The sequence below is a fragment of the Bubalus bubalis genome, chromosome 5 (assembly GCF_019923935.1).
Source record: "Bubalus bubalis isolate 160015118507 breed Murrah chromosome 5, NDDB_SH_1, whole genome shotgun sequence".
In the NCBI taxonomy this organism is placed as follows: Eukaryota; Metazoa; Chordata; class Mammalia; order Artiodactyla; family Bovidae; genus Bubalus; species Bubalus bubalis.
Window position 1 is genome coordinate 77,808,296 of NC_059161.1, and position 141,426 is coordinate 77,949,721.

At 48.4% G+C, this 141,426-nt stretch overlaps 3 protein-coding genes and 1 long non-coding RNA gene across 9 annotated transcripts; 3 read left to right on the forward strand and 1 right to left on the reverse strand.

Moving 5' to 3' along the window:
* Positions 1-14,750: 14,750 nt before the first annotated feature.
* On the forward strand, positions 14,751-35,196 carry SLC45A3 (solute carrier family 45 member 3). Of its 4 annotated transcripts, none has more exons than XM_006062255.4 (5): positions 14,751-14,869; positions 28,035-28,429; positions 29,290-30,072; positions 30,945-31,210; positions 33,419-35,196. In XM_006062255.4, exons 2-5 carry the CDS (start codon positions 28,258-28,260, stop codon positions 33,848-33,850), a joined length of 1,653 nt encoding a protein of 550 aa, XP_006062317.1. In that variant the 5' UTR covers positions 14,751-14,869; positions 28,035-28,257; the 3' UTR covers positions 33,851-35,196. The 4 variants fall into 4 exon arrangements, with proteins under 4 accessions (XP_006062317.1, XP_025133572.1, XP_006062314.1 ...); XM_025277787.3 differs by lacking the exon at positions 14,751-14,869 and adding an exon at positions 15,072-15,222; XM_006062252.4 differs by lacking the exon at positions 14,751-14,869 and adding an exon at positions 15,359-15,683.
* A 22,913-nt stretch (positions 35,197-58,109) lies between these two features.
* Positions 58,110-76,725, forward strand: ELK4 (ETS transcription factor ELK4). 2 transcript variants are annotated; one of them, XM_025277736.3, is made up of 5 exons: positions 58,110-58,249; positions 64,457-64,672; positions 65,753-66,628; positions 67,319-67,435; positions 68,803-76,725. In XM_025277736.3, exons 2-5 carry the CDS (start codon positions 64,466-64,468, stop codon positions 68,899-68,901), a joined length of 1,299 nt encoding a protein of 432 aa, XP_025133521.1. In that variant the 5' UTR covers positions 58,110-58,249; positions 64,457-64,465; the 3' UTR covers positions 68,902-76,725. The 2 variants fall into 2 exon arrangements, with proteins under 2 accessions (XP_025133521.1, XP_006062319.1); XM_006062257.4 differs by lacking the exon at positions 58,110-58,249 and adding an exon at positions 58,411-58,728.
* A 7,139-nt stretch (positions 76,726-83,864) lies between these two features.
* Positions 83,865-109,806, reverse strand: MFSD4A (major facilitator superfamily domain containing 4A). Of its 2 annotated transcripts, none has more exons than XM_025277649.2 (10): positions 109,482-109,806; positions 99,477-99,675; positions 98,569-98,820; positions 95,244-95,406; positions 94,715-94,830; positions 93,522-93,695; positions 90,551-90,698; positions 87,149-87,219; positions 85,764-85,786; positions 83,865-84,603 (listed from the first exon to the last, which is right to left on the reverse strand). In XM_025277649.2, the coding sequence occupies exons 1-10, from the start codon at positions 109,709-109,711 to the stop codon at positions 84,525-84,527; spliced, it is 1,455 nt and encodes a 484-aa protein (XP_025133434.1). In that variant the 5' UTR covers positions 109,712-109,806; the 3' UTR covers positions 83,865-84,524. The 2 variants fall into 2 exon arrangements, with proteins under 2 accessions (XP_025133434.1, XP_006062320.1); XM_006062258.3 differs by having other exon boundaries at positions 85,764-85,884.
* On the forward strand, positions 109,514-114,902 carry LOC112582764. Its single transcript, XR_003107086.2, has 3 exons — positions 109,514-109,652; positions 113,893-114,061; positions 114,842-114,902. It is a non-coding gene; the product is annotated as an uncharacterized LOC112582764 (long non-coding RNA).
* The last annotated feature ends 26,524 nt before the right edge of the window (positions 114,903-141,426 follow it).

Sequence of the window (141,426 nt, forward strand, 5' to 3'; positions counted from 1 at the left end):
TGACCCTTTACAGAAAATGCATGCAGACCCCGAGCTGATTTTCAAAAGTGAAAGGCTGGTGTGAGAGGCCGCCTGGCCACAAGGAGGTCAGCGAGGCCCGGGGACTGCTCTTCGCTCGGGGCGCCCTGTGGCACTCTGCTGACGCCGGCTCAACCCGGCCACGGAGGCAGCGCCAGCCCCCGAGTCCAGAGGGATACCGAGGGGGCTGCACACCTGTGAGCCTTGGGGGCACCGTCCCCAGAACGAAGCCCCCCACAGTCCCTCGTCCTGCTGCTGCTCCTCCGACCTCCCTTTGCTTTCTTTCTAGAAGATGGTGGTGGAGATGTTAAGGGGCTTAACTTCTGGGGTGTCAGCTTTCAAAGACAAAGGCAGTCTTCCCTAGTCACCCTCTCTCCTCCCAGAAGCTCTTCCAGGTCCGGACTGGGGTCCCCAAAGAGCAGCCTGTGAGAGCTCCAAGAGACTCTTCTTAGGAAAACACAGGAGCGCTAGCTGCTTGGAGGATGTGGGAAGTCTGCTCTTAATGACAGGCCTGTCTCTCTGGGGAACTTATAATCACCTCGGGAGGCTCCCCCTTCGTGGCAGGGACTCAGGGCTGACGGAGCCAGGAGATGCCAGAGGCTGCTGTGTGGCCCTGGGGGCGGGTGGAGGAGGGGAGCAAAGAGCAAACCCAGAGCGAGGCGCAGGGGTGAACAGGAAACCAAGGCGGGGGGCTGCCTCCTAGGGACAGGGCGGGGGTGGGGTGAGCCGTGTAGAGGGTGTGGGGGGTCAGGCTGCCTCTTAGGGGCAGGGTTGGGGGGCATGTAGAGGGCACCACCCCAAAGACCCCTTCCCTCTTCTCATACCTTCCTCTAGTCTCTGGGGATCAGTAGGGCCGGGCGGAGACCCCAGTATCGCCCTGCTCACCCCGAGAAAGAAGAGGCTTTTCCTGGAAACTAAAGCCGTCCCCGGGGAGCAGAGAGCAGGGCATGGACCTATCTCTGGGCTCCAGTCTCAGCATCCACAGCCTGTCCCCCTGTGGTCTCCCCCCTCAGAAGGAGACAGGGGACCAGGGCTCAGGCCAGGCCCCAGCACTCACGGCCGTGCGGCCCTGGCAGATCCCTTTCTACTCCTCCAAGTTGGCATTTCTGTTCTGCGCTTGCCTGCCAAGGTCTTCATGAGAACTGAGCAACACGGCGCATGTAAACTGGCTTAGGAAACTGTGGAGCCCGGGAGGAGCGTTCTCAGCAGCGAGCTGTGGTCTTGGCGCCCACACTGTCTACCAGACGCCGGGAGGCTGCCGTTACAGCAACGGCGAGACAGGCCCCGCGTGGCTGGCCGCCTCTGAAAGCCTAACCATCACCCACCCTGAGCAGTTGGAGGGGGCTGGAGGCCTTGAGAGGAGGGTTTGCTCCCCAGCTGGCAGGCTCCGGAGGCGCTATCACAGGCCCACATCACATCGAGCCTCTGCCTGTGGTCTGATCTGGGCATCGCCCCGTCGGCCCGGCCTTCCGGTGGTGCCCGGCAGTTAGATGGAGATTGTGGTCTGCTTCCCGCCAGGGCTTCTCCTGCAACAGCTTCTCCTGGTCCTCTGCTCTCTTGGGCTGCTCACCCACTCAGGGCTGGCAGGGTGGAGGAGGACAGGTTGAAAATGTGTGGATTGCAGGAGGCGCCCGCCTCTCTCCCCCTTTATTCTGAAAAGGTGTTGGTAAAATTCTAGAACCTTCACTGCCCCCCACCCCCGCCCCATGTGATCGCTGGGAGCTCAGCACCAAGGCTGTGAGCCTTGGGTTCAAGGCCAGTTCTACCCCTCTGCGGGTACATCATCCCCAGTGAACCACCTCTCAGGACTGGGTCCCCGGTCCCCTGTAAATCGCAGACACCTTCCTGTCCACTGCTCCGAGAGTGAGGAGCACAGGGGAGATGTCAGTGTGAGTGCTTTGAAAACTGCCATTTACCTGCAAGGACCCCGACTGTCATAGACTGAGGAGGACTGGCCGCAGCCCTGAGTCTGGGCAGGAGGCAGGGAAGATGGGAACAGGGCAGGGACTATGCACAGCTCTGTGTCAAGCACAGCACGAAGCCCTCTCTGACTCTCACACAACCCTGGGGATCGGTAGGATCCTCCGCATTTGCAGGGGACCACCTACCTTAGCAGAGTTAAGTCATTTGCCCCAAGTTCACCTCTAGGGAGGCCAGCAAGCCCATGTTAGTCTAACTCCAGCGTCTGTGATCTGTGGACCCCTCCAAGGCTCTAGACAGTCTATTCTGGGTGTGGGCGTAAGATTAGATAAAATGGGTTAGGAGGAGAAGAGGGCACTGGAGAGGGGCGGGGAGAGGCCCGAAGGCGTCCCAGCGCTGCAAGTGCCTGGCCTGCCGTGGGTTCAGGGGCTGCAGTCAGCCCACGAGGGGCCTTCGTGCAAATTCGGCAAAGGTAGGTGTGACCGCCAGCCTTGCCTAGTTGCGCTTGTGAAGTGATAACAGCTTCAACTGCACATGGCAGCCCTGGGGGCACTCTGCAATCAATTAAAGAGAAGAAAAACCAAACAAATTCCAGGATAGAGATTTTGTGGCTTGTTCCCCACTCCATTTCCTGGCCTGGGAGCCCAGCCAAGGGGCCCCTCCCATGACTTCCTCCTGGCCCCCAGGAGCTGCAGAGTCTGGGGGCTGGCGACCCCGCCCACACCCTGAACCAGGTGGATCTGTGCCTCTCTTCCCCGCAGGCCTGGGGACGGATTGTGCAAAAGCAGTACCACAACCTGAGGCAAGAGGCTCGTTCACAATCTAGTTATTCATTACTCTCTTGCTTATTACCTTGAGCATTGCATCAGGAGCAGGACCGTGAGAATGGCTTTATAGGCATTTACATTAGTATCAGTTTCCTCTTCCCCGCAGACACACACACAGGTCTGGGTACAGCAGTAAGTCCTGCCAAAAGTCAGTCCAACTCCATCCTGTCTCTCACCACTCCTGGCACATTCAAGTCAGCCCTTCCAGAATGGCCAAAGCTGCCCACTCAGGCGGGGCCTGTTGCAGGGAAGCTCCCCTCGATCCTTGGGCTGCTGCACTGCCCTGACCTCCGGAACGCTTAGAGAAAGGAGTTTCGAGATTCCACATCTTACCTCCCTCCTCCAATCAGACTCCCATCTTTCTTGCTGCACTTCTAGTGTTCTCTCTCTTCTTTGGCCCCCCTCGTCTCTGGTTGAGTAAAGAGTGTGAGAGAATCTCCTGGTGGGGATAGCGGTCTCCTCTTTTATCCCGCCTTGCAGTGGAAAAGTCAGCCCACAGGGATAATGGGAACGAGACCCCGAGGCCTCTTCCCTAGGTCTCTTCCCTCATGCCCTCCTGCCCCTCGCTTGACCCCTCCTCCCCCATCTCTGGAGAGTGTAGAGGCACAGCTGGCAACTAAACCCCTCTGAGCATCTAGGCCTCCTGATCCGGGCTCCGTCCACCTGCTGCTGCTGCTGCTGCTGCTACAGGAACAAGATGAGTGAGCGAGCTCTGAGTGCTGCCTTCTGCTGCAAGGCAGGGGACCAGGGCAACCAGGGCTTGAGTGACCCAGATGAGGGGCCTCGGGCCCCCTGACTTCAGCTCCACCTCCCTGGGCAGGTGCTTGACCTCAGTTTTCCCATCCATAAAAGGAGGTGGAACCTGCCTACCTTAAAGGTATTTGTGAGAATCAAACCTGCTGATCTTGGTGAAAATGTTTGTAAGTCTTTAAGTATAGCACAGAAACAAGTAATTATCTCTCACCAACACCAGCACGCTGGCCTCAAAACCCCGCTCAGAACTTCTCCGCTTCCCTGGGGTTATACCACTGAACTTGGATCATGTTTGACCTCTGGAATGCGGTTCTAGCCTCGACACTTTTGCACTTGCTGATGTGTTGCTGAATCATGTTTTCTCACCACTTTCTAGTTCCCAGAGAAGACTGTAACCTCCACGAGGGCAGATAGACACCTCGTATGTCCTTCCCCATCTCCTAAATCACATTGAGAAACCGGTACATAAGGCAGAGTGAACAAACATGCATTGAGATTCTCCTCTAAATGCATTATTTATGCTGTAGCCTTGCATTCTTCCCAACAAGCTTTCTGCATAAAAATAAAGACTCTGGGATTAAATGACTTGCTTGCAGGCACAAAGTGACTATGTCCTAGCACTGAGCCTGATTGGTAATTGTTATTTAATAAATGTTTGCTGAAGAAGTGAATGCCTGGATGCACAGTAGACAGTGCTGGGTCTGCCTGATTCCAGGGCCCACACATTTTCCACCGGAGCAGCTTCTCACTAATGCTGGTAAAAGGTCTCCAGGGGGCGTGGAGCAGGCAGAGATCTGTAGCCTCTGGCTGGCACTCCCCATTCTCAGCCCGCTTCCCTGCAGTTAGCCCCTCAGGCGGTCTGAGAGCCTGTGAGTTTTTCACTGTGACAAAATCACCTCCTTGCTCCAGGCGTTTTAGAACCCAGCCCAGTTAACTAAGTGTCTTCCCCACTAAAGACTTCCAGGGAAGTGGTTGGGTTCACTCCTGGAAACCTTAGGGGGAAGGAGACAGCATCACCTTTTCTGCCTCTGCTTCGCTGCCCTGAACGAGTCCCATCAAGCATTCCACCCCCAGCTCCAACCCTTCCCATTACTTAGGTTTCTACAAGTAAGCCATCGCGGCTCCAATTCTAGGCTCCTTGACTGGGAGAATTCTGTTGATGCCCTGAAAATCTAAGAAGCTACAGGACTCAGTTCTGGCCTTTGAGAGCAACGTTGGATGGGTTTCACTAGCTCTCAGAGTTGGAAAACACTATGGTGTTCATCCCGGCTCACCCTTACCTGGTGCCTCTGAAGTGAAGTTGCTCAGTCGTGTCCGGCTCTTTGTGACCCCATGGACTATAGCCTACCAGGCTCCTCCACCCATGGGATTCTCCAGGCAAGAATACTGGAGTGGGTTACCATTTCCTTCTCCAGGGGATCTTCCCAACCCAGGGATCGAACCTGGGTCTCCCGCATTGCAGGCAGATGCTTTACCATCTGAGCCACGAAGGTAAGTTCAGTTGAGTTCAGTCGCTCAGTCGCATCCAGCTCTTTGCAACCACATGAACCGCAACACGTCAGGCCTCCCTGTCCATCACCAACTCCGGAGTCCACCCAAACCCATGTCCACTGAGTCAGTGATGCCATCCAACTATCTCATCCTCTGTCGTCCCCTTCTGCCCTCAATCTTTTCCAGCATCAGGGTCTTTTCCAATGAGTCACTTCTTTGCATCAGGTGGCCAAAGTATTCGAGTTTCAGCTTCAATATCAGTCCTTCCAATGAACACCCAGAACTGATCTTCTTTAGGATGGACTGGTTGGATCTCCTTGCAGTCCAAGGGACTCTCAAGAGTGTTTTCCAACACTACAGTTCAAAAGCATCATTTCTTCGGTGCTCAGCTTTCTTTATAATCCAACTCTCACATCCATCTGTAACCACTGGAAAAACCATAGCCTTGAATAGATGGAACTTTGTTGACAAAGTAATGTCTCTGCTTTTTAATATGCTGTCTAGGTTGTTCATAACTTCCCTTCCAAGGAATAAACATCTTTTAATTTCATGTCTGCAGTCACCATCTGCAGTGATTTTGGAGCCCCAAAAAATAAAGTCTGACACTGTTTCCACTGTTTCCCCATCTATTTCCCATGAAGTGATGGGACCAGATGCCATGATCTTAGTTTTCTGAATGTTGAGCTTCAAGCCAACTTTTTCACTCTCCTCTTTCACTTTCATCAAGAGGCTCTTTAGTTCTTTTTCACTTTCTGCCATAAGGGTGGTGTCATCTGCATATCTGAGGTTATTGATATTTCTCCCGGCAATCTTGATTCCAGCTTGTGCTTCATCCAGCCCAGCATTTCTCATGATGTACTCTGCATATAAGTTAAATAAGCAGGGTGACAATATACAGCCTTGACGTACTCCTTTTCCTATTTGGAACCAGTCTGTTGTTCCATGTCCAGTTCTAACTGCTGCTTCTGGACCTGTATACAGGTTTCTCGAGAGGCAGGTCAGATGGTCTGGTATTCCCATCTCTTTCAGAATTTTCCACAGTTTGTTGTGATCCACACAGTCAAAGGCTTTGGCATAGTCAATACAGCAGAAATAGATGTTTTTCTGGAACTCTCTTGCTTTTTCGATGATTCAGCGGATGTGGGCAATTTGATCTCTGATTCCTCTGCCTTTTCTAAAACCAACGTGAACATCTGGAAGTTCACGGTTCACATATTGCTGAAGCCTGGCTTGGAGAATTTTGAGCATTACTTTATTAGCGTGTGAGATGAGTGCAATTGTGCGGTAGTTTGAGCATTCTTCGGCATTGCCTTTCTTTGGGATTGGAATGAAAACTGACCTTTCCCAGTCCTGTGGCCACTGCTGAGTTTTCCATTTGCTGACATATTGAGTGCAGCACTTTCACAGCATCATCTTTCAGGAACTGAAATAGCTCAACTGGAATTCCATCACCTCCACTAGCTTTGTTTGTAGTGATGCTTTCTAAGGCCCACTTGACTTCACATTCCAGAATGTCTGGCTCTAGGTGAGTGATCACACCATTGTGATTATCTGGGTCGTGAAGATCTTTTTTGTACAGTTCTTCTGTGTATTCTTGCCATCTCTTCTTAATATCTTATGCTTCTGTTAGATCCATACCATTTCTGTCCTTTATTGAGTCTATCTTTGCATGAAATGTTCCCTTGGTATCTTCAATTTTCTTGAATAGATCTCTAGTCTTTCCCATTCTATTGTTTTCCTCTCTTTGCATTGATTGCTGAGGAAGGCTTTCTTATTTCTCCTTGCTATTCTTTGGAAATCTGCATTCAAATAGGTATATCTTTCCTTTTCTCCTTTGCTTTTGGCTTCTCTTCTTTTCACAGCTATTTGTAAGGCCTCCTGACACAGACAATTTGCTTTTTTGCATTTCTTTTTCTTGGGGACAGTCTTGATTCCTGTCTCCTGTATGATGTCACAAACCTCCGTCCATAGTTCATCAGGCACTCTGTCTATCAGATCTAGTCCCTTAAATCTATTTCTCACTTCCACTGTATAGTCACAAGGGATTTGATTTAGGTCATACCTGAATGGTCTAGTGGTTTTCCCTACTTTCTTCAATTTAAGTCTGAATTTGGCAATAAGAAGTTCATGGTCTGAGCCACAGTCAGCTCCCGGTCTTGTTTCTGCTGACTGTATAGAGCTTTTCCATCTTTGGCTGAAAAGAATATAATCAATCTGATTTTGGTGTTGACCATCTGGTGATGTCCATGTGTAGAGCCTTCTCTTGTGTTGTTGGAAGAGGGTGTTTGCTATGACCAGTGCGTTCTCTTGGCAGAACTCTATTAGCCTTTGCCCTGCTTCATTCTGTACTCCAAGGCCAAATCTGCCTGTTACTCCAGGTGTTTCTTGACTTCCTACTTTTGCATTCCAGTCCCCTATAATGAAAAGGACATCTTTTTTGGGTCTTAGTTCTAGAAGGTCTTGTAGGTCTTCATAGAACCGTTCACCTTCAGCTTCTTCAGTGTCACTGGTCAGGGCATAGACTCGGAGTACTGTGATATTGAATGGTTTGCCTTGGAAACAAACAGAAATCATTCTGTCATTTTTGAGATTGCATCCAAGTACTGCATTTTGGACTCTTTTGTTGACTATGATGGCTACTCCATTTCTTCTAAGGGATTCCTGCCCGCAGTAGTAGATATAATGGTCATCTGAGTTAAATTCACCCATTCCAGTCCATCTTAGTTCTCTGATTCCTAAAATGTTGATGTTCACTCTTGCCATCTCCTGTTTGACCAGTTCCAATTTGCCTTGATTCATGGACCTAACATTCCAGGTTCCTATCAATATTGCTCTTTACAGCATCAGACCTTGCTTCTATCACCAGTCCTATCCAACTGGGTGTTGTTTTTGCTTTGGCTCCATCCCTTCATTTTTTTCTGGAGTTATTTCTCCACTTATCTCCAGTAGTATATTGGGCACCTACTGACCTGGGGAGTTCCTCTTTCAGTATCCTATCATTTTGTCTTTTCATACTGTTCATGGGATTCTCAAGGCAAGAGTACTGAAGTGGTTTGCCATTCCCTTCTCCAGCGGACCACATTCTGTAAGAACTCTCCACCATGACCCGTCCGTCTTGGGTGGCCCCACACAGCATGGCCTAGTTTCATTGAGTTAGACAAGGCTGTGGTCCGTGTGATCAGATTGGCTAGTTGTCTGTGATTGTGGTTTCAGTCTGTCTGCCCTCTGATGCCCACTCTCAGCGCCTACCGTCTTACCTCCGTTTCTCTTACCTTGGACATGGGTATCTCTTCAGGGCTGCTCCAGCAAAGTGCAGCCGCTGCACCTTACCAAGGTAAAGAGCCCTGCAAATGTCCCCGCCACGCTGAATCTGCTCAAAGCCGCTTGGGTCCTGCCCCTTGGTGAACTCACCTGTGGTCTGTCCCTGAGACTCTCCTCTGATCTACACTGGCCCTCTGAAGCCATTCCCATCTGACACTGACCTTGCCTGCAGAAAAGCCGACATGTTTTCATGGAAGAACGGACTCAGCATTTGTCTACCTCTGATCCCTATTCAGCTGGATCTCTCTGCTTTGAAGGCAATTTTGGTGTCTCCCCTGATTCCCTGGGTGCCTGGTGGGGCTGGGAGGAGGACTCAGGAGGAAGTTTAACTCCAGAGGAAAATTCTCTTTGTAGAAGAGTTTCTGTTTCTTCACAGTCAGAGGGAAGTGTCCTGAAGAAAGTACCCTTAAAAGTGTTGGTGTTCAAGTGGTGCTGGGAAATCTGGTCAACCACTTGTAAAAGAATGAAACTAGAACACTTTCTAACACCATACACAAAAATAAACTCAAAAGGGATTAAAGATCTAAACGTAAGACCAGAAACTATAAAATTCCTAGAGGAGAACATAGGCAAAACACTCTCTGACATACATCACAGCAGGATCCTCTATGACCCACCTCCCAGAATATTGGAAATAAAAGCAAAAATAAACAAATGGGACCTAATTAACCTTAAAAGCTTCTGCACATCAAAGGAAACTATTAGCAAGGTGAAAAGACAGCCTTCAGAATGGGAGAAGATAATAGCAAATGAAGCAACTGACAAACAACTAATCTCGAGAATATACAAGCAACTCCTACAGCTCAACTCCAGAAAAATAAATGACCCAATCAAAAAATGGGCCAAAGAACTAAATAACATTTCTCCAAAGAAGACATACAGATGGCTAACAAACACATGAAAAGATGCTCAACATCACTCATTGTCAGAGAAATGCAAATCAAAACCACTATGAGGTACCATTTCACACCAGTCAGAATGGCTGCAATCCAAAAGTCTACAAGCAATAAATGCTAGAGAGGGTGTGGAGAAAAGGGAACCCTCTTGCACTGTTGATGGGAATGCAAACTTGTACAGCCACTATAGAGAACAGTGTGGACATTCCTTAAAAAACTGGAAATAGAACTGCCTTATGATCCAGCAATCCCACTGTTGGGCATACACACTGAGGAAACCAGAAGGGAAAGAGACACGTGTACCCAAGTGTTCATCGCAGCACTGTTTATAATAGCCAGGACATGGAAGCAACCTAGATGTCCATCAGCAGATGAATGGATAAGAAAGCTGTGGTACATATACACAATGGAGTATTACTCAGCCATTAAAAAGAATACATTTGAATCAGTTCTAATGAGGTGGATGAAACTGGAGCCTATTATACAGAGTGAAGTAAGCCAGAAAGAAAAACACCAATACAGTATACTAACACATATATATGGAATTTAGAAAAATGGTAAGAATAACCCTGTGTACGAGACAGCAAAAGAGACACTGATGTATAGAACAGTCTTATGGACTCTGTGAGGAGAGGGTGGGAAGATTTGGGAGAATGGCATTGAAACATGTAAAATATCATGTATGAAACGAGTTGCCAGTCCAGGTTCGATGCACGATACTGGATGCTTGGGGCTGGTGCACTGGGACGACCCAGAGGGATGGAATGGGGAGGGAGGAGGGAGGAGGGTTCAGGGTGGGGAACACATGTATACCTGTGGCGGATTCATTTTGATATTTGGCAAAACTAATACAGTTATGTAAAGTTTAAAAATTAAAAAAAAAAAAAAGTGTTGGTGTTGTTTCAGACATTTCCCTGTATGGGTTACCATGGACTGTCCCCAGCTGCACAGCGGGGACTGCATTTGCCAGCAATTTTAAAGCTCTACCTTCTAGCAGTGACCCTCAGGGGCCACCTCAGGACCTAGAAGCCACTGTCGCTCCCAAGCTTGAGGTTTGAGAGGCAAGAGGCAGCTGTCCAGTTCTCTCTCAGCGCAGTCTGTTTCCTCCCCTCTGTGCCTGTGGAGTGTTCGTGATGGTGGAAATACGGCCCAAGTGTGGGGGAAGATCCCCCCTTTCAAACTGCTCCATCCTATTTCTTCACCCAAAGCACTCTAAACCTCTCAGTTAAGGAGGCCCTGGGGGTGGTTTTCCTGCTCTGGCCCCCGATCTCCCAGTCCCTAACCTCTGAGCAGAAATGGGGTGCAAGAGTCCCCACTGGGGAGCAGCCCATGGGTGATGGCTCCTTCCTCTTTATTTTATTCTTTTCCTTTAAAAAAATAATATTTATTGATTCTTTTCTTTCCATTTACAAAAGCAATTTATGATCCACTACAGAAAGATTTTCCTAACGTCCTGCCACCCTATCAAAATCATCCATCCCATTCATTGAAACCCAGAGTTCACATTTTGGCTATGTCCTCTTAAAGCTTTTCTGTGGATATACACCTAGTTTTAAAAACTTTTTATTTTGTAATACTTTTAGATTTACAGAAAAGTTGCAAAAGTCATACAGATTTCCCATATACCCTTCAACAAGTTTTCCCTGATGTTTTTTGTTGTTTAGTTGCTAAGTTGTGTCTGATTCTTTGTGACCCAGTAGACTATAGCTCGCCAGTCTTCTCTGTCTATGGGATTTCCCATCGGCAAGAATACTGGAGTGGGTTGCCATTTCCTTCCCCAGGCTATCTTCCTGATTCAGGGATCCAACCCGTGTCTTCTGCATTGGCAGGTGGGTTCTTTACTGTTGAGCCACCAAGGAAGCTTTGATGTTAACATCAGAGTATAATAATCAAAACTGAGAAATTAACGCTGGTGGAGTACTATTCACTAACCAGCAGACTTTATTCAGATTCCACCAGTTTTTTTACTAATGTTCCTTTTCTGTCCCAAATCCAATCCCGGATATCTGATTGCAGTATGTGGGAGCACTGATCTGCATTGTGGGATCCTTAGTTGCAGCTTGCGAACTCTTAATTGTGGCATGTGGGATCCAGTTCCCCAGCCAGGGATTGAACCTGGGCCCCCTGCATTGGGAGCTTGGAGCCATTGGATCACCAGGGAAGTCCCAGAATAAACCTAACTTTTAACAATGTACACCCTACTGTGCATACTATTTTGCACCCAGCTATTTTTATCAGTAATATAGCATAAGCATTTTCCCATTCAATTAATTCTTCTGTTATTATCATTTTTTAAATATAAATTTATTTATTTTAATTGGAGGCTAATTACTTTACAATGTTATTATCATTTTTAATGGCAGCATAATGTTCCATTATGTATGGGTGTGAGAGTTGGACCATAAAGAAGGCTGAGTGCTGAAGAATTGATGCTTTTGAATTATGGTGCTGGAGAAGACTCTTGAGAGTTCCTTGGACTGCAAGGAGATCAAACCAGTCAATCCTAAAGGAAATGAACCCTGAATATTCATTAGAGGGACTGATACTGAAGCTGAAGCTCCAGCACTTTGGCCACTTGATTCGGAGAGCCGACTCATTGGAAAAGACCCTGATGCTGGGAAAGATTGAAGGCAAAAGGAGAATAGTCTGGCAGAGGATGACCGACTCATTGGAAAAGACCCTGATGCTGGGAAAGATTGAAGGCAAAAGGAGAATAGTCTGGCAGAGGATGACATGGTTAAATAGCATCACAAACTCAATGGATGTGAATCTGAGCAAACTCTGGGAGATAGTGAGGGACAGGGAAGTCTGGTGTGCTGTAGTCCTTGGGGTTGCAGAGTTGGACACAACTGAGCAGCTGAACAACAACAATGTTCCATTATACGGATTTGCTATAATTTACCTAGCCAATGGCTTATTAGTCTACATTTAAATTGTTTCTAATTTTTCACTATCATGAAGGATGATGAGATGAACATCTTGTACATACTTCTGATACACATCAGTTCAGTTCAGTCGCTCAGTTGTGTCTGACTCTTTGTGACCCCATGGACTGCAGCACGCCAGGCTTCCCTGTCCATCACCAACTCCTAGAGTGTGCTCAAACTCATGTCCATTGAGTCGGTGATGCCATCCAACCATCTCATCCTCTGTCGTCCCCTTCTCCTCCCACCTTCAATCTTTCCCAGCATCAGGGTCTTTTCCAGTGAGTCAGTTCTTCGCATCAGGTGACCAAAGTATGGGAGTTTCAGCTTCAGCATCAGTCCTTCCAATGAATATTCTGGATTGAATTCCTTTAGAATGGACTGGTTCGATCTCCTTGAGATACGTATCTCTAGTTATTCTTTCACAAGAGAAATTCTAGAAATCGAATTCTTATGTTCAGAATTCTTGGGTTCCATCCCTCCCCCTTCAAGGTCCACAGTGAAGATTTGGGCCAGTTGGTGGCCTTCATGCTTAAAGAGACTGCTGACCCATCATCCCGAGGCAAACAGAGGAGAAGCAACGAGCCCTCTCCACCAGGACCACAGCCTTTGGGTGGTGGAGATGGGAGGGCAGGTGGAAACATTAAGGGAACTCTAGGTTCTTCATGGCTTCTCAGCCTTCGTTTTTCAGGCTAACCAGCCCCAGCTGGGTATCTTATCTCTGTAGAAAGAGGAAGACACTTCCTCTGAGCCCAAGGATAATGGGAAGGGGTTGTGGGTGGGGGATGGAGCAGAAGTTGCTAATGCATTTTTGCCAGCATCTTTGGTTTCTCCAATATCCAGCCAGACTATTAGCAGTTCCCCAAGGAATGCCTTGCTCCTCACGTCATCCCCCATTTCCTATAAATGGGAAGTGGCTAGGGAGTAGGGGGTGTGTGTATGTGTGTGTGTGTGTGTGTGTGTGTGTGTGTGTGTGGTGGGGGCGGGGAGCAGAAGAAGGGGAAGGGACACAGTGGTTTTTCCACAGCTGACTTAGTGAGGCTCTGAAACCCAGATAAACTGGTGTGGATGTTAGGAATTTCGTTTAGGCTTGGAAGTCACTGGCCAGGACTGCCTCTGCCTCGTTTCTGGGGCTCAGAGACTGTATGTGAGTGTGGGTGTGTAGTATTAGCAGTAGTAACTAGACTCAGTGATTGCCTCAGTTCATCTGAAAATGGTACCCTTGTCTTGCATCATTATGAGGAATGGATGAGTTTATGCATGAAATGCATTTAGAAGGGCGACTGGCACGGTCAGTAAAAGTTAACTATTATTATATGAGGCTACACCAGCAGAAAAAGGGGAGGGAGCATCTTGCCAGCAGAGGGTCCTCCAGTCCCCTGTGCTGGGTGGGGCCTAGACAGTCCGCCCACCTGGTTTGGTAAAGAAGGGTCACCGGCAGTGCAGAGGGGTGAGCCAGCACTCATCCAGGTGGCCAGACCCCTGGTGGGGCCAGGATCTCACAGGACACTGTCAGCTCACTCTCCTGAGCCCTCCTCCTCCTTCCTCCTGTCACGGGCACAAGGCATGCAGGCTCTCCTAGTCAGGGGAGGGTGGGCTCCTGCTCCCTCTTGCACCCCCAGTGCTCCTCCCCCAAGCCTGGAAAAAACCACCATCCACGCTCTCCTGGCTCAGTAATTTTCCAACTGACCTGGAATTCCTCCTGACTGCTGCCCTCTTTTCTGGGGCAAGAGGGACGCCAGCTAAGGGACCCAGGACTCCACCCAGTCCTCTCTGCTGGCCACAAATGGGTGTGCCAAAGGCTTTGGAAAGCGATTGCGGCCCTGGAGGGTCACCTGCTGGGAGGCTGGGGGCGGGCTAAGTGTGCCCAGAGAGGCAACTTATTCAGTGATCCAAAAAATAGAGTAGATTCTTGTTTTTTTCTCCCTCTCCTCTCTCCTGTGCCCACTCTCCTCATCACCATCACCAGGGCTCCACTGTTCCTCTCTCCCTTCGAGATTTCCCATTCTCTCTGCCTTCAATTGGAAGTTCCCTTAGAGACCCTCTGGCCAACTCCTTCTTACCCAGCCTCAGAATATGGAAGGGACTTGTTCCCACATCATGCCTGGTTGATGTCAGGGCCAGCCTTGGAGCCCTGTGCCCTGGTGCTGGGTCCATGGCTACAGTCAACTAGGTCCTCCCCTTCAAAAGCATCTTCCCCCTGATTTTGTAGTATTCAAATCAACAATGCACATAAATCGGAGTGCTCTCCACTCCATGGAGGAAGAAAGACACAACTGGGCCCCCCACCCCAAGGGCAGCCTGGGCCCCCAGTTCTCTCCCACCTGCACAGTTCAGTCTTGTTAAAGGCATCCTGGAAATAGGCATCTTCTGGGACCTTGCTCAACAGCTGATAAAGGGAACATTTTACTGTCAACATATCCTATCCCCCCGCCCCTTTCCCGATACACACCCTTAAGCAGAAAGAAAAAAATCTGAAATCTTTTTCAACTTCAGAAAGAGGGACTGAGTGAGCCATCAGGAAGCTCTTTCTGCTTCCGAGAACAGCAAACAGTAGGAAGAGTAACTCGGGGAGAATACGACATCTCTTGCAAGGGCTGGTCCTGGGTGGGTGGGGTGCGGCTCGGCCCGAGGGACCAGGGGCTGGCCGGCATAGCTCGCGCGGGTAATGGCTGCAGACCGGCCGCGGGGAGCGGAGGCGCCCCGAGAAGTCGGGCAGGTACTACCTAAATGTTTGGTGGCGAGGGCGAGGGCGAGGGGGCGGCGCACTGCCCTAGGTAATGATAGTCTGGGAGCCACGCGGGGGCTGCCCGTCGCGGTCGCGGCTACAAAGACAGCTCGGGGACCTCCCGCTTTCCTCCCCTGGGTACCGGTCCCACCCCGCCCCCTCCCCGCAGCCCCCCACCTTCGGCCCGCCTCGCCCCGCCCCCTCCGGGCCGCCCCAGCGCGCATGCTCTCTCCCCCCGCCGAGTAACCTGGAGATTTAAAAGCCGCCGGCTGGCGCGCTGGGGGCGGCGGGGGTGACGAGCCCGCGCGCGGCGGCCCGGGGTGACAGGCGCCCGCCTCGGCCAGGTAGGGGCGCGCCCGCCGCGCTCCGCGGGAAGGGTCCCGGCGCGGGGAGGGGCGCGGCGCGGCCGGGCTCCGCGGCGGCGCGTGTGTTGCGCCCTCGGGGAGGGGGCGGCGCGGTGGCCGTCCCGCGCCCGCGCTCTGGCTCCGCGAGTCCCGGGGGGTGTGACGGGCTGCAGGCTCCCGGGGCGCGCCCCTCGCCCTGCCGCGGGCGGGTTGCGGGGGCCCCCGCGGAGCCGCGCTTTCTCTCGCAGAGGCGGGCCAGGCTGGAGGCGCCGGGTCCCCCGCGTCCCCGACCGACCGGGCGGCGGGGCTGGCGGAGAGAGGCCCCTCCCCTGAGCCCCGGGTCTGGCCGACTGCGGGCGCAGCGGCCGCTCGCTCCGGTGGCCTTCTCCCGCGTCAGAGTTTTCTTTGGAAAGTTGCGTTTATTTTCTTCCCTTGTCTCGGCTTCACCGGAAAGGGGCAGGGTGAGTCACCGGGGCGCGCGCAGCCCTGGACCTGGGAGCCGAGGAAGGGGCCGACGGCCGGAACGCCGCGGGGTCCTCGGGCGCGGGCGGCTTGCCTGGGGGCAGTGAGGGGTTGTGAGGAGGGAAAGGGGGCTGAGCCCTTTCGCACGTCAGTCTCGGGGCTTGGCTCAGGGCCGAGAGCTGGGCTGCAGTGTGCGCGCCGTCCTGAGCCTCGGTTATCCGTCAGAAGAGAGGGAAAAAGAAAGGGCGTCCTTATCTTCGCCTCCCGGGCTCAGAGGTGCTGAAAATCCTGAGATCAGCCAACAGGTGTGCTGAGGTGGTCCCCGGGCACCCACCACAGCGTCGCAGGGCTCCGGGCCAGGCCTGCAGGGGAAGGCCCCAGGGAACTGCCGGGTCCCGTGGGTGAGGACCAGGCCTGCCCCGGTCCCTTGTGGTCCCCGGCGCTGCATCACTGTGCGTTGACCTTGCCCTTGACCCCTGAATCGGTGTCTGCCTTCCTGACCGGCATTCTTGACCTGCTCCGCTTCCCGCCGTCCCCCGGCCCCCCTGCCCCGGGGGCCACACCTCCCTATCTTTTTCCCCAGGGGCCAGACTCGAGGGTACAGTGGGGTTTGGCCCGGTGGGTACCTGGTGCAGACTTGTTCTTCAGCTGTAACACAGACCCCATCCCTGCGAAGCTGCCGTCTGCAGCTGGCCGCAGTCCGTGGACCAGGGCCTAGAGTGATCCTTGCTGGGCTCCCGAAAGCGTTCTTCGGGGGCTTGATGAGGCCCTGGGGGCTTCTGACTGCCTTTCCGGGCTCACTTCGGAGAGGGACAGCCTTGGTGCTGGACGCCCCTGCGCGGAGGCCCGGCCGCAGGCGGGCTGTTGGGGTGGCGAGGGCAGTGCCAGGAAGTGTAGGCTGCTGATTGCCCCAGCCTTCCCTATAGAGCAACTTCTTCCAGTGTGAGATTGCAAAGTTATTTGAGATCACAGCCAACAAATACGGGTCTCATCCTCCCATTCCTCCCTTATCTCCTCTCACCAGGCTTGTCCGAAACCAGGACTCTGTTCTAAAAGTGCCCAGAAAAATGGAACTTGAGTCCACAGGATGAATCTGAAGGTAAAAATACAGCTGTGAGTACAGCTGTGGACGTTCAGGCTCCAATTTAGTGCAGGCATGTTGGGGGTGGGAGTTTTCCTGTCTGCTCATGGAGTGTGCCCCTCCCGGCTCTGCAGTGTCCTTCAGGAGGATGAGGAGCTGCACAGTGAACCTCGGTGGCCACTGAGATACCTCCAGGCCGCTGGGTGCTGGAGGGATAGCCTGAATACCCCTCTCTCAGTCTCGGCAGGGCTCTGGAGAGAAAAGGGAGAGAGGCCGGCTCTTCTTGAGGACTCTGAAAGGCAGATTAAGCTCTCATCAGGACTCTTGGAGCCTGAAACATAGTATCATAGATAACAAGCCAGATTGTCAGGTGTTTATATCCTGGCTGCTCCACGGGCTAAGGGATGAAGGGCAAGTTACGTAACATCTTTTAAGTCTCAGTATCCCTGGTTACAAAATGGACATGACAGTAATAATGAAAATTCCTACTCTGTAGCTTTGTTATTTATTAAATAATAATGGAGCAAATATAAATATATGTACACATCAGTTCAGTTCAGTCACTCAGTCGTGTCTGACTCTTTGCGACCCCATGAACCACAGCACGCCAGGCCTCCCTGTCCATCACCAACTTCTATATCTAAAATGTAGAAAGCACTCCAGCTTTATTAAACCATGCATACAGAGCACTGGACTGTGTGCCTGATAGGTAACAGTGTCAGTTACAGGTAACTGCTGTTAACTATATCCACTGTATGTACACGTGTGCCCTAGTGGACAACAGCACCCACCCTGGGCCTCTGTTCTTGGGTTCTGCTGTAGACTTTGTTTCTTTGGGATCAAGGCCTTCTGTACTCTGGGGAGTCCGTATGACTAGTTAAGAGCCTGGGTTTGAATTCTGTTTCCTTTTATTTACTTATTTAGCTGCACTGGGTCTTGGGTGCGGCATGCAGGCTCTTTAGCTGTGGCATGTGGACTCTAGGTCCCTGACCAGGGACCGAAACTGGGCCTCCTGCACTGGGAGTGCAGAGCCTTAGCCGCTGGGCCACGAGGGAAGTCCCAGTCTTATTTCCTTTTGTACACATTACTTCACCTGTCTGTGCCTCAGCTTCCTCCTCGGTAAGATGAGGATAGCAGTACCTGCCTCGCAGTATTGTGAGGATTAAACAAGCTGACGATCTCAAGCTCTGAGCACAGCCACTGCAAAAACGTCAGCTGCTATTGTTTGGTAGCGATGGAGGCAGTCCTTGTGGCTCATGCTCAGGAACCAAAGTTTCTTAGCAAGGGAATTATACCGTATACAACTGTATGTAAGCTGTAAATGACACAGTTGCAGTTGAACTTGCCCGGTGCAAAGAACACAGCAGGACTTGACGTCCTGGTGTCTTCCCTGTCAGTACTGTGCATGGCTTGTTTTTCGATCAGTCCAGAAACCCCTGCCCTGCCTGTTTCCTCAAGTTGGAAGAAAGTGCCATGATATGATGAAGGTACAGTGCCTGGAAGGTTAAATGCCTTCTATGCAGAGAAGACTTTTTTTGTTCTGGTTTTTAGAGAAACTGTGCGAGAGGAGGGAGGGTTCTGAAGTTACTGTTCTGCTCTGTCCTCCCGCCCCAGCCCTGGGAACCCTTTGCTTTCTGGTGTCAGGAAGAAAAACCCAGCCTGGCTTTCTGTGTGGTAACAGTCCGGGGCCCTGTTTGCTGGATAGCAAGGGTGAGGGCTGGACCAGTTGGTACCAGGCCCAGTGTCTTGCACGCTGATGCCACTTGACTCCCAGCAGCAGAGCTGGAGCGTGGCGCTTTGTCCAGTGTGTTAAGTGTCCCTGCCTGGGGGCAGGGGCTGGTGACAGAGCCATCACGGGATCGTCCTGATGGCTGACCAGAACTTCCTGTGGAAGCCCTTTTTGTGCTACACGGTCTGCGCTTCCTCCCCCACGGGAAGAAGTCCACATTTTGCCACTGACCCTTAACGACTTGTGGGCCTTCTTGCTTCCGATGTTGGAGACAAGCCTACCTCACCTGTTGGCCTTGGTTTCTGTGTCTGTAATGGAGATGATTGTATCCACCTTACAAGGTTACGGTAAGGATTAAATGAGATCACCATATTTAGCAAGGAGCCTGCACAGACCAGGTGCTTGGTACGTTTGTTCTTTTTGCCTTCTTTGTTAATTCTAGAGGTCATTCTCTCTAGGAAGCTGGGATGAGCCAGCTGGAATGGAGTTTGGAGACCAGCCTCTGGTCTCATAGCCCGTAGTCCCTCAGTCATCAGATTCAGGCCAGGTGAATGTCTAGGCAGAGAGCGTGCCCCCAGCAGCAGTCAGCCAGAGACAGACCCCCTTCCCCAGTGCTTTCCATTATGCTCCCGCCTCCCTCGTCCCAACCATACTTGAGTTAGCAAATAGCGTTCAAGCTGGGAGTGCCTGACCCATCCCTGGGAGTATGGCAATCTAGATTCCTGCTCCTGGCTCCTGTGGCTTAGAGCAGAGCATCTTCAGTGTACCTGGACACACTGGTCGGATCCCATCAGACAAGAATCCTGAATCAGCCTCACCTTTAAGGCCCTTGGTTGAGCACATCCCTTGGCAGGGCTTGAGCAGGGACAATGCTCCTTGGTTTCTAGGAGCTGAAGGGCTGGTGGAGTGGGAGATAGGGAAGGACTACAAGTCAGAGACCAGGAGGACCATATCCATCACTCAGTGTCCAGTGAGTATCGGGTCCTTGGCAGCTCGAGGTTCAGGTAGCCCTGGGGGACGTGGGGACTTTTGCTGGATAAGATTTAGGTGAAAGGGAGGGGAGGGCCAGGAGAGGTAACTGGAACATGATGGCTGTTTTGAAAATAAAAACAGGCCCAGTGCTGATGAATATCCCATGTCCCATGATTTGGGGTCTGGTATTCTTCCCGCCACACCTGACTCAGATCAGATCAGTCACTCAGTCGTGTCCGACTCTTTGTGACCCCATGAATCACAGCACGCCAGGCCTCCCTGTCCATCACCAACTCCCGGCGTTCACTGAGACTCACGTCCATCGAGTCAGTGATGCCATCCAGCCATCTCATCCTCTGTCGTCCCCTTCTCCTCTTGCCCCCAATCCCTCCCAGCATCAGAGTCTTTTCCAATGAGTCAACTCTTCGCATGAGGTGGCCAAAGTACTGGAGTTTCAGCTTTAGCATCATTCCTTCCAAAGAAATCCCAGGGCTGATCTCCTTCAGAATGGACTGGTTGGATCTCCTTGCAGTCCAAGGGACTCAAGAGTCTTCTCCAACACCACAGTTCAAAAGCATCAATTCTTCGGCACTCAGCCTTCTTCACAGTCCAACTCTCACATCCATACATGACCACAGGAAAAACCATAGCCTTGACTAGATGGACCTTTGTTGGCATAGTAATGTCTCTGCTTTTCAATATGCTATCTAGGTTGGTCATAACTTTCCTTCCAAGGAGTAAGCGACACCTGACTGGGAAGGGGCTAAAAGGAGAGGCAGGTGCATATAGCAATCCCAGGCTCCCGTGGCGGTGTTTTGTGGACATTGCCTTTTGTGCACAGTTCCTGCCTGCTGCCTTTCACGGCTCAGCCTCCTCCAGGAACCCTGGAGAGCACGGAGCGTGCATGCCTGCACCACCTCATGGTGCTTTGCCTGCATCTTGGCCCTGCTGAAGGGCGCTGGTGGGTTGTTTCCCAATCCCCAGCCCCTTCACAGCGGGGCTTGCACAGAGTGGGGCTCAGTGGTGGTGGGTGGGCAGGCTTTAGTCTCACTGACATTTCTCTGGGGGAGGTGAGGTTGTAATGAATGAGGCACACTCTCTTCAAAGGTGGGCAAACTCGGGCTCTTTAGCAGCAACAGAAAAAACGCCTCTTTCTTGGAGCCCCTCACACTCTGCTCACTGCTAAGGGGACTGTTTTGAAGAACACATCCCTAAGACTGAGTCCAGCCCAGAGCCCCCTCTGGTAAACGGAGCTGGTCACAGACCCTAGGATCAGTTCCCTTCAGTTCAGTCGCTCAGTCGTGTCCGATTCTTTGCGACCCCATGGACCGCAGCATGCCAGGCCTCCCTGTCCATCACCAACTCCTGGAGTTTACCCAAACTCATGTCCATTGAGTCGGTGATGCCATCCAGCCATCTCATCCTCTGTCGTCCCCTTCTCCTCCTGCCCTCAATCTTTCCCAGCATCAGGGTCTTTACAAATGAGTCAGCTCTTCACATCAGGTGGCCAAAGTATTGGAGTTTCAGCTTCAGCATCAGGGCTGAAAGGGCCTCAGAGACCATTGAACTTGAGATCCAGGGGTGGGACCAGCACCATGGTCTAACTCCCGGGCCCAGGGCTCTCTGCTCCTTAGTAGGTCTGCCCAGACCTCCATGCCCTGGTCTCTTTCCTGTATCTGTCACCTTCTGAGGGAGGTCAAGCTCGGGGGTGGGGGTGGGGGGACAAGGATGTGTATGGCTGGGGAGAGCCGCCTGGTCTGGCTGGCTGGCAAAGTGCGAGTTCGCTGCAAGAGAGGCTGGTCAGGTTTCACTTTGCAGGGCTGTAGGGAGCAGGGGGAGGGGACTCCCCAGCAGCCTGAATGTGCCACTCCCCCTTCTCCTGTGTTCCTCTCCCCCACCCCGGGCCAAGGGGTTCTTTGTGTACCACTACCCCCGCCTTGTAGGGAAGTGTTCATTGTGGCCCAAGTAGAGAAAGAATTTAGTTACTCTGCCAGGAACAGAGTCCAGCTCTGGGAGGGAGTAGGGGAGAGGTCAGTTCTGCCCCCAGATGGGTTGGTTACTCGGATCAGTTTCAGGTGACCGCTGACCCTTGGCACTCTATGTACTCGAGCACTGTGTAGGCAGGTAAAGGTTGGGGTAAGTGTAGCTGGGGAACCCTTTTCCACCTGGTTCCTCTTGGCTCTCGGTGGTGGAGGGCTAGGACTGCCCGGCCAGTGCCATGCGACATTGTCGGTGGGCACCGTCCATGGTGAGCACCCCACCTGGGGCCAGGGGGCAGGTGTGAGATCACATCACTGTACAGTTGTAAAGAACTTGAGACAGCATCTAGACTAGCACTCATTTTACAGTGTGGAAACAGTCCCAGAGAGGTATTTCAGGATACACAGCTGTGAAAGTTGGTGAAACTGAACTACACTGTTCAGGCTCCTAGTTCAGAGCACTTTCTAGAATTCAGGAACAGTTTGAACTTTCCATTCAACCGTTTTTTACCTGTGCAGCCTGGGCGTGTATTTCTCTGAACCTCCCCTTTCATCTTTGTGAAATAGGAATGTCAAATACTTTGTGGGATTGTGCAAATGGTATGAACTGGAGAAGATACATCAGGTACATGCAGACAACCTCCGGAACAGTCAGCAAGTGTCGGCCACTGTGATGATTTTCCGTGGCTGGGAACCACACTGTCCCCTAACTGGAAATGTCTACCCCAGCCTCCATTTCCCTTCGCAGCCTCCAGCACCAGTCTCGTCTGCCCAGTGACCTCTCCTCACCTGCTGGGGCCAGCACCTGGGGAGGCATTTACATTCCTGGCATTCTTTGTGCCTTTGGGGGGCCCCTGCAGGAGCCACGTGGGTGAGGGGGGGTGGAAGCCGACGCAGAGCTGGTCCCCTTGCGACCTCTGCTGCTCCTGTTGGGAATGAGAGACCCCCTCCCACGTTTCTCCACGAGGAGGCCCAGTGCTGCATGAATTTGCAGGTCCTTGCTCTCCCACACGGTGAGAGACGGTGGTATTCATCTAAGTTTCCTCACCTGTCAAGTGGGTGCACTCATTGCAACCGTCTCATCAAGCCAGTTGAAAGACTCAAACGCTTGGAAGGGCCCCTGGCATGTGGAAGACCTCAGTGTTAGCTGCTGTTGGTCATTGCAGATGAGGAAACTGAGGCTTAGGGAGGGCAGTGAACAAGGTCCCATAGTTACAGTGAGGTGTGGAGCTGGCAGGCGAACCCAGGTCAGGCTGATTGTCAAACCTTGGCCACCCTGGAGAACCCACTGGGATGTCTGGGTTCAGAGAGCTGCCAGTTGACTGACTGTCTCCGTCCGGACTGCACTAGGTCAAGGTGGTCCTGAGGGACCTTGGGTCGCCACTGTTTGCAGAGGGGCGTCTGATCCGGAGGCCGGGTGCCTGGCGTTAGGTGTGTGTCCGTTTTGACCTTCCCCATGGGGTTGCCAGGTGACTCTGGGAGGCGCGCTGGGCCTAGGCGGGCCCAGGTGAGGGTGGGCAGGCCCTGCCGCCCCGTGGCTGCATTGGCCGGGGGAGGTGGGCGGGCTCTGGGCCCCGGGTCCCTTCCCCTCCCCTACCCCCGGCCTCCCCCGGCACTTGTGTGTCTCAGAGCCGGGTCTGGGGTTCTCAGGCAACAAAAGCGGCTTCCCTCCGCGGCGCTGCCACCTGTTGGGTTTTCACACGTCGGGGGGAGTGGGGGGAGGGAGCCGCTGCCCTTTTCCCAGTGTCTGCGGCCGCCCCCCCCCCCCACCCCCAGCCCGGGGACTGGGGGTCTCTGCCGCCCAGCGTGGCGGGGCTCAGGGGCTGGGCGGGGCGGGGGCTGCAGCAGCTGGAAGGGGCCCGAGCGGGCAGGGGCCGGGGCGGCAGCCGAGGGGGAGTTTGACGGATTACTCTGCGGCCGAGAGGTCTCTCCCTAATCCCCCTTTGTGTCCCGGCTCGCAGCCCCGCGCTCGCTCTGACAAGCTGCTAAGCAGAAGGCTTCCCGTCCGAGCGAAGAAAAGGCGGCGCAGCAGGGCGGACGCTAAATCCCCGGCCCTGGGCCCGGGGGAGGCCGGGGCTGGGCTGCAGGAATGGGGGAGGGCCTTCTCTCTGCCGCGGCCGCAGCCCCGGGCCTCCCGCTCTGCGGCTGCCTTCCTAGTGGGGCTCCGGCACGTCCTGGGGAGCCTGGGGGGTCGTTGGCCCTGGCTTCTTATGCAGATCGCTGTTGCCGGTGGTCGGGTCGGGGTGGGGGAGCAGACCCTTGCTTCTTTGGAAGTACACTTGAGCCTGGAGAATGCAGGCTGACGTGGGCTGGAAGGCGTGGGAGCTGCATGGAGGCTCGTCCCGCGTCCCCTTCTCTGTTGCTGCCCAGACAGGAGGAATTCCCACAGCCCAGCGGCCCAGGCAGAGAGGTCTGTCATGGTGGAGAGCTCACCACCTCTCAATCGTGTTCATCTCCCATCTCCTGTCTGGCCAGCACAGGCTTTCTGGGGTGTCCTAAGGCTCCTGTGGAGAGCTCATTTTGGGGGTGCAGGGGGCTAGGTGTTACGAGGTAGGACCGAAGGCACTGGCCCCCTGGGACTGAGGCAAGGGGCTGGGTGACCCCCGCCAAGAGGTTTTGGTGAGCTTCCAGAGCTATTCCCTGCCCACGACCCTAGAGGATCCGGCAACGTGGGGTGCGGCTCTGGGGTCCAGTCTGGTGTGGAGGAAACCGGGTCCCTCGTCCTGTGTGGTCTCGGGGCTCTACCTGTGGGATCCTCTGCACCTGCAGCCCCGGCCTGGGCTGGGGGGCATTAGGGATCCTGGCCCAGGGTGACCCCACCCCTTTCTACCGCTGAGTCTAACCCTAACCCTGCCTCCTCCCCTTTTCCTTCTCTGCGGGGAGGGGCTCCCTGGCCTGTGAGAAAGACGGCGGGCTCACACAGACCGCGCGGCGCGGGGCTCGGGGTCAGGCCGGGGCTGGGGCCCTTTGATGCCTGGGCGATGTGGGGGCACCGGCCTGCATAAAGAGGCCACAGAGATGCCACCCCCAGCCCGTTCCCTCGGCCTCTGTTGGGGGCCGCCTGCTACCCCAGCCCCACCTCGCCGGAGGGGTGGCAGGAGCCCCTTTGAACGGTCTCAAAGGCCTCTTTATATGTCCCTCGACACTCCCTTCCTGGAGGGGCCTTCCCCCCCAGCCTCCTCCAGCCCTCTGAGTTTTGGAGAGAAAGTTCAGGCCAAGTTTCGCTCCTGTTGCTCAGTTGCACTTCCGTACTCCCTGCTGAGGCCTAACGTGAGAGGGGCCAGGGAGACAGGGGTGCCCTCCAGCCCGGGACCTTCTGCCATCCGCTCAAACCCCTGGCTGAGCCCTTAGGAGCCACCCTCTGGGGGTCAGGCTGGAGTCTCCTTGGGGTGTCTGGGCGTGGGGGCAGCACTTAGGTCCTGCCTATCCCTTCCACCTCCCACCCTGGGCTGCTGTCCGTGAGTTGTTCTTTAGATAAACGTTTCCCAGGCTCCTTCTCTGCTAGAGTGGGTGCTGGAAAGCTGCATTGGTGCCTATAGCCCGCTCTGGGGGTGTGGCACCCGGAGTGTTTGGGTATCTGGAGCTGGGCAGGTAAAATGCAGGTTCACCCTCCATCTAAAGGGCTTTAGCTCTGCTCCCCCAGACGGGAGGGAAGATGGCTGGGGCAGAGGTCCCTAAAGCTTTCCAGAAGTCTTGGGGTTCCTTCAGCTTCCTTGCTGTCCTGTCATCCAGGATCTGGAAGGAAGGGGGGAAATAGTTGGACCTCGAGAGGGACTTGTTCTCCTAGAGGTCTTCCGTTCTTGTCCACAGCGTCAGCCCCCTTTCCCTCGTCTTCCCGCCCCCTCCCCACCAGGTGAGCCCCTCTGGTTGGGCCTTCGTGTGCCGTGTGCCGAGGGCTCCAGGAGCCGTGGGGAGGAGGATCTGAGTCAGAAACATCTCTGAGGCTGGAGGGTGGAGGGTGGAGGCGTGGAGTGGACCCTGCTGCCCTGCCTGTGTCCCTGAGGACGCAGGGGGCTCTGAATGCAGGGGGACCCATCGGGAGTCGTCACTCTCGAGCTTCAGGGAGAGGTGCTCCGTGGATGCGGGTGGGGCGGGAGGCAGGAAGGCGGTGACAGATTGTGTGTGGAGCCTGGGCCCTGGGCCCCTCTGTGCCTAGAGGCCCCGGGAGGACCACTGCTCACTAGAGTTGGTGCTGTGGGAGTCCTCCTCCAGCTTCCTCCTCCTGAGGGCTGAGGTGGGGGTCAAACGGGAGGCTAGGGCACTGGGGAACGGTAAGGAAAAGAAAGGGGGGCTTTGGAAGGGAGGGTGTTCTCATGGGCTTGGGCGTCTCTTGGGCAGTTCCAGGCTGGGGAGAGTCTGGGGTGGCAGGGGTGCCCAAGAGAGAGAGGCCAGGCTCAGCACCCTGAGTGCAGAAGCAGCAGGGCTGGGCGCCCACCTCCTCCCCAGGAATCCCTCAGCTGGCCCAGGCCCTGGTCCTGGGCACAGCGCCTCCGGAGGGTGGAAAGAGGAGCCAGGCATGGGAAGGATTGCCTCCGGAGGGTGGAGAGAGGAGCCAGGCATGGGAAGGATTGCCTCCTGAGGGTGGAGAGAGGAGCCGGGCATGGGAAGGATTTCGTCCTCCTCAGTCCCGGCACTGGGGAGCTGAACCGAAGGAGGGAGGGAGGCAGGGGGGTTGCTTGATGGTTGCTGGAGAGCTGCAATTTATTCTAAACAACCGGGGCAAACCAGGGTTTGGGAATGGGTGCCGGATGTGGGTGAGGCCGGGTCTGATAAAGTCTCTGTTTGCTCAGGGAGGACCTGGTCCCTTAAAGCCCAGGGCAGGGGAGTCCCCAGGGTGGGGAATGGAAGGGGCTGGAAGCCTTTAGACCCAGAACCCTTCCCTCCAGGTCAGACAGCACTGCCCCCTGGTCTCCATGGCCCCCCGCTTTCCTCCTGGGGTTGCCATGGCAGTGGCATGGCAGTTCTCTCCTCTGGGGAGAACTCAAGCGGGACCCACAACCCCCAGCTAAGGGTGCTTTCTGGTCCCCCAACCCACTTTGGTGACCACGTGGGTCCGTGTTTCACGTTTCTCCCATGTCACCCCCATAGCAGTCCGTGTCTCTTTCCAAAGTGGATGGTCTGGGTCTGAGTGGCTCTTGGAGGAGGAGGCTGCTGGTTGTCCAGCCTTGTGTGAAGTCCCTTTCTTCCTGGGCTACAAGTTGCACAACCCCAGCAGGCCGTTACGGGATGGACACTTCTTAGCCAGGATTGACGGCGTCTGACCTCTTTGTGGCGCAGTGCAGACAGCACCTGCAGCATGCTTTGTAGCGCACAGGCCCTCGGGGCTTCGTGATGTTAGATAAGGAAGCAGAAGCACCAAGTCATGAGACGCTGAGATCGGAAGAGGGCACGGACGAGGGCTGAGGGTGCTCCGGGAATGCGCTCGGTGGGGACGGGGCTGGAGCCAGGCTCGCGGCTGTGAACTTTGCATGCAGTAGTGCTTTTCAGCAGCGTTTGTGGCGCTGAGTCAGTGAGACTGGAGAAGGCACTCCAGGCTCCAGCCACGAGTGGCCTGAGGCTCTCTGTCCACTGTCTACCCACCACGGGATGATGACAGGTTAGGGGACCAGGGCTCCCCTCTCTGCCTTCTCTGCGCAGCTGACTTGGTTTTCCCTCTTCTGTGGTCACTTATAAACAGAATGGACTGAAGCGGGTGCAGTGGTCGGGAAGCAAGACCTAGAGGCCCACTGCCCGAGGGGTTGGGGACCAGGGTGGGTACTTCCCTGCTGGGATCTCTGAGCAGAAGGCCCAACGGGAAGGGCTGCGGGGATTTCTGGGCCAAGAGGGGCGCTGCCCGGGGTCACTGGCATCATCACAGGCTGCCAGCTGGTGAGGCTGGGACCTGGGGGCAGCCCCCCAGTCCCCTGATGGTTGGGCGGCTCACACGGGAGTGCTTCTTCCCCATGGCCACTGAGCATGGAGAGAAACTTGAGAGGGGTTTTCAGGCCGAGGTTCTTCCAGGGGAGTGCTTTTCAAATGGTTTCAATGACAGGCTCAAACCCAACCCAAGAAACCACAGCCTTTTCTCTTCCCCTTGTCCTCCTCCTTGGGGTGGTAGTTTGGTGCAGCTTGGCTTGTGGCCAGGCAATGTGAAATAGGAAGTGTGACTCTTAACAAAGGGGAATTGAACAGCCCAGCTTTGGCAAGTGGAGAGAGAAAAACAAACTGGGCCTCGCAGAGGGTCTCCAGGGGCACCTTGATAACAGTGCCTGGGGAACTGGGAATTCAGCTGGTTTGACTTTTTTTTCTTCCCCCTCCCTTCTATACTAGGAAACAAGGGAAGTTGCAAAGATTTCAAAACAGAGAATTACTAACATCTAGTAGCCTCTGGAGTGTACTGAGGTTTAAATATCATATTTACCTTACTAATTAGGCCAACCTTAGGCTAATATGAACTGCACTTCCTGCCTGCACCATAGGGGTGGCTCCTGGGTGGCAGGGCCACGCCATCAGCCCGGGAGCGAACCAGATTCAGAGTTCAGAGTGAATCCTGGAGCTTGGGTTCCCGGAACTTAATGCTCTGTGTGTGTGACTGTCCCTGCCCTTTTAGGATCGAGTGTTGACATCTGTACCCTGCCGAGGCCCCCCACGATGACAGGCGGTTAGCATGGCTGAGAAACCAGACCTGCACAGTGGGCCCGCAGGAGTGGGTTTCTGGCTGAGTCCTCGGCGGTCGGTGGCAGCCAGGAGAGGCCTCGGCATCTGCAGCGAGGCGGAGACGGAGCCATTCTGGAGCGCGTGAGCGGGCCGGAGCCCCACTTGCCCGGTCCAGCATGGTCCAGAGGCTGTGGGCAAGCCGCCTGCTGCGGCATCGGAAGGCCCAGCTCCTGCTGGTCAACCTGCTGACCTTCGGCCTGGAGGTGTGCCTGGCGGCGGGCATCACCTACGTGCCACCCCTGCTGCTGGAAGTGGGGGTGGAGGAGAAATTCATGACCATGGTGCTGGGTGAGTCACCGCGTCCTCTTCCCCTCCTGCTCCAGAGACAGGCCTCCCGGGGAAGGAAGGCACCAGCGCCTCTACCCAGAAGGTGCCTGCTGCCCCTTAGCCTGGGGGTCAGTGCTGCTGAGCAGAGGGCTGACCCTGCGCTGAGGGGCTCCGAGAGAAAGAGGAGGACAGGGCCGTTCCCTGGTTACCTCTGTGTCCCAGGCCCCTACACATGTACAGCCCCCTGAGACGTGGAGAAACTGCCCTTTGCAATTCAGACCTGTGGCCTCATCCAACTCCTGCAGTAACGCTTTGAGGTTACCCATTTCAGAGAGAAGACAGTGGAGGCTAATGAGAGATTAGGTGACTTAGCCCGGCTGTACTGCTAACTTAGCTATGGATAAATTGGGCTGGGGTTCCCCCCCAACCAGCAAGGGCTCTTTCTGGCCCCCAGGGCAGGGGCTGGGCTCCTGGCTAGAGATGAATTCTGCGAAAGCCACAGGAGGCGAATGGGCACCATCGTTTGGTGGTGACCAAGCAAACGGTCACTTCCTTCACTCCCAGGAAGAGGGGTCTGTCGGGATGGCAGGGTCGGGGTCAGCCTGCCTGTTGAAACCCTGCCTCCCGCCCTCCCTGGCTCTGTGCCCGTGTAACTTATCACTGACCGGCTGCTTCATGCCTCAGTCTTAACATGGGGCGTTAGTGATCCCAGTTGTGAGGAGTGCATCGGGGTCCGGTGAAGTGGTCAGCACAGCACCAGTGCGGAGCGGGCCCTGCATGCGATGTCGTCGCCGCGTCCCTCCTTCTCGAGGAGGTTGGTCCCCGTCCCCCTCCCCTTCTGAGCCCTGGCCTTTCACTCACACTCCTCGCCCTTCTTGCAGGCATCGGTCCGGTGCTGGGTCTGGTCTCGGTCCCGCTGCTTGGCTCGGCCAGTGACCACTGGCGCGGGCGCTACGGCCGCCGGAGGCCCTTCATCTGGGCCCTGTCCCTGGGCGTCCTGCTGAGCCTCTTCCTCATCCCGAGGGCCAGCCGGCTGGCGGGGCTGCTGTGCCCGGACGCCAGGCCGCTGGAGCTGGCGCTGCTGATCCTGGGCGTGGGGCTGCTGGCCTTCTGCGGCCAGCTGTGCTTCACGCCCCTGGAGGCCCTGCTCTCCGACCTCTTCCGGGACCCGGACCACTGTCGCCAGGCCTTCTCCGTCTACGCCTTCATGATCGGCCTCGGGGGCTGTCTAGGCTACCTCCTGCCTGCCATCGACTGGGATGGCAGCGCCCTGGCACCCTACCTGGGCACCCAGGAGGAGTGCCTCTTTGGGCTGCTCGCTCTCATCTTCCTCACCTGCGTGGCGGCCACGGCGTTCGTGGCCGAGGAAGCAGCCCTGGGCCCAGCCGAGCCTGAGGAAGGGCTCTCCGCCCCCTCAGTGCCACCCTGCTGCCCGGGCCGTGCCCGCCTGGCCCTGCGGAGCCTGGGCGCCCTCTGTCCTCGGCTGCGCCGGCTCTGTTGCTGTACGCCCCGAGCCCTGCGCCAGCTCTTCGTGGCAGAGCTGTGCAGCTGGATGGCGTTCATGACGTTCACATTATTTTACACAGACTTCGTGGGCGAGGGGCTGTACCAGGGCGTGCCTGGGGCTGAGCCAGGCACAGAGGCCCGCAGACACTATGATGAAGGTAAGGCCTTGGCTGTCCTGGGGGGCTGCTGTGGGAGCTGCCCTCCAATGGATGTTCGGGCATGGGGAGATGCCCACAGCTGGGGCATCTGGGCCCCGATTTCCCCACCTGGAAAATGGGCCAGCGTGTAGGCTGCATGTGCAGTTGCTGAGGGAGAAGAGCAGCAGGTTGGCTGCAACCTCAGCGGAGCCTCGGGCTGTTTGCAAAGTTTTGATCAGTCATTGCCCCAACCTGGCGGAAGGAGAAGCTGAGCTTATTTCAGGTCCGGAGGCCGGGCCGAGGTCTGCCTGGCCCCACGTTCTGTGTGCCCTCTGCTCTGCCACTGCCGTGGCCACCCCTTGCAGCTCAGGTGTCCCAAACTCTTCCTTTGGAGCCTCCGGTGTGGCGGTCTTGGCCCCCTCCTGGAAGCTGAGTGCTCTGAGCCCTCAGAATGGCTTCCTCGGCCCTTGGCCAGTGGCTGTGATCACTTTCCCTAATCTAGACTCCTGCTGCTTGGGGTGCGTGAGGGGTGCTGGGTGCGGGTCTGGCAATAGCGGGTCTTGGGCAGCAGGGACTAATGCTCCTGGTTCCGAGTGCCCTGTGCCCCTGTGCTGAGCCCTCTCCCAGCTACGTCTCATGGCCTCTCCCCCTCCACCCCCAGAGGTCCGGATGGGCTCAGGGACTGGTGCTCCTGGTTCCGAGTGCCCTGCACCCTGTGCTGAACCCTCTCCCCAGCCCCATCTCATGGCCTCTCCCCCTCCACCCCAGGGGTCAGGATGGGCTCAGGGTCCGGATGGGCTCAGGGACCGGTGCTCCTGGTTCCGAGTGCCCTGCACCCCTGTGCTGAGCACTGTCCCCACGCCCTCTCACGGCCTCTCCCCCTCCACCCCCAGGGGTCCGGATGGGCAGCCTGGGGCTGTTCCTACAGTGCGCCATCTCCCTGCTCTTCTCCCTGGTCATGGACCGGCTGGTGCAGCGGTTCGGCACCCGGGCAGTCTACCTAGCCAGCGTGGTGGCCTTCCCCGTGGCGGCTGGCGCCACGTGCCTGTCCCGCAGCGTGGTGGTGGTGACCGCCTCGGCTGCCCTCACCGGCGTCACCTTCTCTGCCCTGCAGATCCTGCCCTATACGCTCGCCTCCCTCTACCACCGCGAGAAGCAGGTACTCAGCGGACCCGGGGGAGGGAGGGCTGGCTGAGCAGTCCAGAGCCAGGGTCTGGCCAGAGAAGCTGGAGGAGGAATTCTTTGACGGGAGAGGAAGCCTGTTGTGGTCCCAGGGCTAGAGACCTGGGCTGCGGAAGGAGGGTGTAGATTAGATTCTGGGAATGACTTCCTGATGTCAGGATTATAAAGCCCTTAAAGTGGATGATTGCAGGAAATGTGAAATCCTCTGGAAATCCTGAAGAAGCAGGCTAGTCAAAGTCCTCAGTCTGGGTTGCGGTGTTCTGTGCAGAAGCAGGGGGCTGGATCAGATGACCTTTGGGGCACCTAGCTTCCGCAGCCTGTGAATGGGAAAAGCCTGGCATGGGCCTTGTCCAGGGAGGGACCTGGTTACTGACCTTGCTCTGGTCTCAGACGGGGAAGGCTCCCGACTCCTCCCTCCCCTCTTTCAGTTTATCTTCGTTTTCCTGCCTCCCTCCTTTGCCTTGTCCACTTCCCCCACCCCCACGGTAGATCTCTCGGAGCCTGAAGCCCCTGCCACCGCTCGCCTGGGCACTGTGTAAGTCAGGGGCCTCCTCCCTGCTTAGCCCCCCTCTAAGCAGTGGCGATGGCACCCCACTCCAGTACTCTTGCCTGGAAAATCCCATGGACAGAGGAGCCTGGTGGGCTGCAGTCCATGGGGTCGCGAAGAGTCGGACTCGACTGAGCGACTTCACTTTCACTTTTCACTTTCCTGCATTGGAGAAGGAAATGGCAACCCACTCCAGTGTTCTTGCCTGGAGAATCCCAGGGACGGGGGAGCCTGGTGGGCTGCCGTCTATGGGGGTCGCACAGAGTCAGACACGACTGAAGCGACTTAGCAGCAAGCAGCCCCTCCAGGGGCCTCCTCCTGTGGGAACCTTCTGAGCCAGGCTGTGTGATCACCTCTGTGGCCTCCACTAGCCTCACGGAGCTGCAGCCCTGTTGCAGAGTTCTGTCCAGGGGTGTCCCAAGAAAAAAGAGACTAAGCCTGCTGTCATAGGGCTTCCAAACTGCAGGGGAGACCTGTTCTGCCCCTTGCAGGCCACAGGTGAGGAAACACCTAGCTGGGGGGCGTGTTAACCCAATCGGTAGCTGCAGGGGTGGGTGTGGGTGGGGGAACCTGACCCCCGTGGCCCCTGTGGGCGCCCTGATGACCTTTATCAGCCTCCAGTCTCTCCTGCGCTGACTCGGGGCTCAGGCTGGTGTCCAGGGGCCAGCCTTGGACACGTGCCAGGGAATGTGCTGGGGTTGGTCTTCCCCTCGACTGGGGAGCACGTCTGTCCCCAGGGCGGGGCGGCTGGCTGGGGCAGGGTCCCGGGCACCGTTGGCCCCCTGCTGCCTGCCCGCCTCCTCTGCTTCCTGGCAGCACACGAGCCTTGGCTAGAGCTCGGCCGCCGTCTCCCGGCTCTGATGCAGCCGACCCTGAGAACGCGGTGTTCCAGGCACGCGTGGGCCCTGGGACGGCTGTCAGACGGGCCTTGTCCTCAGATGGGAGGCTCTGGGGCATCCCAGGCAGGGCAGGGTCAGGCCGTGCTTGTCCCCGGCAAACGGTGAGACGGACAGGACGGCTCCCACAGGAGCGCAGCCAGGCCGTGGGAGCCGGGACGGGTGTTCCTCGCTTCTCCAGGCTGAGTCTGAGGACCCTGCCTGGCCCAGGCTGGGGCCACAGACTTCACAGGAGGGCAACAGCTGCAGCCTGGGCCTGGGCCCCGCAGTGGGCACATCTCTGTATGGGGGTCGACGGTTTCCGGTGGCAGGTGGCAGGGGCCGGGAGGAGGAGGCCAGGAAAGAGCGTGCAGTTCGGTGCGGCGGGGTCCTCACCTGTGTTGCTCCGCTCCGCCATGTCTCTCTGCCCGCCTGTCTTCCTTCTTCTGTCGTTCCCCTCCAAACTGGCAGTACTGAGTGCATCTGCCATGCTGATTTGAGGAGAGGCTGGAGGAGACCTCGACATGTGGTTTCAGGGGTCCCCCTCTGGGCCCCCGACCCCCACTCCCCAGGAGACTCCTCGCAGGAGACGCAGACCACGCAGGGGTCTGCCCAGTTTTCTGCCCTTCTCCCGATTTTCATTGAGACCCTTTGCTGGCTTCCTCTCGGCCCTGAGTTGAAGGCCACGGCCGGTTCTCACAGCTGGGGGACCCCGTGTCTGGGTGCTGACCTGTCCTGGTGTGTCCCCCCTCCCCTCCCCCAGGTTTTCCTGCCCAAGTACCGAGGAGACGATGGAGGCGGTGCCGGCGAGGACGGCGTGATGACCAGCTTCTTGCCGGGCCCCAAGGCTGCATCCCCTTTCCCCCACGGACACGGGGGGCCTGGCGGCCTGCTGGCAGCCCCGCCCGCTCTCTGCGGGGCCTCCGCCTGCGACGGCTCCGTGCGCACTGCCGTGGCTGAGCCGCCGGAGGCCAGGGCAATTCCGGGCCGCGGCATCTGCCTAGACCTGGCCATTCTGGACAGCGCCTTCCTGCTGTCTCAGGTGGCCCCGTCTCTGTTTATGGGCTTCATCGTTCAGGTCAGCCAGTCCGTCACTGCCTACATGGTCTCGGCGGCAGGCCTGGGTCTGGTTGCCATTTACTTTGTCACGCAGGTAGTATTTGACAAGAGTGATTTGGCCAAATACTCTGTGTAGGGTGCTCACCAGACACGGAGGGCGGAGGGCCTGCCTCCCGGGTCCGGCTCTCCCTGCTCAGCCTCCTGGGGCCGGGGCTGGCCTTGCCCTTTCTGCTGCTGCCAAAGTGGTTGGTGTGGCTCTCCGCTGCCTCCTGGTGGCAGCGAGGTGCTTCTTCCCTCCCACCTCTTTCCCTCCCAGCCCTAAGCCAGTCTTCAGGGCCGGCTGTCTTGGTAGCTCTTCAGAAGGCTTCAGTCTGGACTTCTTCAAGGGGAGAAGGGCAGGGCATTTAAGTAAGTCCACGCACTGGAATGCAGAACTCTGCCCAGGGATCACCCAGGCTCAGGGTGGACAGCTAGAGTCCTGGTCAAGATACACCCAGTGAAGGGATTGGGGTAAATCCCAAATTTGAGTAAATGCAACCACCTGTTCTAGCACCGAGGGCCTTTATCCTGTAGGTTCTCCCATCGTCGCTCCTGCGTGGGAGTTTCTACCGTGAGACTCTGCAGGATTTGCAAGTACGAAAAGGACTTGGGGGGAGCATGATCCTGAGTGGTGAAGGCAAGCTGCCCCGCCCTCCAGCACCCCCTTTCTGCTATTCCCCCTCTCCTACACTTAGGACTTTGCTTGCTGGCCCCTGTGGTGCCATCACAGGGACCCTGGTCTTTAAATATTTAACTTATTTATTTAAGTAGAAGGAGAATCAAGGTGTCTGGGAGTTGGGTAGGATGAGATCCTCGGCGACTAGGTCCCCTGAGATGGTTGGTTATTGGGTTGAGGGTTGCCAGAATCTCCTTCTCCTGGAGGGATTGGTCTGGCCCCAAACTGTCTAACCTTGACCTTGCAAACTCCACTCACCCCAACTGATATCCCAGCTCCTGGTACCCGAGGTGGGGAGGGCTGGGGAATGTGAAGGGTGGGGCTCCAGGTCTCAGCAGCCTCCCTAGCACCCCCCACCCCGTGACCCTGCCAGCCCCCAAACCCCCAGCCTAGGGGGGCCTAGGACTGGGACTAGGCCTCCAAGCCTAGGACTTGGGCCTAGGACTGGGCCTCCAAGCCCACCTTTCCTCCCCCGCTCCACAGCCCCCTCCTTGGGGCTGTTTTGGGACCAGAAGCACAGAGTGTGGCTCCTTGAGCCTCTATCCGTCTCAGCCCCCAGGGCATATCTGTGCTTAAGAACTCTAGCACAGAAACTCAGGAGCACCCCCTGCCTGGGCTAAGGAGGTCTTATCTCTCTGGGGGTTTAAGTGCCGTTTGTAATAATGTCATGTCTTATTTATTTAGCGGAGTAAATATTTTATGCTGTATGTGAGCAATCAGAGTATAATGTTTATGGTGATGAAATTAAAGCCTTCTTCTATGTTTCATTGGTCTTTGTGTCTTTTCTGAGGGGGAAAGACCAGCCCCTGTCGAGACCCGGTCTGGGCAGCGGCAGGTCCCAGCACCACCAGCAGGTGGAACCATAGACCAGCATTCGTCTGTCTTTCGCCTGTTGGATTGTGCTACCCGGGGACTGGAGAGACCCTCCAGGGGAGAAGGGGAGTAAGGCACAGGGAGGGGGCGCATTTTCCTTATCACAGGGCTCACAGTGTGGCCAAGAAGAGGAGTAAGCACCCGTTATCAGCCTCAGCAAGAGGAGGCACCTGGCAACCTTAATGGTCTTTGAAAGCTGCTTTGCTTTCTGGCATTACCAGATGTCCCGGCTCACCTGTGTGTTTCTTGCCATAGATCTGAAATGAGCTATTTTCTCTAAGGGCATCTGATTGATTTCTGTGGAAAAAGGGTTTTTTCCACAGCGACCATAATATTGGCATTGGGAGTGTTTATTATTAGGTTGATCATTGGTATTAGGCCTTTTCTGTGGACAAAACTAGGGGAAAAAATGTTTAATGTCAATACGTGGTGAGTTTCTATTGATACTGCCTGTTTAAGTTCAGGATTAGAGATTCAGTTCAGTTCAGTTCAGTCGCTCAGTCGTGTCCGACTCTTCGCAACCCCATGAATCGCAGCACGCCAGGCCTCCCTGTCCATCACCAACTCCCGGAGTTCACTCAGACTCATGTCCATCGAGTCAGTGATGCCATCCAGCCATCTCATCCTCTGTCGTCCCCTTCTCCTCCTGCCCCCAATCCCTCCCAGCATCAGAGTCTTTTCCATGACTTTTCACATGAGGTGGCCAAAGTACTGGAGTTTCAGCTTTAACATCATTCTCTCCAAAGAAATCCCAGGGCTGATCTCCTTCATAATGGGCTCGTTGGATCTCCTCGCAGTCCAAGGGACTCAAGAGTCTTCTCCAACACCACAGTTCAAAAGCATCAATTCTTGGGCGCTCAGCTTTCTTCACAGTCCAACTCTCACATCCATACGTGACCATATGGAAAAACCATAGCCTTGACTAGACAGACCTTTGTTGGCAAAGTAATGTCTCTGCTTTTCAATATGCTATCTAGGTTGGTCATAACTTTTCTTCCAAGGAGTAAGCATCTTTTAATTTCATGGCTGCAATCACCATCTGCAGTGATTTTGGAGCCCCCAAAAATAAAGTCTGACACTGTTTCCACTGTTTCCCCATCTATTTCCCATAAAGTGATGGGACCAGATGCCATGATCTTCGTTTTCTGAATGTTGAGTTTTAAGGCAACTTTTTCACTCTCCTCTTTCACCTTCATCAAGAGGCTTTTTAGTTCCTCTTCACTTTCTGCCATAAGGGTGGTGTCATCTGCATATCTGAGGTTATTGATATTTCTCCCGGCAATCTTGATTCCAGCTTGTGTTTCTTCCAGTCCAGCGTTTCTCATGATGTACTCTGCATAGAAGTTAAATAAGCAGGGTGACAATATACAGCCTTGACGTAACTCCTTTTCCTATTTGGAACCAGTCTGTTGTTCCAGTTCTAACTGTTGCTTCCTGACCTGCATACAAATTTCTCAAGAGGCAGGTCAGGTGGTCTGGTATTCCCATCTCCTGAAGAATGTTCCACAGTTTGTTGTGATCCACACAGTCAAAGGCTTTGGCATAGTCAATAAAGCAGAAATAGATGTTTTTCTGGAACTCTCTTGCTTTTTTGCTGGTCCAGCAGATGTTGGCAATTTGATCTCTGGTTCCTCTGCCTTTTCTAAAACCAGCTTGAAAATCTGGAAGTTCACGGTTCACATATTGCTGAAGCCTGGCTTGGAGAATGTTGAGCATTACTTTACTTAGAAGATTGAGGGGTTAGAGATTACATGTGTTTATATATACACATACATATATATTTTACTTCTCTAATTTCTACCACACTGAAACGGAGCTCAATGCCTGGCCTAGCAGGTATGTATGTGTGTGTGAGAAGCAAAAAGAGCCACCGGTCAGCCATTACTGTGCCACCAGAAACTAGAAGCTGGCCCAGAGGCATGCTCATTGTTTTTCCTGGTCCAAAGGAAATGAACTTTGTGGCTAGCCCCATACACATCATTTACCTGTGTGGTTAGACTTATTCCTAAGTAATGTATTCTTTTGATGCACTTGTAAATAAGATTGTTTTCTTGGGCTTCCCTTGTGGCTCAGTGGTAAAGAATCCGCCTGCCAGTGCCGGAGACACAGGTTTGATCCCTGTTGGAAGGGAAGGAAGATCCCACATTCAAAGAGCAGCTGGGCCCGCGCACCACAACTATTGAGCCTTTGCTCAAAGAGCCGAGGAAGTGCACCTACTGAAGCCTAGAGCCGAGATAAGGCCCTCTGAAATTAAGAAAACAATCTTTTTTATATAATCTCACTTACTTATTCGTTGGCTATGCCGGGTCTTTGTTGCTGTGCAGGCTTTTTCTCTAGCTGCAGTGAGAGGAGCTCCAGGTGTGGTCTGCAGGCCAAAGATTGTTTTCTTAATTTCAGAGGGCCTTGCTGCGGCTAAGTTGCTTCAGTCGTGTCCGACTCTGTGCGACCCCATAGACGGCAGCCCACCAGGCTCCCCCATCCCTGGGATTCTCCAGGCGAGCACATAGGAGTGGGTTGCCATTTCCTCCTCCAATGCAGGAAAGTGAAAAGTGAAAGTGAAGTCGTTCAGTCGTGTCCGACTCTTAGCGACCCCATGGACTGCAGCCCACCAGGCTCCTCCATCCATGGGATTTTCCAGGCAAGAGTACTGGAGTGGGGTGCCATTGCCTTCTCTGTCAGAGGGCCTTACTAGCGCAAATTTTCAATCCTGGAGACCCGCTAAGCAGCTCACAGGCTGTGAGGCCTTGTGTTGGTAGTTCTTCAGTTTTTTGTTTTTTCTTTTGCATTATAGTGGATTCACAACGGTAGTTCCTCAGCTTTAAACTACGTTCCTCACAGAAATGCCAGCTCACTAAGAAGTACAGAAAGGGGGGAAAGAAGAAGGAAACTGCAAGTAACCTCAGTTCCGTTCAGTTCAGTTCAGTCGCTCAGTCGTGTCTGACTCTTTGCGACCCATGAATCGAAGCACGCCAGGCCTCCCTGTCCATCACCAACTCCCGGAGTTCACTCAGACTCACGTCCATCGAGTCACTGATGCCATCCAGCCATCTCATCCTCTGTCGTCCCCTTCTCCTCCTGCCCCCAACCCCTCCCAGCATCAGAGTCTTTTCCAATGAGTCAACTCTTCGCATGAGGTGGCCAAAGTACTGGAGTTTCAGCTTTAGCATCATTCCTTCCAAAGAAATCCCAGGGCTGATCTTCAGAATGGACTGGTTGGATCTCCTTGCAGTCCAAGGGACTCTCAAGAGTCTTCTCCAACACCACAGTTCAAAAGTATCAATTCTTCAGTGCTCAGCGTTCTTCACAGTCCAACTCTCACATCTATACATGACCACAGGAAAAACCATAGCCTTGACTAGACAGACCTTTGCTGGCAAAGTAATGTCTCCACTTTTCAATATGCTATCTAGGTTGGACATAACTTTCCTTCCAAGGAGTAAGCGTCTTTTAATTTCATGGCTGCAGTCACCATCTGCAGTGATGTTGGAGCCCCAAAAAATAAAGTCTGACACTGTTTCCACTGTTTCCCCATCTATTTCTCATGAAGTGATGGGACCGGATGCCATGATCTTCCAAATAAGATTTACTCAGTCCTTTCCATGTGGGTCTCAGATGAGTAAAGGACACAACCTGGCCAGTGTCCTTTAAGATCAGTAATTTAGATGGAAAGGAATAAGAGGGATGAATCAGGTGTACATAGGCGCATCAGGCAGGATGTATGTAGAAAATTTCAGAACACAAAGCAAAGATGTTAACAGAATTTAGAGAAAGGAAACGATTGTTGTGGAGACAGGAGGGTCCAGCTATCCGCACCTCCCTACCCTCATCCCCCAGTGCCTGCCATCTCCTAGAGCGGGATGGAGTGCTGGCTTGTGGTCTGAGCCCAGGAAATGGAGAGGGGCTGGACTAGGGTTGGATGGGCACTACCCCATCCTTTGTTCCTTCGTGGGTCTGTCCTTCCAGCCTGGGGTGCTTCTCCCTGCAGGAACGGGAGTGGGAGGGGCGGGGGTAGGCAGCCTGGGTCTCGGGCTGCTACTTGTGCAGCCGGGGAAAGAGCTCTTGGTTTCCAGGATCAGATTCGAATACAGCAGCCTGGCAGTTTTGTCCCCGTTGGCTGGAGGGTTGTGCAGAGTTGGAACTCGCTGATACCCAACACCGTCACGAGATCTCCACACATGAGGAGGTAGCGTGGGGTGCCCTGGCAACCCCGTCCTTTGACTTCAGCCTGCCCTTGACTAACGTCTGACCTTTGACAAGTCATCCCACTGTGTGTGCGCTGAGGGGTTAGCCGACCGTCTCTGCAGACACAGCTCTGGACTCCCGCCCTTTGTGGCCCCGTGCCACGTTCTGCTCCCCAGGACGCTGTTTAGTACCCTACAGTGCCCAGTGGGCATTCTCTCCTTCTCGTCACACAGTCTTTGTCTAGTTTCCCGTGTGCTGGACCTGACGTGCACCCCGGGGCTGTGGCAATGAAGAGACAGCCACTGAGCTCAGATGCAGCCGGGCGGGGGCACACCGGGAGGGCCTCCTGCACCTTAGGGGGCTCTGTCCTGGGGAGGGGGTGGCCTCCAGGGAAGCGAGGTGAGAGGCCGTCCGTGAAAAGCTGCCTGGACCCCGAGACTCCCTCACAGGCGGCCGTGACTTCTCCCAGTGACCTGAAGAGAGTGGAGCGGTGGGAGGACCCTGGGATCCTTCTTCACCAGGGATGGCCCCGAGGCTTGCTGAGAAGAGGTGACTTGTCCCGGGCACACTGACGCGGGGCTGTTTCTGTGCTACTCAGTGGAAGTGAGGGGTACGGGGGAAGACTCTGCGTTATCTTTGCAGCTTGTATTCTTCCAATATAAAAAGTTTCTTTCTTTTTAATGTGGAGGACTTTTGATCCATCTCACCACCTTCTAATAGGCACCCAAAAAATCTATTAATCAACCATTACTATTCACTCATAGGTGTAAGGCACCATTGTACATATAACTAAGGGGGTTACGAAGATATATCAAAGGTGGTCTTTGTAAGTACTGAGGCTTCTCCATGGAAAAATAAAGCTTGTTCAAATGAGGTTATTTCTAATGGTGCAAGGCAGTTTGACACGTGCCAACGATACATAGAAGTACAAGGAGGATGGGGGAAAGACCACTGCCAGGAGGATGCTTTTAAAATAGGGACAGAGATTCAGTTCAGTTCAGTTCAGTCACTCAGTCGTGTCCGACTCTTTGCCACACCATGGACTGCAGCACGCCAAGCCTCCCTGTCCATCACCAACTCCCGGAGTTCACCCAATTACATGTCCATCACGTCGGTGATGCCACCCAACCAACTCATCCTCTGTCGTCTCCTTCTCCTCCTGCCTTCAATCTTTCCCAGCATCAGGGTCTTTTCCTGACTCAGTTCTTCTCATCAGGCGGCCAAAGTATTGGCGTTCCAGCTTCAACATCAGTCCTTCCGATGAACACTCAGGACTGATCTCCTTTAGGATGGACTAGTTGGATCTCCTTGCAGTCCAAGGGACTCTCAAGAGTCTTCTCCAACACCACAGTTCAAAAGCATCAATTCTTCAGCTCTCAGCTTTCTTTATAGTCCAACTTTCACATCCATACATGACCACTGGAAAAACCATAGCCTTGACTAGACAGACCTTTGTTGGCAGAGTAATGTCTCTGCTTTCTAATATGCTATCTAGATTGGTCATAACTTTCCTTCCAAGGAGTAAGCATCTTTTATTTTTTATTTTTTTTCAATTCTGAATACTCTTATATTAGCTCCACTTCAAGCATCAAAACAAATTAAAAAAAAATCCACGCCGGTCAAACTGCTACAAAACAGTTCTTTAAACAGGTTGGAGGCACAGGTATGGCTTCATTCTGCTGCATCACAGTTATATCGGGCAGTTTTGCTTACCTAATTCTGTTTCTGAAACAAGCAACATCCAAAACAGACAAGAGTCAGGAATGTGCCGATTGTCTCCATGTTTCCATGCGCTCCCTGATCAGGCCTTCTTCCTGGCATTACTGAGCTTTCTCTCCCTGACTCTCAAAAGCCTAGTTCCTTTCTCAGGACTGACACGGGGTCATCAATCATATGAACCCAAAGTTTTTAGTCTTGAAAGTGACTTTAGAAGAGGGTATAGGGCTATCCGCCCTGGTATACCTCCATGGGGCGGAGAAGGAGGAGGGCAGGGGTGAGAAAGTCACCCTTCTCAGGGAGCAACCAAGGCTGACACAGAAGGCAGGATGCACTGTTAAGTCCTGACCAGGGTCAGACTGCAAGAATAATCCTTTGGGCCTCAGAAAACCAGTCTGAAGCCAAGGTGATCAGCTTAGTGAAGTAGTCAAAGTCACTCAGTCATGTCCGACTCTTGCGACCCCATGGGCTAGCCCGCAAAGTTCCTCTGTCCATGGGATTCTCCAGGCAGGAATACTGAGTGGGTTGCCATTTCCTTCTCCAGGTAAGCGTCTGTTAATCTCATGGCTACAGTCACCATCTGCAACGATTTTGGAGACCCAAAAAATAAAGTCAGCCACTGTTTCCCCATCTATTTGGCATGAAGAGATGGGACTGGATGCCATGATCTTAGTTTTCTGAATGTTGAGCTTAAGCCAACTTTTTCACTCTCCTCTTTCACTTTCATCAAGAGGCTCTTTAGTTCCTCTTTGCTTTCTGTCATAAGGGTGGTCATCTCACACGCTAGTAAAGTAATGCTCAAAATTCTCCAAGCCAGGCTTCAACAATACGTGAACCGTGAACTTCCAGATGTTCAAGCTGGTTTTAGAAAAGGCAGAGAAACCAGAGATCAAATTGCCAACATCTGCTGGATCATTGAAAAAGCAAGAGAGTTCCAGAAAAACATCTATTTCTGCTCTATTGACTATGCCAAAGCCTTTGACTGTGTGGATCACAATAAACTGTGGAAAATTCTGAAAGAGATGGGAATACCAGACCACCTGACCTGCCTCTTGAGAAACCTGTATGCAGGTCAGGAAGCAACAGTTAGAACTGGACATGGAACAACAGACTGGTTCCAAATAGGAAAAGAAGTATGTCAAGGCTGTATATTGTTACTGTGCTTATTTAACTTATATGCAGGGTACATCATGAGAAACACTGGGCTGGATGAAGCACAAGCTGGAATCAAGATTGCCAGGAGAAATATCAATAACCTCAGATATGCAGAGGACAAAGATTATTGCCTTCTAAAAAAAGTTCAGGGGTTTTTGACTTAATGAACACTTTAGAAATACATGAGCACTTTAGTCAATTATATATACATTTTCTCAGTCTTCTTGCATTAGTCATAAATATCCTTCACCCTGACTGCCTCACTGCTAACCTCACTGCCCCGTCATGTCGTTCCTCTCCTGGACTAATTCATTAACCTTAGCCATTTCCCTTTCTCCAGTCTAATCTCCATTTACCCTAACTGCTTGGACTGCAAGCAGTTACAGGCAAGTTAGGTCCATGCTTGTCCCGCAGCCTGAGCTAGCTTCCCATGCGCTGAGCTGACGGCCCTGCGCAGCGGAGCCTCAGGAGACTCACCTGCATGTGGCTCCTTCACACGTGGCTCCATCCACCTCTTTATCCCCTTCCTCTCCACCTCCTCGTTCTCCCATCTCCTCAAACACCACTCCAGCCACAGTGGGTTTCTTCCCACTCCTCAACCAAACTTGGCTCGTATGAGCCTCAGGACTTCTGGCCTTGCTGCACTCTCTTTGTGGAAAACCCTCTGCTTCTCTGCCTACAGCAGTTGTAGTTATTCTCCAGCCTTCAGCTTAAACCTCTCCTTCTTTGGTTCCCTGTAGTTAATCACTTCCTTTTCTGTCTTCCCATAACACACTGCTAACGTGCTACTCATGTATGTTAGACAAAAACGTGGCTTATCCCACAGAATGGGGGAAAATAATGGAGCGACTGACAAGGGATTCATCTTCGAAATATATTCATATAAACAGCCCATGCAGCTCAATAACAAAAAACAACCCAATCAAAAAATGGCTGGAAGACCCAAATGGATATTTCTCCAAAGAAGCCCAAAAAGTACATGAAAAGATGCTCAATATTATTAACTATTAGACAAATGCAAATCAAAACTACAGTGAGGTATCACCTCACACTGTCAGAATGCTGCTGAGTCACTTCAGTCGTGTCCGACTCTGTGTGACCCCATAGACGGCAGCCCACCAGGCTCCCCTGTCCCTGGGATTCTCCAGGCAAGAACACTGGAGTGGGTTGCCATTTCCTTCTCCAATGTGTGAAAGTGAAGTCGCTCAGTCGTGTCCGACCCTCAGCGACCCCATGGACTGCAGCCTACCAGGCTCCTCTGTCCATGGGATTTTCCAGGCAAGAGTACTGGAGTGGGGTGCCATGGCCTTCTCTGCACTGTCAGAATGGCCATCATCAAAAAAAATCCACAAACAATAAATGCTGGAGAGGGTGTGGAGAAAGGGGAACTTTTCTATACTGTTGGTGGGAATGTAAATTGGTACAACCACTATGGAGAAGAGGATGAAGATTCCTTAAGAAAACCAAAAACAGAGCTACCATATAATCCAGCAGTCCCACTCCTGAGCATTTACCTGGGGAAAACCATAATTTGAAACGACACATGCCCTCCAGTGTTCATTCCAGCATTATTTACAATAGCTAGTATATGGATCGGAGAAGGCCATGGCACCCCCTCCAGTACTCTTGCCTGGAAAATCCCATGGATGGAGGAGCCTGGTGGGCTGCAGTCCATGGGGTCGCTAGGAGTCAGATATGACTGAGCGACTTCACTTTCACTTTTCACTCTCATGCATGGGAGAAGGAAATGGCAACCCACTCCAGTGTTCTTGCCTGGAGAATCCCAGGGACAGGGGAGCCTGGTGGGCTGCCGTCTATGGGGTTGGACAGGACTGAAGTGACTTAGCAGCAGTATATGGAAGCAACCGAAATATCCATTGACAGATGAATGGATAAAGAAGATGTGGTACACATATACAATGGAATATCACTCAGTCATAAAAAAGAACAAAATAATGCCATTTGTAGCAACATGGATGGACCCTGAGATTATCATACTGAGTGAAGTAAGTCAGGAGGAGAAAGGACAAATATTGTATGATATTGCTTGTAAGTGGAATCTAAAAATGGTACAAATGAACCTATTTACAAAATAGAAATAGAGTCACAGATGTATAAATCAATCTTACATTCACCAAGGGGAAAGGGAGGCGGGGTAAGCTGGGAGATTGGGATTGACATATACACACTACTACCTATAAAATAGGTAACTAATAAGGACCTACTGTTTAGCACAGGGAACTCTACTCAGTACTCTGTAATGACCTATACGAAAAAAGAATCTAAAAAATAGTCAATATATGTATAACTGATTTACTTTGCTGTAGAGCAGAAGCTAGCACACCATTGTAAATCAATTATATTCTAATAAAACAAAACTTGGCATAATCATCTATGAATTCTTTCCACAAACACTTTTTAAGTAGCTACCATGTGCCAGGACTGTGGCAGGGTGAAAAGATAGGAGCCCTCTTGGAGGTCTCTTGGAGGTCCCCAACCAATGAGGACTTTGGAGACACACAGAAGCAATTAAGAACGTGTGCAGTGCTGTGATGAGGGGCCCAGGGCTAGGGGGGTACACACGGGGGCCCCTGTCTGGTCGGGATGAGCTCAGGTGGGGGTGGGGTAGAGAGGGCGCCCCAGAGGTGATGGTAAATGAGATGGGGAGCCCAAGCAGACATGTGCAGTCTGTTCTCCTATCAAGTTTCCCCAGAGCAAAACCTGCATCTCATTCATTGTTATGTTGCCCATATCCAGGTCTGTAGCTACACACAGTAGGGGATCACTAAATTTGCTTACTTGATTAAATGACTTGTTGAGCAAACAAAATGAATGCGCGAATAAAAACCATCTTATTTTTAAGCAAACGGACAACCTCAGCTTAACACCCCAGCTTCTAATATCAGGTGGTTGAGCTGAGGATGAAGGCCGTGTTTTGCCTTTGCATTTCATGTGGTTTATTGTGGTACTTTTTTCTTTTTTTTTTTTTTTGACCTTTAGGTTTGGTTTAGTAATACTGTGTGAGTGGTTTCGCGTTTTTTTTTGGAAAGAGTTTGTGGCTTTTGTTTCAGTATGCGTAGAAGTAAGTATTTAATGTGTATGAACTTTATGGATAGATAATATTTCCTTTAAAATACTTGTAAAATTTTCTTAATGTAAAAAAAAAAAAGAAAAATTACAGGTGTGAAGCGGGACTGGAAAGAGACTAGGGGTGATGGGCTGGACAGTAGGGGAAGAGAGACTTGGATGACCCTGCCTTTACGTCCGGGAGTTCAAAGCAGTTTCCCATCCAATGTCTCTCTTGTTCAAAACCAGGGCCAGGCCTTTTGAGTGACCATCATCTACTTCTATGGTTAATTTTATGTGTCAACTTGACTGGGCTACAAGGTGCCCAACTATTTGGTTAAACATTATGATGAATCTTATCTGTGAAGATGTCTGGGGATGAGGATGATATTTAAATTGGTAGATGGAGTGAAGCCAAAATGGGTGGGCCTCGTCCAATGTGGAAGGTCTGCATAGAAAAAAAAGGCTGACCTTCCTCTGTGTTAAACAGAGTTCCTTCTTCCTGACTGCCCTCAAATTGGAACGTCGACTTTTTCCTGCCTTTGGACTCACACCGAAACATTGGTGGTTCCTGGGACTTAAGCCTGCTAGTCTTCATCTTGGAGCTGTGCCACTGTTCTCCGGGCTCTCAGGCCTCTGGGCTTGGATGGAACCGCACCACAGGCTCTCGGTTGACAGATGATGAAATTGCAGCCCAAGAAGGAAGGATCTTTACCTGGCACACTTTACCTACTGTATTCACTACATAGCTGATGCTTGAAATCGCCTTAACTGGAAACCATATTTGCAAAGGATACTTAAAATGCAAATATCCCTAGGAAAATAATATACTGATATGGATTCATAAGAGAATATAAATGACTTGGTGGAATGTTTTCTGAAGAGCAGTTTTGGGTGGGGGAAGGCAAGTGTACAGGGTGAAATGGTAGACACAGTTCTTACCCTCTTTGAGGTCCTTGATGGATGAGAGTTTCAGAGACAGACGGAAGCAAGCCATGCACGATGGGCACATCTGGATCTTAAAAGGAGGAGGCATTGGGGACAGTGGGAGGTGGGTACAGGAGGGGCAGTGCAGGCCCCCAGACCTCACCTCCTTTGACCTCAAGCACTGCCCCAGACCACGGTCATTTGTATTGTGCTGGGAAGTTGAGACTTCACGCATCCGGGGCATGAATGGCTGGAGCCGGCCAATCCTTAATTTCAGTGAGCTTGCAGGAAATTTCTGAAAACACAGACTTCTAGCAGTAACGCTTGCCTCTTTTTAGAAATCAAATTTTGTGTGCATGTGTCTGCCTTCCTGGCTACACTGGGATGTGTCATGGGTAGAGTGGGTGGCAGGTTATGTTGGGATGTGTTGTGGATAGAGTGGGCAAGGCTGTTTCGAGCCATGAGGTAACCAGAAGCCTATTTTCAAACCTTTTGTGTAACTTTTCTGCTTTTTGCTTGTATGAAGCTTCTGATTGAGTGTTCTCTTTATGGCAACAGCTTGAGGGAGGAAACTGTATTATGCCCATCTGGCCAGTATCATATTTGTCCTTCCTATTTAAAACGGGGGCAGCGGGCAAGATGGTGAAGATACTTGAAATCCCACCACACGATGAAGGTAAAAGGAGTCAGGGATGTGTTTAGTTTGGAGAAGAGACTCCTCAGGAGACTTGAGAGCAGTCTTCAGCTATTTAAAGAGCTGGTCTGTGTTCTCCCGAGGGCAGGGCCTGCCTGGAGGACGGTCACAGGAATACAGATTTTGATAGTCAAGAGTACACGGGCTGTTTCAGAAGGTAGGGGCGTTCTCTGCACTGGAGGCACTGGACGCGTGCTTGGTGCAGGGTAAGCATGAAGGGCTGATTGGCCTATGCTACTTTTTAAATTTATTCATCTGTTTGGCTTTATTGGGTCTCAGCCGCGGTGCGTGGGCTTCTCCCTAGATGCCCTGCAGCATGTGGGATCTTAGTTTCCTGACCAGGGATTGAACCCATGTCCCCTGCATCGGAAGGCAAATTCTTAACCACTGGACCACCAGGGAAGTCCCTCTGTCATCTTTCATGTAGATCTATTTTTGATGCAGATTTTGAGATTCTCTGGTATGAGGCTACAGACTAGAGGAGTCTGAAGAGATTTAAGTATGACCATGCATCCAACCAAACATATCGGTCTGTTGTGTATGAAGCGCTGTTTGGCATGAGAAACTAAAGTCCCCATCCCAAAGGCACAGATGCCTTTAATACAAAGTAGAATGTTGTGGGTCTTCCCTGGTGGTCCCCTGGTTAAGAATCTGCCTGCCAATGCAGGGCACGTGAGTTTGCTCCCTGGTCCGGGAAGATCCCACATGCCATGGAGCAGCTAAGCCTGCGCACCACAAGTACGGAAGCCTGCACTCTAGAGCTTGCGCTCCACAACAAGAGAAGCCACCGCTTCTCAGTGAGAAGCCTGAGCACCACGACTAGAGAGCAGCCCCTGCTCACACAGCGAGAGAAAGCGTGTGCCCAGCAACGAAGAGCCAGGGCAGCCCAAAATCAATAGATAAAGCTTCTAAAGTTTTAAAAAATATTTTTAAAAAGTGGACTGTTGTGTAGGCTGTACGGTGTGCATTTTTCTTCTTCTGTTGGATACAGAACCTGGACAAGCAGGCAGAGTTAGGCTAGAAGCCAGGAGGTTGTTTTAAGATAGCTAAGGGGAATGGGTCAGTAAGAAACAGCAAGAGGGGACTGGATGGGGAAGGTGTTGGGGTGATCGGTCCCACGCTGTTCAGAAGGGGTGCTCTTGCCTGCACCTATTGTGCCTTTGGCGTGTCAGGTTACCATGTGCTATGGTCTGAATGTTGTTGTCTTCCCTAAATCTGTGTATTGGCTTCCTAACCCCCAAAGATGATGGTTATTAGGAGGTGGGGCCTTTGGGGTGTGTTTCAGTCATGAGGGTGGAGCCTTTGTGAGTGGGATTAGCGCTCCTATAAAAGAAAGTCCACAGAGCTCTCTTGCTACTTCCACCCTGTGAGGACAGAAAGAGGTGTTGGTTCTGGCCCGGGAAGCAGGCTCTCACCAGAACGTGACCATGCTAGTGCCTTGATTCTGGGCTTCCCCGCCTTCAGAATGGTGAGAAATAAGGTTTCTGTTTATAAGCTGTGTGGTCTGTGGTATTTTGTTATAGCAGCCTGAATGGTCTAAGACATCATGAAACATTTGACTCATTCATCTCACTCCCTCTGCCCATACACCGTACTCACCAGTTAGCAGGATGCTCATGATGTGGCCTTTCACGTTAATTTCTCTATGGGACACATCTCAGTCTTCTAATCATTGCTTGTCCTCCTATTACCCTTGACTGAGGTTACTTATGGCCCTCTCTCTTTGCACAGGACCTGGTACTTAGCAGCAACTCATGAAATTTCTATTAAATGATGAAGGCTGGAGGGAACTATCACATTTAATTGTGGTGGAAGAGGGCAGTGGTCAGAAGAAATAGAGATGTAACATTTGAGAGCTGGGCTTTCCTTGAAGTGGGAGTTCCTCATTCAGCACTTGCTGAGTCCCTATTATACCAGACACTGATCTAGGGGACACTGGGTGTACAGAGGTGACAGATACAGTACTTTTTCAAAGAATTCCATGGAATAGAGGAGACATTCCAGGCTGAGGGAACTACACACACAAAGTCCTGGGAATGCTTGATATGTTTGAGGGGCTCTACTATGTATGGTTGGAGATTAGCCCGAAAAAGGGCTAGAATGCAAAGGGTCACTAATCAAAATAGGAAATGCTGTAGGATGATATGGCCTTTATACCTTACTCTTCACAGGCCTCTTGGGCCAGAGTTTGGACTTTATCCCGGAAGCAGCAGAAAAATCAATCACAGGACACTAACATGGATGAGTGACATAATCAAATGTGGGTTTTAACAATTTTTCTTGTGGTAATGTGGAGGATGAGCTGAAATGCCTGGATACTGGGAGGGAAAGTAGAAAGCTATTGCAGTAGTCCTGGCAAGAGATGGTAAGAGCCTTTGGGATATGCATGAGGAGGGAACAGATGTGAGATATTCTAGAGATTAGGTACAACAGACCATGGTGACCAGTTGCAGAGGGTGAGGAAAAAGGACTCATTAGAGATGACTGAAATGTCTGTGGAATGCTTTCAACTGAGGGGAAGGAGAATTTGGGGAAGGTGTGGCAGGGTATATATTCTGAGATGGAGGGAGGGTCATGAGGTCAGCCAGGGGAAAATACTCTGTAAGAAGCTGGAAGCAGGGATCCAGAGTTCAGGGCAGAAGTACAGATCAGAGATAAAGGTTAAAGGTCATTAGCACTGGGTTGGTGAACAGAGCCATAGAGAGATTGAGGTCTCTTGTGGGGAGAAGCCCAAAGACAGAACTCTGAGGCAAGGATAGAACCCATTCTTCAGAGCTGGTGGAACAGAAGCCCCCAAAGAGAGAAAAACTGGCCAGAGAGATAGAAGGAGAATCATGGAAGCCGAGAGAGAACTGTGTTTCAGGGAAAGTGCCAGGCAGGGACATCTAAGTTTGCTTTGGAGGTCAGGGTATTTTGCCTAAGGGGATGATGTCTGAATTAGTCTTAAGGATAGAGAACAGGATGAGGACTAGAAGGGGGAGGTTGGATCTGGCCATTTGGATGACTGTAACCTTCTCTAGGGCAAAGTCAGTGGTGGGGCCAGTAAACAAACACATTCAGTGGATTAAAGATTGAGTATAAGGTGAGAAAGCATAGGTGGCAAATATAAACATTATTTTTTGAAGCTCAGTACCAAAGGGCTTCCCCGATAACTTAGTTGGTAAAGAATCCACCTGCACTGCAGAAGACCCCAGTTCTATTCCTGGGTTGGGAAGATCCCCTGGAGAAGGGAAAGGCTACCCACTCCAGTATTCTGGCCTAGAGAATTCCATGGACTGTACAGTCCATGGAGTCGCAAAGAGCCGGACATGACTGAGTGACTTTCACTAAAGGGAAGGAAAGAGAGGAAAAGGTAGGCTGAGAGTTGGGGCTTCCTAAGGATGGTGACTTGTACCCCAGCACACTTCTCTGCATCATGCATGTTTGCACTGTTCATCTTGATGATCTAGTCATTCTGTGAGCATTTATTGAGTATGGTCCCTCCTGGGATAGGGACCATTCTGGGTGCTGGACTGCAATGGGGAACAAGACCTCTCAAGGACCTCATCCAAAGGTTAAAGAGACAAATAAGAAATTTCAGGGGCTTCCCTGATGGCTCAGTGGTAAAGAATCCACCTGCCAATATAGAAGACATGGGTTCGATCCCTGAACTGTGAAGATCACACATGCCGTGGAACAGCCAAGCCCATGTGCCACAACTACTGAGCCTGTGCTCTGGAGCCTGGGGCCTGAAATTACTGAGCCCACGTGCTGCAGCTACTGAGGCCTGTGCACCCTGGAGCCTGTGCTCCAAAACGAGAGAAGCCATTGCAATGGGGAGCCTGAGCACAACTAGAGAGTGGCCCCCGCTTACCACAACCAGAGAAAAAAGCCCACGCAGCCACAAAAATCCAGCAGAGCCAAAAATAAACACAATTATTTTAAGCAAAAAAGAAATTTCAGGTCAGTGCCACAGACAGGGTTAGTACTGGATACGCCGGGAGATACTGGATGTCACAGACCCAGCCTGGAGGCTTGGGAGGACTCCCTGGAGCAGGTGACATCTGAGCTGAGGCCTAAAGTAGAAGATAGCCAGGTAGGGAAGGGCAGGGGAAAAGGCATTCCAAGCAGAATGTCTTTCCTGCACATCCCCCCCCCCACCTTTCTCTAAACCCTAGACACCCTGGATGTCCATGGAGAACATGAGGAACCTCCTGTCCATGGTACCCTCGCCTCCCAGAACTTGTTTTTGCCCCCATTTGGCATGCTTTCCTATGTCATAGTGACTTCTGCTCCCTCCTCTATCAGAAACCTCTAAAGAGAAGAGACTTGGCTTGGCCATCTGTCTGTCTGCTGACATACCTACAGCAGTTCTCATGGCTAATGCTAAAAAAAGTTTATATGGCATCATCTCAGGGCCAAGGACCACTGTCATGGCTAATGTGTTTTCAAGGGAGCCACTGGCAGGCTTAGTAAATAGAGGTATAAAGGGAAACGAAACATAGACAGGAATTAAAATAAGGCTGCGAGAAAAGCCTATGGTGGGAGGTGGAGAGGAAGCAAAGAAGCGAAGAGAAAGTGTGCATAGAGTGGGGAGGGATACAGTTCCAAAGAAAATCTAACCCGAACTCCTTACTCCACACAACCCTGCCTTTGGTTTCTTTTCTGTCATGGGCAGGACTCCTTGTTCTCCCTCTTCAGGGTTTTCCTGTTGGAATCTGATTTCTAGACATATTTCATCAGTTATATGCATCACAACTGCATTTTTTTCAGGAATAAGGAGAAGCTGAGAGAGAGAGAGGTGAGGAAAAAAGCCCTCCAGACCCAGTAATTTTCCCACCTCACAGGGTTGAGCCCAAACAGAATTCAAATTTCCTTCCCTTGAGAGAGGGAAGCTGGTGGCCGTGTCACACTTCTGAATTGGGTACACAACTCACAAGCTAAGTTCTCTAGCACAGCAAAACTAATTTTGTTTTGCAGCTGGATAAATAAAGCAAGGAAGAAAAAAGCAGGCATTACACATTTTTGAATTAGCACCAAGTCTTTCAAACTCCACCTCTTTCAGGAAATGTTCCTTAATGTGGTGGGAGGTGGTAATTTCATTCCCTCTCCCAATCCTGCCTCACCACAAGAAACCCTGTTTAGAGCTGCACTTACCCCTTCATTTGTCAGGCTGACTTTGCTTTGCCCAGTATCTCTGGGTCCTTCAGTGAATTCTGTCTCTGCCAATGGAGTCAAAAGAAAAAAGTGTGGAAGAACTCAAAAACTACCAAGGGAGTTGTACATGGTGATAGTCTCTGAGGGTGTCAGTAACACTGGTCCAAGACTGAAAGTTTCTAGAAAAAAGAACAAAGCCTCTTTGAGTTTTTCCTGCAATAAACAGGTGAGTATTATGCTGAATTAGTGGTTTCTGAATTAATTGTAATTGAAAAAGAAAAATTTTACAGCCAGTTATCATAGTATATGCAAGAGAGGAAACAAAACTTCTAGTTTAAAATTCAGAGCAATACGATCCTACAAGGAGTTGGACAAGCCACCCAGAATCTTGTACGTTACACATGAAGTAGATTTCATGAGCTTTTGTCAATTGAGCTATATCTTTTCTAAAGAGCAGTTAGGAATCAAGTTCCCTCCTCTTCTCTAGAACACACTTCATACCAATTTTCATAAGCCTAGGAAAAAGTACATTTATCAAAGACCAATAAAATTATTTTAGATTAAAAATATAGTGGAGGAAGAAAGAAGTAGCCTGGGTGTAAATTTTAAAGATGAAAGCTATATGAAGTTATTCCTGAGGTGTATTTATGAAGAGTCATTAAATATATTAGATAATCGTTATGCCCCAGGCACGTAACTGCAGTAACTCATGTCTCATCATGTCCTCTCTGAGAAAAACAATGTTCTGTGTGAAATTTACAGCTTGGGCTGAAAGATGTTGCCATGAGCTTTCCTCATAGTCTAGAAGCCACAAGTACCTTGTCCAAAGAGCTTTTCATGGATTTCTCTCTGGACCTTGAATATTCTCTGATTATAAGTCTTATTATTGGAGAGGAAGCACTTCCCTGGTGGCTCACTTGGTAAAGAATCTGCCCGCAATGCGGGAGACCTGGGTTCAATCCCTGGGTTGGAAAGATCCCCTGGAGAAGGGAAAGACTACCCACTCCAGTATTCTGGCCTACAGAATTCCATGGAGTGTGTAGTTCATGGGGTCGCAAAGAGTCGGACACGACAGAGTGACTTTCACTTACTTACTTATTTACTTGGAGAGGAAATATCTTTGTCAAGAATAATAGTCTTTGTGAAAAGACATTTCTAACTTTCATTTCATTGATTGTCTTTGGTGAATTTTAGGTCCTTGATAAGTAGTGGGCTTAGCAAATGCTGCCAGATTTGATAGACAGCTAGCACGCATTTTCATTGGAAAAGACTCTGATGCTGGGAGGAGTTGGGGGCAGGAGGAGAAGGGGACGACAGAGGATGAGATGGCTGGATGGCATCACCGACTCGATGGACGTGAATTTGAGTGAACTCCGGGAGTTGGTGATGGACAGGGAGGCCTGGCGTGCTGCAATTCATGGGGTCGCAAAGAGTTGGACATGACTAACTGAACTGAATTGAACTGAGCATGCATTTTATTTTCAAAGATAACTTTTCCTCTATGATTTCAGTCTTCACAAATATAGTAACTGTAGGATCATTTAATAGTTCAGGCATTGTTTGATCAGCCATCTTTTTCTTTTCACTCTATGCACCACACACTAGAAGTGAAAGGTATGACTTTATTTTTAACAATGTTGAAAGGGAGGCCCAGAAAAGATAAGGATGTTATTTCCTAGGATTTCCTCAAGAGGATTTCCTCAGGAGGATCAAGCTTTGGCTAGATGCCAGAGACCCCTGATTTTTCTTCTTTCATATCAGACGTGGAGCGATTTGCCTCAGATCCGTCCCTGCCTGGGGTTGTTGGTGCTCCTTTTGGTCGAAGGTTATCTCTTCTCCATTTTGTGTGCTGTAAGACATTGCCTGGAAGACGCACAGGTCAACTGGCTGTCTCCATGTTTGCTCAGTAAGTCAGGGTCCATGAAACATCTCTTTAGGAAAACGGGATACATTCATCCCTCATGATCTGTGGAGGGTTGGTTCCAGGAACCCTGAGGATACCAAAATCTGAGGATGCCCAAGCCCCATATATAAAGTATTTGAATATAAAGTACATCCTCCCATATACTTTAAATTATCTCTAGATTGCTTATAATACTAATACAATGTAAATGCCATGTAAATAGTTGTGTGCAGTCAATTAAAGTTTTGCTTTCTGGAACCTTCTGGAATTTTTTCCCCAGAAGTTTAGTTGGATTCATGAATGTGGAACCCCTGGACACAGAGGGCTGCCTGAGCTAACTTAGGGTAATGATGAGGTAGTGAAATAGAAGAGAGGGATCAGGAAGTTGCCTTAAGAAGAAATTATCATAACTTACGGTTTCTTAGAAATGTAACTACGTTAGGGGAACTGGAGTGGCAGGTCTGGGATAATTGACACTCTAGGACATGTCAGGCAGAAACACGTGTTTAAATACTGCATAAAATCTGCAAATTATATGTGAGATAGCCCTGAGTAGTTAAGAATGAGAATCCATCTATCTGGTGGGAAAATGACAAACAAGATAACAAAAAAGCACAGTCTTTCTGGTTGACCAACATAACCACCATGGAGTTTTCAAAAACAGAACCATCTGTTGTGTAAGGAACCCTGGAGAGAGAGTATGTATTTATGGAATCCCACATGGGGAAAACAGGCATATTAATAAACTTTTTAAAAAATTAATTACTCTGAAATCCATTTTTCTTCTAGTTTCTCTGCTGTCAGCATATACTGTGTTGAAACAAACAAACAAAATATCCAGTCAATTTAAAAGCAGACAGACTTGCTATGACTAATTTAAGCACTCCCAAAGTAGGCTCTTTTCCAAAAATATACAGCAATTGACAATACTGGCAGCTCAGTCTCCAGGGTTATGATACAACTAAGACCCTGAGGCTGAATGCGAAGTTTACTGCTACTTTGGGCACAGCAGGCTAATCTGTAAAGGAGCGTCTACAGCCCTTAACTGTTCTTGGTATGGGGCTTCAAAATGAAATCTTCCCATAACCTAATGTTTCCAATGGGTGTACCTTAAATAGTCTACCTTAATAATTCTTATTTTTCCCTCTTGGTTTCTAAAATGGAAGTTGTTGTAAGGAAAAATCTTGAAGGGCTCAGGAGCCCTAGTTCTTTTCAGGTGTTGCATGCTCCTTTTAAAACACATTTCTTAGTGGCCTCCTTAGCACAGTAGGCAGTATGTCAGTCTCAAAAAAATATATTTCTTTTAATTTTTTATTGAAGTTTAGTTGGATTATAGTGTGGTGTTAATTACTGCTGCGGAGAAGGCAATGGCACCCCACTCCAGTACTCTTGCCTGGAAAATCCCATGGACAGAGGAGCCTGGTAGGCTGCAGTCCATGGGGTCGCTAAGAGTCAAACACGACTGAGCGACTTCACTTTCACTTTTCACTTTCAAGCATTGGAGAAGGAAATGGCAACCCACTCCAGTATTCTTGCCTGGAGAATTCCAGGGACGGGGGAGCCTGGTGGGCTGCCGTCTATGGGGTCGCACAGAGTCGGACATGACTGATGCGACTTAGCAGCAGCAGCAGCAATTACAGCTGTGCAGCAAAGTGACTCAGTACACATATATTTACATTCTTTTTCATGGTCCCAAACCCCCACCCCTTGGCAACCACCATTCTATTCTCTAAGTCCCTGATTTTGTTTCTGTTTCATAGATAGGTTCATTTGTAGAATACATTTCTTTACCAACTGCACTATCAGGGAAGCCCTGTAGAACACATTTCTTTATGAAAATATGTGGTAAAATTATTTTTTAAAGCCTAACATCTTTAGGTGTTGTTGCTTTTTCATGAATACCTTTGTGCGTTATAATCACTCTGTATTATGGTGGAGAAGGTTGGAAATCAAAGTAAGTGATGATTCTCTTCCAAAAGGCTTCAAAGGGATAGTAAGATCACATTTCTTCCTTCCTTCCTTCCTTTTAAATCCATAATTTTTCTAGGAACTTTTTCAACTAAGTTTTCATATATATCTTCATAAAATTATTCATAGTATTTTCTGATAGCTTTTTAAAATTAATTTTTATTGGAGTATACTTGATACACAATGTTGTTACTTTGTACTGTACAGCCAGGTAGATCAGTTACACATATCCACTCTTTTTTAGGGTTTCCCTGATAGCTCAGTTGGTCAAGAATCCGCCCACATTGCAGGAGACCCTGGTTTGATCCCGTGGGTTGGGAAGATCCCTTGGAGAAGGGAAAGGCTACCCACTCCAGTATTCTGTTCTGGAGAATTCCATGGACTGTAGAAGTCCATGGGGTCACAAAAAGTCAGACAGGAGTCAGCGACTTTCACTTCACCACTGTTTTTTAACCTTCTCCCATGTAGGTCATTCCAGAGTATTAGAGTTCCCTGAGAGGATCACGTTTCACTGAGTTCAATTAATTTTACCAGGAGGAATTCCCTGGCAGTCCAGTAGTTAGGACTCCTGCTTTCACTGCCGTGGCCAGTGTTCAGTCCCTGGTTGGGGAGCTAAGATCCTGCAAGCTTCTCTGTGCCGCCACAGAGAAATCAACTGTGGGAGCTGAGGAGGCAAACATAAACGACCTCAGGACTTCCCTGGCGGTCCAGGGGCTGAAACTCCATACTCTCAATGCAGGGGGCCAGGCTGCATCCTGATCAGGGAACTAGATCCCACAGGCCGCAACTATAAGATTCTGTGTGCTAAGACCTGGCACAGCCCAGTAAATGCATTTTTTTTAAATGGCATCATCATTTATTATTTTATCTTCTCAGCAGTGCTGTACACGATCTTCATCTTATATGAGGGGGACTTAAGTTCAGAGAGGTGAAGGGACTTAAAGCTAGTAACTGGACACTGGACTGGCTTGTTGTTGGCTTCCTGTTAAGTGGGATACACAGTGTATTTCTTGGAGGTTTTGTTCAGCAGTCTCTATACACCTTCCGCCTCTATACTGTTCAAGTAGTTGTACCGAGTGTGACCTGGTTCCTTAGGAATTGTATTTAATGAGCAAAGAGTCGGACACGACTGAGCAACTGAACCGAACTGACGGGCTAGACACTCCGCGAGGTGATTATACTTGGGTTCTCTCCATTTTACATATGATGAAATTGTTTCGGGAGGTAAAGAAAGTTCTTAAAGATTGGCGAGCTCGTGAGAGGCAGAGCCACGGCTGGATTCCAGGTCTCTGACTCCAACGCCAGAAGGAGCCTTCCCCACTTGACCAGTGTTTCCCTTTGTCAGCCCCGGGGCTAGAGGGCCACAAGGCTGACTGAACGTGTGTCAGCTGTTCACAGCGCCCTGGGGCCTGGCACTTCCATGAGACAGTTGTGGCGGTTCCGACCTCTCCGTCCACCCTGCCAGGAAGGCAGGACGGGCGGCCTGCAGGGAAAAAGCCCTCACACTCAAGCTTCGCGACGACACACGCGGCCCCCTGGAAGCCACTCTGAGCGCCACCCCTTCCCTCGGGCGGGGCAGACACCGAGGCCCTCCGAAGTCCTGACCCAAGCGGCAGCTCTGGCGTGCTGGCTTGGACCGCGCGCCTCAGGGAGCAGAAACCGCTAGCGGTCCGGCGGAGAGAGCAACGCGGGGAAGCCCAGGTGGCGGCTTCCCTCACGCCCGCACCCCTCACCCGGTACCCCGCGGACGCAGTAGGCGGCGGCCGGCAGCGCCCCTCAGCGGCCGGCCTCGCCCTTCCCGCCTCCGGAAGTGACGCGCAGCTGCTTCGGCGGCCGGGAGGGGCCCCCGACGCAGCCGTGGGGGGCTCGAGAGAGGCGGCGGCCGCGGAGCGACTGGGAGGCTCAGCCGCGGCGAGGAACGCCCAGAGCGCGCGCGCCCGGCGGGTAGCGGCCCTGACGACCCGCGCCGCCGCCGCGTGCGGGGGCGGGGAGGGAGGGGCGCGACGAGCCGCTGCGGCGGCGGCGGCGGGAGATGCGGGCGGCTGCGGGCACCCGGCGGGCTCGGCTCGGCCGCCGGCGCCTTCTCCGGCTCCGCCGCGAGGGTCGCAGCGGCTGCCGTGCCGTCCTCGAGTTCCCGGCGTGAGGAGAGGAGCGTCTTGTTGGAGGCGGAGACCCGGAGGGAGCCCCGCGCGTGGCCTCGGTGAGCGTCCGCGTCCGGGTCCCGCGGTCGCCGCCCCCGCCGGCGGGGCGCCGGGGCGGGGGACTGGCCGCACCTCAGGAAGCGGGCGCGGGGCCGCGGCGCGCTCCCGGGGGGCCCGGCCCGGCCCGCTGGCGGGCCGGTGGGCGCGGGACAGACCCGCCTCGCTCCCTTCGCCCCTTATTTGGTCCCCCGAGGCCCCTGGGGCCAAAGGTGGCAGTGTTTTTTTATTCTTTTCTTTTTTCGCCGGGGTGGCGGAGGGGAGGGCCCGAGGGGAGCGTCTCTGGCTTTCTGTGGTGACAGGAAGTTGGAAAGTGAAAGCGCAGCGAGTCGGTGCTCACCCGGGCCCGGACTTTGATCTCCCCGGGGGCACGCGGTCTTCCGCGTTTCTTCCTCTCCCCACGCTCATAACTCATCCGGCGTCGACTTTCAGTTCTTTTTCTACTTCTTTCCAGCCAACCCTCTCGCCTCGTTTCTTTCCGGTTAGTACACAGCTGCCTCGAGGCTTCTTTCTTGGGAAAACCAGTTGGAAACATCTTTTGGGGGCTGAATGTTAACTGACCTGGGCAAGCAACAAAGGACCTTGTTGACCGAGGTAGTCAAGAGATACACGGTTGGCTCCCACCCCCCGCCCCCCAGGCTATTGGTATTTGAAGTTTAGGGCTTTTAAAGAAAAAAGACTTCCGAGTTTAATCCCTCATCAGAACGGTTCACCCATCTCTTTGGTTGGTGTGTAAGATCCTTCTTCCTCTCCTTTTGCCTTCTTCCACTCACCGTCCCACTGCGTGGAAAACTTGGTACTTCAGTGTTTAAGACTGTCAGTGGTATTTTCTTTAAAACCTATTGTGATTCAGTTTTCCCCGTCAGTAACTCTCCCCTCTTTGATTTTATTTAAACGTTAAAACTGCCTAAGTGGAATCCATTTAGGGAAATGTTTTAAAGTTTTTATTGTAATAGTACACTTTTAGTATTCTGTTGGTATAGAGTACTGAATAGTTAGATACACCAGGTTACTTTTTGACAGATATAAAGATTTTAACTCAAAATTCGCCTTAATGCATTTTATAATTTGTTTCTGTTTTACTTAAGCAGCACTCTGAATTTGGAGACATTTATTTTTTGGGTCTTAGCTACTGTTTCTGAAAAATAGTGGGGCTATGGGTCACCACAGCAACTGGGCTGTGTGTATGATAAACATGTTTAGGGTGGAAAAGGTTTCATTTTGTAGAGACTTCCTTTCCCTAATGAGTTACTTCCAATATGCTCCTTCTTTCCTTTTAGCACAGGGATTAATCTACTGTCTTTTAAGTATGAGTTAGTTAGTGTTAGTCGCTCAGTCCTGTCAGACTCTTTGCATGGACTGTGGCCCACCGAGCTCCTCTGCCCATGAAATTCTCCAGGCAAGAACACTGGAGTGGGTTGCCATTTCCTTCTCCATTTTAAGTGTTAGAATCAATTATGTTTTCCATATATAACCCCTCAAAAATCAGATTCCTTCATTTGGATCAGTTAAGTATTTCTCTTCCTCATTATACTACTTCTAAAAAACTCGTTAAAACTGAAATTTTGGGGAAAACTGTAGTTGTGAAAACATTGAGGTTTTCATGAAAAGGTTTTCAAGAAAAAGGATTTGGGTTTCTTTTGATAAGAATAAGAATAAAAATATTAAATATTTGTGTCTCTTTATTTCACCTTTGTAATTTTAAGTAACTTCTGACTTTTTTTACTTTAATTCCCTTTTACGGCTGAAGAAATCGTTGAATTTCATATCAATGGCACACTTTTAGGAACGCAAATGAAGAGGTTCAGCTTATGTGCCCAGTGGTTCACCGCCTTTTCAATCAAAGAATAAACATATCAAAGTTGAATGAGTAAAATATTCCTTTAAAGTACCTGCTGAGGATGTCCATTTTACGTCTTCGTTAGTTTTTCCCAATAGAAAAAAAATTTTTTCCAGTACTTCAGTCCAAAACCACAGTGCCCATTTTCTTTCACAATAATTTTCTATCCTAGACATACTGTCAAGTACTACAGAAGCTTCAGCGTTTTCCACACAGTTAGGTTCTGCCGTGCAGTATCCAACAGCTCCACCAGGATTTGGCTCAGTCCACAGTTGAGTTCAGTTCAGTCTCTCAGTCGTGTCTGACTCTTTGCAACCCCATGGACTGCAGCATGCCAGGCTTCCCTGTCCGTCACCAACTCCCGGAACTTACTCAAGCTCAATCCACACTCTCCCCTAATAACCAAAGGGAGAGGTGGAAATTAAACCCGCACCACCTTGGGAACACTTCCCATTTGCTCAGGATGACTCTTGTGTGATTGTTGCGGAAATATTCACTGTTATTTCTGTCGTTTTGTACGTATTGCTTAGCCATTATAAACCTGTAGGGCTCAAGCATTATCTGCAAGATAGGCATAAAACGCTAGGATTTGGTTTGGGGAATTTTTCCAAAAACAAATGAAATTATAGGCACCAAACCTGTAATACTCTTGATACTCCAGTTCTCTGCTTGTCTGTCCTTTCCTGCCTCCCCTCCTCCTAGCTTCCGCATTGTCACCCTCATCGTCTCTCTCACCCATACCCTGCTGTAAGCATTCTTAACATGAAGATGGTGTCTGGAAATGAAAAGACTTGGGGTCTTTGGTTAAGCTGAAATTTACTAGGGAATAGTTGTAACAGATTTAGACTAACAAATAATTGTTTAAGTGGTAAACGTATAGTTTAAAAGTAACTTACCATGACAGTCACCATTAGAAGAAAAGCCTCTCTGGTAAATTAAGAGCAATGACAGGGGACCCCTCCCCCCCAAATATACTTGATGGATATAGTATAAAACCACTGTTTTAATCCAGCTTAAGTGAGGCTCTAGAAAGCTGTTTTCTAGTGAACATGGTTATTTAGCATTAAAGTAGCACTTCATATTTGTACATTATTGTCAGTTATTATCTAACAATGTAATACAATGTAATACTTCTTTACAATCCTAGGTAATGTGAATGCTCTTATCCATCTAGGAAAGTGGTTTCCCTTGGGGACAGAGTACATGACTGTGATGAAAGAGACTTGGATTCATGGCCTCAGTTTCTCCGTTAACTCCCTAACTTTGGGAGGCATCTCCCTTTTTTTATTCTTAATTATTTTCTCATCTCTACTTTTGGACGACGGTCTCTCTGTATAACCAGCTTCAAATTTATGACAGAATAATAGGAGGACATTTTGAATGTCTCAGAAAAATTACTGAGATATCTTACGATATAGTTGCTCATCTCTGGCCTTTTTGAAAGCGGACATCGTTGACTTAAGGATCCCATCCTTTGTGAGTTGTGCATTGTTAGAGTTAGGTTTCTCAGGCCTAACTTTTGTGTTGTTTGGAGTGTTTGTTTTTAACGTTTTTATTGAGATATATTTCACATAGAGTAAAATTTGCTTGAAGTGTACAGTTCAGTGGTTTTAGTATATTCCCAGAGTTGTATCGCCACTACCACAATCTAAATTTAGAATGTTTTCATCACCCCATTAACAGTCACTCCCCTTTTCTTTTCCACACCCATCCCCCATTCCCAGCCCTAAGCAACCACCAGTCTGCTTTTTTTTTTTTTTTGCCTATTCAGATTAATGGCTGGCTTCCCTCCCTTAGCCTAATGTTTTCAAGGTTCATCCATTGAACTAGCCCATATCAGTACTTCATTCCTTTTTCTGGCTAATATTCCACTATGGGGTTATATGGAGGCTTTCCTGATAGCTCAGTTGGTAAAGAATTGCAATGCAGGAGACCCTGGTTCAATTCCGGTTGGGAAGATGTGCTGGAGAAGGGACAGGCTACCCAGTGCAGTAGTCTTGGGCTTCTCTTGTGGCTCAGCTGGTAAAGAATCTGCCTGCAATGTGGGAGACCTGGGTTCGATCCCTGGGTTGGGAAGATCCCCTGGAGAAGGGAAAGGCTATGTTTTGCTTGTCTGCTCATTAGTTGATGGACATCTGGGTAGTTTATACTTTTTTGGATATTATGAATACCACTCTGAACGTTCCTGCTTATAAATGTCTGTGTGGACATATATTTTCATTTCTCTGGGATATATACCTAGGAGTGTAATTACTGGGTCATATGCTAACTCTGGGGAACTGCTGCAACTGTTTTCCAAAGTGGCTGTACCAGTTTACATTCTCATTGGCAATGTATGATGGTTTCACTTTTCTCCCCGTTTTAGCCAATACTTATCATCTTTTTTGTTTGGCTGCGCTGGGTCTTCCTTGCTGTGTCTTCCTTGCTGGGTCTTCTCTCTAGCTGTGGTGTGTGGGCTTCTCATTGCGGTGGCTTCTCTTGTTGTGGGACATGGGCTCAGTGTTGTGGCGCACAGCTAGTTACTCTGAGGCATGTGGAGTCTTCGGGGATCGAACCCACGTCCCCTGCATTGGCAGGCAGATTCCTAGCCACCAGGGAGGTCCATCACCTGCCTTTTTGATCATAGCCATCCTAGTAGGTGTGAAGCAGTATCTTGTGTGGTTTTGATCTTTATTCCCCTAATAACTAGTCACATCTTTTCATGTGCTTATTGGCTACCTGTATTACTTTTTGGAGAAATGTCTTTTCAAATCCTTTGCTTATTTTCAATTTTTTTAAATTGTAAGAACTCTTTATATTTTTTTGATGAAGGAGCCTTATTATTTGAAAATGCTTTCTTTCATTCCAAGGATTGTCTTCTCATTTGATGGTATTGTTTACAGCACAAAAGTTTTAATTTTTGCTGTTGTCCAATTTATCTGTTTTTATAGTATTTTAACAGAATTGATTTGACTTAATTTCTGTTCTGATCCAGTGAGATCTAATTCACAGACTGAAAACAGGAAGGTTTTGTGTATGTGTGTGTATGTGTAAAGTTCCCTTATAGACGTTTTAGGATGCGCTTATGTATATTTGGCCAGAGTTTCCACCCTAAAAATTTCTTTCTTAGAAACAAGATGTTTTAAAGTTTTGTGAGGAAAATAACTTTGAGAGAACATTTCCCTGCCGCTCCATTGCCTAAACCAGTGGTTATTAACTGAGATGATACTGTCCCCCAGAATGTTTGACAATGTGTGTAGACATTTTAATTGCCAAATTGGGCAGGAGGTGTTAGCAGCATCTGGTTGGTAGAGGCCAGGGATGTTAAACTGCAATGCCAAAACAGCCTCCAAGAACAAAAGAATTATCTGGCCCAAAATATCAATAGTGCTGAATTTAAGAAACACTGGCCTAAACAGGAAGATCTTAAAACTTGAGATATTGAAAGGTTTTTCAGTTCCAATCTTGATAATCAAATAAAGGTTGCTAATCAAATAAAAGGATCTGTGTACAGGTGGACTTCCTGTGGACAGAATGGTGGCAGAACTTGTAAATTAGGGAACATTTTGCTGAGTTTTCAGTGCTGTCAACTTTTATGAAAATTACATTTATTATAATGGAAACTATTCCCCCTATCTCTGGGCCACCCTGAGACACACAGAACATCCTGGCATATAAATCAACTGGGCTAGTATAGATAGATGCTGAAATGGCAGTCACCTCAGAGAATATGGAGAAGGAAATGGCACCCCACTCCTGAATCCCATGGACAGAGGAGCCTGGTAGGCTACAGTCCATGGGGTCACAAAGAGTCGGACACAACTGAGCGACTTCACTTCACTTCAGAGAATATGATGATGAGTTGTTTTTTAAATATTTATTTATTTATTTAGCTGCACCAGGTTTGAGTTGTGACATGCAGATTCTTAGTTGGGGCATGTGTGCCCAAGTTCTCTGACCACAGACCAGCCTAGCCCCCCTGCATTGGGAATACGGAGTCTTAGCCCCGGGGCCCCCAGAAGTCCTGACAGTGAGTTTTTAAGATAAAATTTAGTAACAGTGATACTGCACTGGTTGGCATTCATCAGTCTGCTCCTGTAATTTATGAAACTAGCTTTATCTCATAACAAGACTTTTCTTAAGCAGTGTTGCATGTTTAAGAGTTTGGGTCTGTATTCAGATTGCCTGGGTTTAAATCTCAGCTCCACCATTTACTTGTGTGAGCTTAGACAAGTTACTTAACTCTGTAATGAATCAGTTTTTTCACATATAAAATGAGGCTGCAGTAGTATCTGTCTTAAGGATTCTTGTGGGGATGAAATGAACAATTAATAGTCTAATGCATTTAAAGTGCTTAAAACAGTATGTGATACAGTGTTGCCTCTTTCAGCTCATTGCTATGGACAGTGCTATCACCCTGTGGCAGTTCCTCCTTCAGCTCCTAAAGGAGCCTCAGAACGACCACATGATCTGCTGGACCTCTAATAATGGGGAGTTCAAGCTTTTGCAGGCAGAAGAGGTGGCTCGTCTCTGGGGCATTCGAAAGAACAAGCCTAATATGAATTATGACAAACTCAGCCGAGCCCTCAGATACTACTATGTGAAGGTAATACATATCCACCTCGAAACAAAAATTGTTCCTTCTCTTCTGTTGAGGTTAGACATACTAATGTTGTGGTTTGTTTAGTTATTAAAATAACTTTTTAATTGAGGTGTAATGGACATATTGCTTTTGAGTGTACAGCATAATGATGCAATATTTGTATGCGTTGTGAAATGATCACTGTTTTGGTTTTAACTCTATTTTACAGCTTCAGCAGCTTGGAATTAGAATAAAAGATGTAAATGTTCTAAGTGTATTTCTGCAAATTCATATTCAGTACCGGACTCCTATGCACATATTTTATTCCTAATTGCAGTTGTCTTTAAATAAAAAATGATTATAGAGTTAGAATAAGGAAAAGGAAATTTGAGATTCTATAGCATAAATACTCTTGTTTATATCATCAGATCAGATCAGTCGCTCATTTACTTTAAAAATTATCTCATACTGTTTTTTTAGATGTACTTAATTTTTACTGTTTAGTTTAACTCAGAACACAATACCTTAAAGAATAACTGTTAATACCTAGATTTGATTTCTTAGTTAAAATTTTTTTGTAATTTCCAATTATTTTGAATACATTCTTGGGCACGGAAGTAAAATAAAATGCTCAAATGAAGAGAATTAGAGTGAGAAGCGGGGATCTTAATTTCTTTCACCTTTGAGTGTTGATATTATCAGCTTTCCTGTGTGGAGAGATGAGGTAAGAAACAGCTCGAGTTTCTGAAGGAAGTAGGAACCTTAGAAGTAATGTTCTAAATTCCTTTTGCTTCCTGAGGATGTGAGTGTTTTTGTACCTTTGGAGTTAAGCAATTAAAATCTTTCAGCTTTTATGCAACATATTAGTTCAGTTGTTAATAAGACATTTAAATGTTTTTAACTTGCACTCCATAATGGTTGGAACTGTGTTTGGTATGGCTGGATAAATTTAGGTGATTTTGAAGTTTTCAAGTAAACTACCTATCAAATAGAGAACCCCATTCAGTCAGCTTTCTCATGATCTTTGGGGGGGTGGGGTAAGGTTTTAACAAATGCTTAAGAAAAGTTTAAGAAAGTCTGAGTGCTTATTTTATTTATCTACAGAATATCATTAAAAAAGTGAATGGTCAGAAGTTTGTGTACAAGTTTGTCTCATACCCAGAGATTCTGAACATGGACCCAATGACAGTGGGCAGGGTTGAGGGGGAGTGTGAAGCTTTAAGCCTCAGTGAGCTCAGCAGCAGCAGTTCCAAAGATGTGGAGAATGGCGGGAAAGAGAAGCCACCACAGCCTGGTGCCAAGACCTCGAGCCGCAATGACTACATACACTCCGGCTTATATTCTTCTTTTACTCTCAACTCTTTGAACTCCTCCAATAGGAAGCTTTTCAAATCTATAAAGGTTGAGAATCCGGCTGAGAAATTGGCAGAGAAAAAGTCTCCTCAGGAGCCAACTCCATCTGTTATCAAATTTGTAACAACACCTTCTAAAAAGCCACCAGTTGAACCTCCTGCTGCCTCCATTTCAGCTGGCCCGGGTATTGCTCCATCTTCAGAAGAAACTATCCAAGCGTTGGAGACTTTGGCTTCCCCCAGACTGCCTTCCCTGGAAGCACCAACTTCTGCATCAGGAGTGACTGCCCCTTTTACCACCACACCTCCTGTTTCGTCTGTGTCCCCTCTGCAGGAGCCTCCTAGAACTCCTTCACCACCGCTGAGTTGCAACCCAGACATGGACACGGACATGGAATCAGTGGCTTCTCAGCCAATGCAGCTTCCAGAGAACTTGTCCCTGGAGCCTAAAGACCAGGATTCAGCTTTGCTAGAAAAGGACAAAACAAATAATTCATCGAGGTCCAAGAAACCCAAAGGGTTAGAGCTGGCACCGACCCTTGTGATCACGGGCAGTGATCCAAGCCCACTGGGAATATTAAGCCCATCTCTCCCTACAGCTTCTCTTACGCCAGCACTTTTTTCACAGGTAACATTCTCTTTCCTCTTAGTGCCACCATTTATCTTGTTTTTTCTCATCTTTTAAAACAAATCCAGAATTTATAACCTCAGTTCTCATTCTGCTACATAGTAGTTTTGCTTTAGAGAGTTTATATGTGACCCTGTGAAAGTAACCTAATTTTTCCACTTTCTCCTAAAGAAAATAAGTATATTCTATCTCTCTCTCTCTTTGGTGGAGGCGGGGGGTGGTCTTATAAAACAACAGCGACAATCTCACGTTAGAAAATAACAGATCCCGCGGACCTTAATAAACATGGTGTGATGTTGAATAACAAGTTTTACAGTTAGCTAACATTAGCTGTTTCTTAACTTTTTCGTCTCATAGAACATTTAAACACGTACCTACTCATTGTTAAGGGGAAAGCATATTTGTGACTCAGTTACCCATTATTTTTCCATACTTGAATTCATATTGGTTTTGTTTTTCTATTTGACAAAGATTGTACGAGAAACAGTTTAGAAAATACTTTGATCTTTTTCTTTTCTGGGTTGTAAAAGTAATTTCCGACTGTTTCCTGAGGATAAGATTTCAGACTTGGAGATATTTGGAATGGAGAATAGGACAATATTTGGGTTCAGGGCTAATTGTGTATTATTACAAGGGTAAAACATAATCCTGATAAGCCATTTAGTTATATTTTTGGCTTGTATATTGCAGACACCCATCTTACTGACTCCAAGCCCCTTGTTCTCCAGTATCCACTTTTGGAGTACTCTCAGCCCTGTTGCTCCTGTGAGTCCAGCCAGACTACAAGGTGCTAACACACTTTTTCAGGTAAGTTACACAGAAGCTTGTCTTTTGTAACTGGGGTGTGGTAAATGAACAGAGAGGCAAAAAGGCAAAACTTCTATTTAAAAAGTGTTCCTTAGATTTACTTTTGAATTTCTAAGTGTAAATTTTCTGGCCCGCACATAGCTCAGATAAATATTCACAGCAGAGTTTCCTTTTCATTGTTTACTATTCCATACATTTGAATTAGACTAAGAATTGTTCAATAGTAGTAGATTTTGAGCTCATCCAGTTTTTTAAATCATTTTAAATGCTGGAAATCCTCTTTTCTAAAAAAGTGTGTGTGTGTGTGTGTGTGTGTATGTATATATATTTGGGGGCATTCTCTGCACATAGATTTCCCCTTTTAACCGAGGATTTTTTTTTTTAATAGAAAAAACTCTTGAGAATAGTATTATCAAATACTCCCATTTTCCTGTTACTCAGAACTGATACTCATCAGCATTTTAAATATACATGTATATATTTTAAAAATGAGTATTGCATTACCTCTTAACGAAAATCTTATTAAGAAAGATCTCATAGCTGTAAACCATTATTTTGCCTAAACTATCTAGACTTTATAACTTGGTCAGCTTTCTTATATTGATTCATTCACTTATTCCAGGGTGACTCCCTGGGAGATTTTCTTAGATTTTGTAATTTAAATTTTCATTTGTTCTTTTGAAAATGAAATGGTAAGGGGTGGGGAAAGAAAAAAATTTTTTTTAATCTTTCTACTAATGCAATTATTTTTGCAGAAGCTTCTAAATTGCTGAATAGAAAGAGTATGGAAAATTTTCCATATTTTCCTTTTACATTTTTGTTCGCCTCTCACAAAGAGATAATTGATTTATATAGAGAAAGCCATAGTGCTCATGTAGCTTCAGCCTGGAATCTCCATACAGATTTGGTCTCAGAATACATGATGGGGAGTGCTTTTCTAGGATGAGCACCCTGCAACTGTTTGCAGCAGGTATGAGATGGGCATCTCCTCCTGGACCTCTTTTTGACAGTCTGTGATTTGCTATATGACTGAATTATAGTCTACAGTGTGCCTGCTATCATTGACTGAACTTTCTATAACCTTCATTCGAAGTCAGGTGTGAACCTGTGTACTTTAGCATCTAAGGAAAAGTATAGATTTGTTCTTTACATTGCATCAGGGTAGGCTGGAGAGTGTTAATAGTCAGACAAACACCTTCTTCACCGTCCTTGTGGCACCATATTGTTGCGGGGTACGCAGTCGCTGCCTTTGTCCCATGAGCCGCTGCGGGGGCTGCAGCGCCCTGCCTTAGGGAGTGGAACAGGGGCAGAAAGGGAAGTTCAGGGCTGCATAATAGGATGGTAATGTGTTTTATTTTCTTTCTCAGTTTCCTTCTGTGCTGAACAGTCATGGGCCGTTCACTCTGCCTGGCCTGGATGGACCTTCTACCCCTGGCCCATTTTCCCCAGATCTACAGAAAACATAACCTATGCACTTGTGGAACGAGAGAATCAAGGAATAAGGAAAGAGAAAGACATTCAACATGATTACATTTAAAGTGAGGGATTGATACTTCACAGTGCTGATAATAGACTGTTATGATTTCTGCCGTTCCCCATTAAAATGCTTTTTAGGATTCCCTTTGAATAGGACTCAAGGTAGACTGTGTATAAAAATGCCTTAATTGGAGTCCAAACTCCACCTTCCTCTTTCTTTCTTTTTAAAAAATATTTTGAACCTTGTGTTAAGGAAATTTTTAATGGGGTTTAGCAGCAAGCTATGCTTTGCAAGAGAATTAAGAACAAAGTTACTCCTCTTGCCTTATTGGGACCCTTTGGCAGTTGTGCTTTGAGCATATTATATAAAGAAATACTGGTTAAATGAAATTAGCCATATCTTTAGGACTTAGATGTGCTCTGTTGAATGCTAAAAGTGAGTTGTGCATAAGCAGTGGAGGAAAAGAATCATTCCTATTCACGCGAAGTAAGATTGGAGCAGGACTATTGGGGATATTCTGTTTTGCTGTGAAGTATAATGTATGTAAGCAACTCCACAAACAGTTACCTTATTTACATTTATTCAGGGTGGTTCCCTTAGCCCTATGTATGATCTTGCCTGAATCTGAACAGAGCATGGAGCTAGTTTATTCCCACATAAGATTTTTTAAACCTGGGGCTTAAGGCAGTATTTGGAACAAACAGTGAGAATATGGGGCCTCTGGCACAGAAATGTCATCTGCTGGTATGATTCCACACCCATGGAATACTTATGGTAAATGATGGCTTTTAGGGGGATGAACCTGGGATTTGAGAGTCTGAGGCATCTCTGAGTCAAGGATTCAATTGAAAAAACTTGAAACAACATGTAGGCGTTTCCCAGTTAGAAGATACCCATTGTGAAGGACCCTTTTTTCTATTCATTTTATCCCATTTTGTACTATTTATCTTTTAAATTTAAAGTTGTTGGAGGTTGTGATAGTTTTAATTAGGAAGATAAAAAGCAAAGTGAACTCTTTAACTCTGTAGTGAGGTAAAAATACACTTATTTGGTTTTTTTTTTTTTTAAATTAGGAAGTAGCAAAGCTCATCTGGAAGTGCTCATACATAGGGACTGGATTATTCATATTAGTAGTAAAAAATGTAGGCCTTCATCTCTGCCAGATTTGTGAAATGTTAGCATATAGTCATCACTGCCAGGTACAGACAGATTTTTTGAACCCCTAAGCTGATTTGATGCCAACATCACAGTGGAGTCTTTTGAAAAATTTGGCTTTAAAGTCCAGGATTAGATGATATGCTGCAGCCACCCGACCCCCCCCACCCCATCACCCCTGCCCATTAAACTAATCTTTTAAGCCTAGAAATAGTTCCTATAATTGAACAACTTGAACTAAATGGTATATAAAAGTAGTAAAGGACTTGAGGGCTCAAAGTGACACGGCTATAAACCAGCATCTCCCAGTTGTATATGTTTGCTTGAAATTTGTTTTATACAGGATAGAGAAACTCTGGTATAAGATGCCTGTGCTAGTTCATTAGTAGCAGAAGGATGGTATTCAGGGAGCTGCCTTTATATTTGTAGTGTTGGAGACCTGTTACTGTTTAATTTGTGGTTATCAGCTGAAAAGTTCTGTTCCTGAGATGTGCAATAGCAGTGTTGAAAGGCACTGTTCGATAGTGATGGGGAACAGACATACTGGATTTTTCTCCCACACTGAATCATGTAGTTTGCATGCTTTTTTGAAATCAGACTGCTCAGCAGCGCTTTGGACTAGTTTTATTAGGTTAATTCACATTTTATACATTAGATAAGTAAATATTGATGGCTTGATTTAACTAGTATTTAAATTTTTGAAAGCACAAAGAGTATTTTATTTTGAATCAAAGGAGAAAAGCCATTGGTTTGTTTTCACAGATAGTATCTTTGATAACGAACTGTTTCAGTAAAAGTGTGCCTGGGAACCAACAGCACTATTAAAACTCAGTCAAAGCAACTTCCTAGGAACCAGTTTTAGTGAGTCCTCTGCCTGTAAACCTCTCCTGGAAGTCTCTGAGAGGTGTGGGCCTTACGAGGTTGATGATGATCTGCTTTTTCTTTGAGATAACTATTTAGGGGAAGCTGGTGTGTGTGTGTGTATGTGTTCATGTTTTTAAGTGAAATAAAACTGCAACCATAGTGAAGTGTATGAGGCAGGCTGTTCTATTTGTAAACTACCTCCTTCCTGGGAAAGTCTCTGATTTTGAAACATCCACAGAGTTCTTCTTAGTATCAAAAGGTGACATACCACTTCAGATCAGTATTCACTGGAGAGGCTTATATTTGGTAGCTGTAGCTGGTATCCATCACTAGTCACTTTGCCAGGATGAATGCTGGTAGGCAGAAGTAGCCCAGGTTAAAATAGGGGAGCAGGTTTAGTGAACTTTTGCAGCTTCTGCTGTGATTAGCTTAGCTTTTCATTTGCTCTGGCTGGTATCTAAATCAGTTGTGTGCTGGGAGGTGTTTAACTACCAGGCTGTCTGAAGGGGAAAAGGCCTTAAATTGTAGCATTTGCTGAGTCCATTCTGCGGTGTAAGTGACTCCCCTGTGGCTGACTTTAGGCCACCACCTTGGAGCTGAGAAGGGATGCCCACAGGGGGCTCAGGGCCACACACTCAGCCAGTGAACCACTGAGTTTATTCTGCCCTTGGGTGGATTGTCACCTAATTTCTAAAATAATTTTTTCCTTTTGGTTTGTCATAGTGCTTTTGTGATGTAATATTCTTCATGGCCATATTTTTGTATTCAAACAAAGGTGGAAACTTCCATTGATTTTTGAAAAAATTTATACATGATGGAAGAATCCAAAAACCCTCAAAAGATCAACCTTAAGCTTCTTAGAGTTAAGAGTTAAAATATAGGTTTAATTTTTCTATATTTTGGTGGCTAAAATACAGGTAATGTGACTTTTTCTTTAGATTTTGATGGGGAAAATAAGCCCATGAGCCTATATAGTAAAATGGAACTGGATTTTTTTTTTTTTTTTTAACACTGGATTTTTTTTTTTTTTTACACTCAAAGAATTCCTTGAAGATTTACATACTCTATTAGAGATCAAAAAAAAAAAAAAGAGGGCTAGACTGACTGTTTTATCTATTTACATGGCATGATTTCTAGTTTTTTCATCCTGTGTGTCACTCAGGTTTGGAGGGACATGTAGGTCAGAGGCTTGGAACTCTGGAGCCGAAACTGCAGGCTGTTGATGTTACACTGTGCTGTCCACTCTGATGACAGTATTTCATGCTCATCTCAGAACTTGTGTTACGATCCTGAAGTTCTCCAAGTCAGTTCTAATCAATTTAGGCCCATTAGAGCCACTCCTTGGCATTTCAGAGAAACATTCTCTAAGCTTTTTGAACACACACCTTCATCAATAAAAGGCTTTGAACACAATCCCCTATTGCAAATTTGTGTGTATGTTTGTCAGGTTATGTACTGCTAAACACAAAAACAGAAATTAAGGATGATATAAAAATAAATCTTGAGTAGAAATTCTGACGTTCTTCCTGCATCCAGTAGATTGTGTTGTGCACCCTCTGGGGCACACTCTGCTTTAAAGACCCCGGACTCAGCATATTGTTCCTCCGTCTGATCTTGAAAAAAAAAGTTTTGGTTGTGATATATGGGGAAATCCTTTACATATTTGATCTGATTTTTATGTAAAATCTCTAGAAGAGATTAGGAACTTTTCAGCAGAGCTTGTCATCAGCTTTCTGAAATTTGCTGTTTCTTTTTCATACGTTGGTAAATAACCCATTACCAAATGTTTTACAGAGCTTCATGCTTACTGTTTGTTGACAGTGTGGCTGTCTCTTTACTTTTCATATTAGATGACTTTAAAATTTACTGGCCACTCACAAATTTCTTTTGGCCTTATTATTGTTATATTTTACCAACAATTTCAGAATTACTTCAAGTTGCTTTGTTTTAAAATACATAACAACTCCATTTTCTTGCTGCATTACTCAGTTTTTATTATTATTATTTTGGTAACATTTTGGTGTCTGAAGAAATACTTTCTTGATGAGCCTGTTCTGTGTATCACTTCATTTACTGTATATATATTTTATTTGCCTATGCCAGAAATCTAGAATTGTGCTGAGGCAGCATTCTTAGCTATGTAAACAAGCATGGTGACAAGTGTAGGTCTCTGTGCAGAAGCCTGGAGTTCTGAGTGAAGGACCGCTTTCCAGTATGAAAGCTAGACTCCTCACAGAGTTGGTGGTCTGTTATCTGAGGGTGTGATAGGCCGGAATTGAGAAGTTAATTGTTCAATTCATAGTAATGAAGTGGAGGCCAGCCATGATTGTTCCAGCCAGGTACTCTGACCAGAGAATCAGTTGGGTGGAAAGTATTTTGTTAGTTATCTTCCTGGTTTTGGGTCAGCAGAGTGTTTTGTTACTGTATTTAATGCTGCTTGCATTGCCTGAAACAAGGTGCCTTGTTATTCTTCTATGTCAACAGAACTGTGCTTACTGAGGTTGAACTTTTAATCTTAGAATCTAGAATTCTTGTGGGTGGTGGTGTATTAAGCAAGAAGAGAAGGCGGTTTGATTTCATTTCTCGTACTTGGTGGAACCTGTTAGAAGGAAAGTCATGTTTTTACCTGTAAATGGAGCAGATCTGAAAAGGTGAGTTGTTGATGTAGTATAAATGTTCCATTTGAAGCTGCCGGTTTCTTCAAGCTCCTTTTCTAGAAGAAAAAAAAAATTGTGATAGATTGACAGCCTGGCAGAAAACAGTGATCTCTAGGGTGCTGCGATCTGCACTTAGCCATTATGAAAATGGAAATGAGAGTGGTTTATCTGAGAGGGGCAAGGGTAGCTCTAAGCTTTCTATAGAAACCAGGAGATTCAGGCAGTTGTTAACACTTTAAATGATACCTTTAACAAGAAAATTTATGAGGGATACAATCAAGCATAGAAAGTCTCTTGAACTCTAATCTTTTGAGTATAATACACATCAGGAAGTTTTATGAGGCTTAAATTTTTATTTTAAAATATTTAACTGGGAAAGCAGAGCATTTTTTTCCAAGTCATTCTGATTGGCTGAGTGCATGTGTATGTGTACTAATTATTGACTTGAGTATGTGTTTGTATGTATGTGTATAAATAAATCTATGTTTCAGAGGGAACATGGTCATCCTACTGTAGGATGGTTCCTAGGCTATTTTATACTAAAACTTAAGGAAAAAATTGGCTGCACTTTGCAGTTGTCACTTTTTAAAAGATTAATGCACATTTCCATGTTTTTAAATGCATAGAATCATAGGCCTTAAAACTTGCTTGCCGACACTTTAGGGATACTGTGTAGTGCTGCCTGTGACGTACTCAAGCAAAGTCGCCATAGGCTGGTCTCTTACGCTCATGCACTATTGAGCGAATAAGGAGGTCTCTCTAAAAACCTCTACATTTTTGTGTAAAATCCTTGCTATATTGTGTTCTAAGTTTCTCAGAGAGGATGTTTATACCACATGCAGTATTTCTAAAATACAGATCTAACTATGACTGAGCTGGTGGTGGAGAGATTCTGGCACTGTAGCCTGTTGATCCTTTTGAACTATACATAGAAAGCATTCACAGAAACCTCAGAGGATCTTGGGCTGCATGTTCTTAGCTTTGCCTTGTTTCCCATCTCATCAGGGCCCATTCTGCTTCTTGTCCCCTCCAAGGATTATGAGCCCTGCGAAGACAAGGCCTGGGATCTTCTGGACAAGTTTGGGGGGTGGGGGTGCCCTGTGGTTGGGCCTGACTTCTAGTTGGTGGAATCGTTCAAGCCTGCATAGAGTTCAGGGGTGGGAATGCCATGTACTGGTATGACATTCATTACTTGGCACTTTTGGGGCACCATTATTAGCACTGTTTCGTTTTTTAATAACTGGAAGCACTTAATGATTATTTTGTTTAATTTCAACTTAAGGATATTGAGGGTCGGGGACGTTAAGGTTTATTGTTTATACTTTCTGGAACTTAAGACTATTTGGATAAGGGATAAATGGATTACCCAGTGAGCCATTCTAGGCCCTGCAAGGTATGCTCTTTTGACTAGGATGCTTTAAAAAATGTACAATCTTTTAATATTGTGCTTTTGTAAAAATGTATGACTTTTAATAATTTGCAGTTGGTGCATTATACTCAACTTTGTGAACTTGCCAACTTTCTTTTCTGTTTAATCATTGTTGCTTATTGTCTATCATGTAGGGGACATAGTTCCTTCTGAGACATTTCATACTTTTTGTTTTTGATGGCAGTATTACCAAGGGTGTTTATGTGTACATTACATTCATTGCTTATGTGATAAAGGAACATATTGTATGAACTTCCCTGTTCAGTATTAGTGAAATTAAGATACATATATGTGAAATTAACTAAGATGCATATATGTAAAGGCAGAAATGAATACAACTAATTTTTGATTACTTGAGGCCTATTTATTTGGTTTGGCCATTCAGCCTTTTCTAGTCACAATCATAGGTATTTTTTTCACTTTTACCTTCTAGCAGTTTCATTTATCTTTGTGGGTAGAGAAGATTAAATATGAAACTCAGTCCAGTCATTTTGCTACTGATGGGCTTTGGATTGAGGCAAATACAATTTTCGACTAAAACTAGTTTTTTAGAATGAAAAAACTTTTCACTAGATAATCAAGTTGACTTTTTAAAAAAGTGTACAATCTTGTGTTTTGAAGAACAAACTAATAATTTTCTATGAGTCCTACTGGATCTTCAAGTGTGGACATCACTTGAAAATTAAATAATGTTAAACTTTTGATTTTCACCCACTGAATCTGTAAGTCAGAAAGAAAAAGCACGTCTGCTCTGGTGTTAACACACAGAGACGCATCCTTTACATCATGTGTCTCAGCATGCCTCTGTGGTAATGAGAACTTGTCAGGGTGCTCTCCTCAGACTTTGATTCTTTCAGCTGTGAAGACAGTTACTTCATTGTTTATTTTTCCCCTTGTTTATTCTGTTGAAATCTGTCTCTCATAATATCTAGTATCCTCTACTTTTGTATAAACAGAATACTTACATAAAATGCCAGTGTACACCTACCTACCCAAAAGACTGCATTACTGCTAAAGTGTCATTAATAATTTGTCTTGATTAACTTCAGTGTAGCTTACATGAGGGAGACCTTCAAAGTATTAAAACCACATTTCTTTTCTTTTTCCTAAAACAATGCAAGTGACGGTAACTGCCTACATTTATTAAAATCACATCAATCATTGATGCAACTGGAGAGAGACTGCCACCTCTCTAGCCGAGCGGTCTGACTTACCTGTTGGGAAACTAAGGGGTGTTGTCTTAAGGTGATTAGGATTAGCCAGAGCCTTAGCTCTACGTGTGTGTGGCAGAGAAATTTTACAGAATCTAGGTTGGTGAGGAAGAGCCTGCGCTGACACTTTGAGGGCTTCAAAATATGCTGCTTTTAAGAGGAAAAAGTGTAGTTAATACTCAGTGCATCTCCAGACAGAGTAAGGGATTGCTCTGAAAACTAATCAGGTGATCTTTGTTTTCTATTGCTTCAAGTTTTATACAAAATATTGTTAAATTCTGTAATGATATGCATCTTTTTAGAAAGATAATACATTTTAAAAAACTATTTTATGTAAGAACTGACAGAGGAATTTGCTTTGTATAATGGCAAGCTGGCTTTAAGAAAGCACTGTATCAAATTTACTAGTCCAAAATTATATAGATATGTTAATAGATGTATGTGCAACTAGATATGGACAATTGTATTTTTTTAAATAAATATTTTTAATAAAATGACTTTCTGAATTACTTCCCTCCTTTCTCATCTGTTGAGGTAGTCTCTATGTATTAAATTTCCATCTCTGCCAAATGTGGATAAGGAAAGTTCAGCTTTTCCAAAGGTTATCATTAAAACCTGGCCTTCAGCTATTTGATATATATCTACATTAAAATATTTAAAGCCTGTGTTGAGATAGGTAGTGAAAAGAGGAAATTGTAAAATGATTGTTGATATAAAAAGGAATTAAAAGAATACTAACTGGCTAGAAAAATTATTTGCCTTGTGAAATCTTTTTATTTTGCTTTTAAATTTTACTCACATTTTCCAGTTCAGTTCAGTTCAGTCACTCAGTCATGTCCGACTCTTTGTGACCCCATGAACCGCAGCACGCCAGGCCTCCCTGTCCATCAACGACTCCTGGAGTCTACCCAAATGCATGTCCATCAAGTCAGTGATGCCATCCAGCCATCTCATCCTCTGTCGTCCCCTTCCCCTCCTGCCTTCAATCTTTCCCAGCATCAGGGTCTTTTCAAATGAGTCAGCTCTTCGCATCAGGTGGCCAAAGTATTGGGTCTCAGCTTCAACATCAGTCCTTCCAATGAACACCCAGGACTGATCTCCTTTAGGATGGACTGGTCAGATCTCCTTGCAGTCCAAGGGACTCTCAAGAGTCTTCTCCAACACCACAGCTCAAAAGCATCAATTCTTCGGCACTCAGCTTTCTTTACAGTCCAACTCTCACATCCATACATGACCACTGGAAAAACCATAGCCTTGACTAGATGGACCTTTGTTGGCAAAGTAATGTCTCTGCTTTTTAATATGCTGTATAGGTTGGTCATAACTTTCCTTCCAAGGAGCAAGCGTCTTTTTATTTCATGGCTACAATCACCATCTGCAGTGATTTTGGCGCCTCCCCAAATAAAGTCTGCTACTGTTTCCACATCTGTTTGCCATGAAGTGATGGGACCAGGTGCCATGATCTTAGTTTTCTGAATGTTGAGTTTTAAGCCAACTTTTTCACTCTCCTCTTTCGCTTTCATCAAGAGTGAAAAAGTTCTTAGTTCTTTAGTTCTTCTTCACTTTTCTGCCATAAGGGTGGTGTCATCTGCATATCTGAGATTATTGATATTTCGCCCAGCAACCTTGACTCCAGCTTGTGCTTCATCCAGCCCAGCGTTTCTCATGATGTACTCTGCATAGAAGTTAAATAAGCAGGGTGACAATATACAGCCTTGACGTACTCCTTTTTCTATTTGGAACCAGTCTGTTGTTCCATGACCAGTTCTAACTGTTGCTTCCTGACCTGCATACAGATTTCTCAAGAGGCAGGTCAGGTGGTCTGGTATTCCCATCTCTTGAAGAATGTTCCACAGTTTATTGTGATCCACACAGTCAAAGGTTTTGGCATAGTCAATAAAGCAGAAATTGATGTTTTTCTGGAACTCTCTTGCTTTTTCGATGATCCAGCGAATGTTGGCAATTTGATCTCTGGTTTCTCTGCCTTTTCTAAAACCAGCATGAACGTCTGGAAGTTCACGGTTCACGTATTGTTGAAGCCTGGCTTGGAGAATTTTGAACATTACTTTGCTAGTGTGTGAGATGAGTGCAATTATGTGGTAGTTTGAGCGTTCTTTGGCATTGCCTTTCTTTGGGATTGGAATGAAAACTGAGCTTTTCCAGTCCTGTGGCCACTGCTGAGTTTTCCAAATTTGCTGGCATATTGAGTGCAGCACTTTCACAGCATCATCTTTTATGATTTGAAATAGCTCCACTGGAATTCCATCACCTTCACTAGCTTTGTTCATAGTGATGCTTCCTAAGGCCCACTTGACTTCACATTCCAGGATGTCTGGCTCTAGGTGAGTGATCACACCATCGTGATTATCTGGGTCACGAAGATCTTTTTGGTACAGTTCTGCGTATTCTTGCCACCTCTTCTTAATATCTCCTGCTTCTGTTAGATCCATACCATTTCTGTCCTTTATTGAGCCCATCTTTGCATGAAATGTTCCCTTGGTATCTCTACTTTTCTTGAAGAGATCTCTAGTCTTTCCCATTCTGTTGTTTTCCTCTATTTCTTTGCAGTGATCCCTGAGGAAGGCTTTCTTATCTCTCCTTGCTATTCTTTGGAACTCTGCATTCAGATGGGTATATCTTTACTTTTCTCCTTTGCTTTTCGCTTCTCTTCTTTTCACAGCTATTTGTGAGGCCTCCTCAGACAGCCATTTTGCTTTTTTGCATTTCTTTTTCTTGGGGATGGTCTTGCTCCCTGTCTCCTGTACAATGTCATGAACCTCTGTCCATAGTTCATTTTTCATAGTTACATTTTAAAAAGAAGTATTTAAATTTTAATCAGACTTTTTTGTTTTAGTCCTTTGTAAGTAGCAGCTTTTGCTTATTTCCACTCTAGGCACTGTTTCTTCACATAGTTTTTCAAATTAGAAACTAGAGACTTCAGTTCATTTAGCAAATGAAATTAGGCCTTTTTAGAACTGTTCTGATAAACATGGGTGCAGGTGGGGTTAATAGGTGTAAAATCACATTGGAGGTCTGTTTGATGTGTCCAGATGAAAGTCAGAGGAACACACTGCTCCAAGGGGCATGGCAGCCCTGGTGAGACCTCCCCTTAGATGGTGGGCACAGGGGGTGGTACCTACTAGTAAGGCCTGCTGGATTCTCCTAGACCAACGTTCTGGTACCTAGAACAGTAGTCCCATGAGGGCGAATAAGTTTGGGAAATTGGGTCTTCACTTCTTGGAGAGTCAGAAAGCCTTTTAGAATACTAAAAGCTCTAAGGAGTCCTTTAGGAAAAAAGATTGCTTAATCCACCACTTCTAACCTCTCTGACTGCTGACACACCCTCTTTTGAGAGCCATAATGTTGATTTTATAATTACTTTGTATTTCACAGATGCAATCTAGTGATAAACAAATATCCTAATATTGGGTAATTTTCCAGGGATGGGATTATTAGGAGAGAATCATTAACAGTTGTAAGATTTCATATTGATTGTCAGTACAAAGCACTGCACTTACTGGAATACACCATGTTACCATGAAGGGAGTCCATGAAGTTGAGTTCATTTGGAATAATTTTACAGTAAGGGCATTATATAATGAAAAATGAAACAGGAACAGTAGTTTCTAGCAGCTGCGCAAGGTTAGGTGGCAAGCACTGGTGTCGGGGGGTTCCTGGGACATCAGACTTGATTTCAGGATTCTCATATGTTTTGAATACACCATCATCTGATAGGAAACCCTCTCTAGTCAAGGTCACCTTCCGTATTGCCAAATCCAGTGCCCGGTGTGCAGTCCACGTGGGACCTTGTGGCAGCGCTGCTTACTTCCTCCTCGGGACGCTCTTCACATGCCTTCCCGGAAACCACATTCTCTCCTGAAATTCCTCCTGCTTCTGTGGCTTCTCTTACTTGCTCTGCTGGATCCTGTTCTTTTTTTTTCCCCAAACCTCTCCATGTTACAGAATCCCAGGGCTCAACCTTTGAGCTCTACATTCCTCCCTGGAAGATCTCATTCTGTCCCATGGCTTTAAACAATCCATATATATATATATATATGACCTATATATATATATATGGGTCCTATATATATATCCTATATATATATTGTATATAGCAAATATATATATATATGATATATATATCCTATATATATATAAACATAGCATATATATATATATATATATAATCCTATATATACCTGAAGGTATAATTTTATACCTGAAGGTATAAATTTCACGATCACCTATATAGGTGACCGTGAAATTTATACCTTCAGGCTTGACTTTTAAGCTCTCGATTTGATATGTATCAGCATTCTTGACATCCAAGATCGCATCGTAAAAGAACTATCCTGAGACAACTGTTGAGCAACCCCCTTGTCTTCCAGTGTTAAATGGCGTCATCACATGCCCATTACACAAGTCAGATGCCTCGGGGTTATCCTTGATTCCCATCTTTCTTTCATGCCCCCAACCTGATTTATCAGCATATTTTGACTTTGACTTTCAAAATACACTTTAACCCAATCACTTTCACCACTTCTGATGCTACCAACATTGTCCAAACCATCACCGCCTGACTTACGTAGTTGACTGCAGCTGTACCGTTTCTGGTGTCCCCAGTTTTATCCTTGTTCCAGTCTCTTCACACAGCCACCAGAGTATCACATTTAAACATGTAAATCAGATCATGAAACTTGCCTGCCTGGAACTCGCCCAATAACAGTCACGTGACAAAAAAAACCCCACATTCCTACCATGGCTTATATGATCTAGCCCCCAACTCCCACCCTGACTTACTTCCTGCCACTCTTCCGCCTTCCTCACCGCACTCAGCCACACTGGCCTGCTTGCTGGCCCTCAGATTCTTCAAGCATACTCAGTCTAAGGGTCCAAGGCCTTTGCACACGCTGTGTGCCCTGCCTGACAGGATCTTCCCCGGGTGCTTGATCGTGTCTTTCTTTTTGGTTTCTTCATAAATGCCACCTCTTTAAAAAGGCTATCTGGAGCCTCTCTTGACATGCCCTCTTCCCATCCCCCTTTCCTACTTTATTTTTCTCTGTGGCACTCGGTTGTCACTCATCCCGTGGCATGTTATTTCTCTGTGTACTGTCTTTGCAAGGCAGGGACTTCTCATTCTTTGCTGTATCTGCACCTAGATCAGTGCCTTAAACCTAGTAGGTGACCAGCAAATCTTTTTAAAATGAATGAATGAATGATCTAAAAGACTTTAGTCACTGTGTCTTCCTTTTGCGAATCTGGTGTACTGATGGGTTCGATTCCAAGTAGCAGAAGGAAATGTAGGAACAGGATGATTCCACAGCACTCTGAAATGTCAAAACCCACCAAAGAAGATCAGGAAGAAAGCCCTGCTTTCTCTGTACCTGACAACGGAAGTGTGGTATAAAAGCCTTTGGTCTCTCCTTATTCTGAGTCTGTGTAAGAGGGAAGAGTGGTTTTCAGTCCCCGCTCTGAGAATTTTACTTCTAAACTATCAGCCACATGTATGGCTGAGAGAGACCCACGTCATGAGAGAGACCCGTCTTCAAGGAGCATTGGATCGTTTGTTTCTGTGTGCGTGCTCAGTCATGTCCAACTCTTTGTGACCCCGTCCACTGGAGCCCACCAGGCTCCTCTGTCTATGGATTCTCCAGGCAAGAATACTGGAGTGGGTTGCCATTTTCTCCTCCAGGGGATCTTCCCAACCCAGGGATTGAACTTACGTCTCCTGTGGCTCCTGCGTTGGCAGGCAGATTCTTTACCACCAAGCCACTTGAGAAGCCCCCATTTGCCTTTGAGTGTATATAAAAGGATCGATTGTCCATAATGGACAACAGGCTTATTAAATTTAAAATATTTTATTTTAGGAAAGATACTTAGATTGGTTTCAATCTTGTTTTTTATATTCACAAATTTAATCATGATCACCTTAGATATAACCATTGATTCTTCTAAATCTGTATGAAAAGGATGTTTTCTTGGAAAAACACAAGGAAAATATAGCTGCTTTCTTCTTCCCCAGGTCAGTCACTCAGTAAGGTTAGATTGCACATACATAAATTTGGCTGTCATAAAATAAGTATTTATGGACATAGTTAAAACTATACCCCTAGGCCACCAGCTTTCAAAAGATTTTGAACCTTTTGATTTACAGTAAATACATACCAAACATATGAACAGTTTCTAAGCTGCTAATGAGGGGGTTTTCAAAATAAAAATGGCTCACCATTTTTAAGCAAATTTCTATGTCAGGCATATAATTGCTTTACACAAATTTACTTAATTCTTTCGGAATTCCTTTGAGGTAGGGTAGTGTTCTTTTAGAAATATCACTTAACAGGTACAGAAAGCAAGGCTGGAAGGGCCTCAGTGATCTGTGCAGGGCCACACATCCACAAGTTGAGGCCAGGGCTTGAACCAGGATTCTCTGTCTAGCCAGGTTCTCATCACCACGCTGAGGGCAGATGGAGCTGGCTTACATGACCACGCTCATGGTTCCAGGATAAGCCTTTTAGTGTGGGGCAGGTAAATGCTCCACCTGGACAGGTTATTGAGAGCCATGACCCACTTATTCTGCATATTTATATGCATACATTTGTATTTACACAGAGGAAGTGCAGGTAAACTAACAGAGAGCCCCTGTGGCGGCCGTTTCACTGCTTCCAGAAGTCTGCGCACTCCGAGCTCCTCCAGGGTGCTGAGTTTGCATCCTCTGTCTGTGACTGCAGGACTTGATCTGGAAAAGAGTTGGTACTCCTTGACTGAACTGCTTTCACTATACTGCACAGCTCAAGGTGTTCAGTCGTCCAGGTTTTGTTCAAGAAAAGAACTCTGACGTGGTATGGTTTTTTTTCCCCTATGGAAGATGTACAGTTTAAATTAGATATTTTTTGAGAAATTCTTAATACTGTTTCTATGCCTTTTCTAAGCTATTCAATGTCAGTAAGAAAAGCAGAAGCTCCATCCCATTCTCTCAGACAGCTTCTGGACCAATTAGCATTGGTGATTAGCAGTGGTATGCTGGTAAATATTTATCAGATGATTCTCCAAGGAGACAATAAAGTCATGATTTTGTAGCTTTTGCCAATTTCTCACCATAAATACTCTCACCATGGCTGATCTCAAGCCACTAACCTGTTATCACTGAAAGTGGAATTGGAAAGATATACACCGAAGGATACCTTTATATAGTATTTCTACCCTGCAGGTACAATAAATAAGCCTCAAGAGCATAGGTATAAAACAATTAGGAAATGATGTCTTTTGAGTGAAAGTGTTAGTTGCTCAGTTATGTCTGACTCTTTGCAACCCCATGGATTGTAGCCTGCCAAGCTCCTCTGTCCATGGAATTCTCCAGGCAAGAATGCTGGAGTGGGTTGCCATTCCACTCTCCAGGGATCCTTCTGACCCAGGGATTGAACTCGAGCCTCTTGCATTGCAGGCAGATCCTTTACCACATGAGTGCGTGCGTGCTAAGTCACTGCAGTTGTGTCCAACTCTGTGCGACGCTATGGACTGTAGCCTGCCAGGCTCCTCTGTCCATGAGATTCTCCAGGCAAGAATACCGGAGTGGCTTGCCATTTCCTTCTCCATTACCATCTGAGTAGTTATAAATTACATTAAAAAACAAAGGCAATAAATTTCTCTAATTTTAAATAATAGCTGTTTAACAACTAGCTCTCAAAATGAAAACTTAACAATTGGCTTTTGTAAGCTGGTATGAGCTAGCCCAGCATACTGCTGAATTAGTGTCCCAAAGGTAGCAAGATTCAACTTTCTTTTCGATGTTTTAGACTATAGATGAACTACTGATAGCAGGGGTTGGAGGGATTTTGGACGATTAATAAGTAAAAGCACAGTCCTTTGAGCATGCCAAGGAATAACCTGGGGTTTGTTTTGATTAACTTAAAATCTGTCTATATATAGCAATGATCATTGCTCTTTATAATTTCAACTTATTTTTCAAACTTCAACGAAGAGTGATCTTCAAACTCAGGGTGTGGTTCATGCAGAAGGTGGCCAATGGATGAAGCATCTCGGTATCTTCCTTTCCATCTGGGTATCTTGACTCACTCTCACCAAAAGTCTGAGCCAGGGAAGAGGAGAGCAACTTGAACAGCCAGGTAAACATCTAATGATTTGCCCAGGGAGGTCCGGGTACAGAACTCAATTTACTTTCTTTTACCCCACCCAGTATCAGTGAAGATGAGAACCAAAGAGTCGAGAGGCGCCTCCGCTGCCACCCTGGCTTCTTCAGCCCTTTGAGCTGAGCTGCTGCTCAGGAGACTGGACGTCTTCACCTGCCTCCGCCTCCTAGCTCTACCTCTGGTAGCTCTCCAGGCTCTCCATTCCAAGTGCTCTGTCTCGAGTAGGACCTACCAGAGAGAAGACACGCAGCCCGTTGCAGCAGTTCTGATTAGCCCTTATTTACTCCAAGACCTTACCCAGGCTTTTTGTTTCCCTGCTATTCACTGGCTCACATCAGGGAGCCGAGTGGAAAGTCAGACCTACTAATTCTGGCAAGCTAGTTGGTGGAGGCAGTTTGTTGAGACTAGTGTCTAGGGCTTGGGAAATATGTACTTCTTTTTGTCTTTTGTGAACAGGGAACTCCTTAAGTTTTACTCCTTGGATATTCAGGAAATCTTTCTTGAACGGTGGCTTAACTGAAGGCACCATGCCTAAGGTTGGACTGGACCACACAGGTCCAGTCCTCCGTGTGGGACCACACGGGTCCTACCACCTCCGGCTCAAGGCTGGAGTGGGTGCTGACTGGGGCCCTCACACTGATGTTTAAAGGGAGCGTATGTCCACCTACTGAGGGAAAGGGCTGAGGCTGTAGCCCTTCAGTCTTTGTGAGGGGTATTTTGCTTTCACTGATGAGGAGGAGGGTTTGCCCGGGCACCTTCTCTTAAGAATTGGCTACATGCACAGCTGGTTCAGTTGCTGGGATTTTGAGAGCTCTGGGTGGAAAGGTAAGTGAGGTTTCAGGGTTGTGAAAATAGCTTTGGGACTTCCCCTGTCTGGGGGCTCCAGGAGCAAGACTATTCTTAGGGGGTGCCTCTGTCCTGAACAAGCTTTTCTGTGCCACTTGGCCTGAGGACTTCTTTTTGAGAAAGAGACTTGGACTGGAGTCAAATCCCAAACTGCAAAGAGATGACCAATTAGGCTGCTGGGCCAAGTTCCAGCCAAGGAGGCAGGCTCTGCCCCTCAGTGCTCGGTCCAGGCTGGAAAGCGATTCTTGGCCCATGGTCCCCAGGCCTGGTGGGATGCAGGAAGCCAGGTCACAGACCATGGCCCGCTCCTGATGGAGAAGCCGTGAGTCAGCCTCTCCCGCTCCCTCCAGCCCTGGGAGCCCAGAGCGGACAATCGCAGGGCAAAGCAGGAAGGGGGAAAGGAAGCTGTAGAAAAATAAACATTTCCTTGCATTTTACTTGGAACAGAACATCATTTGTGGCGTGCTAAGATCCACGGCATCTCCCACACACCCCCCTGCTCTCTTTTCCTCCTCTTGTGTAGAAATAGATTCTTTCCTTACCTGATGAGAGTCCAGGGTGCATCCTGTGGAAAAACAGGAGCAAGATATAGAAGGTAAAAGCCAAGCCACCAAAGATCACACCACAGACCAGGAAACTATAGCTGCCCTGAGCCTGGAATATCTGCCAAAGGGGAAAACACAGAGATACAGGCCATCAAAACCTCACATGAAGATGTATTGGAGGAAGCGGCCTTCTCAGGCCGTGGCAGGTTTTTCAGTCAAGTTCAGGCCCGCCACACCTATAGACAGAAACACAGGTAGGAGGGACATCTTGGCCTCATTTCAAGGTTATGTTTCTGGAGGTAGCAGAAATCCTGCTGTGCAGCAGCGGTTGGACCTGCTGACCCCTGCAGTCCCTTTCAGCCCTGTGTCCTGGACCCTTTGAAAATCTCCATCTCTTCCTTAAAACTCCAATCATATTAGGTGTTTCTGTACCCACAGGCCCTGAGCAGAACTCTGTAGAGAAGGTGTGTATATATGTGCATATATATATCCTTTTATTATGGAAAATGTAAAACATATGCCAGCATGTTTTACGGAGTTCCCATGGACCCATCACCAGCTTTAGCAATTAGCATGTTTCCTCTTTACCCCTCATGTCTTCCTGCACTAGATTCCACTGTGGTGGACCCCAGGTATCACCTCATTTCAACGCAGAGGGTGTCATAAGGGAGAGCTCTTCCCCTGGTCCAGCAGGGCGAAGGGAGAGGAGAATCAAGCAGTGGTTAGAGGGATTTCAGGGACTGAAAGGCCTAACTCTGGACATCATCTCTGTTGGTTATTAGAAGTGTGTCTGAGGGCAAGTCGCTTAATTTCTGAGTTTCAGTATCCTCTCTAAAAACAAGCATCACAATATCTACATTATAGTCTACCCTAAAAAGCAGATCAGTTTTTTTTTCCCCTGCTGAACAAATGAAACGTGGGTATGTTTGAAGAGAACTGGACGACTTGGCCCTTGATCAGGCAGGAGTCGTGCAGGAAAACTGGGCCCTTTGTAGGGTGGCCAGAGGTGAGGAGAGGTGGGGCAGGGAATCGGGGGTTAGGGGGATGGAAAGGAACTCCATTCTTGGGCCTGCAGCCCAAGCCTGTCCTGGGCTCTGAGAGTTAAACATTCCCACGGGGCCCCTGGCCCCGCTCCCAGACACGGCTTGTGTTTGCTTTGGACCATGCCTCGTGGCCCTTCACATCTCCACTCCCGCATTTGGAGGCTCAGCTTCCAGGGGTGGCTCAGAAGCGGAAACAGGTGACACAGATGGAGTGGGGCCCTGCCTGCCATGCGGGAGGCCCGGGGAAGGCACAGCCGGGTTCAGGAGGGGCTGGCCACATCTTCTCACTGCCTGGAGGGCCGCGCCCCTCATCCCCCCTCCCTGGGTCTCCCGACATACCGAACCGACCAGCATCTGGAGGACCATCTCTCCGACGCCCGCGCCTGTCACCAGCACTGTGGTCGCACAGCCTGAACAGGAGAGAAGGATAGGGCTTAGTGATGGCAAGTTAAGGAGACACATCCGCTGGCATAATCCAGGTGGACTCCTGAGGTTTCTCAGATGTGAGCCCTTAACCTTGCTTGGGTCTGCCATTATATTATTTCCCTGTTCTGAAACCTTCAGTTACTCATGATTATCTTCAGCATTTATTCCAAGTTGCTTAGCCTGGCATTCAGGGCCCTTCCCAATGTGAACACCAACTACTTTTCCAGGAAGATTCCCTCTCTCCTCTGCCAGGCAGACCTCACTCCCCTGGCATTGCACTAATCAGCCAGCTTCTGATCAACCTGGCCACGTGGCACAGACCTTCAGAGCCCAAGCTTCAGAGTCAGACCTGGGTTCCAAGCCTGCTCCGCCACCTACTTGCTACAGGACCTCAGGCAATTCCTTCCCCGTCTCTTCGGTAAAACGGGCATGGGATCTCCTCAGGGCTGTTGTGTGGATAACCCTGACGCAAACACATGTGAGCGCTCAGCACAGCGCTGCCCACAGTAAAGCCTCAACACCAGGCCGGTTCTCTGCTTAAACCCTCACTCACCCTGCTGTCAGGGTCAGGGCAGATGCTTTAATGTGGCTTGCATGGGCCCTCATCACCTGCCCCACTGCGAGCTCAGACTGTCACACTGTCTGCTCACAATCCACCCTCCTGCCAGGAGAGACTCCTGCGTCTGCTAATCTGCACACACGCTCATAGCCAGCTTCTGACACGCGCCTTCACCCTCTCCTGAACACTCCTCCTCTTGGTCTGGAAAATTCATTCGTCATTGGAGACTGCCTTCATTATCGTCTCCCCCAGCCCTGAACCTGGATTAGCTGCTCCTCCTCTGTGCTCCCTCTGTCCCCTGCTCCCCGCTCTCGTGTAGCGCCCCCTCCACCCGCCCTGCCTGCCAGGCAGCCTCCCCCACAGACTGGAAGCCCACTAGAGAGGCCGCGCCTTGAATTTTAGTTCAGCGGCCTGTATCACTGCCTGTCGCCAGCACCAACATATGCTAGACACTCAGAGATCAGCGTCGTCTCCTCCGGCATTCCAGGCCCCCGTTCTTCCCACGTAGGTGTCCCCCCATCTCAGCCTTCGCTCTCACACTGCCCACTGCCCTGCCCCTCCCTTCCCCAGCACGCCCTTGCCCTTGTGACTTGACCCACCCTGGGCCAGCTCAGTCCTCTGTCCCCTCTGTGAGCCTGTCTCTGGATGGTCCCTAGCACCCGTGTGAGTGTCTGCTCTCCTCAGACAGTCAGAAACCTCTCAGTACCGTCTATGCGGCAGGTACTGTGCTAAACCCTGAGGGCACTCAGGTGACTCATCCGAGTTAACACCTATACTGAGCACCTGTGAGCACCTTACGCTGCTGAGTCAGGAGCTTTGCGTGCCCTCTAACGCACAGAACAACCCTAAAAGGAAGGGGGGAGGAAGATGAATTACACAAAGTGACAAAGCCAGAAGGTAGGGAGGCAAGGCGGACCTTCAGGTCTGCTGCTGACCTCAAAGCCGCGTTCTTGCCTCCGTCCCTTGCCAGAGCACTTAGGGTGCATGTCGAGAAGCAGCAGATAATGTTAGGACGAAGATCTCGAGGTGGGACCGACAGGTGAGACGGGGCGGGGACAAGGAGGGGGCTCGCCTTCCCAGTGGGGTCAGAGAGGCTCCTGAGGGTGTGAAGGTGGGGGCACCAGCAGGCAGATGAGAGGGCGTTCCACGCAAGGGTCCCCACTGCGGCAAAAGGTGGAGATAGACAGTGGGTTTTGTGCCGTCGGGGGATGGCAGGTGATTGAACGAGGCAGCCTCTGAGGGGAAGCAGGCAGGGCGGCTGCAGAAAGGGAGAGAGCTCCAGAGGAAGGCGTGAGGATTGTGAGCAGCTCTGCATTTCCAAGTGGTCCCTCTGTATCTGCAGAGGGTGGTGGCCCAGGAAGTGGCCCTCACCCTGGCTACACATTACCATCACCTGGCAGCTCGAGTACATCAGACTGTGTGGAGATGAAACCCAGGCTCTGTGTACAAGGGCTCTGGGTGATTTGAATGTGGAACCACATTGAGAACCTCTGATGAAGGCAAATCTGAAGGCCAGAAGACAAGCCAAGAGCTGCCACGGCACGGATGGGGGTGATCAGAAATCACGAAAAGGTGGGCTCCATTAACTATTCCAAGCAGGTGAGAGGTTGATAAAGGCCTGAACCAAGGCAAGGATGGTGAGAAAAGAGGAGGGATTGAGTGATTATCTGCAGCAGAACCAACCAACATAACATTGTTATTATCATTAAACTCTAACACTTGTTGATCCCTTTAACCTCTTGGGATATACTAGGTGACGTGTGATACCCACATCAGCTCATTCCTTCATTTACTTCTTTGAAGTTTGGGATTTCAAGGATCCTGGTCTCAGGATCAGCTCAGCGGATGGGTGGGCTGTAGCACTAATTGCTCTGATCCCGTCTTGCCCCACACCCCAGCCCCAGACACCAACTGCCCCTACTCCTGCTCCAAAGAAATCACTCATCTTTAGTGGTGGTTTTCCAACACTCTAGGGAATCTCTGATTGCGTCTGAGGGTAACATTAAATGTTCAAATCATAATTACTTTTAATTAACTTGTTTTTCTGAAAAAGATCTTTGCTATGCACACTTGGGAGGCTACAGAAAGGGAAGATTAGTTCAGAGAATCAGAGGTTTTCAAAGAAGCCATGTCACAACCCTGAATCAGATGTGGAGTCATTGTTCCAATCCTCTGTTTCCAACAACATCCGCAAGAAAACAAAGCAAGGAGGTACTTTTACTGATAAGTTATAAAACCCTTTCCCTGTGCTATAATTTTTCCCATGCATATTTGCTTTTCCTTGAACTTGGAATTTCCAGCACATGCATGTTACACAAAATGCCAGCTGTGTAACATGCTCAGTTGGTAAAGAATCTGCCTGTAATGCAGGAGACTTGGGTTCGATCCCTGGGTCAGGAAGATCCCCTGGAGAAGGAAATCGCAGTCCACTCCAGTATTCTTGCCTGGAAAATCCCATGGACAGAGGAGCCTGGCGGGCTACAGTCCAGGTCACACAGAGTTGACTGAGCGACTAAACCACCACCACCACCAACAACCACTATGGGGAAAAAGAAGATGGGGAAGAGGTGCTCACTGCTTGTCTATGGTCTGAAATCTCACGATCCACCACCATATGTTGAAAGAAGGGGGCCACGCTGGTCGGAACAACACGGTTTATGAGTCTTTCCCACATTCAGGCAGTGAGGAGGTGGGCGGGCACCTTCTGGCTGGAAGGCCCCAGGGAGAGGGTGAAGGCGGAGGAAGGAGGGGCTCACCTCTGTACTGCAGCACGTCCTCGGTGTAGGCCAGCATGCTGGGGAAGGTGCTGCTGAGGGACAGACCCAGGCTGGCCGTCCCCACGAACAGGAAGACCACGTTATGCGAGAAAACAAGAAGCACCAGGAACGTCGCCACCACGCCGACCTGTCATAGCAGAGAAGGGGGCGCTGAGGAGCTGGGGAGCAGCTGGGTGGCCGCTGAGAAAGGAAAGCCTGTCCGTCTCCAGAAGTGAGAAACGCCTTCTGGCCCCGGGCGGGCTGTGTGACTAGGGCACGGCCCTGTGGAGTGCGCGGGAACTGCACCTTCCCCAGCTGGCGTCTGCCAAGGAAGGAGAACGCGGAGGACAGGAGAGACCCGGAGAGAGGAGGGCGAGGAGCCCCTGCATCTCGCGGACGGCCTGCCGCGCAAGCTTAAGGGGCGTTCTCCTCCTGCTCCCCTCCGCTTGCACCAGGCCTCCAAGAGTCACCTGAGAATCGCTACACTTGGCACGTTTGAAAAACACCTAAGTCAGGACTTCGCTGGCGGTCCAGCGGTTCAGAACCTGCTCTTCCATCGCCGGGGGGGGTGGGGTGGGGGGATGGGGGTAAGGGGGATGGGGGGGTAGGGGGGTGTGTTTGATCCCTGGATGGGGAACTAAGATCCCACATGTTGCGAGGTGTGGCAACAACAACAAACCCCACGTCACTCTCTTATTTTAGCCTGATTGACAGAAGACGCAGGATGCCAGGGCAAATTAGCAACTCCGCCCCCACTCGGCGTGCCCCGCCCGCCAGCCGGGGTGCAGACTGGCGCTCAGCCCGCTCCCCAGCTGCCTACCAGCCCCTCACCCTCGCCTTGCCTTCCAGCCAGGACACAGACTCCCTCTCCCCATCCTCTTCCCTAGCCAACTGGAGGCGCCCTAAAGGCAGAGAGCTCCTCTTAGAGAACGGCAGCCCAGCCGTTCCCTGCAGGGCGCCGCACAGAGCGTGTGTGCTCATCAACCCGTGAGTGACTGCTGAGATCCAGGAGAACATCAAGAGCAGAATAACCCTTAATTTAAAACGGAGCGGAATCTGGGAAGAAACCGCGGTGAATTTGAGACTTGGCAGCTGCAGCCTGTTCAGGGCGGTTCAGCTATGGTCCCAGCAACCTGCCCAAGAAAAGCACCTGAAGAGCTTAAAAACAACTCAGACACCCGGGTTCCACTCCACTCCTCCCCCACTCCCCTGGCCGGGGCCCAGGAATCTGTATATTCCAAAAGCACCTCAGCGGGGGTGAGGGGGCTAGTGTATTTGGGAATCACTTGCTGTAGGATAGTGTTTCCAAACTTCTTGATGACAGACAGGAACACTGCCCCTGCCAACTCCGACCCCCACCCCCGGGTGTCTGTTGACGACACAGATTGCTAGCCCCTACCCCTGGACATTTGGATTCACCAAGTCTGAGCTGGACCCAGAAATCTGATTTTCCTCTTTAAATCCAGCAGCCCGGGTGAGTTTATTGCCAGTGCCTGAGTCCCGTGGAGGCCTCCAACTTTCTGCTTTCTCCCAAACCCAGAGTCACTCTGTCTTTAAGCATCTGGCCTCATGTGCTGGAGAGCCAGGCCACCAGCAGTTTCTGTACCTTCATCTTCTCCCCCGGGGGAACCTGCATTGCTCCACCCCCTCTCCACAGAAGGGGACCTCTCCTTCCTGAGCTCAGCACGCTGCCCTCCAGCCCCTCGCCGCTCCCCGGCCTCCCCATTCGCGTTCCCTCTGACCCGGTGTCCTCACAGGCTCCCTCCCTTTCGCCTCTGCCTGCAAACGCACCCACACCACCCAACTCTTGGCAAACAAGCCTGTTCAGCTCAGACATATTTGTAATCCTCACACGTCTACTTCCTTCTCTCCCTCTCCCTTCCCTTCCCTGCTCTCAGCCCCCATCAAATCCATGCCCCCTGCAGTAGAAGCAATGAGTCCTCACCACTAACCCGCACCACCAGGGAATTCCCACCTCAACTCCTTGAGGTTGGCTTCTATGCCACCCCCACCTCCCAGCTACATTGAACAAAAGTTCTTTCTTTTAAGTCATCAGTCAGCACAGGCCGAATCCAAGGGCCTTTCTTGGGGCTCATGGCCTTTGGCCTCTATGGTGGTGGTGGTGGTGGTTTAGTCGCTCAGTCGTGTCCGACTCTTGCGACCCCGTGGACTGTAGCCTGCCAGGCTCCTCTGTCCGTGGGAATTCTCCAGGCAAGAGCCTCTACATTATTTCCCAACCCCCTCTCCTCTAGAAACTCAAGAAAGTACATTCTGACAGTGGATTGGACTTCTTGGAGAGGTGGTGAGTTTCCATTCACTAGGGGTGTTTAGACAGACTTTGGGGCCCCTTGGAAGCGGTATTATAGGATTTGAGCCCTGGTCAGAAGTTGGGCTAAACCACCTTACAGGAATCTGTAATCTGGACCCTTTGTCATAGGTGGTGGCAGGGATACACATCAGGATGAAAAGTTTTAACAACCTCTCAGGCCCAGACCTCCAGAGAGACTAGCTCCTTGAAGGTCATTCTACGTGCCACTTTGGGAGAGCTGCAAGATGCAGATTCCCAGGCACCATCCCCGAGATGGTGCCTCTGCCGGCCACAGCGCTCTAACCACCCTGGGCACCAGGGTGAGCCAGGGAGGATCAAGGTCAGCGCTGCTTCCCTCCTCATCCAGCAGGCTGTCAGCAGGGAGCTCCTCCCAACACAGCACCAGTCACTTCGCATAGCCTCTTTCTTCAGTGGGTACAAAGTCCAAGCCCCAGAGAGAGGAAAGGGCTTTTCCAAGACCATGCAAGTGGGCCTCACGCCTTGGGTTTCCACCCCAGCATCTCTTTCCCACCCTTGTACACCGACATCCCCCCCAACCCCCCAACCTGGGGCACAGTCCAGTCAGAAGGTGTCCTGGGGCAGGGCTGTGGCACGGGGTGAACGGTTCTTCTGGGTCTCCAAGGAGTGAAAGGGGCCGCTTACCACATTGATGAAAACCATGGTGGCTGGCTTCACTCTGGAGGAGACAGGAATGGAGATGAGCCGGCCCAGGGTGATGAAGCCCCAGAAGAGGCTGGGGAGGTAACCAGCCACCTTGTGTCCCACGGACAGCGGCTTCTCCACCGCGTAGCTGTACACAAAGGCGGAGTATGCGCCCTGTGGGGAGACGGGTCCCGCTGAGCATACCTGCAGTGTCCCCAGCCGGGCAGGCGTGGTCTGGGCCGGCAGGGACTGGCCCTGCTCCAGAGGCCTGGAGCCGAGCCCACCCGGCGCCTGTAGGCCTGAGCTGAGGCTGGAACCTGGGTGCCACAGCGTGCAGACGGTGCCCGCGGGAGCCGGGGGCTCAGGAAGGCGTGTCTGGGCCCCAGAGGAGCCCCACGGGGTCCAGGCAGGCAGGCAGGCTCCACCCCCCTCAGCCAGAGCACAGTTTCACTACATGCCCCATTTAGGAGGATTCCACAGAAGGTTTTTTGCTAAAGGAAGGGTGCTGCAGCTAAAAAAGGTGTGTACAGGCATCTCATTTTACAGATGAAAGGGTGGAGGGAAGTGACTTGCCCAAGGTCACACTGAGCGTTGGAAGTCAACCAGTTCTGTCACGAGTACTTTCTACCAGGTCATCTAGGTCTTTAGGGCATTTTCTTTGGAGAGTCCCTCATATGGCAACCAGTTAATCAAGCAGCCACTGCAAACAGTCCTAATCTAATCCTGCAGAGGTTGCTGGAGAAAGGCAGTAAATAGAGTAACAGAGGTCACTGGTGGCCTGAACAGCTAGCTGGGCCCAGACACTGCCTGCAGCTTGTTTACCACGCGGCTTGAGAGGCCGAGGCTTGGAATGTGTTCCAGGAAGCAGAAAGCCCTAGCATCTATATGACATGACCTCTACCTGGGGGAACCGGGCACTGCCCCTTTGCAAAAAATGTAACACACCAGAGTCCCATATCCACAGGGTTCATGAAAATAAAAACGGAACGACACAGAAGACCATAGTTCCAAGAGGCTGTATTCAGTTCTAGGGAGGCTCTTCCCTGGGACTTATACTGGGTTTAAACACTTGGATCGACTGTACTAGAGGTGCGGTCTCTAGGAAACCTTGATCCACCTCCTTTCTCTCTCCATGCCCGGACTTGAGGCTCAGGGGGTGCCCCATGAGGGGCGCCCTCCGAGGGCAGGCTCACCGTCAGCCCGTCAGTCATGAACAGGACCAGGGCAGCTGTGATGTGGATGGCGAAGAAGGAAGAAGGGACCCCTCTGAAGTTCTTCCTCTGGCAGCAGCTGAACAGGTCCTCGTGCCCTGGACGGGACACAGGAATCGGGGACAAGTCTCAGTTCTGGCAGAAAGGAGACCACTTCCTGCCTCCCACCTTCTCCACCTTCCGACGGCTCATGAGGACAGCCCCCGTCCATTTCGCAGGACGGTTGGAAGCTGGGCTCCAAGAGGCCAGGCAGCGTGCCCGAGGTCACACAGGCAGGGTGCCTGAGGTCACACTGCCAGGGTGAGGCAGGGAGGGGGCGGGAGCTGCTCTCCTCTCCTCCTGGCCCGTTTGCTCCATCTCTTGCCCCTCCCCGCACCCCGAGACCAGCAGGGCCAAGGGTTTTTTCCCAGCCATTACCACCCGTGATCCACGTCCGCCCTCTGGGCGGAAGGGCTTAGCAGGGGAGCCTCAGAATGGGGCCTTGAGCCTGAGGGTTCCTTAGAGCCCCCACCTGGGTGGAACTTGGGGGACAGCGAGGATGCGTCTTCCTTCTCAGGAGGCTGTGTCTCCAGGGTGAGCTCGTCCGCGGACAGCAGCAGGGGCCTCCTCTGAGGGCAGCAGGCCAGCAGGCGCTCTTTGGACAGCAGATGCAGCACAGCCAAGGGCACCGGGAGCTGGGGGTGAGCAGAGGGTCAGGAGAGCCCGTGCCCCGCCAGTCAGCCCGTTTCCCAGCCAGGCGGGCTGCACCCCCTCCGACCGGCTGTGTGGCCAAGGTCTGCACGGTCCTGGGAGATGACGGCTCCTTCCACAGGGCGCCCCCTGAGAGCCAACCCCAGCTAAGATAGCCAGGTGCCTTGACCCCTGCAGGCTTGCTGTAATTGCTGCCAGACTTCAACCGCAGTCATTTCCCTGAGACAGGTGCTTCTCACACGCGAAGCTTGGACTCACATGGGGCCTCTGCTGGCACAGGGCATGCAAGAGATAAACTCCTTTCCAACATCCTTGTCCTGAGCAGGGCTGGAAACGGCCCCTCACACTCATTCACGCTGGTAGAGCATGTGATGCTTTAGAAAGGAGTTTGGCTTTTGTTCATCACAGTTCTGTAAAACGTGCTGGGGGAAATCATTAAACCTACTTTACAGGCAGGGCAACTGAGGCTCAGAGTTATCACTTAGTCTAAACCTGCTGCAGTGGGAAGGTCTGAGAGCATTAGTGTGGGCCACACAGCTGACTTGAGGCAGAATTAGACTGGCGCCCAGGCATCCTGATTCTGACCAGTGCTGTCTCCATGTCAGGGGCTCACAAAAGCACAGACTGCCCTCAAGGTAAACAGAGGCAGGGACTCCTTTAGATTGAGAAATGCATGCTATGAGCAACACGCACGCAGAGCCCAGAGTCAGGTTGACTGATGTTTGTGTTAAGTCGCTTAGGTTTTACGAACTCCCCAGAGCAATGAGAAATGTCTCCTCTCCTGGAGTTGCCTCCACCGCCTCCCTCAGGTGCCTTGCCTGTGTCTAACCACCCTTGCTGCCAGGAAGTCCTTCGTCAAGTCTAACCTCTGCCCTTCCTGCTGTAACTGCATCCCGGCTCCTTTTGCTTCAGAAGAAGCAGCCCAGGGAGCTGTGGAAGTGTCCCAGGGGCCAATGGGCTCCTCGGGGCTCACAGGCAAAGCTGGCGCAGACATCAGCTAGCTGCCAGCCTCTGCCTGGCACTGCCCTGGGCAAGCCTCTACCTTGCCTGGAGACAGGCTGGCTCACACAGGCATTTCCCCAAGTCACTTAAACACCACCCCTGTGCTGGCACCTCCCCGGGGGCACCTTGGGAGCCTCCTTCCACTTATTAATGTCAGTCAGGCACACCCCAGCAGCATTAGAGCAATAAACCGGGCCTAAATGGAGGAGACGGCCCTTGCCTCCGGAGTCCTGGGTCTGATGCGGGAGGTGAAGCCCTCTCTCCAGTCTGATGGGGGAAACAGGAAACCCACATGCAGAGCCCTGTGGCAGCAGAACGCCTGGGAGAAGGCCAAGGGGAAACAGCTGTAAAAGAGGTGTGCTCAGTCAGGCTGGGCTTTCCAGAGAGGTGGGCGGTGGGAAGGACTTCACCAGGGTTGGCTGATGTTGCCAGCAGGAACATACTGGGTCTTTATTAGGAGCCCATTCAGGAAAGAGAGGCTCCACTTTAAAGGTCAGAGGATGCCAGGTGGGCTGGCCTGTGTGTTTGCATTTGCCCACGTGCATGCTTAGCCCATTCTCTTCTGGGGTGGACTGTTTATCTTCAGACACAAACCAATGGAAAAAGTCCGGAAATCCTGCAGCAAACAAAGTGCCTCCACTCTGTACCTCGTGGAGCAAGAGAAAACGGACCTCAGGCTTAAGCTGGCTGGACGTTCTGGCTTCCTGGTCCCAGAGTCTCAGCCTTGACATTGTACTGACAGGACACTCTGCCTTCCTAGGTCCCCCTTGGAGGACAAGGCCCAAAGCTGCATTGTTCCCCAAACAATGATGGGCATGGGAAGAAAACGGAAGGAGCAGAGGGAGAGGGGTGCACTTTTGAGGCCTTCCCGTGAGGACTCTGGTACAGGGAAAGTTACAAAAGAGAAGGGAAATGAGCAGTTGATTACAGGGCAGCTGGGAGGGGCTTGTGCCGGAAGTCAGGGTTCCAGCCTGGTCAAGTCTCTTACTGGCCCCTTTATCAGGCCCTGGAGCCAGTGACGGTCTGACTGTTTAGTGGGACTGGGTGTCCTCAAAGGCCTCTTTCAATACTACCTGTATGGCGCCACTCTGAGGCCTAGCCTGCCTGCCTTGGGACGGGTGACAAGACTAGCAGACTCCAAGTCAGGCTGATAAACTATGAGGCACCCCCACCCCACAGCTGGGCAGACCACCCCTGCCCCAGCACCTGCTGCACCTCCACCACCCCCCACCCCAGCCCCTGCTCCATCTCCACCCCACGACTGGGTGGACCACCCCCACCCCAGCGCCTGCTCCACCCCCACCCCACAGCCAGGCAGACCACCCCTGCCCCAGCACCTGCTGCACCTCCACCACCCCCCACCCCAGCCCCTGCTCCATCTCCACCCCACGGCCGGGCGGACCACCCCCACCCTAGCACCTGCCCCTGCTGCTTCCAGCCATCGGCCCTAAGCTGGCCAGGAGCTGGTGGGGGTTCCCCGTCCTCTCCCTCTGGCCCCAGCCTGGGCTGACCTAGGCTGCAGGGCCCCGGGGGGTTTCCAGCCAAGTGCGAGTCAGCCCTGACTTGACAGAGGAGCATGCGAGCTGGGGTGCTGAGGGCCCCGGGATCCACCCCGGCCACCATGTGGTGGTCTCCCCGTTCTGTCCCCACCCGGGCAGCCACATCACGTGGGGCCCCTTGGAGGTCATTTTGTCTATCCTCCAGCCTCCAAGGGGGCCCACCTCATAGCAGGATCAGGAGAAGCCCACTAGTGACTGAGGACCCCAGAGGGGAGCCTGGCGTGTCCTGCAGGGCTCTGTCCCAGGGTCCATTGCGCCTGCCTGTGGAGGAGGAGAGCTGGTTGCCTTAAGGGAGCTCCGAGGACTTGGAAGTTGACCCTGATGTGATGGTGCTAAACCTGCTCACTGTTTACCTCCTTGGAGAATCGCAATCCCAGGATGCCACAACTGAAGGGCCTTAGAGGTGACCTCCTGCGCTCCCTGTGGTCAGGATTCATCTCTGGGGGTCGGCTCTCCCATCTTCCTGAAGGCACATCTCAGCCCCAGTCCATTTCTCAGAAATGGAAGAATCTGTACTGGGAGCTGGTATGGACTGGTAGGGGACTGCCCACTAGCCCTCACCCAACCCTGCCCAGGGGCACTCACGTTGATCAGAGCCATAATCCAGAAGGCATAGGACACACGGGTCCCTGCCCCGTCCTGCGAGGGCAGCCCAGGCAGCGTCCGGTTGGACCAAGGCTGGGCCTCAGGGTGCTGGCGGCCCAGGACCCTGGAGGCATGGAGCACGGAGGTGGCATTGGCTGTGCTATTGGCAGGCAAGCAGTTGGCCTCAGACAGGAAAGGGTCGGCGATGAGAGGGCTCAGCAGTGCACCAAAGCCCACGAAGAAATGGAGAACCTGCGGGGGAAGAGAACTGGGGTGGTGAAGGCATGGCTCAGGCTTTGCATGACCCCACAGTGTGTCCCATCTGGGGAGGTCTGCCTGGGAGCAGCAGCGGGTGGGAGGCAGGAGGGGTGAGGAGTGGAGTTCCTGTCCCCACCTTCCTGCTTGAGATAACTTGGTGACAGTGAACAACCCCTCCCTCCCTCCCTTCTTTCCCAAAGCTTAACCCTCAGCTGGGGCTATCCCCATGCTAGAATCCACCAGGTAACACCCCAAAGGGAAGAAGGCTTGATAAAGGGAAGGGCTGGACTAGAGTCCTAGGCAACAGGGAAGAGAAGGATGGAAGAAGAAACACAGGAGGAGACGAGAGAACAGCAAGTTCTTCCATCACACTTCTTTGCAATTTACAAAGAGCCTTTTCTCATTAGCACTTAGATTCCTGTGACTCTCTGAGCACAATGGTCATTACCCCGTTTTAGAGATGAAGACACCCAAGTCCAGAGATAACAGCCAGTATGGCCCAGCTGGAAGTGGTCATTCTGAACTTGACCCTGCTGCTCTTTCCAGGTCACCGTCCTGGCCCTGAGGAAGGGACACTCGGCCTGGGGACAAGGCTGAGGAAGCTCCTTTGGGCCCCGCCCCGCCCCGCCCCAGGCCCGCCGGGGGCTCACCTGGAGGAAGACGGCCGAGTCCTTCTGGTAGATCCTCACCAGCTGCATGTTGGCCACGGTGTCGATGCAGCCCATGGCCAGGCCGGCCAGCGCCATGACGGAGGCCAGCACCTCCACGTCCCGGCAGAAGGGGATGGTGGCGAACACCAGGGAGATGGCCAGGGAGGAGGTGAAGAGAGCCCACAGCGACTGGGCCAGGCTGCAGGGCGGGGGGTGAGGTCAGTGGACGGGGCTAGAGCCCTTCGCGTGAGGACCCCCAACCCCATCTACTCATCTACTCGCTGGGTAGGTCCCCAGGGAAGCCGAGACATTCCTCTCATCCCCTGGTCCGAGGGTGAAGGGAGCTGTGGCGCTCTCTCGCTTATTAGCTATAGGTTGTGGGCAAGATGTCTGGGTCTCCTCCAGTGACAGTCCCTGCCGCGCAGGGTGGCCGTGAGAACCATGTGAGGGACGTTTCACAAAGCATAATTGCTACTATTGGACTTATAAAAGTGATCTTGCATCATTTACTTTAAACTGTTTGCTGATAAACAATTATGATACAAAGATACCTCCATCCCTCCCAGGGAAGGTGTGGGGTGAATTGGTTCTGAGCATCTCCAGGGAGCTGTGCCACGTATGTGAGGCTGGAGGTGGGCCCGGGAGGGCGGCCAGCCCCCCCCCACACACAGGTGTAGGGCACACCGGGCCCTCTGCAGGCGCCAGGCCCAAGCTGCCCAAACCAAGCCCTCAGCCCAGGTATCTGGGTAATCTGGTGACCCTTCTATGTGCCCAGCAAGTGTCCAGAAGCGAGGCCCTCAGCCTTCCCCACAGAGCGGTGTCTGGGTGGAGAGCTTTCCCCAGAGGAGCCCAGAGCAGCTGCTGAGTGAGTGAACACTGCATGGAAGCCTGCGGCTCTGTCGAGATCTTTCGGGTGCACCTGCCCAGCAACCAGACTCTCGAGAAAGGAAGGAAGCCTCGTGTTTTCTGGGGCCAGTCTGAAAGGCTAAGGGGGGGGGCAGGGGGGTGAGGAGAGTGGGCAGAAGGTTCTGGAAGGGAGGGCTTGTAGAGGAAGCACCTCAGATTATGAGAAGTTGGAGAGCCCTAGGCACCTTCATCTGGCTCTCCAGACCTGGAGGGTCAAGGGGGTTGGTGAGAGTCAGTATTTACACGTCAAGACCTGCATTTCCGGCTCACTGACAACAAGCGAGAGGCCTCAAAAGACCCCTCAGACTGTCCTTTCCCAGGAGTTCTTGCCTCTGACCCTGTTGGCGCGCAGCTGTTCATCTCGTTCCATCTTTGATTAAATCCCTTATCAGAAGGGCTCTGCTGATAGCAGTGGATCGTTATTTCTTCGTTTTCTTGTTTGCAGGCTAGTCTACCCATTGTGACCCCTGCCAACTCCCAGCTCAGAGCTGTGTGTGAGAAGGCAGGGGAGACTGAGCCGCCAGAAGGGGAGCAAGAGGGGGTCACGCTGCGGGCAGGCCGGCTCGGGTCCCCACCCCAGCCAGCGTCCTGCTCTCCCCGCACCCCTGGCCTCCGGCACAGACAGCCGGCCTGCTCCCCAAGCTTCCTGCTTCCCGCTGGGTCGTCTCCTGGTACTGGCACAGAGAAGATGCCCACACCTCGCAGGCCAACAGGCCTCTCAGACAGCTCTTTCCCCTTCCTTTCCCTGCACAAGACTGACTGGGCAGCCTCCAGGGTGGCCTGACTTCAGGGGTAGCAGAGGGTCCCTGTCCCCTCCTCAAGGTCTCCCCTCTGAGCTACTCCATGGACCTGGCATTGCCACTTCCTCACTCACCACTTTCTGGTAAAGCACAGATGCCCCGAGTACAAAAAGGTGAAGTATTACCCTAAGGTATTACTCCTAAAGCTCTCCGGAAAAACACTATCATTCCTGTCTTGAAAAACCGGGATAAGAGTGGTTAAGCAGCCTGTAGTACAGTCCTGGGGGCACCTGACCTGGGGTCGGTGAGCTGAGAGGGGCGGGAGTGTGGGAAGGTGTGGGGAAAGAAGGGAGAACTAACGTTTGGTGGGCATGAGAACAAGGGCACTTGTTCACAGCGTCCAGGACATTCGGTGCACACGACAGAGCTGTGAGCTAGACCTTGCAACTGGGCCTCGTGTGACTCACAAGAAACCGAGGTCAGAGAGGGCTCAGAGACGGTTAGGAGAAGGGCTAAGAAAGCAGTGGGCAGATCCCGGACCGCCGCCCAGGGCTGCTGACTTGTTCCCTACGCCATGCTGCTTTCCCATGGAGGAGTGTGCACGCACACGTGTGTGCATCAAAAGGCAGGTGCTGGGCCACAGACCCGCCGGGCTGAGAGGGGAACATGAATGAGGCCAGGCTCTGCAGAGCCTTGGGCGTAGAAAGCACAGCAAACGGCTATAGTCGCTAGAACCTAGTGGACTCTCTGCTGGCGTTCCGGGAGCTCCAACTGCTTCCCGATAATGCTGGCTCCATGGCAAGTTTCCTAAGGAAACTGCTGCCTTCTGCTCTTTGCGGGACCCACGGCTGGACTGTGCCTGGACCCCATCCCTGAGGCGTTTGATCTGGGGTTGCTAAATATTGCCAGTGAGATGGGAATGCTTGAGGAAGGCCTGTCTTATCACCCCATGCGGCACGGCCTGGACAAAGGGATCAGAGACAGTTAGCAGGCTTATGGTATGGTGGTGACAGAGAGAAGGAGACAGAGGTGACGAGATAAAGAGTCTAGAGGGCCAGGTGGCCAGAAGGTGCGGAGTGAAACAGCAGGTGGCTCGGGAGACAGGGTTGGGGCTCAGAAGGGCTGGGGGCCAGTGGGCAGCCCTGCCAGGCCTCTCCTCTCTCCAGTGGGCACCCTCTCACTTTGCTGTTCTAGAGAGGGACACTCAGTATCCAGAGGGGGCCCTTTTGTTCCCAGGCCCAGGGACAGACAGGAGAGAGGGATGGAAAGAGAACTTGAGGAAAGGAAAGGCTGGAGGCAGGCTGGCCCGGGAAGTCCCTTTTGCTAACCCCGGGCCAAGCCGGGCCAGCTCCTGCCAACCTCAGGCCGTGGTTTGGGCTTGCAGCCTGCCACCTGGGTTCCTGGGGTACCTTGGGGTGGGGGCAGCCAGGGGGTGAAGACCAGTTCCCAGGAAATGGGGACAGCTGCAACTCAATGAACATTGGGTTTGCATCCCAGGCCGCTCACCCTCCCCAGCTGTTTCGGTGGGGCTGTGCCCGGTCATTCCAAAAATCACCCTGAACAAATTTCTTTGGGATGGTAATGTTGCTGTCAGGAAAAAAGGAGTCCTAGAGACATCCTAGAGCCAGACTGAAATACACTAATTGGCCTGGTCACAATGATTTGGTCAAGGGTCCCTTCCAAGAAAGTGGGTAATTGAAAATTACAGAATAACAATGTCATTCCCTGGTGGCTCAGAGAGTAAAGGATCTGCCTGCAATGCATGATACCTGCGTTTGATTCCTCAAGAAGGGAGTGGCAACCCACTCCAGGATTCTTGCCTGAAGAATTCCATGGACAGCAGAGCCTGGCAGGCTACAGTGCATGGGGTTGCAGAGTAAGACACGACTGAGCGACTAACACTTTGTACTTTTCTTCAAGGTCACTGCCGCTTTGGCAGCATGAATGTGTTTGTAATCAGAAGACTGGTCCTAGGCCCACCTTTGCCAGTTCCCAGGGGGTGGCTCGGGGCAAGGCATTTACACTTAGCCCTTCTGAGCCTCAGTTTCTCTGCTGTACATCGAGGATGGTGAGCGCCTCCTTGCAAGGCTCCTGTGCGGAGGGAGTGAGATGTCCGCTTGTCCCCCTCTGCTCAGCTGTCCGCCTCCCTGGCTCAGCCATCTGCAGCTTGCCTGCAGGTCCCAGGCTGCCCCAGGGGGACACGCCAGCCCGCTCGGCATTCAGGGTCAGAGGCTTGGAGCCAGCTCTTGCTTGACCCCCGGCCCCGCCCCTGGTTCCCGCTGCCAAGCCCTCGGGCGATCCTGCAAGGCTGGCCCGGAAACTGCCAGAGTGGCACCAAGGACCAAAGAGCCCTACCCTCATTTTACACATCGGGAGGCGGGCCCAGACGAGAGAGGTGTAAGACAGGCCCCGCGGGGACCCAGCTTCTGACCGCAACCCGGGAGAAGGCCAGTGTGGTGTCACTGCCTGTCCCTCCCTGGCCTGGGTTCTGAAGCCAGTGCAGGCCAGTGGAAAGAAGGGCCCTGGTCCCCCAAGACAGTCTGGGGAGCCCTTCCTCAGGAAGCCGGAGAAATGTCCAAGTTACTTATTAATGGCCCCACACAGGAGGTACAGACCGGGGCAGGAGCAGAGTCAGGCCCTCTCGGCGGGCAGTGCCGAGCTGCCGCCCACCTTGGCCGCGTGACCTTGAGCACGGCTGACTGCTCAGCCCGGGGCTTGGCCTTGCCCAGAGGGCACCTGTGACCCCCCATGCACCTGCGCTGGCCTTTCTGGTTCTGTGATAAGAGGCGGGGCTGCCTGACTCCGAAACAGGGGAAGGGCTTGAACAGGCAGATGTCAGCCAGGGTCCCACCCTCAACTGCCTGGGTGTGGGGAAGAATGCGGTCACATTCCCCTCACAGTTCTACCGCAAGGGAGTCCCTCTGTCCACCTTGGACAAGCTCCTCCCCGAAGGGCAAGGGGCAGAAGGCAGACCCAGGAGGCGTCAGAGGCATCCAGACCTTCTCCACCCCCACAGGGGCAAGGGCGGGCTGCAGACTCTGCTCCAGCCTGGGAGAAAGGGCAGGGCTGACACTCAGAAGGAGGGGCAGGGGAAAGCCCTCCAGCAGGGTCACCCCCACACACACCCCTGCCTGTTCAACACCCTCTGCTAAGGCTGAGGGGACCCTGAAGGAGGAACAAGGGAGCCTGACTTGGGAGGGATCTCAGCCAAAGGCAGCTGCCCTGTTAGACCCAGATCAGGGCAGCACCCTCGCGTGACGACGTCCCCTGGCCCACACGGAGTGCCCCCTGCACACCGGTTAAACTTGTAGCCCTGTCTGCCTGAAACACCTCTCCCCACATTCTTTGCTTGCACGGCTCTCTCCTGCAGTCAGGTGTCAGCTCAGAGAGGTCTTCCCCACAGAGCTAAAGTAACCCCAACTCTGTAACTCCACATCCTTACCTTGCTTTATTTCCTTCATCTCACCAAAATAGTCTTCCAGAATGTAAGCACCCTAGGAGCAGGGACCTGTGTCATATTCACCCTGAAAACAGGGTCTAGCTCAAGAGATATTTGTTAAATTATTGAATTAAAGGCTAGGATGGGTTTTGAGATTTTTTTTAATTAAAAAATATTGAGATAATTTACATGCCATAAACTATCTATTTAAAGCACACAATTAAGTGTTTTTTCAAAAATGTATTCAGAGTTATGAACTCATCACCATAATCTACGAGCATTTATATCACCCCCAGAAGAAACCCTTCACCCATTAGCAGTCACTCCCTGTTCTTCTCTGCACGAACCCTTAGCCCTAAGAAACTACCCATTTACCTTCTGTCTCTAGCTGCTGCGAAATCGCTTCAGTCGTGTCCGACTCTGTGCGACCCCATAGACGGCAGCCCACCAGGCTCCCCCATCCCTGGGGTTCTCCAGGCAAGAACACTGGAGTGGGTTGCCACTTCCTTCTCCAATGCATGCAAGTGAAAAGTGAAAGTGAAGTCACTCAGTCATTCCCGACTCTTAGTGATCCCATGGACTGGAGCCTACCAGGCTCCTCCGTCCATGGGATTTTCCAGGCAAGAGTACTGGAGTGGGGTGCCATTGCTGTCTCTAGAGATTTTCCCAACTCTGGACTTTCATGAAAATGGCACCATAAGAGTGGTCTCCTGTGACGGGCCTCTTTCACTTAGCATAACGTTGTCAAAGATCACCCACTTAGAGGATGAGTCAGTTCTTCATGCCTTTTTATGACTGAATCATATTCCATTGTGTGGACAGACCACATTTTGTTTGCCCATCCATCTGCAGATAAACATTTGGCTGTTATGAATAGCCACTATGATCCTATATAATGCTGCTATGAACATTCATGTACAAGTTTTTGTGTGGACATGTTTTCAGTTCTTTGAAGAATATACCTAGGAGTGAAACTGTTGGGCCAGATGCTATCTCCCATGGAGACAGATTTTTCAAGCCCAGGTCTGCTGCATGCTGGAAGGTGGACAAGCTGCTGGCGGAAGAGGAGGAGGCTTTCTAGATGGGAGACCAACCCGGGCCTGGCTCAGAGAAGGGGACTGGCTTTCGCACTGTGTTCCCAGGACCACCGGGAGCCAGCATCCTGGGGAAGTAGGTCAGAGAGTGGCCTGGGGAAATGTTCACGGAGACCGGGTTCCATGCAGTGGGCAGGGGAGAGTCAGAGGTGGGTCTCGGGAAGGTGGGACTTGTAAGAAATTGAGGGAAAAAAAAGAAAGGTAGAGAAAAAGATAGTTAATAGAGCAAAGAGAAGACAAACTCAAGCCTTTAATTAAGAGCACACATGCAGAGGAGACACCCAGGCAAGGCTGGGGAAAGTTTAGGGAAGCTCTGAAAGTCATTTATCTGCCCTGATATCTTTGAGATCAAGGGGTCTGCCAAACTGCCCAGGGTTGTAAGACAGGTCCCCATGAAACCAGGAACAAAACCCCAACCTTTTGTCTAAATACCCACCCCTTCTTCCTGTCTGACAAAGCACGTATCTACACACCCTGCCAGCTAGGTGGCTTTGGGTTTTTTTCTGAAAAGTTTCCTGCTCTTGATAAGATTTTTCTAAGGAAGGTTGTGTCCAGCTTCTTCTAGCCCTAAACACACCCTTCTCCCCTCTCGGCCTACCTGTAGTGCTTGCTTCGAGCTCTCCAACTGTGTCAGAAAAGAGGGAGAGCTGGTCCCCCCTGAGAAGAGGGCGCCTGCCCTCCTCTGCACCCACGCTGATGTTGAGGCTCTCCACACCCAGTCCCTCCAGAGCACTTTCTCGTGGAGGCAACCAGAGAGCCAATTCAGCCCTGCTCCTCAGTGCAGGCCAAGGACTGGGCAGGACCCGAGCAGGAGCTGCTCTGACTTCCCTCCCTGGCGTGTGCCATCCCACACTTTCCCCACTCCCTCGCAACAGCTGGCCCTCCCGTCCCAGTTTGTTAAACCACCCCCCACTGCAGAATTAGCAGCATACTTGCAGTAATCACTTGAGCTGAAAAGCACTAGCAGCCGTATTAGCATTTTAGCTCCGGTGAGGCCTCAAGGAGTCGAGGCTGAGAGGCCGATTTCAGGCTGGCAGAGGTTCTGTTTGCTTTGAGGGATGGAGGATTGTGATGAGCTGTCCAGCTCTTCTAGGTAGGTGATGACTCCTGTCTGCGCACAGGCCTCTCCTGTGCCCTCCCTCTACTTCCACTGATGTCTACTTTGCTCTTAACCAAGGGACAGGATTAGGACATGTTGTCTTGCAGTGGGAGGACTGAGGTTCACAATTTAAACCTGAATCACAGATGGGACATACTCCCCCTGCCCTACCCGACCCCCACCCCTCACTCCCAGCAGGAGGTCCCAGAAGGCCACAGTTTCCTCCCTGGGAGTGTCCGCTTAAGAATACTCGGCCCATGAGTATGGACTGTATGCCTCTGCCTGGAGAGTATACGGTATAACTTGTACCCTGCAGAGCTGAAGCTGACTACTATGAGTCAGCTTGCTTTTTTATGAAAAAGCAAGAGGCATTTCCAAACTATATGGTTCTAGACACAAATGTGTGGGTTCATATCCTGGCCAGCTTAATAGCTCTGTGACCTGGGGCATGTTTCTTAACCTCCCTGTGATTTGGCCTCCTTCTGCACTCTGATGCTGGGAGGGATTGGGGGCAGGAGGAGAAGGGGATGACAGAGGATGAGATGGCTGGATGGCATCACTGACTCGATGGATGTGAGTCTCAGTGAACTCCGGGAGTTGGTGATGGACAGGGAGGCCTGGCATGCTGCGATTCATGGGGTCACAAAGAGTCGGACACGACTGAGCGACTGATCTGATCTGATCTGATCTGCACAAAATGAAGATAATAGACCTTATCTACTGGATTGTCATGAAGGTTAAATGAGTTGATACAAGAACGTTACTAAGAAAGAAGTTACAGGCTTGTGTGCTCAGCCATGCCTGACTCTTTGACAGCCTGTCAGGCTCCTCTGTCCAAGGAATATTCCTGGCAAAATACTGGACTGGATTGCCATTTCCTTCTCCAGGTGATCTTTCCAACGCAGGGATCGAACCTGTGTCTCCTGCATTAGCAGGTGGATTCTTTACCACCACGTCACCTCAGAAGCCCAAGTAAGAACAGTGCTTGGCATGGCCTAAATGCTTCAAAAAGCAAGTTATTATTGCTACCATGATTATCCTCCTTTTCCCTGAGCCAGTTTCCTGTGCCAAGACCCTTCCCACTGCCTGTTTAGAGCCCCTCGTTGAGTAACGAGCCCTGAGGGAGGCCCTGAGCAGGTAAGGAAGAGCCGGCCCAACTGGGTGTGTATCTTTGCTATTCTCGCAAATCCTGGCATGCCAACCTGCCGTTCAGAATTATCCTCATTCCCCTTCCTGTTCTTTGCCCTACACAGGTTTCTAAAAAGTTCCAGGTAAGGGAGCTTTTGTAAGTCAAAATACTTAAAAACAAAAACATAAAAATACCCTGAATGATTTCTAATGAAACCTGTAGGCAGAATCAGAAAGAATCTTAATCTTTTTCTTAAGGTTTTCTGAGTTCTCCACACATCCACTCTTGTACAAAACCCACAGAAACACTAGTGTCCATAAGGACACTTGCTTCTTAAGAGGAGACTTCTTTGGTTTACAAGAGGATTTTGGCCATGGGGATAATCACTCGTGAATTGATGATGTTTGGTCAGCTGGGTGGCATAAAGTGGGATCTCCATGCATGGACACTGTGCTCCTCTCCATCAGCTATAGGGGACCCACCTCACGGACACTTCTAGCAGTGAGCTGAAGAGCAGAGCTTCGGCCCAGAATCCCACCCCTACATCCCCCCAGAAGCTTCCACTGTGGCTTGGTTCCCAGGCTTCTGCTTGTCTGAGGCCATGCAGTTCAGGAAACCACCCAGCCAGAAGCCACGACTAGGGACGCCTCCAGCAGCCTCTGGCTCGCAAGTCATCCAGCCCCTGCTTGGGTCTCCTCTCCCCGGTGCCCCAGGAGAGTGGATCCTGCCGCCTTTCCAAAGGGCTGCATGGAGGTGGCCCTGTCAAATTCAAGCCTGGAGAATAAGGCTCTGCAATGGTAGGCAAAGGGGAGCCTCTGGGGGCCATGCCAGACAGAGCCCAGAGCCGTGCCCTGGGGCAGACACTGGGCAGGAGTAACATGGGGTGGGAGAAGCAGAGGGGGACCCCAGGCCAGAGATGGAGGGTCACCTCACTAAACTATGGGTGGGTCACCCTGCACCTCCCCTTCAGCGAACTCAGAGCTAAGGTCCTGCTTGTCTCAGAGGCAGAAGGGTGCTGCCTGCAGGGGCCAATGCAGGAACCCTGGTGCCCCCAGGAGCAGGACCACACAGGACCCACCAGCCCCGTGGTCACCGGGGAAGGGACAGCCTTTGTTGGCTGCTCTGGAGCTGAGGATCTGAGTGGAGCCCGCCCCAGGGCACTCTGTCCAGCTGCAGCCAGCCCTGGCACTGGGCACAGCCCCTGAGGTCTAGTCCCTCTCCTGCCACCTCACTTCCAATTCCGCCCCCGGCGGCAGGGGCTACGGACAGACAACCGGGTTGTGCCAGAGGCGACCCCGCGGCCTCTGGGAGCTCGCTGCCACTCTCCCTAGGGGGTTGGGGTGGGATAAGCAGGATGAGGGCTGGGTCTATGAGTAAGGGCAAATAAATAATCCAAAAGTCACCTTCAGTCTCCGGAGAGTTTTGGGGAGAGAGCTGGGGAGAGGCGGTAGAGAGGCAGCCCTCTGGCTAAGGCAGGGCACGGCTGGCGGGGCGGGGAGGGGTGATCGCGGCCTTCCGGAGGCAGGGACGACCCCCGGCGCGAGCCTCGCGGGGGCGCAGAACGAGGGCGACGGGAAGGGCCGGGGGCTCGCACTCACGTCCTCTTGAAGACGCCCCCGAGGGCGCTGCCCAGCAGGAGGCAGAACTGCTGCGAGAAGAAGACCCAGGAGATCTCGGGCAGCGAGCTGCGCGTCTGGCAGCGCAGGTCCAGCAGCGTGGGCCCCAGGAAGGCGATGCACAGGCCGAAGCTGAAGAAGACGCTCCAGTAGGTGAGCGTGGGCTGCAGGTTGCGGCGGAGCAGCCCCGACACCCGGACGTCGCAGCCCATGGCCCCGGCCGGCGGGCTCGCGGCTGCTGGTGCGGGCGCGCGCGGTGCCCGACTGCCGCTTCGCCCGCCCGCCCGCCGGCGGGAGGGCCCGCCGGGCCGGGGAGCCCGGGGCCGGGGGAGGGGCGGGGGCGGGCGGGGAGGGGCCGCCCGGCGAGGGGCCCCGCCCTCGGGCCCAGGGAGCGCAGCGTCCGGGCCCGCGCTTTCCCCGCGGGGTGCCAGGCGCGGGTCTCGCCGCTTCAGCACACCCAGGTTCCCACCCTTCCCTCGGCTGCGGGAGACCCTCCGGGAGCCACTTGTCACCCCCACCCCGTCCCCCATCCAGCTCCGTGTCTTTCCAGTCTCCTTATACGGCCCCGCAGGGTCGGAGGGCCCTGGACGCCCATTGGCGAACTGGGCAAACTGAGAGCCTGAGACGTCCAGTAAGGACACCCGGAGGCTGGGGAGCGGGGTCTTCCGGCGCTTCTCTGAGGCTGGAGCTGCTAGCCCTCCGCAGACAGCGTTCTGGCCTGTGCTTTCATAGTGAAGGGACCCCGATCCCTCCCCACTAAACTAGGGGCTTCACTGATGGACTTCGGGCGTCCGATAGCGCCAGGTCTCCCCCTAGAATAGAAGGCAAAATCTCCTGCATACGTTTTTTTTTTTTTTAATTTTTTCTAGGCAGAGTATTCCTGGCTTTCACCAGAAAGGTAATCGCTCTAAGCTCAGCAGAAGGGCCTGAGACACATCTCCTTGGTGCCCTGTCCAGGTGGGATGGAGGAACACGGAGGTGTTCTTCCGAACACATCTCTGTCCTTTCCTCCTTATTGAGAAGGGGGCGAGAGGAGGGTGGGAAGAGCAGGGTAGTGACTTGGAGGCATTCTAAAATCGTCCTCGAGGGAAAGAAAAAAAGAGTTTTGGGGGAAATTGCTTTTTTTTTCTTCACTGGAAGAAGAGCTGGCTGGGGGGTGGAGTGGGAGGGTGTTAAACTCCAGACTGGGAGTCCTTCCAGGAGCCTGCAGTTGACACAGGCTGTTACTCCCCCCCAGTGGCCGTGTGGCTGTTGGGTCCTGCTCATGAGGGAGCCAGGCACCTGTCCTGCACTGACCTCTGGGGCAGAGCAGAAAGGCCCCTCAGGTCCCTTGACCCAGGCGCTCTAGCGGCGGCAGGAGCCATGACGTCATGACCACGCGCCCCGCACAGGGGACCAAGGCTGAAAGGGCTGAGGAGATCAGGGAGTGGGTGTCCCCTCGATAGTCTGACACATGGTGGAGGCAGCCAGCTTCTCCTGCACGTGCCTGTCCCCTCTCACTGGGGCACCCTGGCATCTGCTCCGCCCTCCCAGGTAGTCGGCACCAGGGTGGGGAGCCCCAGGGTCCCTCTGGCTTGGTTGGTCTATAGTTGATGATAGTGATTATGTTGGGCCTGCGCAGTACTTGCAATTAAGTAAAATGTTATCCTCTGGGGACGGGGGCGAAAAATAATTGAGTCCTCTCTGCCACTCTCAAAGAATTCCAGAAGCTCAGAGTTGGAAGGAGCTATCTCCAGTTGAGTCCCCTGTCCCCACCCCATCAGTGCTGATAAATGCTCATCAGTACAGTGCTTGGTGCCTCTTAGTGACGGGGCCCTCACTTATCATTTCTGGGGGTCTGCTTCCAGTTAGAATCAGCTCTGGTTGTAGGAAAGGTTTGATGCTGAACTGAAATGCTTCTCCCTGTGGCTCCCCACTGCCACCCACAGGACAAGTCTAATTGCTTTATGCATGCTAGTCCTTCACACACATAATGACCTCACCCCCAACACTTGGCTTCTCCAGCCCAGATGTTTGAAATTCTTTCATAATTCTCTTAGATGGTACTTCCCAGTTATATCATCCTACTGGTTCAGCTCTTGACACTGACTCTGATACAGTGAGGAAGTCCACAGTGTCTGGAATGCTAGAAGCTTTCTATAACTTGATCTGGGGGGTGGTTACACAGTTGTGAACATATAAATATTATACCCCACCTTGAATGCAGCACCCAGTCACCTTATAGTCAAATCTTTCTGCCTTCCTTCTTTCCTTCCTTCCTTTCTTCCTTCCTTAGGTGTGAGGCCCTTGAGCAGAGACAAACAGGTAAGGAAACAAATAATAATGTACATTCTATAATAGGAGTGCTTTGAGAGCCTAGGGGAGAGGGAAGACAGTTCTGCCTGGGAAGGCTTCATGGAACAGGTGATTACTAAACTGGATCTGGAAGGGCACATATGTGAAAAAGTTTTGCTTATGTGCTCTTTCTTCTCTTTCTCTGTCTCATCTGTTTTCCAGCACCATCACATTGTCTGCCTCCTCCAGGAAGCTTTCTCAGAAAAATATCTATCTAGCTCCCAAGTCCCAGCAAGCCCCCTCCACTCCTTTTGCCCTACAGTCTTTGTAATGTCAGCTGTTACATTTCACCAAGTGTTAGCTTCCTGTTCCTGCCACCCTGCCTCTCCTGCAGCCAATTAAACAGTGAGTTCTTAAGGAGTACAACTATATTTGCCTCTATTTCTAACTCCCCACCTTTGCCTTCTTTGGGATTGGAGTGAAAACTGACTTTTCCAGTTCTGTGGCCACTGCCGAGTTTTCCAAATTTGCTGGCATATTGAGTGCAGCACTTTAACAGTATCATCTTTTGGGATTTGAAATAGCTCATCTGGAAGTCCATCACCTCCACTAGCTTTTTTTGCAGTGATGCTTCCTAAGGCCCACTTGACTTCACACTCTATGATGTATAATCATAAGGGATTTGATTTAGGTCATACCTGAATGGCCTAGTGGTTTTCCCTACTTTCTTTAATTTAAGTCTGAATTTGGCAATAAGGAGTTCATGATCTGAGCCACAGTCAGCTCCTGGTCTTGTTTCTGCTGACTGTATAGAGCTTCTCCATCTTTGGCTGCAAAGAATATAATCAATCCAATTTCATTGTTGGCCATCTGGTGATGTCCATGTGTAGAGTCTTCTCTTGTGTTGTTGGAGAGGGTGTTTGCTATGACCAGTGCGTTCTCTTGGCAAAAGTCTGTTAGCTTTTTCCCTGCTTCATTTTGTACTCCAAGGCCAAACTTGCCTGTTACTCCAGGTATTTCTTGACTTCCTACTTTTGCATTCCAGTCCTCTATGATGAAAAGGACATCTTTTTTTGGTGTTAGTTCTAGAAGGTCTCGGAGAAGGCAATGGCACCCCACTCCAGTACTCTTGCCTGGAAAATCCCATGGACAGAGGGGCCTGGTGGGCTGCAGTCCGTGGGGCCACTGAGGGTCGGACACGACTGAGCAACTTCGCTTTCACTTTTCACTTTCATGCATTGGAGAAGGAAGTGGCAACCCACTCCAGTGTTCTTGCCTGGAGAATCCCAGGGACAGGGGAGCCTGGTGGGCTGCCGTCTATGGGGTCGCACAGAGTCGGGCACGACTGAAGTGACTTAGCAGCAGCAGCAGCAGCTAGAAGGTCTTGTAGGTCTTCATAGAACTGTTCAACTTCAGCTTCTTCAGCATTAGTGGTTGGGGCATAGACTTGGATTACTGTGATATTGAATGGTTTGTCTTGGAAACAAATGGAGATCATTGTCATTTTTGAGATTGCACCCAAGTACTGCATTTCAGACCCTTTTGTTCACTATGAGGGCTACTCCATTTCTTCTAAAGGATTCTTGCCCACAGTCATAGATATATGGTCATCGGAATTAAATTCGCCCATTCCAGTCCATTTTAGTTCACTGATTCCTTGGGTGTTGTTTCCTCTTTGGCCCAGCCTCTTCATTCCTTCTGGAGCTATTGGGGAGTTCATCTTTCAATGCATATCTTTCTGCCTTTTCATACTATCCATGGGGTTCTCAAGGCAAGAAAGCTGAAGTGGTTTTCCATTCCCTTCTCCAGTGGACCACATTTTGTCAGAACTCTCCACTATGACCCGTCTGTCTTGGGTGGCCCTACACGGCATAGATCATGGTTTCATTGAGTTAGGCGAGGCTGTGGTCCATGTGATCAGATTGGTTAGTTTCCTGTGATTGTGGTTTTCATTCTGTCTGCCCTCTGATGGATGAAGATAAGAGGCTCGTGGACCCTTCCTGATGGGAGGGACTGGCTGCAGGGAAAACTGGGTCTTGCTCTGGTGGGCAAGGGCATGCTCAGTAAATCTTTAATCCAATTTTCTGCTGATGGGTGGGGCTGTGTTCCCTCCCTGTAGTTTGACCTGAGGCCAGACTTTGGTGGAGGTAATGGCAGTAATGGTGACCTGCTTCCAGAGGACTTAGGCCGGCACACGGAGCCTCCCACGACTGCTGTGCTCAGTGCCCTGAGCCCACAGAAGGCCGCGGTCAACCCACACCTCCATCAGAGACTCTGGACACTCACAGGTAAGGCTGGCTCAGTTTCTTGTGGGGTCACTGATCCCCAGAGATCAAATTGCCAACATCCGTTGGACCATAGAAAAGCAAGAGAATTCCAGAAAAACATCTACTTCTGCTTTGTTGATTACACTAAAGTCTTTGACTATGTGGATCACAACAAACTGTGGAAAATTCTTAGAGATAGGAATACCAAACCACCTTACCTGCTTCCTGCAAAACCTGTATGTAGGTCAAGAAGCAACAGTTAGAACCAGACATGGAACAACAGACTTGTTCAAAATTGGGAAAGGAGTACATCAAGGCTGTATATTGTTACCCTGCTTCAGTTCAGTTCAGTCACTCAGTCGTGTCCAACTCTATGACTCCATGGAGTGCAGCACGCCAGGCTTCCCAGTACATCACCAACTCTCAGAGCTTGCTCAAACCATCTCATCCTCTGTCATCCCCTTCTCCTCGCACCTTAAATCTTTCCCAGCATCAGGATCTTTTCAAATGAGTCAGTTCTTCGAATCAGGTGACCAAAGTTTTGGAATTTCAGCTTCAGCATCAGTCCTTCCAAAGAATATTCAAGAATGATTTCCTTTAGGATTGACTGATTGGATCTCCTTGCATTCCAAAGGGACTCTCAAGAGTCTTCTCTAACGCCACAGTTCAAAAGCATCAATTCTTTGACACTCAGCTTTCTTTATGGTTCAACTCTCACGTCCATATATGACTACTGGAAAAACCATAGCTCTGACTAGACAGACCTTTGTTAGTTACCCTGCTTATTTTACTTATATGCAGAGTACATCATGTGAAATGCCAAGCTGCATGAAGCACAAGCTGGAATCAAGATTGCTGGGAGAAATATCAGTAACCTCAGATATGCAGATGACACCACCCTTATGGCAGAAAGTGAAGCAGAACTAAAGAGCCTCTTGATGAAAATGAAAGAGGAGAGTGAAAAAGCTGGCTTAAAACTCAACATTCAGAAAGCTAAGATCATAGCATCCAGTCCCATCACTTCATGGCAAATAGATGGAGAAACAATGGAAACAGTGTCAGGCTTTTTTTTCTTGGGTTCCAAAATTGCTGCAGATGGGCAGCCATGAGATTAAAAGATTCTTGCTCCTTGGAAGAAAAGCTATGATCAACCTAGACAACATTTTAAAAAGCAGAGACATTACTTTGCCAAAAAAGTTCCGTCTAGTCAAAGCTTTGGCTTTTCCAGTAGTCATGTATGGATGTGAGAGTTGGTCCTTGAAGAAGGCTGAGTGGTGAAGAATTGATGCTTTTGAACTGTGGTGTTGGAGAAGACTCTTGGACTGCAAGGAGATCAAACTAGTCAGTCCTAAAGGAAATCAAGAAGACTCTTGAGAGTCCCTTGGACTGTAAGGAGATCAAACCAGTCAATCCTAAAGGAAATCAACCCTGAATATTCATTGGAAGGACTGATGCTGAAGCTGAAGTTCCAATACTTGGCCACCTGATGCAAAGCGCTGGCTCATTAGAAAAGATCCTGATGCTGGGAAAGATTGAAGGCAGGAGGAGAAGAGGGCAACAGAGGATGAGATGGTTGCGTGGCATCACCGACACAATGGACATGAGTTTGAGCAAGCTCTGGGAGATGCTGAAGGACAGTGAAGCCTGGCATGCTGTATCCAGTCCATGGGGTCGCAGAGTAGGACATGACTGAGTGATTGAACAACAGCACCCTTGCCTTATGCCTCACAGAACACCTTGCAGCTAACAAGCCCTGGATACATAGCTGTGAACTGAATTACTTACATAACACCTTTTTGATTATTTTTTTGTTTTCATTTACATATCTTATCTCCTAGTAATACCTTGTTTCCCAAGGGCAGAGTCTGTCTTTTGTGCTGTGTATTCAAATGTCTTGCCCTATCTAGTTACCCTGTGGTCATTCTTAAATTTGAAAGAAAATCTTGGGTAGTCCCAGAGCCATTCTCTGATTCACCTCCTTGTAAATTGGAAAGAAATTACCCCTGTTCCTCACAAGCTTTGGAAAGCAGTTTGAGACCTCAAAATACGAAAAAAGTGACCTGGCAAAAAGAGTGAAGAGTTCTCAGATCCTTGCTTGAAATCTACTCTTTTGCTTCAAGCGTCACCCTCTCCAGGAAGCGTTCTCTGACTTTCCTAGGGTCCCTCCTTGGGGCTCCCAACGGAAACCATTGATAATGACCTGTTTACTGCTGCTGTTCAAGGCAAGGGTCATGGGGCTTGTTCTTCCCTGGGTACAAGGATTGACTCCTGGTGAGCAGTGTTTGCACTGCACTTATTCCTGCCTGCCCTTGGAAGTTTACGAGCAATAAACCAGTGGCTTGTCCTGGACTATGGATAGGTGATCTAAATCCTGAGAATACTCAAAGTGAGAGCAAATAAGATAATGTAACACAGTGTGAAGTGAGAGCCAGATGCCCTCACCATGATTCTTCCACATGCATCGCAGCTCCCCAGATGCCTAAGTGTGCAAACCTACGGTGTACATTTTGTTTTTGTTACTGTTTCTATTAGCATTGAAACTTAAATATTACAAAATGGACAAAGAGAAAAGGTCTGATTATAGCAATCTAGAGGGGGAATTCCTGGGACTTGGGCCTAATTTCATGCTTGGCAGAATCCTCTACGTGACCACGGAGACCCCCGGTCCCCAGGGCCCTGTGTTCTCTGATTCCCAGACTCTCATAAAGCTAGGCAGGAGCAACAGAGTTAAGTCTCTGTTCAAGATCATTAAGCATATCCTGTAGTTCCTCTGGCTTTTCCAGGGCATGACAGTGGCCCTCCTCCACTTCTAGATTTTGGCTACTTGTCCACATCCTCACCTGGCTGGCCAGACTGTGGAAAGTGGGTTGGCAGGCTCTGTCTGAGATTGGCATAGGGCGGTTGGCAAATAGCTTGGTACCGAGGACTGCCCCTGGATGACCCCGCCACCCTACCACACATGTAGCAAAGAGCCTTCTTTACCAAGTATCCAGGTGAACTGAGTTTTCATCTTCATGGATGGTGAAGAAGGTGGTGGCTTCAAGGTGCCAAGAGGGATAGGAGGGACAGGAACAGGCGAAATGGCCCAGAAGCATCTTAAAAATTAGACCAGTGGCCACACATATCCTGGAGAGAATGTTGCACGCTGCTGCTGCTGCTAAGTTGCTCCAGTCGTGTTCCGACCCTGTCCGACCCCATAGACGGCAGCCCACCAGGCTCCCCCGTCCCTGGGATTCTCCAGGCAAGAACACTGGAGTGGGTTGCCATTTCCTTCTCCAATGCACGAAAGTGAAAAGTGAAAATGAAGTCGCTCAGTCGTGTCCCACTCTTAGCGACCCCATGGATTGCAGCCTACCAGGCTCCTCCATCCATGGGATTTTCCAGGCAAGAGTACTGGAGTGGGGTGCCATTGCCTTCTCCAGAGAATGTTGCATAGAACCTGACATTTAGTTGGAGTTAAAAGTGTTAGTTGAAGCTAATCTAACTTTGAAAGTTGAAAGGACTCTCTGAAATTATCTAGTGCAACCTCCCACACAGAAACAGAATTTTATTTACAGCATCCTTGAAGGTGGCCACAGCTTCAATGTGCTCAGGCTTGATGTCAGAAGAATCTAGTCTAAGCTATAAGACCTGTGAAAAGTGAGCCTCCGTTCTCTTCCTCTCTAAAATGGGAGGAATAATTCTTCCCTTACTGAGAGAAAATGTAGACAGTGTATAACACAGGAGCTAGTACACCAAGTTCTCATTAAATGATGATTATTATTATTTTCAACACCAATTCAAACTGCTCTCCTAGTCTTGTACGCTAAAACAGTGGCTAATGAGACCAAGTCTGCCTAAAATTGAGTCCCCATTCTGAGTCCTCTCTGTCTAAAAGTATTCCCCATCTTATCCCTTCTGACCTCAATCCTGTACTAAGCACTAATCACCCAGAGTTAGAGGACTAAAATTGCTGTTGACAATAACATTGTTAATGTACAGACTCAGATGGTTTCTCCAGACAGGATGAGCTAGCAGAGCCCTGGGTCATGGGTCACCAGACCAAGAGGCATCCTGACCCCTAAAACTATGAACTATGATTAAGAAATGTCATATGATGATGATTAATCTTTAACTTCCCCTTTAACAACCCCTAACTTAGAGACTTCCCTGGTGGTCCAGTGGTTAAGACTCCATGTTCCCATTGGAGGGGCCTGAGTTTGATCCTTGGTCAGGATCCCACACGCCACAACCAAAGATCCTGTATGCCACAAAGAATGTTGAAGACCCCACGTGCTGCAAGTAAGACCCGTGCAGCCAAACAAATAAATAAATATGCTTTTTAAAAATTAAAAAAAAACAAACAAAACTCTTAACTCAAAAGACCCCATGGGAGTGGATCTGAGGCTTGTCTCCCACTCCCTTGTTTGATGCCCTGCAGTAAACCCTTACTTTGCTGCAAATGTCTGCTTTCAGGGTTTGGCTTTCTAAATGGCGGGCTTGTGAGCCCTCTGGCTAGGTTGTAATTTGGCCATCATAAAGGGACCTCCCAGGTTCCTCTGAAGTTAGTGCCTGTGGTCTGAAGCCCTCTGCCAGTGTGGAGCTTCCCTTAGCAGATCCAGCAGCTGAGGCTCTTTTGGCCAAGAAATCCAATCAGGGCAGTCCCTTTTGGACCAAGCATCAGCAACCCTAGGCAATAGTCCAGGCTTGCAATGAAGGAATGGGTTTTGGATTGGAAGACCTCTATGGTAAAGAACCAGCACAATGGTATGGGCTGAAAACTTTTATGTTTGTAAGTTGATGCCCTCCTAGGTCCATTGCTGGATACTGAAGGATGAATTGGGTTTGATAAAAGTGTGAGCCTGGGACCTCTCTGGTGGCACAGTGGATAAAGAATCCTTCTGCCAGTGCAGGGGACATGGGTTCAATCCCTAGTCTGGGAGGATTCCACATTCTGGGAGTAACAAAGCCTGTGTACCACAACTATGGAGTGGGACTCTTGAGCCCATGTGCTACAAGTACTGAAGCCCGTACGCCCAGAGCCTGTGCTCCGCAACCCAGAGCCTGTGCTCCGCAACCAGGGGAGCCGCCTCAGTGAGAAGCCTGCACACCGCAGCGAAGAGTAGCCCCCGCCCCCGCCACAGCAAAGAAAGCCCATGCACAGCACGGAGACCCCGTGCAGCCAAAATAAAAACAAATACTTTTTTAAAAAAATTATGAGCCTAAGGTTTCTTTTGGAATTGGTTTGGCTTTAAACTTTGGGAATTGGGTTGACTTTTGTCTTATGTGTGTGTCTATTTGGCGGACTGGGAAACAGTTCACTTTCTAAACATAGCCTTTTAGGATACTGCAAAATTAGACCACCTTTACGTATGGTTCCCCAAAACTGGGTCGCTGACTTAATAAAACATCTTTTCATTGTTCCAACTCAGGGAACAAGCACTTCTAGGAGGAACTTGCTTTTTTCTACCTATGCCTTCTCTACATGTAAATGTTCTACCAGGGCTCTCAAGAAATTTTATCTTAGTCTTATTTAGACCATCTCCAACTCCTGAGACTGAGAGGGGGAAAGGGGAAAAGAGACCCTTTTAAACTTAACTTATTCCAACTGTTATTTATAAACAGGTGAGTTTTGTATTATACCTGATTCTTGACTAAGTTTTAAAATTAAGCTATGAGATCTCTGGTTGTGTCTGTCTATAAGTCTATGTGTGCATCACAAATATATGTCTTTACATTTTGATAGTATTATCAAAGTTAATTTGTAAGTAAACTATTTCATTGGCTTAAATGAAATTAAGCACTTATTTAAATTCTCTTAAATACAAAAGAAACTAACCTGAATTAAAGTTCACATGATTTGTGAAATATTCAGTATTAAATTGATACCTGATATTATAAAGTTAGTTTAAGCTTGTTGGCTTAACTAATATGGATGTGTCTTTATTTTTTTTTTATATTTATTTTATTCATTTAGCTGAGGTGGGTCTTAGTTCTTGCATGTGGGATCTAGTTCCCTGACCAGGAATTGAGCCCAGGCTTCCTGCACTGGGAGCATGGACTCTTAGCCACTGGACCAACGGGGAAGTCCCTGATGTCTTAAGAATCATCAACATTAAATATAATACTTTTATTGTACCTAGGTTTACTGAAAGTCAAATAAGATCTTATTTCTTCCTTTCTGCTTTCTCTTTATTTAATTAAGGTATTGTTGATTTACAATATAATGTAAGTTTCAGATGTACAATGTAGTACTGTGCAATTTTAAGGTTATATTCCATTTATAGTCATTATAAAATATTTGCTTTCCCTGTGCAGTACAATATATCCTTATAGCTTATTTGTTTTGTGGCTGGACCTCTTAATCCCCTGCCTATATATTGCCCCTCCTCCCATCCCTCTCCCCACTGGTAACCGCTAGTTTGTTGTCTATATCTGTGAGGGATCTTATTATTTCTGTTACAAAAATTTGTCATTAAGAAAAATAACATGATATAATGAAGTTTTATAAGCAAATTAAATGTAAATGAAATGAGAGTTTTTAGGTAAACTCTTTAGAAATAATTATTTTAGGAATATCTACTTAAAAGCAGTGTCTCCAGATTTTTAGTAACTTGAAATTTTAGAGTTTTGCTAAATGAAGTTAACTGATGGAAGTTTATTAAATATCTAGGTCATTCCCAAATAAAATAAGATACTGGAATATTAATAACTGAATGTAGCCTTCCTTTTACAGAAAAGCTAAAGATAGTTAGGACTATTAATAAATATTTTGGTGTCATACTGAGATATTTTCTATAAGAAGGCATGTGTTTTTTGAAACCATGAATAGTATTTATAAGTTTGCAGTCTACACAGTGATCACGTGAAAGCCAAAAGGTTTATATGACCTGAAGAGAAAGTCAGGTCTACTGAGTTCTACTCAGTACCGGTAGAATACTAACATAAAAGACAAAAACTGCTTACTTTTAAGTTTTTGCTAGAAACTAGGTTTTTAAAGGTTAAGAATTAGAAATAATATCTGTAATTAAAACTACTAAAAAGTAATAAGGAAAATATTTTTGTATGCAAGAAAAAAGAAGGTATAAGGAATGGAAATGTTTTTTGTTAAGAGAAAAGAAAGTGATTTTGTCCTAAAGCTGATCATTTCTAAATGCAAAAGAAAATAAGGGACAAATTAATATGAATATAGAAAGTATACAAGGTTTATAAGAAAAAAAAGAATCATTGGAAGGGAATTCTATGTATGGTCAGGACTGACTAAAATTAGAATACATTTAATTGAATAAATGAATTTTAATATTAAAGATAAGATGGTGCACAACTAGAACTTCCCCTTTATTAAGAAGACAAAATTTTCTTGGAAAATAGAGCTGCTTTTGATAACATACTGTAAGTTTCTTTACATTTTAAATGATCTGTTATGACTTTATGTATTTGCCTTTGAATTATTTTACTATCACATTGGTTAAGTAAGGAAGTATAGTTTCACAGTAAACCATGATTCTATTCTTTCAAGTGTTTTTGTTTTCCAGTTATATATATGAAAGTGAAAGTGTTAGTCACTCAGCCGTGTCCCACTCTTTGCGATCCCGTGCACTGTAGCACATCAGGTTCCTCTGTCCATGGGATTTCCCAGGCAAGAACACTGGAGTGGGTTGCCATTCGCCTCTTCAGGGATCTTCCCAATCGAACCCGGCTCTCCTGCAGTCCAGACAGATTCTTTACTATCTGAGCCACCAGGGACTTTTAGTTATATATGTATGTGTGTATATATACACACACACATATATATATATTAGTTATATATTTATTTTTAATTAAAGGATAATTGCATTACAATATTGTGTTAGTTTCTGTCATCAGTTCAGTTCAGTTCAGTCGCTCAGTCGTGTCCAACTCTTTGCGACCCCATGGACTGCAGCACGCTAGGCCTCCCTGTCCATCACCAACTCCCAGAGTTTACTCAAACTCATGTCCATTGAGTTGGTGATGCCATCCAACCATCTCATCCTCTGTTATCCCCTTCTCCTCCCACCTTCAATCTTTCCCAGTATCAGGGTCTTTTTCAAATGAGTCAGTTTTTTTGCATCAGGTGGCCAAAGTATTGGAGTTTCAGCTTCAGCATCAGTCCTTCCAATGAACACCCAGGACTGATTTCCTTTAGGATGAACTGGTTGGATCTCCTTTTAGTCCAAGGGACTCTCAAGAGTCTTCTCCAACACCACAGTTCAAAAGCATCAATGATTCAATGCTCAGCTTTCTTTATAGTCCAACTCACATCCATACATAACCACTGGAAAAACCATAGCTTTGACTAGACAGATCTTTGTTGGCAAAGTAATGTCTCTGCTTTTCAATATGCTGTCTAGGTTGATCATAACTTTCCTTCCAAGGAGTAAGCGTCTTTTAATTTCATGCCTGAAGTCACCAACTGCAGTGATTTTGGAGCTCCCCAAAAGAAAGTCAGCCACTGTTTCCACTGTTTCCCCATTTATTTGCCATGAAGTGATGGGACACCAGATGCCATTATCTTAGTTTCCTGAATGGTGAGTTTTAAGCCAACTTTTTCATGCTCCTCTTTCACTTTCATCAAGAGTCTCTTTAGTTCTTCACTTTCTGCCATAAGGGTAGTATCATCTGCATATCTGAGGTTATTGATATTTCTCCTGGTAATCTTGACTCCAGCTTGTGCTTCATTCAGCCCAGTGTTTCTCATGATGTACTCTGTATATAAGTTAAATAAGCAGGGTGACAATATACAGCCTTGACGTACTCCTTTCCATATTTGGAACCAGTCTGTTGTTCCATGACCAGTTCTAACTATTGCTTCCTGACCTGCATACAGATTTCTCAAGAGGCAGGTCAGGTGGTCTGGTATTCCCATCTCTTGAAGAATGTTCCAGAGTTTGTTGTGGTCCACACAGTCAAAAGCTTTGGCATAGTCAATAAAGCAGAAATAGATGTTTTTCTGGAACTCTCTTGCTTTTTCAATGATCCAGCGGATGTTGGCAATTTGATCTCTGGTTTCTCTGCCTTTTCTAAAACCAGCATGAACATCTGGAAGTTCACGGTTCACGTATTATTGAAGCCTGGCTTGGAGAATTTTGAGCATTACTTTACTAGCATGTGAGATGAGTGCAATTTTGTGGTAGTTTGAGCATTCTTTGGCATTGCCTTTCTTAGGGACTGGAATAAAAACTGACCTTTTCCAGTCCTGTGGCCACAGCTGAGTTTTCCAAATTTGCTGGCATATTGAGTGCAGCACTTTCACAGCATCATCTTCCAGGATTTGAAATAGCTCAACTGGAATTCCATCACCTCCACTAGCTTTGTAGTGATGCTTCCTAAGGCCCACTTGACTTCACATTCCAGGATGTCTGGCTCTAGTTGATGATCACCCATTGTGATTATCTGGTTCATGAAGATCTTTTCTGTACAGTTCTTCTGTGTATTCTTGCCACCTCTTCTTAATATCTTCTACTTCTGTTAGATCCATACCATTTCTGTCCTTTATTGAGCCTATCTTTGCACGAAATGTTCCCTTGGTGTCTAATTTTCTTGAAAAGATCTCTAGACTTTCCCATTCTACTGTTTTCCTCTATTTCTTTTACTGATCACTAAGGAAGGCTTTCTTATCTCTCCTTGCTATTCTTTGGAACTCTGCATTCAGATGCTTATATCTTTCTTTTTCTCCTTTGCTTTTTGCTTCTCTTCTTTTCACAGCTATTTGTAAGTCCTCCTCAGACAATCATTTTGCCTTTTTGCATTTCTTTTCCTTGGGGATGGTCTTGATCCCTGCCTCCTGTCATGAACTTCCATCCATAGTTCTTCAGGCACTCTGTCTGTCAGATCTAAGCCATTGAATCTATTTGTCACTTCTACTGTATAATCATAAGGGATTTGATTTAGGTCACACCTGAATGGCCTGGTGCTTTTCCCTACTTTCTTCAATTTAAGTCTGAATTTGGTAAGAAGGAGTTCATGGTCTGAGCCACAGTCAGCTCCCGGTCTTGTTTTTGCTGACTGTATAGAACTTCTCCATCCTTGGCTGCAAAGAATATAATCAATCTGATTTCAGTATTGACCATCTGGTGATGTCCATGTGTAGAGTCTTCTCTTGTGTTGTTGGAAGAGGGTGTTTGCTATGACCAGTACGTTCTCTTGGCAAAACTCTGTTAGCCTTTTCCCTGCTTCATTCTGTACTCCAAGGCCAAACTTGCCTGTTACTCCAGGTATTTCTTGACTTCCTACTTTTGCATTCCAGTCCCCTATGATGAAAAGGACATCTTTTTTTGGTGTTAGTTCTAGAAGGTCTTATAGGTCTTTATAGAACCGTTCAACTTCAGCTTCTTCAGCGTTAGTGGTTGGGGCATAGACTTGGATTACTGTGATATTGAATGGTTTGCCTTGGAAACGAACAGAGATCATCCTGTCATTTTTGAGATTGCATCCAAGTACTGCATTTCGGACTCTTTTGTTGACTGTGATGGCCACTCTGTTTCTTCTGAGCATCAGTCCTTTCAGTGAATATTCAGGACTGATTTTCTTTAGGTTGTCAGCATGAATCTATACCTATACATTAATTATACTTATTCATTTATTTTTAATTGAAGGATAATTGCTTTACAATATTGTGTTAGTTTCTGTCCTATGTCAGCAAGAATCAGCCTTTGGTACACATTGTTCCCTCTCTCATGAACTTCCCTCTCACCTCCCACTGCACTCCATCCCTCTAGGTTGTCACAGAGCCCCAATTTAAGTTCCCTGAGTCATAGAGCAAATTCCCATTGGCTGTCTATTTTACATATTGTGGTGCATATGTTTCCATGCTAGTTTCTGCGTTCGTTCCACTCTCTTCCCCCACATCCCTGGCATGTCCACAAGTCTCTATGTCTGCATCTCCATTGCTGTCCTGCAAATAGGTTCATCAGTACCATCTGTCTAGATTCCATATATATGTGTTAATAAATTCTCCAGTGGGTAGCTGTTCCCTTCTCCAGGGGATCTTCCCAACCAAGGGATCAAACCCAGGTCTCCCACATTGCAGGTAGATTCTTTACCAGTTGAGCCACCAGGGAAGCCCATATATGTTAATATTTGTTTTCCTTTTTCTGACTTTCTTCACTCTGTAGAATAGGCTCTAGATTCATCCACCTCATTAGAACTGACTCAAATGCATTCCTTTTTATGGCTGAGTAATATTCTACTGTATATATGTACCACAGCTTCCTTATCCAGTCATCTGTCAATGGACATCTAGGTTGCTTCCATGTCTTGCTGCTGCTGCTGCTAAGTCGCTTCAGTCGTGTCTGACTCTGTGCGACCCCTGAGATGGCAGCCCACCAGGCTCTCCGATCCCTGGGATTCTCCAGGCAAGAACACTGGAGTGGGTTGCCATTTCTCTCTCCAATGCATGAAAGTGAAAAGTGAAAGTGAAATTGCTCAGTCGTGTCCGACTCTTAGCTATTGTGAATCTTGCTGCAATGAGCATTGGGATACATGTGTCTTTTTCAATTATGATTTTCTCAGGGTGTATGCCCAGTAGTGGGATTGTTGGATCATACGGTAGTTTTATTTCTAGTTTTTTAATGACTCTCCATACTGGTCTCCATAGCAGCTGTATCAATTTAAATTCCCACCAACCATGCACGATGGTTGCCTTTTCTTCACACCCTCTCTAGCTTTTCTTCTTTGTAGGTTTTCGATGATGGCAATTCTGACCAGTGTGAGGTGATATCTCATTGTGGTTTTGATTTGCGTTTCTCTAATAATGAGCAATGTTGAGCATCTTTTCATGTTGTTGTTGTTCAGTTGCTCAGCTGTGTTTGACTCTTTGTGACCCCGTGGACTACAGCATGCCAGGCTTCCCTGTGCTTCAGCATCTCCCACAGTTTGCTCAAACTCGTGTCCATTGAGTAGGTGATGCCACCCAACCGTCTCGTCCCCTTCTCCTCCTGCCTTCTGTCTTTCCCAGCATCAGGGTCTTTTCCAGTGAGTCAGTTCTTCGCATCAGGGGGCCAAAGTATTGGAGCTTCAGCTTCAGCATCAGTCCTTCCAATGAATATTCAGGGTTGATTTCCTTTACGATTGATTGGTTTGATCTCCTTGCTGTCCAAGGGACTCTCAAGAGTCTTCTCCAATACCACAGTTTAAAAGTATCAATTCTTCAGTGCATGGGTTTATCTCTGGGCTTTCTATCTTGTTCCGTTGATCTATGTTTCTGGTCTTATTCCAGTACCATACTGTCTTGATGACTGTAGCTTTGTAGTATAGTCTGAAGTCAGGAGGTTGACTCCTCCAGCTCCATTCTTCTTTCTCAAGAGTGCTTTGGTTATTCTAGGGTCTTTTGCGTTTCCATACAAACTGTGAAATTTTTTGTTCTAGTTCTGTGAAAAATGCCGTTGGTGATTTGACAGGGATTGCACTGACTCTGTAAATTGCGTTTTGTAGTATAGTCATTTTCACGATATTGATTCCTCCAACCCAGGAACATGGAGTATCTCTCCATCTGTTTATGTCGTCTTTGATTTCTCTCATCAGTGTTATATAGTTTTCTGTATATAGCTCTTTTATCACTGTATGTAGCTTTATTCCTAGGTATTTTATTCTTTTCTTGTGGTGGTAAATGGGATTGATTCCTTAATTTCTCTTTTTTGATTTTTTGTTGTCATAGGAGTGTATAAGAATACAAGTGATTTCTGTGTATTGATTTTGTATCCTGTGACTGTACTAAATTCACTGATTAGCTCTAGTAATTTTCTGGTAGTATCTTTAGGGTTTTCTATGTATTAGTATCATGTTGTCTGCAAATAGTGAGAGTTTTACTTCTTCTTTTCCAATCTGGATTCCTTTTATTTCTTTTTCTCTCTGATTGCCATAGTTAGGACTTCCAAAACTATGTTGAATAATAGTGGTAAAAATGGGCATCCTTGCCTTGTTCCTGATCTTAGAGCAAATGCTTTCAGTTTTTCACCATTGAGAATAATGTTTGCTGTGGGTTTATCATATATAGCCTTTATTATGTTGAGATTCCTTCTATGCCTACTTTTTGAAGTTTTTACCATAAATGGGTGTTGAATTTTGTTGAAAGCTTTTTCTGTGTCTATTGAGATTATCATGTGGTTTTTATCTTTCAACTTGTTAGTATGGTGTATCACATTGATTGATTTGCATATGTTGTAGAATCCTTGCCTCCCTGGAGTAAACCTGACTTGATCATGGCGTATGATCTTTTTAATGTGTTGTTGAATTCTGTTTGCTAGAATTTTGTTGAGTATTTTTGCATCTATGTTCTGTATGTGCTATGTTTTGCATCTATGGCCTGTAATTTTATTTTTTTGTTTTTCTGGTTTTGGTATCAGGGTGATGGTAGCCTCATAGAATGAGTTTGAAAGTGTTCCTTTCTCTTCAAATTTTTTGAAAGAATTTCAGAAGGATAGTCATTAGCTCTTCTCTAAATGTTTGATAGAATTTACCTGTGAAGTCATCTGGCCCTGGGCATTTGTTTAGGGAGATCTTTTCTTAATCACAGTTTTCAGGGCTTGTGATTGGCTTGTTTGTAATTTCTCTTTCGTCCTGGTTCAGTCTTGGAAGGTTGAACTTCTTTAAGAATCTGTCCATTTCTTCAAGGTTGTCCATTTTATTGGCATGTAGTTGCTCATAATACTCTCTTAGGGTCCTTTGTATCTCTGCATTGTCTGTTAACCTCTCCTTTTCTATTTCTAATTTTGTTGATTTGATTCTTCTCCCTTTTTTCTTGATGAGTCCGGCTAATGGTTTGTCAATTTTGTTTATCTTCTCAAAAAACCAACTTTTATTAATTTTTACTATTGTTTCCTTCATATTTTTTTTCATTTATTTCTACTCTGATATATATGATTTCTTTCCTTTTAACTTTGGGGATTTTTGTTGTTGCTGTTGTTCTTCTTTTTCCAGTTGTTTTAGGTGTAAAGTTAGGTTGACTATTTGATATTTTTCTTTTCCTTAAGGTAGGATTGTATTTCTATAAACTTCCCTCTTAGAACTGCTTTTGCTACATCCCATAGATTTGGGGTCATCATGTTTTTTTCTGTAATTTGTTTATAGGAATTTTTTTATTTTCCTTTTTATTTATTCAGTAACCTGTTCATTATTTAAAAACATATTGTTTAATCTCCATGTGTTTATGTTTTTAAAAGGTTTTTTCCCCTAGCTGATATCTAGTCTCATAGCCTGACTATTGTAGTCAGAAAAGATGCTTGATACAATTTCAATTTTCTTAAATTTACTGAGGCTTGATTTGTTTCCCAAGATGTGGTCTATCCTGGAGAATGTTCCATGTGCACTTGAGAAGAAAGTATTCTTCTGTATTTGGTTGGAATGTCCTAGAGATATCGATTAGTTCCATCTGGTCTGATGTGTCGTTTGAGGCTTGTGTTCCTTATTAATTTTCTATTTTGATGATCTGTCCATTTGTGTAAGTGGGGTGTTAAAGTCCCCTACTATTATTGTTTCTGTCAATTTCCCCTTTTATGTCTCTTATTGTGCCTCATGTATTGACAGGCTCCTTTGTTGGGTGCATAAATATTTACAATTGTCATGTCTTCTTCTGGGATCGATCCCTTGATCATTACGTAGTGTCCTTCCTTGTCTCTTGTAATGTTCTTTATCTTCAGGTCTGTTTTGTCTGAGATGAGAATTGCTACTCTGGCTTTCTTTTGATTTCCATTCCATTTGATGGAATATCTTTTTCCATCCTCTCACTTTCAGTCTGTATGTGTCTCTAGGTCTGAAGTGGGTCTCTTGTAGACAGCATATATATATATATATATATATATATATAGGTCTCATTTTTGTATCCATTTAGCCAGTCTGTGTCTTTTGGTTGGAATGTTTAATCCATTTACATTTAAAGTAATTATTGATACATATGCTCCTATTGGCATTCTTTTAATTATTTTGGGTTTGTTTTTATAGGTCTTCTCCTTATTTTGTGTTCCTGCCTATAAAAGTACCTTTGACATTTGTTGCAAAGCTAGTTCGGTGGTACTGCTGCTGTTGCTAAGTCACTTCAGTCGTGTCTGACTCCATGCGACCCCATAGATGGCAGCCCACCAGGCTCCCCCGTCCCTGGGATTCTCCAGGCAAGAACACTGGAGTGGGTTGCCACCACCTTCTCCAATGCATGAAAGTGAAAAGTGAAAGTGAAGTCTCTCAGTCGTGTCTGACTCTTAGCAACCCCATGGACTGCAGCCCACCAAGCTCCTCCGTCCATGGGATTTTCCAGGCAAGAGAACTGGAGTGGGGTGCCATTGCCTTCTCCGTTGGTGGTACTAAATTCTCTTAACTTTTGCTTGTCTGTTCAGTTCAGTTCAGTTCAGTCACTCAGTTGTGTCCAACTCTTTGCGACCCCATGAATCACATCACGCCAGGCCTCCATGTCCATCACCAACTCCCGGACTTCACTCAGACTCACGTCCATCAAGTCAGTGATGCCATCCAGCCATCTCATCCTCTGTCATCCCCTTCTCCTCCTGCCCCCAATCCCTCCCAGCATCAGAGTCTTTTCTATGAGTCAACTCTTTGCATGAGGTGGCCAAAGTATTGGAGTTTCAGCTTTAGCATCATTCCTTCCAAAGAACACCCAGGACTGATCTCCTTTAGAATGGACTGGTTGGATCTCCTTGCAGTCCAAGGAACTCTCAGGAGTCTTCTCCAACACCACAGTTCAAAAGCATCAATTCTTCAGCGCTCAGCTTTCTTCACAGTCCAACTCTCACATCCATACATGACCACTGGAAAAACCGTAGCCTCGGCTAGATGGAGCTTTGTTGGCAAAGTAATGTCTCTGCTTTTGAATATGCTATCTAGGTTGGTCATAACTTTTCTTCCAAGGAGTAAGCATCTTTTAATTTCATGGCTACAGTCACCATCTGCAGTGATTTTGGAGCCCCCCAAAATAAAGTCTGCCACTGTTTCCACTGTTTCCCAATCTATTTCCCATCTCCATCACCTTTGAATGAGATCCTTAACAGGTAGAGTAATCTTGGTTGTAGATTTTCCCCTTTCAGTATATGTATATATACATACTTTCCCTTCAAATATATCCACCATTCCCTTCTGGCCTGAAGAGTTTCTGCTGAAAAATCAGCTGTTAAACATATGGGTTTTCTCTTGTATGTTACTTGTTGCTTTTCCCTTGCTGCTTTTAATATTCTTTCTTTGTCTTTAATCTTTAGCATGTATCTCAGTTTTTCTCCTTGGCTTCATCCTGTGTGGGACTCTTTGTACTTCCTGGACTTTGACTATTTCCTTTCCCGTGTTAGGGAAGTTTTTGACTATAATCTCTTCAAATATTTTCTCAGACTCTTCCTTTTTCTCTTCTTCTTCTGGGAACCCTATAATTTGAATGTTGTTGCATTTAATGTTGTCCCATAGGTCTCTGAGATTATCCTCAATTCTTTTCATTCTTTTTCCTTTATTCCATTCTTCAGCAGTTATTTCCACCATTCTACCTTCCAGCTCACTTATCCCTTCTTCTGCCTCAGTTTATCTGCTACTGATTTCTTCTAGAGTATTTTTGATTTCAGTAATTGTATTGCTTGTTTCTGTTTGTTAATTCTTTATTTCTTCTAGATACTTGTTAAATGTGTTAATTGATTCTTGCATTTTCTCCATTCTATATTTGAGGTTTTGGATCATCTTTACAATCATTATTCTGAATTCTTTTTCAGGTAGTTTGCTTATTTCCTCTTCATTTATTTGGTATTGTGAGTTTTTACCTTGCTCCCTCATTTGCTCAATATTTCTCTCTTTTCTTTTTTTTTTTTTTCCCTATCTTACTGTGTTTGAGGTCTCCTTTCCCCAGGCTTTAGGGTAGTATTCCCTCTTTCTTTTGGCTCTGCTCTCGTTGGGTTGGTTTGGTCCAGTGGTTTTTGTGGGCTTTGTGTTGGGTGGTACTTGTGCCTGGGTTCTGATGGGAGGAGGTGCGTTTTCCCCCCTGGTGGACAGGGCTGTGTGAGGTGGTATTTCGGGTGTCTGTGAGAAGTGTGTCTGCTGATGGCTGGGTTTGTTTCGTCTTGCTTGTTGTTTGCGTGAGGCACCCTGCACTGGGTGCTGCCAGCAGTTGGGTGATGCCAGGCCTTGGATCAGGTGGAGGCCCTCATGGGAGTGCTCACTAATTAACACTCCCTGGGGTCAGGAGTTCTCTGGCATGCTAGGGTCCTGGACTCAGCTCTCCCACTCCAAAGACTCAGGCCCAGTCTCTGGCCAGGGAACCAAGATTCCACAATCCATTTGTTATGGCATTAAACACACAAAAACAAGCAAACACACAAAAACAACAAGAAATAAAAGATGAATCCCAGACAAATTGTAAATACAAAATCAGACAGATAATAACAAAAACAAAGGAACTCACACACACACACAATACCAAAACAATCCAAAAAGAAAAGAAAGGTAAGAAAAGAAAGTACAAGAGAGTGACCTGGTGAGCAAAGAAAACCAAAAATGATATCAACCAATTAAAAACAAAACTAGCCAAAACGCAAACCTGAAAACAAAACAAAACCAGACTGCCAACTGGGAAATAGAGCAAATAAAACAAAACAAACACTCAAACATGGTGAAATAAAGAGAAAAGAAAACAATAGAAAAGCAAAGTTAAACAGAAGTATATAAAAAAAGATTTGTATATATTTAAGTATAACTACAGAATGAAAAGAACAATAAGAAAAACAAACAAGAACAAAAGCAAAAACAAAAATTTTAAAGAAAAAAACCCCACAGAACTGCAAAAAGCCAACATAGAGGTAAAAGTATATAAAGGAAATTAAAAGTGTAATTTTTTTAAAAAGTACTCAGAAGCTTAAAGTTAACAGTAATAATAAAATCTATAACCACAGCAGCAGATAAAAAAAGAAGAAAAAAATCCAGAACCAACTATAGAACAAATGAAAATATAAAGATAGAAATAAATGGTTTTTTTTGAATCTCAGCTGCCAGCATCCTTTCCTTCACTGTAGGTCACAGTCCACCTCCACCTCCCTAAGATGCCTTCTAATACTGGACCGGACTCGACCTGCTGTGGGGACAGCTTACTTTATCATGGGCCTGCTCCTGTGTGTTCTTGCCTCCAGTGTCCACAGCTGGGAGAGCTAATGTGTTTGTTTTTGTGTGTGGGAACTCTCATTGTCCTTTTATATATTCTATAGATACAGAGTCTGCCTGTGTGGATTTAATTTTCAGCTTGCACAGCTGGTGGGAAGGTTTTCGATTCTTTTTGTTAGCCACATGCCCTGGCATTCAACTGTGGCTTTATCCCCACCTCTGCATGCGGATCATCTGCAGGAGCTTACTCCTGAGGCTGCCCTGGAGGACTTGGGTCTGCCCCAGTGAGTACCTGGCTGGAGGTGGTGCAACTGCCTGGTTTTCAGGGACCCTGGAAGCACCAGGTATGCAGGGGAGCCAGCAGTCATTGGCATGGGAGATATGGTGCTTTTAGGGTTTTTCTCCTAGCCTCTGGCAGCTCTGCCCTAGTGAGGATTGAGTGTGGAGGTGGTGCAGCTACTTGGATCTCAGAGACCTGGTGGTACCAAGTGTGGAGGGAGTCCAGCTGCCTCAGGTACTGAGGCTATGGCGCTACTAGAGTCTTTTTCTAACCTCTGGCAGCGGACACCCAAAGGGCCTCCCTGGCTGGTCCTTCTCTGCTGCTTGGAGCAGCAGGTGCTCAGAGGTCTCCCTGGCTGGGGCTTTCTCTATTGCTTTGTGTGTCAGGCACCAAAAGGCCTGGCTGACCGGGGTTCTTCTCTATTGCTTTGGCACCAGGCACTTAAAGGCCCACCCTCTCTGGGGTCTCTCTCTATGGGTCAGCTGCCAGTGGGGAGAGAAAAGCTACAGTGATGTCTCCACCCTCTGCGCATGATTCAGCAGTATCACCTCGTCTCCATGGCTGCCTGGCTTTCCTCCAAAGGCATTCCCCACTAAGATCTTCTCCCTCACATCCCCTCAGGCCGTCTCCCAGCAGTCAACAGCAGACCTCCCGCTGGGATTGCTTTCCCATCCCTACTCCAGCTCCCAGCTGCTTCACATTCCAGGGGACTTGCGTCCCTGCCCAGGGTACAGAGGGCTGCAGCAAGGATTTCTGTGTGGTTCTCGCTCCATTCAGACTCTCACAGATGAGCTGCTGTATTCTCCAACAGTCTCAAATGCTTCTCCTTTGTCCCAAACTGATACCCTGATATGGGGATCTGACCCCTGCTTCAGCTTCCCCACAGCTCAGGTGCAGCAGGTTCAATCCTGCTCACCCTCCCTCCTCTTTTTCCCTTCCTCACTTGTCTTACCAAGTTTTGCATGGGTCTATATATTCCTTTCTGGTGGTCAGGGTCTCCTCCCTGCTCTCAGCTGGTGTTCTGCAAGATCTTCTGCATCTAAAGGTGTATTCCTGATGCATCCATGGAGAGAGATGTGCTCCACATCCACCTACACCTGCGCCATCTTGGCTTCTCTCGGCCAAGTATTTTAAAATTTTGTTTTCAACATTTTTTATAAACTCCCCAAATATCACATTCTAATTGAATTTCCTTTGACCTCCAGTTAACTTTGGGATGTTTCCAAGGACCTCTGAGGCATCTGAGAGAGAGATTAAGCTAATTTAGGATTACTTAAAATGTTAAATTACATGAGAACATTGTCAAATGAGTGGTGATAAACATTAAGTTATATTGTATAGACACAATATTCAGTTCAGTTCAGTTCAGTCTCTCAATCATGTCCGACTCTTTGTGACCCCATGAATCGCAGCACGCCAGGCCTCCCTGTCCATCACCAACTTACGGAGTTCACTCAAACTCATGAGAACATTGTCAAATGAGTGGTGATAAACATTAAGTTATATTGTATAGACACAATATTCAGTTCAGTTCAGTCTCTCAATCATGTCCTACTCTTTGTGACCCCATGAATCGCAGCACGCCAGGCCTCCCTGTCCATCACCAACTTACGGAGTTCACTCAAACTCGCGTCCATCAAGTCAGTGATACCATCCAGCCATCTCATCCTCTGTCGTCCCCTTTTCCTCTTGCCCCCAGTCCCTCCCAGCATCAGAGTCTTTTCCAATGAGTCAGCTCTTCGCATGAGGTGGCCAAAGTACTGGAGTTTCTTCAGCTTTAGCATCATTCCTTCCAAAGAACACCCAGGGCTGATCTCCTTTAGGATGGACTGGTTGGATCTCCTTGCAGTCCAAGGGACTCTCAAGAGTCTTCTCCAACACCACAATTCAAAAGCATCAATTCTTGGGTGCTCAGCTGTCTTCACAGTCCAACTCTCACATCCATACATGACCACTGGAAAAACCATATTAATGACATTAATATAAATATTCTAGAAATTATATAAAATTTCTAAGATTTGAATATGTCCTGGTATAACGTTAAATTGTTTTAATGTTTTACATTTACAGAAATATATTTCTTTGTCATTGCAATGTAATCAGATCGTTCTGCCATTTTAAGTCTTTTGTCATTCATGGACAGTTATTGTTTTACTCTAGTACTCTTACAAAGACGCTTCATCTTCAAGAAGATTCATAGAAAGGACTTTTTGCTGTGTGACTTGTGGCATCTTAGTTTAATGACCAAGGATTGAACCCGCACCTACAGCAGTGAGAGCATGGAATCCTAACAACTAGACTGCCATGGAATTCCCAAGTACAGATTTTTTAATGCCTTTTTTTTTTTTTTGGTCTGAAATATTGCCGGCTTTTAACCTATGTTTCAAGCTGGTTTTAGAAAAGGCAGAGAAACCAGAGATCAAATTGCCAACATCCACTGGATCATCAAAAAAGCAAGAGAGTTCCAGAAAAACATCTATTTCTGCTTTATTGACTATGCCAAAGCCTTTGACTGTGTGGATCACTATAAACTGTGGAAAATTCTTCAAGAGATGGGAATACCAGACCACCTGATCTGCCTCTTGAGAAACCTGTGTGCAGGTCAGGAAGCAACAGTTAGAACTGGAACAACAGACTGGTTCCAAGTAGGAAAAGGAGTACATCAAGGCTGTATATTGTCATGCTGCTTATTTAACTTATATGCAGAGTACATAATGAGAAACACTGGGCTGGAAGAAACACAAGCTGGAATCAAGATTGCCAGGAGAAATATCAATAACCTCAGTTATGCGGATGACACCACATTGATGGGAGAAAGTGAAGAAGAACTAAAGAGACTCTTGAAGAACTAAAGAGACTCTTGATGAAAGAGGAGAGTGAAAAAGTTGGCTTAAAGCTCAACATTCAGAAAACTAAAATCATGGCAACTGGTCCCATCACTTCATGGCAAATAGATGGGGAAACAGTGGAAACAGTGTCAGACTTTATTTTTTTGGGCTCCAAAATCACTGCAGATGGTGATTGCAGCCATGAAATTAAAAGATGCTTACTCCTTGGAAGAAAAGTTATGACCAACCTGCTGCTGCTACTGCTAAGTCGCTTCAGTCGTGTCCGACTCTGTGTGACCCCATAGACGGAAGCCCACCAGGCTCCCCCGTCCCTGGGATTCTCCAGGCAAGAACACTGGAGTAGGTTGCCACTTCCTTCTCCAATGCATGAAAGTGAAAAGTGAAAGTGAAGTCGCTCAGTCGCGTCCGACTCTTAGCGACCCCATGGACTGCAGCCTACCAGGCTCCTCCATCCGTGGGATTTTCCAGGCAAGAGAACTAGAGTGGGGTGCCATTGCCTTCTCCATGGCCAACCTAGACAGCATATTAAAAAGCAGAGACATTACTTTGCCAACCAAGGTCCATCTAGTCAAGGCTATGGTTTTTCCAGTGGTCATGTATGGATGTGAGAGTTGGACAATAAAGAAAGCTGAGTGCCGAAGAATTGATGCTTTTGAACTATATTGTTGGAGAAGACTCTTGAGAGTCCCTTGGACTGCAAGGAGATCCAACCAGTCCATCCTAAAGGAGATCAGCCCTGAGTGTTCATTGGAAGGACTGATGTTGAAGCTGAAACTCCAATACTTTGGCCACCTGATGCAAAGAGCTGACTCATCATCCCTCCCTGACACTGGGAGGGATTGGGGGCAGGAGAAGAAGGGGACAACAGAAGATGAGATGGTTGGATGGCATTACCAACTCAATGGACCTGGGTTTGGGTAGACTCCAAGAGTTGGTGATGGACAGGGAGGCCTGGAGTGCTGCGGTTCATGGGGTCGCAAAAAGTCAGACATGACTGAGCGACTGAACTGAACTGAAACTATGTTTTCCAGATATAAAGAAACCTTTCCCTTTAAGCTAATTGTGACTTACAGCAATTTAGCAAATTATTCCTTTATACACAGAATTGAAACATTTACCTTTTCTCTCTACCTGATCCTTGTAGAAATTGGAAACTCTTAGGTTTCCCATAGTTTTAAAAGGTGAATAAGAAGGGCCACCTTCCTACTGTTGCAGGAATCTCAAGATAGTTTAAGGAAATTGAGAAGAGAGGAATTCAGCCAAATCTATATATATCACAGACAGAATTTGATGGCAAGTCCTTGGTGTAGCTTTTCTAGCCTTGGGAGGCTTTTTAAAAGTTCATTCAGAGTTTGTTGCTAAGTCATTAAGTTGTGTCTGACTCTTTGTGACCCCATGGACTGCAGCCACCAGGCTTCCTGTCCATCACCAACTCCCAAAGTTTGCCCAAGTTCATGTCCATTGAACTGGTGATACTATCCAACCATCTCATCCTCTGCCACCCTCTTCTGCTGCCTTCAGTCTTTCCCAGCATCAGAGTCTTTTCCAGTGAATCAGCTCTTCCTATCCAGTGGCCAAAGTATTGGAGCTTCAGCTTCAGCATCAGTCCTTCTAATGAGAATTCAGAGTTGATTTCCTCTAAGATTGAATGGTTTGATCTCCTTGCTGTTCAAGGGACTCTCAAGAGTCATAGCTTTCCTGCCTGGAAGAAATCATCTTCTAATTTCATGGCTGCAGTCACCATCTGCAGTGGTTTTAGAGCCCAAGAAGAGGAAATCTGTCACTCCTTCCACATTTTCCCCATTCTGTTTGCCATGAAGTTGTGAGACTGGATGCCATGATCTTAGTTTTTTTAATATTAAGTTTTAAGCCGGCTTTTTCACTCTCCTCTTTCACCCTCATCGAGAGGTTCTTTAGTTCTTCACTTTCTGCCATTAAAGTGATATCATCTGCATACCTGAGGTTGTTGACATTTCTCCCGGGAATCTTGATTCCAGCTTGTAATTCATGCAGCCTGGCATTTCACAGGATATACTCTGTGTATAAGTTAAATAAACAGGGTGACAATAAACAGCCTTGTCATACTCCTTTCTCAGTCTTGAACCAGTCAGTTGTTCCACACAAGGTTCTTATTGTTGCTTCTTAACTTGTATACAGGTTTCTCAGGAGACATGTAAGATGGTCTGGTATTCCCATTTCTTTAAGAATTTCCCGCTGTTTGCTATGATCCACACAATCAAAGACTTTAGTGTAGCCAGTGAAACAGGTAAATGTTTTCCTGGCATTCTCTTGCTTTCTCTGTGATCCAGCAAATGTTAGCAACTTGATCTCTGAGTCATTTGCCTTTTCTAAACCCAGCTTGGACATCTGGAAGTTCTAAGATTCCTCATGGAAAGTTCCAGCACATCTAATTTAAAAGAGCCTTTGTGAATTCCCTGGTGATCCAGTGGTTAGGATCACTGCAAGGGCCTAGTTCAATCTGTAGCTGGGGAACTAAGATCCCAAAAGACATGTGGTGTGGCCAATAAAATAAAATAACCTTTGTGATCAGTAACATATATGAAATAATCAGACCAAGCTTGAGATCAGACTACATTACAAACAAATTAGTCTTAATTTGGCTTTATTTGGTAGAAATGAGGGTGATTTTAGAGAAAAAGATTATGTTTCAGTGAATATTAAATTCTAGTTTTGTTAATTCAGATCTGTGTTTATTGCCTAAGACTCACTTCCCAGTGGTATGTTACATTATTGTAAAGTTTAATTGAATTATTAAAAGTGCACTCTATGTTTGTTTCTGAAGCTTATCACAGCAATCTATGTTTGGACGAAAATCAGATGCCCCATGGCCTATAATCATGAGATTATGTATATGGGAAAGGACTGCTTCAGCCTAGAAGAAAATCTCCTTAATAGTCTTAAGTAGCTCAATCTCAGTAAAACTGAAGGAAATTGACTCTTGACTTCATATTTCCCAGTTAAGAAGGGCCTATGCCCTGAGCAGGTCTATAGAAAGGACCGCTAATCCCAAATGACACCAGCATAAAATGATGACAACAGCCATGGTAGACAGTTGATCGAAGAATCCAGACCCATCCTACCGGTTCAATGCACTTTTTAACAACTGGACGTCTCTCTGTCAAAACTGGAAATTATTCTTTTACGTCTAAGCATACTATTGCCTCCAGTGTCCAGGATGGAAAGAAGTTTCTCTAGTGGAGTTCTCACAGGGTATAAGTACCCACAACATATATCAGAGCTTGCTGTGAGTCTACCGCTAGAAGCACACGTACGATGCTTGTGCAACAATTTGGTATAATTGATAAAAATATGTAGTGTATAAAATGTTTTCTGATTAGTATGCCTCTAAGCTTGTTCACTATGTCTTATTAGTTTTCTCTCGATATGGATAACTAGGCAAATATCTATAAGCAAAAAGTAGACCCAGCACCAAGGGATATGATGGACCCAGGGCAGGGAGCAACCACCCTGGTGTTGAGGGACAAATATTTTTGATCATCAATATAGCATATTCAAAAGCAGAGACATTACTTTGCCCACAAAGGTCCGTCTAGTCAAGGCTATGGTTTCTCCAGTGGTCATGTATGGATGTGAGAGTTGGACTGTGAAGAAAGCTGAGTGCTGAAGAATCGATGCTTTTGAACTGTGGTGTTGGAGAAGACTCTTGAGAGTCCCTTGGACTGCAAGGAGATCCAACCAGTCCATCCTAAAAGAGACCAGTCCTGGGTGTTCATTAGAAGGACTGAAGCTGAATCTGAAACTCCAATACTTTGGCCACCTCATGCGAAGAGTTGACTCATAGAAAAGACTCTGATGCTGGGAGGGATTGGGGACAGGAGGAGAAGGGGACGACAGAGGATGAGATGGCTGGATGGTATCACCGACTTGATGGACAGGAGTTTGGGTGAACTCCAGGGGTTGGTGATGGACATGGAGGCCTGGCGTGATGTGATTCATGGGGTCGCAAAGAGTCGGACACGACTGAGCAGCTGAACTGAACTTTCTATTGAGTGACTTCCCTGGTGGGCCAGTAGTTAAGAATCTGCTTTCCAATGCAGGGGATGTGGGTTTGATCCCTGGCCGGAGAACTAGTATACTATATGCCATGGAGCAACTAAACCCTGGTAGCACAACTGCTGAGCCTAGGCACCTCAGTTAGAGAGCCTGTGTGCTGCAAACTGCAGAGCTCATGCACTCCGGAGCCCACGTGGCAGAGCTAGAGAAAAGCCTGTGCGCCCCAACGAAGACCCAAGGCACCAAAAATAAATGAATAAATAAATACATATTTCATATTGAAAGACTTGCAAACAAAGCTGCTTCATCTTCTCTAGACACTTTGACAGCCATTTATTGGGTGCCCCCTCTGTGCCAACCACGTGACATACAAAAACTTTTTGTTTACTTTTTTATTGAGATTAACTTTATATACATCAAAGTGCACAAGCCTTAAGTGAACACATTGAATTGTTATATGTGTATGTAGATTCTCAGGTGACTGCCACCCAGGTTAAATTATAGAACACTTTCAGCACCCACCCCAGAAACAGTACTGTGATTGTTCGGTGTCATGTCTATGAGAGTAGTAGTTCTTTGTTTTTCCTTGATATGTAGGATGCTTTATATGCATATGCCACATTTTTTACCCTGTCTACTGTTGATGGCTATTCAGGTTGTATCCGGTTTGGCGCTATTGTAAATAAAGCTGCTGTGTACATTTCATGTATTTGTCTTTTGGTGGACATAAGCTCTCATTCTACTGAGATTATGCCCAAAAATGAAATTGCCAGGTCATGGGACTGGCTTAGCTTTAGTAGCTGCTGCCAGTTACCAAAGTGATGAGATCAGAGTACAGACCTGTTCCAGTTGCTCCGCTTCCTTGTCAGCACTTGGCATTGTCTTAATCGTTGTGTTGGTAGCGGTGGTATCCACCAGTATCTCAGTGGTTTTAATTTACACTTCCCTTGCAATAAATACTGCTCAGTATCTTATCAAATGCTTACCGACTACCTGCATATCATCTTTTGTGAAATGCCCCTTCAAGTCTTCTGCCTACCTACAAAATTGGACTGTCTTGTCTTTTAAAAACTTATTTAAGGGTTCTTGATGTATTCTGGGTATGCGTCTTTTCTCTGATAAGTGTATTGTAAACAACTGCTTCTTACCTGTACCTACATTATCTTTAATCTGGTGGCTGAGATGGTAAAGAATCTGCCGGCAATGCAAGAGACCCGGGTTCGATCCCTGGGTGGAGAAGATGCCCTGGAGAAGATAATGGCAACCCACTCCAGGATTCTTGCCTGGAGAATCCCATGGACAGAAAAGCCTGGTGGGCTACAGTCCATGAGGTCACAAAGAGTTGGATACAACGGAGTCTGAGCGACTAACTAAAGATCGTGTGAGACAGGCGTTATTAACCCTATATTATGAATAAAGAAACTGAAGCTCAGGAATGTGCAGTATCTTGCCCAAAGTCACACACTTAGAAAATAATGAGGCTGAATTTGGGGCCAGGTCTCCTGATTCCAACATCTGACTGCTTCCCATGATATCATTTGCCTCTTATACTCTTACTTAGACATCTAAGATGTGTGCTTAAGCTTACAGCTGTTAATATTTTCACCCACAGGAAGCACTGTTGAACTAAGTCTTCCCATTTCATTTATGAGCAGTTGATGTCTTGAGTCCAAGTATAAGCCTTGGTATACATGGAATAATGGGAAGAACCTGCACCCGGGAGAAGGTCAGGCCTTCACTAGGTTCTGGCTCCCCACCTGGCTGTGTCGACTCAGGGCCTGCCATTATAAATCTGATTTTCTTCGATGTAAAATGTCAGATTCTTACAGTGCTGTGGTGGGATGAAACGTGAGCACGCGCACAACAGCTTGCAGACTCTCCGTGGTGCTGCTCACACTTCTTGCTTGCCTTCTCCTGTTCCTGAGTTTCAGTTAGTTTGGGTTTGAGTTCCTCTCCCCTGCAGTATGCTTTGGGTTACAATTCAGCCATGTAGCAGAAGGGCTACTCCTCCAGCTGTTCCAGAGGAAGGATGGCAACTCACATTCATAATGTATATTTGCTAATACAGTTGACCCTTGAACAACACAGGTTTGAGCTCTGAGGGCGCCCTTACGGGCAGATTTTTTTTTCAGTAAATACAGTACATGATC

Excerpts from the sequence above, each read along its gene's own strand:
- SLC45A3 (XM_006062255.4), top strand. The coding sequence starts at position 28,258 with ATGGTCCAGAGGCTGTGGGCAAGCCGCCTGCTGCGGCATCGGAAGGCC. Across the intron at positions 30,073-30,944 it reads CCGCAGACACTATGATGAAG|GGGTCCGGATGGGCAGCCTG; the intron begins GTAAGGCCTTGG and ends CTCCACCCCCAG. Across the intron at positions 31,211-33,418 it reads TCTACCACCGCGAGAAGCAG|GTTTTCCTGCCCAAGTACCG; the intron begins GTACTCAGCGGA and ends CCCCTCCCCCAG.
- ELK4 (XM_025277736.3), top strand. The coding sequence starts at position 64,466 with ATGGACAGTGCTATCACCCTGTGGCAGTTCCTCCTTCAGCTCCTAAAG. Across the intron at positions 64,673-65,752 it reads TCAGATACTACTATGTGAAG|AATATCATTAAAAAAGTGAA; the intron begins GTAATACATATC and ends ATTTATCTACAG. Across the intron at positions 67,436-68,802 it reads GTGCTAACACACTTTTTCAG|TTTCCTTCTGTGCTGAACAG; the intron begins GTAAGTTACACA and ends TTTCTTTCTCAG.
- MFSD4A (XM_006062258.3), bottom strand. The coding sequence starts at position 109,711 with ATGGGCTGCGACGTCCGGGTGTCGGGGCTGCTCCGCCGCAACCTGCAG. Across the intron at positions 94,831-95,243 it reads GTCCCCCAAGTTCCACCCAG|GGCACGAGGACCTGTTCAGC; the intron begins GTGGGGGCTCTA and ends TGTCCCGTCCAG. Across the intron at positions 87,220-90,550 it reads GGACGTGCTGCAGTACAGAG|GCTGTGCGACCACAGTGCTG; the intron begins GTGAGCCCCTCC and ends TCTCCTGTTCAG.